The 144179-nt window shown below is 43.4% G+C and overlaps 3 protein-coding genes across 7 annotated transcripts; 2 read left to right on the top strand and 1 right to left on the bottom strand.

The window, feature by feature from the left end:
• Nucleotides 1-45646: 45646 nt before the first annotated feature.
• PHB1 (prohibitin 1) lies at nt 45647-53497 on the top strand. Of its 2 annotated transcripts, none has more exons than XM_075845814.1 (7): nt 45647-45752; nt 47229-47333; nt 48764-48925; nt 49012-49154; nt 49933-50049; nt 52244-52339; nt 52872-53497. In XM_075845814.1, exons 2-7 carry the CDS (start codon nt 47246-47248, stop codon nt 53082-53084), a joined length of 819 nt encoding a protein of 272 aa, XP_075701929.1. In that variant the 5' UTR covers nt 45647-45752; nt 47229-47245; the 3' UTR covers nt 53085-53497. The 2 variants fall into 2 exon arrangements, with proteins under 2 accessions (XP_075701929.1, XP_075701930.1); XM_075845815.1 differs by lacking the exon at nt 45647-45752 and adding an exon at nt 45790-45813.
• Nucleotides 53498-60788: 7291 nt separating this feature from the next.
• Nucleotides 60789-97071, top strand: GRN (granulin precursor). Of its 2 annotated transcripts, XM_075846933.1 has the most exons (14): nt 60789-60896; nt 71613-71754; nt 74771-74896; nt 76442-76517; nt 76587-76696; nt 80693-80831; nt 82949-83052; nt 83138-83267; nt 84683-84777; nt 84848-84971; nt 95792-95889; nt 95996-96151; nt 96554-96769; nt 96852-97071. In XM_075846933.1, exons 2-14 carry the CDS (start codon nt 71614-71616, stop codon nt 96981-96983), a joined length of 1647 nt encoding a protein of 548 aa, XP_075703048.1. In that variant the 5' UTR covers nt 60789-60896; nt 71613; the 3' UTR covers nt 96984-97071. The 2 variants fall into 2 exon arrangements, with proteins under 2 accessions (XP_075703048.1, XP_075703049.1); XM_075846934.1 differs by lacking the exon at nt 95996-96151 and having other exon boundaries at nt 60790-60896.
• A 7846-nt stretch (nt 97072-104917) lies between these two features.
• FAM171A2 (family with sequence similarity 171 member A2) lies at nt 104918-134083 on the bottom strand. Of its 3 annotated transcripts, XM_075846307.1 has the most exons (9): nt 133847-134083; nt 118556-118792; nt 116008-116100; nt 114373-114537; nt 111383-111559; nt 108224-108340; nt 107709-107832; nt 106125-107503; nt 104918-106014 (listed from the first exon to the last, which is right to left on the bottom strand). In XM_075846307.1, the coding sequence occupies exons 1-9, from the start codon at nt 133968-133970 to the stop codon at nt 105965-105967; spliced, it is 2466 nt and encodes an 821-aa protein (XP_075702422.1). In that variant the 5' UTR covers nt 133971-134083; the 3' UTR covers nt 104918-105964. The 3 variants fall into 3 exon arrangements, with proteins under 3 accessions (XP_075702422.1, XP_075702420.1, XP_075702421.1); XM_075846305.1 differs by having other exon boundaries at nt 104918-107503; XM_075846306.1 differs by having other exon boundaries at nt 104918-107503; nt 118565-118792; nt 133847-134082.
• Nucleotides 134084-144179: the final 10096 nt, after the last annotated feature.

Genomic DNA, 144179 nt, shown 5'->3' with positions numbered 1-144179 from the left:
CCTCTCCCTATATCTCCTCCTATTACTCCATATAACCTCTCCCTATATCTCCTCCTATTACTCCATATAACCTCTCCTATATCTCCTCCTATTACTCCATATAACCTCTCCTATATCTCCTCCTATTACTCCATATAACCTCTCTTATATCTCCTCCTATTACTCCATATAACCGTCCCTATATCTCCTCCTATTACTCCATATAACCTCCCTATATCTCCTCCTATTACTCCATATAACTTCTCCCTATATCTCCTTCTATTACTCCATATAACCTGTCCTATATCTCCTCCTATTACTCCATATAACCTCTCCTATATCTCCTCCTATTACTCCATATAACCTCTCCTATATCTCCTCCTATTACTCCATATAACCTCTCCTATATCTCCTCCTATTACTCCATATAACCTCTCCTATATCTCCTCCTATTACTCCATATAACCCCTCCTATATCTCCTCCTATTACTACATATAACCTCTCCCTATATCTCCTCCTATTACTCCATATAACCTCTCCCTATATCTCCTCCTATTACTCCATATAACCTCTCCTATATCTCCTCCTATTACTCCATATAACCTCTCCTATATCTCCTCCTATTACTCCATATAACCTCTCTTATATCTCCTCCTATTACTCCATATAACCGTCCCTATATCTCCTCCTATTACTCCATATAACCTCCCTATATCTCCTCCTATTACTCCATATAACTTCTCCCTATATCTCCTTCTATTACTCCATATAACCTGTCCTATATCTCCTCCTATTACTCCATATAACCTCTCCTATATCTCCTCCTATTACTCCATATAACCTCTCCTATATCTCCTCCTATTACTCCATATAACCTCTCCTATATCTCCTCCTATTACTCCATATAACCTCTCCTATATCTCCTCCTATTACTCCATATAACCCCTCCTATATCTCCTCCTATTACTACATATAACCTCTCCCTATATCTCCTCCTATTACTCCATATAACCTCTCCCTATATCTCCTCCTATTACTCCATATAACCTCTCCTATATCTCCTCCTATTACTCCATATAACCTCTCCTATATCTCCTCCTATTACTCCATATAACCTCTCTTATATCTCCTCCTATTACTCCATATAACCATCCCTATATCTCCTCCTATTACTCCATATAACATCTCCCTATATCTCCTCCTATTACTCCATATAACCCCCCTATATCTCCTCCTATTACTCCATATAACCTCTCCCTATATCTCCTCCTATTACTCCATATAACCTCTCCCTATATCTCCTCCTATTACTCCATATAACCTCTCCCTATAGCTCCTCCTATTACTCCATATAACCTCCCCTATATCTCCTCCTATTACTCCATATAACCTCTCCCTATATCTCCTCCTATTACTCCATATAACCTCTCCTATATCTCCTCCTATTACTCCATATAACCTCTCCCTATATCTCCTCCTATTACTCCATATAACCTCTCCTATATCTCCTCCTATTACTCCATATAACCTCTCCCTATAGCTCCTCCTATTACTCCATATAACCTCCCCTATATCTCCTCCTATTACTCCATATAACCTCTCCCTATATCTCCTCCTATTACTCCATATAACCTCTCCTATATCTCCTCCTATTACTCCATATAACCTCTCCCTATATCTCCTCCTATTACTCCATATAACCTCTCCTATATCTCCTCCTATTACTCCATATAACCCCCTATATCTCCTCCTATTACTCCATATATCCTCTCCTATATCTCCTCCTATTACTCCATATAACCTCCCCTATATCTCCTCCTATTACTCCATATAACCTCTTCCTATATCTCCTCCTATTACTCCATATAACCCCCCTATATCTCCTCCTATTACTCCATATATCCTCTCCTATATCTCCTCCTATTACTCCATATAACTTCCCCTATATCTCCTCCTATTACTCCATATAACCTCCCCTATATCTCCTCCTATTACTCTATATAACCTCTCCTATATCTCCTCCTATTACTCCATATAACCTCTCCCTATATCTCCTCCTATTACTCCATATAACTTCCCCTATATCTCCTCCTATTACTCCATATAACCTCTCCTATATCTCCTCCTATTACTCCATATAACCTCTCCTATATCTCCTCCTATTACTCCATATAACCTCTTCCTATATCTCCTCCTATTACTCCATATAACCTCTCCCTATATCTCCTCCTATTACTCCATATAACCTCTTCCTATATCTCCTCCTATTACTCCATATAACTTCCCCTATATCTCCTCCTATTACTCCATATAACCTCTCCTATATCTCCTCCTATTACTCCATATAACCTCTCCTATATCTCCTCCTATTACTCCATATAACCTCTCCTATATCTCCTCCTATTACTCCATATAACCTCTCCCTATATCTCCTCATATTACTCCATATAACCTCCCCTATATCTCCTCCTATTACTCCATATAACTTCCCCTATATCTCATCCTATTACTCCATATAATCTCTCCCTATATCTCCTCCTATTACTCCATATAACCTCTCCCTATATCTCCTCCTATTACTCCATATAACCTCTCCCTATATCTCCTCCTATTACTCCATATAACCTCTCCCTATATCTCCTCCTATTACTCCATATAACCTCCCTCTATATCTCCTCCTATTACTCCATATAACCCCCTATATCTCCTCCTATTACTCCATATAACCTCCCTCTATATCTCCTCCTATTACTCCATATAACCCCCTATATCTCCTCCTATTACTCCATATATCCTCTCCCTATATCTCCTCCTATTACTCCATATAACCTCTCCCTATATCTCCTCCTATTACTCCATATAACCTCCCCTATATCTCCTCCTATTACTCCATATAACCTCCCTCTATATCTCCTCCTATTACTCCACAAAACCTCGCTCCTGGACTTTAGCCCCAAACTATAAAATGTATCTATGGATAAAGTACGCATTTATGGACATATATTGTTATGGACGGTTGCAAAATAACCAGAGTTTGAGAGGAAATGAATGCTGAGTGTGCAGGGCAAAGGTCGCAGTTGCACTGGTTATTTCTTCGGGGGCAGCGCAAGGTATACAGACAGGCTGGGCTTATTATAGGGGCAATGGTTCTGTATAGGAAATGAGAGATCAATGACTCGCTCTATGTCTCTGCACAAAAGGTCACTTGGCAACAGACCTACAAATTTGCAAATTCCAGGCCGTAAATATTTCTATGGGTTGGGATCGTTGTACAGAGTCTTGCAGTACATTAAAGGGGTCCTATTGTGTTCCAGATTCAGGGTACAATCTATGCCATACATTGAACTGTAATCCTTATACAAAGGGTCCCTTCTTAATAAAGGATGCCACAGAGGAAGATTGTGGGGTTGTCATCCGATCTAAAATAAAACAGATTAAAAAGACTGAATTGGTTTGTTTAATGGCTGAATTTCACACATATTTCTGCTTCACACTCGTAAAACCTCGAATTATACAATTTTAATACCATATTATAAATTATAATCCTCACTGTCATCATTTACAATCAGTCCAGAATCCCTGACTGTTTTTTTTTTAGACCTTTACAATTGCTAAATTTTCTTTTAAATCAATATTTCAAGTTTGAGAAAACTACAGCTTTTCCAAGCACTTCAACCCCTTATTATGGGCATGGTTGGGGGTCTCAGGGGGTTTTTTTTTATTTTTATGTCAGACTGTGCTTTCCAGTGATGTGTATGGAAACACTAAAATGAGAGAGGATGAATTAGTAAATAAGGGTTTTTTGTTTTTTTTATAAACAGCGCCCCTCCTGTCCATGGGCTGTGTCTGGAATTGCAATTCAGCCCCATTCATTTGTATGGGAATTAGCTACAGTACCAGACATACAACAAGTTCCAGAGTGACGCTATTTCTGGAAATACACTCGTCTTTTCTAATCATACCTCTTTAACAGGGTATTCCCGTCTTAAACATTTATATAAATGCCTTATAGGTACAGGTCCCATCAGTGGCGTAACTACCACTATAGCAGCCGTAGCGGCTGCTACGGGGCCCGCAGCATGAGGGGGCCCGTGCCACCCGCCGGCACGGGCCCCCCCATGGCCAGAGGCTCCGCTAGCAGCCGCCATGGCTGCTACAGCGCGACGCCACTAAAGGGGTTGTTCCTACAAAAGACATGCATTCCCTATCCACAGGATAGGGGATGCATGTATGATCGCTGGGACGCCCAGCGATAAGGAGAACGGGGGACCGAAAGTCCCCCGAAGTTCTCCATGACAAACTTCGGACTTCCGGGGTCTGTCTGCAACTCCATAGAAATGAATTGTGCACTGGTCGCGCTTTTGCGATAGGGGATACATCTCTTTTGTAGGACAAACTATAGGCTGTTTTTTTTGGGGGGGGCTATGTGGCGTTATCTACGGGGGGCGTTCTGTATGGCATTATCTACGGGGGGTTCTGTATGGTGCTATCTACAGGGGGGGTCTGTATGGCGTTATCTAGAGGGGGTTCTGTATGGCATTATCTACAGGGGGTCTGTATGGCATTATCTACAGGGGGGACTCTGTATGGCGTTATCTACAGGGGGGACTCTGTATGGCGTTATCTACAGGGGGGTCTGTATGAAGTTATCTACAGGGGGGCTGTATGGCGTTATCTACAGGGGGGCTGTATGGCGTTATCTACAGGGGGCTGTATGGCGTTATCTACAGGTGGGATTGGGGCTGTAAGACGTTATCTACAAGGGGCTGTGTATGGTGCTATCTATAGGAGGGCGCTGTGTGGCAGAATCTACAGGGAGGCACTATCTACAAGGGGGGGGTTGTGTGATACCCAGCAGAGGGGGGGGCCCAGTCAAAATTTTACTATGGGGCCCTGTCTTTCCTGGTTACGCCCCTGGGTCCCATGTAGGTTTTCCACTTTGGACAATCCATACATTTTAGCAGGGTCCTACAGTATGACAATAATTTGATCACAAAATGTTCTTCTGCTAGGACCCCAGCGATCAGCTATAATCTATAGGGAAACCTGTCAGTACGTGTTCAATTTCCCTGCTGCGCCACCAGAGGGGATATTAAACATTACATAGTGTACATTCAAATCAATGGGCTAGCTGTGTAATACAAAACAGTACAGGACTTTGTAACCGCTCTCCACTCTAGCCAAGAGTAGAGGATCCCAAACAGAAGATCCCCCTCTTCAAGCTCAGAATTTCCTAATAGGTTGTATAAAAATGTGTTTTCTAAACTAAAGAACCTCTTTAAGAGCTAGAATTTACTTTAAAGGGTTTTTCCCATAATCAATAATTATTGGCTAAATATTTGATCGATGGGGGTCCAATAGCTTGGATCACCACTAATCATGAGAAAGAGCTTACCTTGCCGTTCCTGGGAGCTCCATAGGAATGGAGCGGTAGTGCACATGCTCGGCCACTGCTCCATTAATTTATATGGGGCTGCCAAATATAGCCCCAAAGAATTTAATGGAGCAGTGGTTGACCATGCGCACTACCGCTCCATTCCTATGGGATCAAGGGGGTTCCAGCGGTTGGACTCCCACGATCAGATATATATCACCTATCCTGTGGATAGGTGATATATAATGATTATGGGAAAAACCCCTTTAAGGATTAGCATATGAAAGGACCATGGGGTTTGAGAGGAAAAACAAGAACATCTGGAATCGGGGTGGGAAAAAAGGCTATTGGATATTGGTATATCCACAGGTGTGGGTCCCTCCTCTGGGACAGTGGCCCCGCTTGTGCACCTATGAGGCACTTGAACATTTTTGGCATATCTGCAGGATATGTTATAAGATAGGAATAGCCATTTAAGCCTGAATCCTACTCCGATACCCTAATATGTCTCTTGTCTTTTTCTCAAAACCCATCGCCCGGTCATACGCTAATTCCTTAAAGTGAACTTTAACTCTTAAGATACTTTGAGAGTCTACCACGGCAGCTCCCATCCTGCTTGGCTCTTCTAAGAAATATGATCAGCAATATAGAATATAATACTTATTTTCCTGTGTTTCTGTTTATTTCCGAGGACTCGTTTATTGCACATTCCTAAGCATAGGGTCCCCATTTGTGTCCGATCATTACCAAATTATACTGGGATGTATTGGGCATGCTATATAGCACAATATAAACAAGGCACACAATTATATACCTGTCAGTAAACCACATCGAAATTTGTTATGTAATAGAGACAGGCAGCTAGTCTAATATGGCCTCCTTCCTATTCCCTCAAGGATTTCTCCAATTTATGTTTGAGGAGGACAAGGTTTCAGCCTGTTCTGCTACTTGACTTCTTTCCAAACATGTTCCGTCTCTCTGTTCCGCTCTGATTAGTATTCCTACCAGTATTTTCTACCTCCCTTAAGGCAGCCGAATTCCCATAGTTTTCTAAACATACACTAATCACACACATCTTAATACAAACTTCGTCTGACCCTACATCACCCCAGACCACCGTTCCACCATGTCTTGTCCCTCTAAATTAAAATGACTTGAATAGTCCATATTAGCCAGGACTGTTGTTGAAATTAGAGCCAATGGTTCTGAAACAGTCGTCTCCAACCTGTGGTCTTTCCAGTTTTTGCAAAATGATAACTCCCAGAATGTCCTGACCGCCGCAAGCTGTGAGGGCAACAGCGAAGCCACAGGTCGGAGAATCAAGTAAAGACTGTTGGATATCTAACTATTCCTGTAAGTACAGAGAAGCCTCTTTGAGACGAACACCAAAAATTGCTTTGAAAAATTATCTTTTGGATGGGTGGTCCTTTCAAAGAAGATGGCCAGTATGCAGTACATAGTATGAGATGGAACTGAAATCTAAGGGGGTCTTCATAAAGAGGTGGTCTACTGGTGAGGTTTCACTGTATCATATTATTTTGGATGTTCAAAACCCAAAGATGTACATGTTCTCACCATGGCCCAGGACTATAAGAGCCAACAGATCACAGATGGCCATAGGTTGTAAGATTGCCTTTTGACTTGTCTTTTTGTCTTGGGCCTTTGGTTGAAGAACATGGACACATTATTGGACAACCCTTTCCCTTTTGTCACCTTCATTTCTTCCATTCCATCCCTTCTTATAATTTCTAGTCCTAACTTTCTCTGCCATTCATTTCCCAATTTCTTTGCTACCTATTACCCACCGGGTCAAGCTCTTTGGTAGACTCGCGAAACGCAATCAATTAGCGCTCCCATCAGCCACAGGGAAGCATTTATTAGTATGAGAACACTAACTTTCACTGGACCTACCCAGCTAATTCAAAGAGCGGAGAGGGCTCGTGTGTTAGGGGCCTATCTCTACGGCAAGAGAAGTGCCCCTATTTGAGCTATCTTGGTGGGTGCTTCTCATTCAGAGGAAATATAATCCTTGGTACCTTTTGCCAATCACTTCCTGATCAGCCCATGGGGTTATGCAGATATCGTAGATTCATCCACTCATTTCACAGAGGTCATAAATTAAAGGGGGCTGTCCTAGTGATAGATGCCCTTTTACATAAGTCACAATTTTATTATAACTAGCTTTAATGGGAATTGTGGCACCATATCACTTACCATTGTACCACAGGCAGAAGTGACATTGCTAGCACTTGGCATGTTTTTCATAAGTTCATACTAATTTTTTTTCTATTTCCCCTATGTCACTCCCCTCTTCCCTTTAGATTGTAAATGCTTACGGACGAGGTCTCCTTATGTCTCATTAATCACCGATGGTCATTTTTTTTAAAATTCTGATTGTAAAGCGATGCGGAATATGTTAACGTTACTCAGTGCTTAATCCGTCGTAACGACCGATAACACCAGCACGGGTCAGACCCTATTAGTTTCTATTGAGATCTGTCTGGTCCTGTTGTGGACTGTTATTTTGATCGGACGACGAGTGCTGTATGCTTCAGAGTCTCGAACGCAGATGTGAACAGAGCCTTATGCTTATCAGGGGGCACTGCATGTATATACAATCATTCACAACTAGCAACAGGTACGGCCTTGGACTAGAACTACGATGTTTATGGGTTTCATGGGTTCCCCACATTTGCTTTGTTTGTAAACACTGTATATAATTAATGTATCTAGAAACAAGTTGATAATGCAAATTTGGGTTTAATGGATCCCTGGGCAGAATAGAACAAGGTCTGCTCCAAATGGATTGCAAAAATAGGCCTGGGCCTGGAGACCTTGCGGCTCTCACTTCATATGGCTCGTCTTGCTTTGAGAAATAATGTTCTTTTATATTTCCTTATTAATCGCTGACAACACCCAACGCCTCTTGTACTTTGTGCGCTCGGCTGCTTCATCTCCTGCGCTGCCTCGTCCTGCACATCCTCACTCTTGTCAGAAAGACGTCTATGATTACATTTTACTTCTGTCACAAATTCCTCATAGGCTTCTGTACACGCTGAAAAGTCCCCTGACGCCTCGACGCTCCAGCTGACTGCCTCCTTCACATTTTGATTTTCATTCATCACAACTAGAAAAATATTTTCCGAATTAATGTTTTTCTCTTATGTTTTAATTGATGCCCTCATCATGTCATGACTCGACTACTGTAATACCGTCCTAATTGTCCTAGGATGCTGCCAGCAGCTCTTCTGTAAAACATAGAGTGCCACTCCCAGACTATTTTCCCTTCTGTGTTTGATTTCCAGCTATGTTGTCAAGATTAGAGATAACCAAGATTTTCTGATCTTTAGATGTTTCACTAGTTCAATATTTAGAGGGCTTGTAGCACTTTAGGGGGTTTTACACTGGACGATTATTGGGCAGACGAGGGTTCATAGAACGCTCATTGCCGATAATCGTCCTGTGTAAACAGAGGAACGATCAGCAGATGAACGAGCAAACACACGATCATCTGCTGGTCGTATCGTTCTAAAAAAATATTATCATTGTCGGCAGCACATCTGTGTAAACAGGGAGACGCGCAGCCGACATGATGATAATGTATGGGGACGAGCGATCGGAGTAACAACCACTCGTCCCTGTCCATAGCTCCGTGTGACAGGAGCAAACGAGCGCCGATCAACGATGTCTCGTTGATCGGCGCTCGCTGTATTGGCCGCTTAATCGCCAGTGTAAAAAGGCATTTATTCTAAGAAGAAAATCTGATATAAAAGTGTTTTGTTACTGATTAAAATAAGACATTTGCCATTTCTGGGGTTGATTTCTTATAAAGTTATTGCATTTTCAAAGATCAGCGGTTTGAGTGGTATAGATTAGAACTGAGCGCGCCATTGCGTCCATGTCTATAGAAAGTATTTGCCTCTGCCTGTGGCGAAAAGTGGTACTGCAAGTGAGAAAAGTAAATGTCATATAGGATCTGGCACTTATAGATGAGACCCTCACCTGTTTAATTCAGTAATGGATGACCATTATAAAGTATAGTTATTACAATTATAAAAAAGTTTGTCATAAGAAATTATACAGTCCCTTTAAAAGGGATCTTCACATAAATATTTTGACTCTTGCCGTATTTGCATTGCCTAACTTGTACGTTCAAGTGTAAAGCAAAGAGAGGGATATACAGCAACTCCATGTGACAAAACAATGTCCTTCTTTACGCGAAAAACGTACAGGCAGAAAACATGCATGCAGACAGACGGGCAAAAGCTATAGCTAAAGCAAACCTGTTGTTATACATTTTTGTTTTTTGTGGTGTTTTTTTATGAATGCGGGAAAATGTGTAATATATCTTATTAGGGAAAGTGGCATCTTTACCACCTTGTGGGTCCCCTTCCCCTGCTTCTTCAATCTGTAAAAGACTCATCTTTAGAAACACAGTAACTGAAGACACAGAGGAGAGGAGAGGGAGGGGGAGGTGGAGGGATGATGCTTCAGCCTAACTGTCTAATGCCCGTTACACACGACCGAGTGCCACTCGGGCCATTTTTCACGGCATCCGAGTGGCACCCGATAGTTTCCACGGAACCAATCACTTTAGCGGTGAAAACAGAACCGACTTTCCGATCCTTGAAAGATACGACATGTCCTATCTTTCCACGGATCACGGATGGGACCCGACAGGCACAAACGGTCGTGTGCATGAGGCATTAGCTTAAAAGAGAGACTTATGCTGCTGGCCCACCCACTCAGCACAGCTACAGAGAAGATGAACATTTACAGAAATGATGCAGAAGGAAGGAAAGAACCCAAAAAGTTTAGGTTATACACAACATTCCTGGTATTGTGATTTTAATGACCAATTCTCCTTAATCATCTACTAGAAGCGCAGATGACCAGACTGAAGCTTATTTTGGGCAAAACAAATTAATTACAAAAAGACAATTATACAAGGAAGAGGATAAGCAACAAATAGGAAGAGCAAAATCACGGAAACCATGAAGGAGCCAAAAAGAAAGCTGAAGACCCAAGCCAGTATTGAAATTTCTACAAGAATCCGCTAAGGAACAATCAACTAACACAACAGAGTAAGGTGATAGGACCTCATTTAATCATAAAGCCATTCAAACTTGAAGAAGTAGACAGCTGTTACCTACTTTGATCAAGTAAGGCTTTGTTCACATCTGTCTCAGGGCTCCGTTCATGGGTTCTGTTGGAGCTTTCCATCAGGGGAACCCATGAACAAAACCCTCACTGAAACAAACGGAAACCATAGGTTTCCGTTTGCATCACCATTGATTTCAATGGTGATGGATCCAGTGCAAATGGTTTTCCGTTTGTCCCCTTTGTTTTAGGGTTCCGTCGTTTTGATACCAATAAATGGCTACAAAAAAAGTAATGAATTCAATGAGCTATCTTTACAAAGAGATTCAGCCACTTATTTTCTGTGGATCTTCAGGGCTTTGAAAGTTGAATAATTTAGAAAAGGCGACAGGAGTCATTGATGTCCTTGAACTTTGGTCTTAATGAAGTATTTTACAAAGAGCATGACTAGCAAGAAAACCAAACCAATAGATCCTTGACCAAATCAAGCCTAATCTTCTACCTGAAGAACAAGTAACCAGACTGAAATTTTATGTATCATAGAAGACCCAGGTCATTATTAAGACCATTGTACTTGGAATAGTAGAAGAAAAAAAGAATGAAGAAGGTCATCAGCATGGTAGGAATCAATCATAGAGATCCTGAAGATGCCATTGAGAAGCTTGAAGACCCAAACAGAAGAGACAACATTCTCAAGAAACACTATTCACGTGCTCAATATATCGTTATTGAATAGTTATGGAGTAATATAAGAGATCCAGGATAAACCTCTATTACATAAAATGTATTAAAGTGAAACTTCTTTGAGACCACCACCCAAATTTGCATTGATAAGTGGTCTTCTAGGGTGGGGGAAGTCTTCTCAAAGAAGGTGGGCATTATGCATAGTATATGGGGGAACCAAAAAACAAACTGTCACAGGAAATCTGGGTAAGGGGATAGACTTCTCAATAAGGCCTCGTTCACATCTATGTCAGGGCTCCGTTCATGGGTAACGTCAGAGATTTCCGTCAGGGGAACCCATGAATAAAACCCTGACTGAAACAAACGGAAACCATAGGGGCAAACCATAGGTTTCCGTTTGCATCACCATTGATTTCAGTGGTGACAGATCGGGTGCAAATGGTTTCTGTTTGTCCCCGTTGTTTAAGGGTTCCATAGTTTTGACTGAATTAATACCATAGTCCACTGCGCTATTCATTCCGTCAAAACGACGGAACCCATGAACGGAGCCCTTTCGCAGATGTGAACAAAGCCTTAGGTTGTCTTCTGGAGAGGTTTCATTGTACTTTTGGTCCTGTGGTTGGTCTTTGAAGGTTTACCGTATTCTCTCCGAGCACCTTATCTCTTCCTCCATTCAGTAGGATTGATCATACTTTGTAAAAGTTTGTTCATTTATGCCTGACCTCTAGTAAGGCATAGTGGAGATAATGCTGTCTAGTATTACCTAATAGTCCTTCATGATGATTACCTGATGGCATTTTCTATATAGTTTATGAGAAATTATATGACGTGGAAGAAGTCGAGATACGAAGAATGTCACTTAATGCTTAGTAATGGTGAGGATATGAGCAGAAAGTATTGTACTTCAGTCGCTTTTAGTTATTTATTGTGTTATAGTCGGCAGTGCAGTGCGTTAAATACTTCAGAATAGACACAATACTAGAGAATCGGATATAACGTAAAATAGTTTTACGTTCCTTTATCTTGGGATACATTGAGTTACATTGTTGAGGTTTTTGTGCAGTTTGGAACCTTATTTAATGGGTTACCTGATATTAACCCATGCAAAGTGGTAAAGTATTATTAACCCGTTAGTGACCGCCCATTAGTGTTTTTACGTCGGCCACTGACGTGCTTTATTTCGATGCAATAGCCTTTTTACAGCGTTACATTGGAATAAATAAATAGAGCCGTTAAATCTCCCTGCTCTCAGCTACCTCCGGTAGCTGAGAGCTGGAGCAGCCCTGTTTTAACGGGCGAGATCGATATCAGTATCGATCTCTCTCATTTAACCCCTAAGATGCGGCGCTCAATAGCGAGCTCCACATCTGAGTGGTTTTGGAGAGAGCACCCTCTCTCACTCCACCGGTACCCTGAGTAAGATCGGCGGGTGTGGGTGGTTTCTATGGCAGCCGAGGGGCCTAATAAAAGGCCCCCAGGTCTAACGCTAGTTTTGCCTGCTAGGCCATGCCAGAGGTATGGCCTAGCAGATGCCTGTCTGTTTTACACGGACAGGCAAGTAATACATTGCAATACAGAAGTATTGCAGTGCATTATAAAAGCGATCGGACGATCCCATAGTGAAGTCCTCTAGTGGGACTAGTAAAAAAGTGAAAAAAGTGAAAAAAAAATGAAAAACCCACTTTTTCCCCCTACAAAATGCTTTATTATTGAAAAAACAAAAAGCAGTAAAAAAATTACACACATTTGGTATCGCCATGTCCGTAACGACCCCAATTATAAAGTTATTACATTATTTAACCCGCACGTTGAACGCCGTAAATAAGAAAACAATGCAAAAATGGCTGTTTTCGGTGAATTCTGCCATAAAAAAAGTGATAAAAAGTAATCAAAAAGTCACATATACTCCAAAATGGTACCGATAAAAACTACAAGTCGTCCCAGAAAACAAAAGCCCTCATACAGCTGCATCGGCGGAAACATAAAAAAGTTAGGGCTCTTGAAATATGGAGACACAAAAACTAATTTTGGAAAAAAAGTGTTTTTATGGTGTAAAAGTAGTAAAACCTACAAAATCTATATAAATTTGGTATCGTTGCAATCGTTACAATCCGCTGAATAAAGTTATTGTGTTATTTATACCACACGGTAAACGGTGTAAATTTAGGACGCAAAAAATTTGACAAATTTCTGGTTCTTTTCTATTTCCCCCCCAAAAAAAAGTTCAATAAATTCTATGTACCCCAAAATGGTGCTATTAAAAAATACAACCTGTCCTGCAAAAAACTAGACCTTATACAGCCATGTCTACGCAAAAATAAAAAAGTTATAGCTCTTTGAATGAGACGATGGAAAAACATAAAAAATAGCTTGGTCATTAAGGCCTAAAATAGGCTGGTCACTAAGGGGTTAAAAAGAATTATTCAGAATCAGAAAAACATGGCTACTGTCTTCCAAAAATAGCACCGAACCTTCCCACAATTTTTTTGTGATTTACTTCAATGGAGCGGAGCTGCAAAACCACACACAACGCACAGACAGGTGTGGTGCTATTTTTTAAAGAAAGCATCCATGTTTTTCTGATCCTAGACAACCCCTTTAATGAGGCGGCCCACTTTGGACAATCCCTTTTAGTTTGAAGGGATCACAAACCATAAACTGATCACAATGATTCCTGATACTGGAACCCTCAGAAGTCAGCTGCAATCTATGGAGGAACCCGACAGCAAGTGATCGAATTCCCTGCAGTGCCCCTAAAGGTTCTCTCCCTTTATACTTATCTATGACGTCCTATAATCCAGAATATGGGATAACCTGACAACATATTCTGTGCAGTGGCATTACTTATATAGGCGGTGTAGCGGATACACCCGTACTTCAGGACTTGTGCCTGAGGAGGTCCAAAGACCTTTCTGCCACTATAGCAGTACAATAAATGCTAAGTCACTTTAGGAGGTCCCCAGATTTTGCATCTGGGCCCAGAAGCCTAAAGGAACACTTCAGGCTAAACTGATATACTGTGTAATGATAGTGCAGGGCCTGAGGGGGCAGTGCAGAGCAAAGTGCCCTGTGTCATGCTCCACCTCCTCAAGCCCTGCACTAGGCATAACACAGTGTTTGTTTAGCCTGCAGTGTTCCTTTAAAGTTAAACGTCTTGAAGTCTTGGCTGCTCCTTCCATACTTTTCCAATTCCCATTAAAAACTCTGCTCTTTCCAATAACACTTGACTTAGATTTGCAACAATCATGTTTGACCACAGCCAAAGGGACAAGAAAAAAGAGGCAAATTACATTTCCTTTGAAAATCGATATCCTTAAAATTTTGTCTATTGGGGGCTGTTAGAACCTGACTCGTATATCCAATAAGGGGGAAACACTAGACAGAAAACATGTGTAGCACGACAAACACTTAGCATCGAACCAAACAATGCAACAGATGTTCACATGAAACCTCCACCACATTTTTTGGGCGGTAAGGGCTGCAGCTGACGTGTAAAAGAGAAGAAATCTGATAAAAGTCCTGAGACTAAGTCCTATCCTCTTCTGATCAGCAGACACGTCTAATCTCTTCCCTGGCTGACAGAAGGTTACTGGGCATCTTTCAACTTATCCAATTTCTAAGATAGATTTCCTGCTTTATGTGAGTGCTTTCAATAAAAACTTCAGTGAGATGGGATGAGCCGGGGCGAGCGGCCTTCACATTAAAGAGATTGGTAACGGGAGACGTTTAGTGAGACGGGTTTATAGGTGTATCGGGGGCCTCCAGTAGTACATGAGTTCAGCTGATACGTGGCAAGGGATTCATTAGAATAGATCTAACTGGTTGCCAGTGGGTCTGATGCCTACCTTTTGGGTTTTATGCCAACGATGACACAATTGAAAACAAGGGGGCAGATACATCATGCTCAGCCTGTCTAGTTGTGCACCTGGTTGCGGCACATTACTTACATGTGATTTATTACTTACGTGCTCCAAAAAGTACTGGGTTTGGCGCCATACTCGCGCAGTATTTGTTGTAGAAAATGGGCTCAGACAGCATTAGTATATCTGCCCCTTTGTGTCTAAGGATATAGAGAGAGAAGCATTTCTTAAAGGAACATTCTGGGCAAAACTGATTTACTGAGTCATGCCTAGTACAGGGCCTAAGGGGCAAAGCATGACACAGGGATTTTCTCTTTGCTGTTCCCCATGCCCAGTGGCCTAGTTAGGCTTTTCTTCAACTGTGGCAAAGGATCACTTGCTGCCCTAGCCCTGTATCTAAATACTTGCGCCAAGGCAAAATGGCAGGTTGGCACCTTCCTGACACCCAGCATAGGTGCCGACAGGCCCTCTTAGATATGACCCTGTCAGGTTCTGTACTAGACATAACACAGTGTAGCCATTTTGCCAAGAGCGTTTGCCATGACCAGCAAACGTAGTACATGGTCCCCTCTTGACCACATCCTCCAAAGCACAGTGGGAAGGCAGTAAAAAAACATTACTCCAAACAAGCCAGAACCATGTACCATTGAAAAAGGACCATCAATCCAAGCCTCAGTCAGGAATATATTGATAGAAGTGTAGTGAAGTTCTTCCCACTTGTTAAACCCCATCTCTTCTCTTTGTCTGAATAGTATTTTGATCACCTTTTTGAACTGAGTTGCTCTCTGAAAAATTTAAGCCATAGGCAGCCATCTTGACGGCTATGGAGAACTGTCTTTCGTCACACAGTCACAGAAACTAACTATATGTATACAAATACATCCTGCTCCATTCTCTTCTCATAATTTCACTGTGGCACAAGAAATTTTAAACAACAAGATACAGATCTTGAGATGTGAGTAGTGTCTAGATTTAGTAAAGATGGACCAGTATGAAGCATTCTACCAATTATTTGTCTTGAGGGACAATCTGTTTTTTTGGCCATGCAAACTAAATTACATTCTACTATTTAGCTGCTTTGGTTTGTGGCATACAAATAGTGAGATAAATACTTCTTGAGGCTGTATGTGGTATTGCAGGTCAGTCCTGGACTGCAATACCACACGCAGCCTATGGAGAAATGTGGCGCTGTTTTTGAAAGGAAAGAGTCATATTTTTCTAATCTCTTAGAATTGATTTGAAACAATTTCAAAAAATTTTGGGAAATATCCAGAGGAGTAACTTGATCCTTTTGGGCCCCAATGCAAAATCTGTAACACCACCTCCCACCTATGATATGCTATTTATCAGACTGGTGTCTTCTTATAAGGCAGAGGTGCCTTTGATCCCCCTTAGGCAACAGAGCCTGGGTGCGACTGCTACTTCTGCAACCCCTATAGCCATGCCCCTGAAAATATCAGTTAATGGTCGAGGAAGACCCAGTGAATGGGTGGTTAAGGGATAATACAGTGGACCAATATTCTGTTATTCATGAATAACACAATAAATCCCATGGACTTCATTTTAATTATAACTTTACCCAAGTTCTAACCATCTGCGCACCAAGTAGAATAAAAACGAAGTAAATCTGTCTGCAAATGTGTTCTGAATCTTCGAAAAGGCTGAAATGATCCAACTTAATACACTGCACGACACCGGGGAGACAAATTCCCCTCAGTTAATTTAGTGATAAAGTTCCTTTCTGTAAAATATGTTCCACATCGGGCCTGGGCTTATTTCTCACAATCCCTGTATCTTAATTGAAAACATGGAGTCTGAATTAATTATTCTCCCATCTCCCCTCTTATCAGATTATTATTTCATATACAGGATGGCTTCTGACAGGTGCACATTTGGGGAATGCTGGAATATTATTTAAGGAGCAGCAAAATAAGGGTTATATGCAGGTGAAACACAATAGGAATATGTCGTTTCTGCCAAAACCCTGTAAATTAGTTCAAGCTGAACTATAACCAATGTTATCATCTATGGTCTGGGACTGATTTCCACCCACGGAGGTGAATATTTAGTGCTGACGGAGAGAACGAAAGCTGCTAGACTTTATGTTAACCATAATTGACTGTGGTGTGGTGGTAACCCTTGAATACCTGAATACTTTTAGGAAAAGGCCAAAGATGTATATTTGCCACCTCATGAAGCCACCAGAGATATCTTCATTCAAGGGTAAGACCAGTAATTGCTAAAGGGTTTTCATATAAGGTGATGCTGGAACAAATTATGGAGAATTCCTTCTTTTTATGATATAATTCACCCCTCTACCATGTAAAGATTGGGAAGTTTTATGGGAGAGAACAAGGTTTTACACCGCTGAGAGTCCATGGTGTGGTGATGGATCTTCTCAAGAGCAGTTATGAATATACATAAGACTGGACCTCTTTTTGTAAGAGTATTTGTTGACCATAAAATGTGGCCCGTATTACATCTAGTAACGTAGCCTTCTTATTCAGTCCTCTTCTCGAAGAAGATATGAAACACCTTAATTGGATGAAACCTTTGGTAGTAACATGGGTTTTGCCGTTGGAAGGGGTCTACTTATAATCTTTTTAATAGAAGACCCTGGATCACACCGACATTTAATGAGCTATCATTTCCATTCTCTTTTGTTCTTTGATTTTTTTAAAGGATACTTTTTTGCAGGACCAAGTTCTTAAAGGGTATTATTATCCTATAAGGGTATATCGAGGCCATTGAGTGGCCACCCTCTATAAGCCAAAGCAGAGAGCCACTATGATTCAGAGATCCTATTCTGGCGAACCCAGCCTGTCCATGTATTACATGGTCGGTCAATCATTTGAGCTGCCAGCATGCTATTCTTTGCAGCTATCAGACATCCTCTAAGGCTTCATGAAGATGACCGTATAACAGATTTGTGTTGAATAGATCCGTAATACAGCACCTATAATGTTTTAATACTGTACCCTGTGCCTCCAATTTCATATTAAGAAAAAGAATTATGGAATGTACCATAACATGGCATATTACGAAGGTATTCTCTTCCGGAAACATTGCTTTAAGGGGAGAATACAGTGCCACTTTGAGGCACCATATGGACGAGTGGAGTGCTTACGGGTCCACAATACAGAACCATAGGGACTCCATGTGCCACCATACAGGCTCTTAACACAGGGCCGTAGCTGGCTGGGCAGATGGGGTATGTTCCCCGGGCGCAACTAAGAGGGAAGGTGGGGGGTCACTGAAACCAGTCCCCGCCACCCCCTCCTGCACTGTAGGCGATAAATGGCCGGGTACGGAACGTACCCGGCCATTCAGCGCCTTTCAACGACTCAAGCGGCGAGATTACCTCTTTGCGCCACTTGCATCGTTGAAAGGCGCTGATTGACAGGGCAAGTCATAGTGCCCTGCCAATCAGCGCCTTTCATAGACGCAAACGGAGCGATGACGGCCACTTACGTCTATGAAAGGTGCTGATTGGCAGGGCAGAATGACTTGCCCTAATAGTCAGTGCCTTTCAACAACACAAGCGGCGCGAGGAAGTCAGAAGAGAGCAGGTCTGCATTGACACCGGATGGCGCGGGAACGGGATTAAGGTGAGTATGTAAAGTTTTTTTTTTATCCTAATAAAAATGTAAGTGCCGACATCTACAGTGGGGGCTCTATCTACAGAGGGCAGGCTCTATCTTCAGGGGGGGCTATATACAGAGGTCGGCTCTATCTACAGGGGGGCTATATACAGAGGTCGGCTCTATCTACAGGGGGGCTATAGACAGGGGTGGGCTATATGTGGAGCACTATAGGGGAGCTATATGTGAGGCACTATATACAGGGGTGGGCTATACGTGCAGCACACTTTATAGGGTGAGATATGTAGGGCACTATCTACAGGGGTGGGCTATATGTTGGACACTATATACAGGGGTGGGCTATATCTGCAAGGGGGCTATATACAGGGGTAGGCTATATATGGAGCACTATAGGGGGAGCTATATGTGAGGCACTATATACAGGGATGGGCTACATGTGGAGCACTATTTATAGGGGAGATATATGTAGGGCACTATCTACAGAGGTGGGCTATATATGGAGCACTATCTATAGAGGGGCTATATGTGGGGCACTATCTACTTGGGGGCTACATGTGGGGCACTATCTACAGGGGTGGCTATATGTGGGCACTAGCTACAGGGGTGGCTATATGTGGGACACTATCTAGAGGGGGCTGTATATGGGACACTATCTACAGGGGCTCTATGGGGATCACTATCTACATGGGGCTCTATGGGGGGCACTATCTACAGGGGGTGCTGTGTGTGTGTGTGTGTGTGTGTGTGTGTGTGTGTGTGTGTGTGTGTGTGTGTGTGTGTGTGTGTGTGTGTGTGTGTGTGTGTGTGTGTGTGTGACAGTGCATGGTGCTATTATAATTAGAGATGGAGGGTATAGTGCTATTATAATCATGGACAGTGTATGGTGCTATTATATTTAAGTATATTTAAGTGTCTGGCACCATGATAACTTTATATTTGTTTATAGGTGCAGAAATGTTTGCAACTCAGATGTCTAAAGCTTCTCACTGTTCAAACTGCAGAAATGTGCTGTGGCCGGGAGAAGTCATCATAGAGGTCTTGACCGGATGGAGAGAAAAAGAACAACTAGAATCTGAGATCGTCACCGGTGAGTCACTTAAAGGGGTTTTCCAATCCTTTTTTTTTTTTTTTAAATCAATGCAATGTTCCTCTATTAATATATTAGTGCACTCTGACTAGCTTTTTCTTGATAATAAATGGTTTTAGTAACATTACTCCCTATTGTTTACCTTGAGAGGTTTGTTTTGCTCAGTAAGTTCATTCCTCTTCTCTTCCTGTGTTTCTCCTCCCTGCATGCACTGCTCTAGTCCCAGCATGCAATGTGCATGCAGCAGTGCACTTGCTCCGCCTACTACACCCAGCTCTACTAACTTCTGCAATCTCAGTCTTCATTTTGGTGCTCTCATTCTATTACTGATAGCACAAGCTGAAATCACTGGATATCTGCGTTTTTAACCTCTTAACGCCGAAGGGCGGATATATCAGTCCTCTGCAGCTGCTAGTTCGCGCAGGAGGAGGGATATATCCGTCCTGTGATGGCGCGGGTACTGCCAGTGTACCCACACGATCAGCGGCAGGAGCACGGCTGTTATACACAGCCTGGCTCCTGCTGCAACTGCCGGAATCGAAGCGCGCTCCGATTCCGGCAGTTTAACCCATTAAATGCCGCTGTCAATAGTGACAGCGGCATCTAATGTGTTTGACAGAGGGAGGGAGCTCCCTCTGTTTTATACTGACAGGCAATAATGCTTTGGTATACGAAGTATACCAAAGCATTATATATGCGATCGGCACATCGCATAGTGAAGTCCCATGGTGGGACTAAAAAAAAAATGTCAATCCGTTAAATAAAGTTGGTGAAAAAACAAAAAAAAAATTACAGTGAAAATCAAATAAAACTACTTTTTTTGCCCAAAAAGTGGTTTTTTTAAAGTAAAAGTGTCAAAACAAATCACACATACACATATATGGTATCCCCGCGATCGTAACCACTTGAACAATAAAATTAACACATTAATTAAACCGCTGGATGAACGGCGTCCAAAAAAACAACGGCAAAATTCGTTCTTTTCTCCCATTCCCACCATAAAAAATTAAATAAAAATTAATCTAAGTCCTATGTACCCCAAAATAGTACTAATGAAAACTACACATTGTCCCGCAAAAATCAAGCCCACGTACGGCCACATAGACGGAAAAATAAAACCGTTACGGCTCTTGGAACGCGGCGATGCAAAAACAAGTAATTTTTTTCTAAAAGGGTTTTTATTGTGCAAATGTAGGAAAACATATAAAACCTTTACATATTTGGTATCCCCGTAACCGTGCCGACCCATAGAATAAAGTTAACATGTTATTTACGCTGCATAGTAAACGGCGTAAATTTATAACGTGAAAATCAATGCTGGAATAGCTGCTTATTTTCAATTCTCTCCTAAAATAAAGTTAATAAAAGTTAATCGATATATTATAAGCATCTAAAAATGGTGGAATTACAAAATAAAACTCGTCCCGCAAAAAACAAGCCCTTATACGGCTATGTCGACGGAATAAAAAAAAAGTTACGACTCTTGGAATGTGACCGTGAAAAAAACAAAAATTATCCTTGGTCATTAACGTGCAAAATGGCCCGGTCATTAAGGGGTTAAACGGTTTGAAGAGGTCTTCTGGTACCAAAACAGTGGAAACCCCCAAAAGGTGCCCCCATTTTGGAAACTAGACCCCTTGAGGAATCCATTGTAGTTTTCTTGGGGTGCATGCGGCTTTTTGATCAGTTTTTATTCTATTTTTAAGTGGCGTGGTGACTAAAAAAACAGCAATTCTACTATTGTTTTTTTATTCTATTTTTTTTGCAGCGTTCACCGTGCGCTATAAATGACATATTCACTTTATTCTGCGGGGCGATACGATTAAGGCTCATTTACACGAGCGTGTTATACATCCGTGCAACGCGCGTCGCAGGGACCTATGTTAGTCTATGGGGCCGTGCAGCCAGGTGGGCGTGATTTTCACGCAGCGTATGTCCGCTGCGTGAAACGCACGACGTCCTATATTTGTGCGCTGTTCGCACATCACGCACCCATTGAAGTCAATGGGTGGGTGAAAACCACGCATGTCGCATGGAAGCAATTCCGTGGGACGCGCGTGATTCGCACAACAGCACTGTAAAGGATGAATGAAAACAGAAAAGCACCACGTTCTTTTCTGTTTACAAACATCCAAACGGAGTGTCATAATGATGGCGGCTGCGCGAAAACCAGGCAGCCGCGCATCATAAAGGGCTGACACACGGAGCTGTTAATTGCCTTTTGCGCACGCAAAACGCCGCGCTTTTTGCTTGCACAAAACGCACACGCTCGTGTAAACTCGGCCTTACGGCGATACCAGATGTTTATAGTTCTTTTGTCTTATGGCGTTTGCACAATAAAATACGTTTTGTAAAAAATCATTCACTTTTTCTGTTACCTTATTCTAAGAGCCAGAACTTTCTAATTTTTCCATCAATAAAGCCGTGCGAGGACTTATTTTTTGCGTAACGAACTGTAGTTTCGATCAGGACCATTTTTAGGTACATGCGACTTTTTGATCTATTTTTAATACATTTTTTGGGAGGTGAAGTGACCAAACAATTGTGATTTTGGTACGGTTTATTATTATTTTCTTTTACGGCGTTCACCGTGCGGGATAAATAACAAAATAATTTTGTAGTTCAGGCCGTTACGGACGCGGCGATACCAATTATGTATATTTTATTTATTTATATATTTTTATTAATAAAAAAGGACTGATAAGGGAAAAAAAGGGGATTTTTTTAAACTTTTATTTTCTTATTTTTACACATCTTTTTTTTTTACTTTATTACTTTGTCCCACAAGGGGACTTGAGGGCAGGAGGCCCTGATCGCAATTCTAATACTCTGCACTACATGCGTAGTGCAGTGTATTAGAACTGTCAGCTATTCACTGACAGCAAGCATAGTGGGTCCTGACTTTGTCAGGACCCATTAGGCTTCCGTCGATGGCATAGCCGGACGCCATTGTTTGGTGTCCGGTTGCCATAGTAACCATCGCCGGCCGCTATCGTGTAGCAGGCCGGCGATGGTAACTTAACCCCTAAAAAGCCGCGATCTCTATTGAACGCGGCTTTTAAGGGGTTAGACAGCGGGGACACAGCGATCGGTCCCCGCTGTAGGAGCTGCGGCAGCTGCTGTACGAGACAGCAGCTGTCACAGCTCCTGCACCTGTCGGGAAGACGGCCGAAACGGCCGTTATTCCCGCAACTTCGTATTCCGTCGGTAATTTATAAGGGGTTATAATTTCACAGAGCATGCGCGGTGGAGTGTGTTAACCACGCATGCTCTGAGATAAAGAAGCACGTGGTACGGTTACGTCATTTGTGACGTAACCGTACAGTGTGAAAGCCGGAAACCGGAAGCAAGGCAGAAGACTAAATGGACGGGTCTGCACAGGAAGTGCAGATTTTGCTTCACTAAGGGGGCGGTGACGGAGGAGGATATACGACGCTACAGCCATCTGATGAAACGTAAGTACATTGTAAAGTTATATCATTTTCATTGTTTTATTTAAATAAATGTAATTTTTTAGTTCCGGAATACCCCTTTAATGTAAATGTTTATTCTGCCTCTAATCAGTAGCATTAATCAGCTTTGTTCTGGTGCTGTATGTAGAACTATACTGCTTGTAAAATGTACAAATGGCTTTATGTTCGAGTTACTTAAAAAAAATGTGGAAAAAATGACACCTCATTAATTGTTAGGGAAAACAAATATGGCGAGGGGGAAGGAGATGTCGGGAAAGAGGTTGGGGCGGCGCCAAACTGAATCTTTGCCCCGAGTGCTGGAGAACCTAGCTATGCTTCTGCTTAACACGTGCCTTTGCCATATGCATGAGGCTTTAGATTCGGTTATTAAAGGGGTTGTCCAGTTTAGAAAACCCATTATCATACACCCTATTAGGGAATTCTGAGTTAATAGAGGGGGGGGGGGTCCTCTGTTCAGGATCCTCATCTATTTGTCAGAGCGGAGAGCTGTTATGTATTACACAGACAACCTTTTGATCTGCATGAAAACTGTGTAATGCTTTTATTCCCCTGTGGTGGCGCTGCAGGTCAATTTAACACTTACTGCCGGGTTTCCCCACAGATTACAGGCTGATCACTGGTGGTCCCAGGCAGGGGGTCACTTTGTGATCTGCTTGGTGTCACCATGAAAGTTTTTTTTGCAGTCAAATGAACCACAACAGATCCATGGTTTTGTGGACCGCAAAATCACCACGGTCGCGTGCATTAGGCCTTATAGTTTTAATCCCAAACAAATCCTAAATAGTCAGAATTTACCCAAATAGATAAGTTGTAACATTGAAAGACCATCTAGCCAGATGTACACCACCTATTTATATCCATATGTCTTCTCACAATGGGTATCAGTATTTCTAAGACCTTGAATGGGCTGGGTGTCCATGCGGGCAAACCAGTGGATCTAACCACATGAGCTGCAACCCTGCTCAGTGCAAAACAAAATACTTAAATGTGACTTTAGGGTGTATTTTAATATATTGGGACAATTGGATTATGGCACAGAAGCCAGGTAGATCGGGACCACTGATTTTGGGTTACCTACATGGCTTGGACCAATATTCTCATACTTCATACAGGAGCCCAGGGGATTGGGGGACATTAATGGAGGTTCCCTATATCTTTATAACATCTTAATTTCACCAGATTTCTGTAATTGAATGTTTGCATTCTAATTTATTCCAAATGTTGCATCACATTTTATGTCAGGGCGCCTGGTGTGTTATTTACAGCTATCACAATATGAATCTCAGCTCTTTGCCACAAGCAAATTGGTTTTAGTCCAAACATCTTAATAAGATTCAATGTTAAGGAATTTGTGTTTCACCTAAAATGGAAATATAACACTGCATCAGAAACCCAAATTATTGGTAACTTTAACTTTTTTTTTACGCATTCTGTCTTTAGGAGAAGAGTCAGGAAAACATTAACACCCAAAAATGTTGGGTTCATGGGTCACCTTATGTTGCATTAAAGGGTTCTGTCACGTTGGGTTCGTGGACCAACTGGAACGTACCGCCTTGACGGTATTGCAGCTGGCCAACAGGTCACACTCTATAGTTCATATAGTGTACCTGTGGCAGCTCGGACAGTAGCAAGACAGGCCCGGCTGGGACTAGGCAGCAGGTAGACGTCAGGCGTGGAGTAGCAGGACAGCACGACTACAGCTCAGTACGGCACTTGACCAGGATAGCACGGGATACAGGTTACAGGATACAGGTACTGGAACGGGGAACACTGGGAACTGGAAAACACTAGGAGACCATTTGCATAGACAAACTTTGGGTATGACAACAACGCTAAGGCATGGGAGGAAGGGGCACAGCCCTTCTTATAGCCCAGGGTGCTCTGGGAGCAATCAGCTCAATCTCCCACCTCCGTGCGCTTTGGTGCCTTGAGTCTGGACTGAGCTCACGAGCGCACCCTGGTGGTCACTGTGGAACAGGACGGCTGTATGTGCAGACATCTCTGGAGAGAAGGGCGTCGACTGGATGGAAGGAGTTCGTGGTCAGCGACCACGGACGTTACAGGTTCCTCTTATAACTACAACCTTTTTTTAGATTGAAGCCCGGTACTTTCATGTATTACAAGGCCGGGTACACCTGAAGAAGATCTCTTCTGTATTAGTGGCTCTCCACTAATGGAAGGGGCAGCACTCTATGACATCCATATGCCCTAATAGGATGACCCCTTTAATTTCAGGAGACCATTTTTTTCTGTTCATTGTAAGGATAATAAGCCTTTCAGAAGACCTAAAAATAACTGGGTCACCCATTGATGGGTGTTGACCTCATGAGAGGAGCAAGCGTTTACTCCTGTAGATGATGCCATATGAACATTGACTATCAACTTTACCGAGGATTATCATGTAGGCCTAGGCCTTAGGTATTGGTTCCTTGCCTACAGGAGATTCCATTTCATTGATAGTCCTCACAGCCGAGTGGGGCACATCAAATACATATATGTAGGTGCCCTGAATGAGGGTTACTGCTTATATTAGTTTGCCCAAACTCTTTTGACGTTTGAGATTTTGGGCACAGTGCTACTTTTTGAAAGCAATATCAATGGTGCTGCATTGCAGATGGCCCACAAGGCGCCATTTAAATGTTTTTGTCCTTGGCATCAGAACCTAACCAATTTTATCTTCTTGAAGACCTGTCAAAAGAAGTCTTCAAAGTGGGAAGCCTTCATAAAGAGGGATCATGTTATAAGAAATTACACATAAAATTATAAAGATTAAGCACATCGTAGGGGTCAAGCAGCGCATGACCAGGAGTGATTGTACTCACCCTTTGAGATCACAATTAATATCCCGGCATTTCTATGTGTCACCGTCATATGCTGAAATGTCACAAAAATGACAGAGGGTTGTATCACACGCCACCGCCCTGACTGTGAACTCAAGCCTAAAGCATGCCCGGCGGAGGAAACAATGGCTCTATTTTATCCCACAACAGACAGATAAGGGGAGATGTTGACCCATATATATAATCACTATGGAGTGACCCGATGACTATCAGGGTATAACGACACTGCCAGAACTATGGGGGAGCAAGAGACTAAAATGCAATCAAGTCTGCCCAGCAATGAATGAGAAAGTCAGAAAATCCATTTTTGTACAGGTTTCCATTTCACCCCTCCCCCACAGTCTTACATATATCCGTGATAATTGCACTTGGCTTGTTTTATTTATTTTATTTTTTTATATTAAAGTTAATTCCTGTAATTTGTATCTGGATCTTATGGCATTTGTTAGACATGTCTAAATTCTCCTTATTTAACCTCATCCAGAGAATAGATTTTACTTAGTAGATATACCTCTACAGAAATGGTCTCCAACTTGTGGCTCTCCAGCTGTTGCAAAACTACAACTCCCAGTATTCCCTCTGGCTTGAGGCTGTCAAAATATGCTGGCAGTTGTAGTCTGTAGAACCAGAGGTTGGAGACCACTGCTTTACAGCATCCGCAATGTATCTTCTATATAGGCCTGCCATGTCATTGCTAAGTGGCCTGTTGAGGAAAATGGAGCTCTAGGCCAAATTGAATCTGTATAATGTGACCCCCTAAGCACCACCCATAAGACAGAGGCGTTGCTTGTAGATGCTGGACCTTAGATCAAAATCCGTACCAGAGCCACCCCTTAACTGCTATGTGCCATTGTATGCCATCACTTCACTCCATGTAGGATCGATCTATATATATATGCAGCAACCACAGAAATTTTTTTGGGGGTGGCAAACTGGGCAATTGTCTAGGCCCGCCATTTACTTGGGGGTCCCTGAGAACTGGAATCCCAGGAGCAAACTAAGATCAGTCAGTATTATTTAGTAGTGTGTGGTGGTATTATTTGGAAATTAAATTGCATTATTATGTGGGAACTATTTGGCTGTATTATGCAGGCTGTTTAAGGGAGTATTATTTATGCACGATATGGTGTTATTATATGTGCTATATATGGCAGTATTGTTTTGCCTCTATATGGCAGTATTTTCGGGGCTGAAATTACAAAAACATTTGTCTCAAAATGGCAAGTGGGCCCAACTTGTTGCCCAGAGCCCCATTTTTTTTATAGTACTGTCCCTTTATGATGCTGATTTTACCCCTATGGGGTCCCTCTCCGCCTCATATAGCTATACGACGGGTTACAGATCATTTTTGTACATAACAAGGCTAATTTTCATAATATAACTGAGAAAAGACAGAAGCTCCGGAGGACTTTTACCTCACTACTGCAACTTGACCCAGCCATGTATATGCAATGTATAAAAAGCTTAATCTAATGAGTATATAATGCGCCATTTCAATGGGTTAAGGGGTCATTCCCATGTAAAATTCGAATGACCTAAGGAGAACCCTGACAAGGAAAAGAGAGAGTTTGACAACAGATGAGAACCAAATGGCCTGTCTCATCTGCCAATTTCCCGTCCTGAGTCAGACTTCATCGTACTCAAGAGCAACTTTCATGTTTCAACATAACAAGTTCATTCATGAAAATGACGGCTTTATCCGCACATCACAACTGTTATATCCATTTAAGGCTGGTTGTAAAATAATTGTTGAGCCAAATAAACGGTGGACATGGACCATTCTACTCATCTGGTTGTAATACCCAAACCTCTAAAACTTTCCTACAAAGACATTTTTCCGATTAATTGAATAGAACTGGACTGTTGAGAAGGACTGATAACTTACATATGAGTTGAATTTCTATGGTCCAACCCTTCTTGGTATACGCTATTATTTCACTAGAATACGATAGGCCTTGGAGACATGTACCACAAAGCCTGTAGACCGAATGTCCTCAGAGACCATCACCTTTGACCCGAAAAAGTTATATCAAACAGACTATGAACTCCTGAACTTATTAATGGGAGTTAATTCACCCAAAGCTTCAGCACTTATGTTCTGTGAATCCCTCTAAACATTTCTACTGATTTGGAAAATATTCTCTCCCTCTTGAGTCCTCGGCAAAATAATAGTCTATCCCTTCTGTGGCCTTCACATACACGGGGGTGGATTGTTGAACGGGCTTGAAACAAATTTATGAAAATGTCTCAGGTTTCATGAAGATTTAATTTCTGTAGCTCAGCACTTTGTGACATTTTCACAAATCAGTTCCCTATGACAGCTCGGAGGTGACGGTACTTAACAAGGTTTTATTGGAGGAACTTTTTAAAAAATATTTAAAAAAATTATATATATATATATACATAAAGACCATGGGATTCTGGAATGGACTCTTAAAATATGTTCATAATTTTGCTACCAATTTGGGGCACATTATTCGGCAACTTTTTGGACTCATCCTGCTCCATACAGGATTTTTTTACGGAGGAGATGTATACATTAATTTATTGTTTATCTGATAATACGTCAAGTCTAATTTCATAAGAAGTCAACCGACCCATCAGGACATTTTTGGATTGTGGAGAAAACTGGAATATACAGAAGAAGCCATCACAAGCACGCATAAATTCTTATCTCATGTATCCTATGCACAAAGTAGTCTGGATGGAGAAGACTTCTGTACATAACAAACAATGGCCCTGCCCCCAGGGACCCAATGGTTAGCACTTGATGGGGCTGAAGTTTAGCAGCAAGTAGTATATAATAGGAAGCAGAACCATGTCAAGTTCTCTATTTCGAGAACCCACTTGAAGTATCAGAACCTGGTAAAATTGGGGGTCTGGATATAAAAAAAAAAATAGGACTTTTTGTCCCCGGCGGACAGTTTGTAAAAACTTTATATCACACTCTTCTTCAAGCGAAGGTCTTCGAGACTGCTGGGTATGGATGGCTATTTATTTGCACATGCTGCATGAATTACAATGGGTTTCCCAATCCTAAAAAAGTAGTTCCTGTTCTCCGCCACTTTCTGTGTCAATCGCTGGTCTCCGTAGTGGCACTGTTGAAACATTACTATGGACAATACATCCCCGTAGCCGCCATCATTGACTGCCGTGGTCATGTGATATGGCCCAGGATGATATATTACTGCTGGAAAGTGGTGGAAATTGGGTAGGAATGAGCCCTTAATGATTATTATTGAATTGCTGCAGAATATAATCAGGTTTTGTTCTGTTTTATGGTGTTTTATGCATATAACGTATTATCCGTCTTACAGTTGTCCTTCATCTTACCTTTGGCTTATTGTCTCTGATCATTACATCTGTCCCTGCCCTTTCTCTGCTCTCACTTTACCATCTCCCAGTCTTCTGTCTCTGCCACCTTTAGTATTTTATCCCTATTTAAAACTTCCCTATTTATCCTATTGTTTCATTTCACACCGTATCGACTTTCTCTTGGAATGGATCCAGACTCCCCCACCATCCACCTTGTACAGGGTCTCTTCAAAATTTATAGCCTCCTCTGCTCAATAGGATCCATTACCCTCATAGATAAATCATGCATATATTAACCAGAACGCCAAATGCCTGCAATAAAATCTTTCTCCTTCGTCTCGCAAAGTCATTTATAGGTGACATTTCTGCAGGAATAGAGTTGGAAGCATGGACACTACCGTGAGGACGGATCTAGGGGCTGTAGAGACGCGGCTACCGTGGTGACTGTGGTAGAAATGTATACTACTATAGTTCCAAATGGGATTGTGACAGATTAGAAAAACACAGCTACTGTCTTCCACAAACAGCGCCACATCTGTCTACAGGTATTGTGTGGTATTGCAGCTTAGCTCTATACACTTCAATGGAGCGGAGCTGCCATACCAGATACAACCAAATCGGACAGATGTGGCGCTGTTTTTGGAAGGGAGCAGCCATGTTTTTCCCCCCTGGGATGACTTTCATCCCATGTGACCGCTGCAGCCTGTGGTTGGCCGGCCTGGACGAAAAAGCACAGAATTCTGGGTAAGTATAAGATTTTTCGTTTTTTTTTCTGAGTTGCGAGTTTTGTAGTGGAATCACTGCTTTTCATTTATTACTATTTGTTGCGGGTTTTACTTCTCCCTTGAAATCAATGGGGAAAACCCGCAACAAATAATCAGCGATTACACAAATACAATTGACATGCTGCTGATTAAAACAAAAATGCACCGCAGGTCAATTTCAGAGCGTTTTTTCCAAATTATCATTTACACAGCGTGTGGATGACATTTGTTCAAATCTCATCCACTCTGCTGCTACTGTATTACGCTGCAGATTTTCTGCAATGAAATCCGTTGCGTAAAATCTGCAGTATTTACGCTATGTGAGAACTTTTCGTAATACTGCATGCGATAGAACATGCCACCATTTTATTCCTAGCGATTCCATGAGACAGAAAACCTCTGAATTTCTCAGTGTAAAAAACAGAAGCACAAGGAAGTGCCAAAAGTAGGCACAAGGAAGTGCCAGAAGTAAAGGCCAAAAATTATAGGAATTTGTGGATTAACAAATGCCGGATTAAAGAAATGTCCCTGTCTCTTTATACTTAGCTGTTTACAGTGGACGACATTGACCTTGGGACGCCAGGTCATGCAGGACAGTCAGCTGCGTAGAGGTTAAGTGCGTCCAGAGTGCAGAACACATTCCAGCCTCCTTCAGATCTACACGATGGGTCTTTAAGATGCTGGAAACATATAGTTTGTCCTGGAGGCAGAAAGAGTGACAATAGCATGCAGTTCAGCGAGAAGCGGGCGGCCTGCAGAAGGACTGGTTTTGTTTTACTAGAGCTTCTGGTTTTACAAGAAGAGAACCAATTAAAAGGGGCTTAATAGTAAAGACAGGAAAAAAAAAAGATGCTGCAGTAAAATTAAGATAAACTGGCATGCACCAGACCATTAAACTGCTGGAAGGATAGAGATAGATAGATAGATAGATAGATAGATAGATAGATAGATAGATAGATAGATAGATAGATAGATAGATAGATAGATAGATAGATAGATGATCTATATATAGGAGTGTAGCGTCCATGGCCGCAGACCGTGGGGTTTACTCACCTCCCGACGGCCACAGCCATGGATCTGATTTCCACTCAGGTCCACTGTGTGCTGTGGAAATCATCATCAACTGCCCATGATTTCCTGGACTATAAGAAGTGCCCTGCCCTTCTGATTCTTGCCTGAGCGTTGTTAGTGTATCCCATGTCAGTCTTGCAAATGGTCCCTTAGTGTTTTTCCGTTCCTGTTGTTACCTGTATCCCCTGCTGTGTTCTTGTTCCTGAGCCTATTAGTGTTGGAGTTGTGTCCTACTGCACCTGCTGTCGTTTGCCATCTCCAGTGTCTTCTACAACGTCCATTGTCTTCTGCCACGTCCAGTGTCTTCTGCCACGTCCAGTGTCGTCTGCCACGACTAGTGTCTTCTGCCACGTCCAGTGTCGTTTGCCATGACTAGTGTCTTTTGCCACGTCCAGTGTCGTCTGCGACCACCAGTGTCCTCTGCCTCGTCTAGTATTATCCCCCACGTCTGGCGCAACCTGCTGCACCCACCTCCATCCGTGCTGATGCCTCGGCCACTGTCTGGACTATTCAGGTACCCTTGTGTTACGAACTGCTGGAGACTCTTGTATAGACTGTGACTAGGCCAGCTGCCTCTCCGCTACGGCGGAGTGGCCTAGTCGGTCCACATACCCTGTGATCGTGACAATGAGATAGATAGATATGAGATAGATAAATATGAAATAGATGATAGATAGATAGATAGATAGATAGATAGATAGATAGATAGATAGATAGATAGATAGATAGATAGATAGATAGATGAACAAATAGATCCAGCAGCACCGGTGTAGTGTGGGTGCAAGCCAACGGGAACAGACCAAGATCCCAATTCTATACGATACAAAAATCTGGCAGCACTCCGTTCAAATCAAGGTGAAACAAGAGGGTACTTTATTGTCCCATAGACAATATGGGACAATAAAGTACCCTCTTGTTTCACCTTGATTTGAACGGAGTGCTGCCTGATTTTTGTATCGGATAGATAGATAGATAGATAGATAGATAGATAGATAGATAGATAGATAGATAGATAGATAGATAGATAGATAGATAGATAGATAGATAGATAGATAGATAGATAGATAGATAGATATTAGGTAGAGAGATAGATAGATAGATATTAGGTAGAGAGATAGATAGATATTAGGTAGAGAGATTCTACCCATGGCCAGTGCCGGACTATCGTACATTCATATGGCATCAGGGCTTTTTATGTCCCATACCATATTAGAAGCGTTGTTGGACCACCTGGTGGCACAATAATGGACTTTTACGGTAAAACAGCCAAGGACTACATGATATTGAAGCTTTTGCACAACACTTGACAGAAGGCCTATGTCTATGTGACTCCTTGCATCGGTCTTAATAAACAATAAAGACCTGTTTTCTGGGTCTAGGAGCAAAGTCCTGGAGGGGAAGAGTCATAGTGACACCACCACTTTAATTACTCCGAGTAAATCAGTAAATGTAGAGAGACCCCATAGTAAAGTTTACCAGTAGATGGCCCCTAATAATTCACCGCTCTTCAGACAGAATGATGACCCATTAAATGTCACTCGCACAAGGTCATCCTACCCTGACGATTGATCATGCTGCCAATTAAACATGACAATGTCACAGGATAACATTACTACACCATGTGATGGATCTCTTAACCCCTTGTGTGTCCAGGCTATTGACCAATATAACAGCAGGACGCACTGCCATGAGAAAATATATAAAGGCTTATTCTACTTTTAGAAAGACGTCACAGTTTCAAGGAGTATTCCAGCTGTAAACTTTTACCTATCGCTAGAGTAGGGGATCCCAGTCCCCAGTGCAGAGGTTGTATGGAGCGGTATCAGCGCATGCCCACTGCTTCTCCATGCTATGGGAGGTTCAAAAACGTTAACAGCTGGAATACCCCTTTAAGCATAAAAAGCTGACTGACTTTGAAAATAAATTTATGAACTTTGCAGTACATGAGAAGTTATACAGTACAAAGCTAGTTTAAAATTCTGTTGGTTGCCCCCGGAGACAGACAGCGGATCATCTCCAGTCTGTTGTCAGACATGTGACTTTAAAGTGGCAACTGTCTTCTGAGCTCCCACAATGCTGCATTCCTATATTAACCTTGGACTAGAATTTTTCCCAACTGCCTGCACACTAGTAAGTCTGTCCTCGTACATGCATGCACCCGCTACGCTGGCAAAAGCAGGGCAAACGCCGGCCCCTGCGGAAGTCACTGAATCCCCAAATAACCCAGAGTAATCCAGAAGAAGAGCCTGAGGTTTCCCCTTTTTTAGGTAGACAGTAGGCATCTATGCCCAAATGCCTACACAAAACATGGAAAACAAGTCAATACCACAACACAACCGCATTGCATTTTGGGAAAATCCTTTTAGAAAGCTGAATTTGCACGTCTTTATCGTTTCTATCTGTTTATGAAGGAGCGTATAGTTAAATGCGATTATATAAGATCACAAGAGGATACATGCCGTACTTTGCAGCCATTCCTAGATGATATCTCTGTCTTCAGGACCCTGCCGCACTATTAGGTTTAGCCGATGTTGTATATATATATTATGGTGAGACCCACACTGAGCAATGAAAGCTCAGAAGTTATGTTACTCAGTTAATCCTGGGCTGGATTCTCCAACATATACTCCGCAGAATGGAATGAACGAAATATTATCTTTAAAAATAGCTTCTCACAGGTCATCATGTCCAACGTGTGCATCTTACGTGTTCTCATCTTCTTCCCTACCCCTTTTTCATTTCACTATGACGGGTTTCCCTCATAAGGTTTGTTCTCTCAAGCTGCGACCCAAGATGATCGCTGGCCTTATCGGTGATGATGCCATGAACGGCATGTGACTGCTGAGGTCAGCGATTGGCTGCAGCGGCACGTGACTGATTAACCGCATGTAACCGCTGCATGAGCTTCTGGGACCAGAGTGGCAGAGAAGGGGGCCTCAACGGGGGAGTCTGTGGATAGTAGTTTATTATCTTATACCATCCCCTGCTCTGCTGTCAATTTGTAAAACTCTTTTAACTGCAGAAAATACCGGCTGTAGGCAGTAACTCTGATAACTACATGTTACATACGGAGTTGTGGCCAGATCACATCTATCAGAGACTATAGTTATATAGATCATTCCAAATTCTGAGCAGAATGCCGGAGAGAATCAGATTCAGGTCTGACGCCCAGGAAAGGCTGCAGGCTGTGCCCTGTGCAGCAGCATGCATGTTACATGTTTCAAACTGCAATAGCCTTATATCATTTACAGGAATTAGGTAGTAGCCTGGATGAGATTCAGTGACAACAGAAGAATACACAGGGCTAAGGAGATTTGTGGTAGTCCCTATGGACGGCCATGTTTATGGTCAAGTCAGAAGAAGGCTAACAGCCGACTGATTGTTCGGTCAACATTTATTTTAGGTCTGTAGCCAGATTAAGCACAATCAGACTATAAGGCCCTGTTCACATGGAGTTTTTTTGCCTGGAAAAATCTGTTCCGTTTTCTTCAGTGGTTTTGCACCACACGCGTTTTTTGATGCGTTTTTTTGGCGCGTTTTTTTAGGCTTTTTTTTAGCTATGTCTTGAACAGAAAGATGGAATAAAACCGCAAGCGTTTTTTTGCCCAAAAACGCATCGAAAAAATGCGTTTATTTCCGTCTCCCATTGATTTCAATGGGGTTTTTGAGGCGGAAAACGCCTCAAGATAGGGCATGTTGCTTATTTTTACCGCGAGAGTTTTATTTTCTTACGGTAAAAGAACAAAACGCCTCCACCTCCCATTGAAATCAATGGGAGTCAATTTCATCCGTTTTGAGCCGCGGCTTCTGCGGCAATAAATCTCAGTGTGAACAGGGCCTAACTGTAGAAAATCTACATTAGGTTCATGATGTAAACCCTTGCACGCTAGGTCAACTTTCATTTTGTCTCATTTTTTTATATTTTCATTATTTCTTATTGGGTGTGTGACTCCCCTGTGGAATATGTAAAAGGATATTATGACCTTCACAAAAACGAGACATCCAACCTAACAGACACTGGGCTGATGGGCTCATAACCTTAAAGAGGATGTCTGGTTTAGTAAACCCAATTTCCAATTGTAAGATAATGGAGAGGTGTCCTGTTCAAGATTTTCATCTATTAGCCAGAGCGGAGAGCGCCTTCAAAGAACATCTCTCCCTCTGGAGCACCTGGCATGTCTGTGTATTACATGTACAGCTCATTATTTTCATGCCCACTGTGTAATACATCATATCTCCTGTAGAGGCACTGAAGGGTAACTGAATACTTGCTGTAGGGTTCCTCCTGCAGATTAAAGGTGATCACTGGGGTTCCTAGCAATGTGATCTGTTTATGGTTGGGAGACTATAAGAGTATAAAAGGATTGTCCAAAGTGGACATTCCCTTTAAGATTGCATCTTGCCCAATTTGATCAATGAATCCGTGTACATTTATATTACTCGGCATTGGATCTGAACTCATTCAAATATGGGGTATCCTAAGACCTTTGGCCTATCTCTCATTGTGAAAGATCTTAGGTCAAAAGCTGCGGCCATGATAGGAAAAGCGGTAAATATAATAAAATAAACTCTGTGTCTTCAAGGATAAACTTTAAGCCATGTTGATTATTATTACATTGCAATTTCATTGTGTGATGATAAGTTCCCTCAAATTGTAGCATAAGGTTGTTTCTAAATAGAATTCATTTAAGGCAAGTACTAAAAACGTAACTTGGATTCCATTAGTGCCCCCTAGTGTTAGAATATGAATGATTCAACCTAAGGGTCAAATGATATTTATAACCTTTGTCTAATGTGTACATGGAGATTGCTCAGAATAAGGAGTCCGGAGCCGTCCCACTGACGCTTACAATCTAAAGTTGATAAGGATAATGACGTAATAGATAGAAATCAAGGATCTGGGAATACAAAGGGGGTTATAAATAGATATTGCAGGATGAATCAGAAACCTAGACATCCTGTGGGCAAGTCTAAAGTGGACTGAGGAGCAAGAAATATGGAAGAAATAGGGGCTGCAGAATGTAGAATTACTAATCTATGGCTTTATAATGGGTTTAAAAGACCAGGGGCTGATGTCATATTGTTCTTTAAAAGTTATGGGTATAGGTGCAGCACAAGAGGAGTGTTGGAGATGGCATACTAGATAAATAGATAGATAACCCCCCTAAATACGCTCCTATCTGAGTATGTGCCAGGAGGGGTGCCTACAAGCCACTTTGCCTTGGCCAGGGTATTTAGATACAAGGTAAAGTAAACTGAACATTTGCCCCCGGGTACGAAGGTCAAGCTAAGATAGATAGAGAGATAGATAGATAGATAGATAGATAGATAGATAGATAGATAGATAGATAGATAGATAGATAGATAGATAGATAGATAGATAGATAGATAGATAGATAGATAGATAGATAGATAGATAGATTTGAGATAGATAGATAGATTTGAGATAGATAGATAGATTTGAGATAGATAGATAGATTTGAGATAGATAGATAGATAGATAGATAGATAGATAGATAGATAGATAGATAGATAGATAGATAGATAGATAGATAGATTTGAGATAGATAGATAGATTTGAGATAGATAGATAGATTTGAGATAGATAGATAGATTTGAGATAGATAGATAGATTTGAGATAGATAGATAGATTTGAGATAGATAGATAGATTTGAGATAGATAGATAGATAGATAGATAGATAGATAGATAGATAGATAGATAGATAGATAGATAGATAGATAGATAGATAGATAGATTTGAGATAGATAGATTTGAGATAGATAGATTTGAGATAGATAGATAGATTTGAGATAGATAGATAGATTTGAGATAGATAGATAGATTTGAGATAGATAGATAGATTTGAGATAGATAGATAGATTTGAGATAGATAGATAGATTTGAGATAGATAGATAGATAGATAGATAGATAGATAGATAGATAGATAGATAGATAGATAGATAGATAGATAGATAGATAGATAGATAGATAGATAGATAGATATGAGATAGATAGATATGAGATAGATAGATATGAGATAGATAGATATGAGATAGATAGATATGAGATAGATAGATATGAGATAGATAGATATGAGATAGATAGATAGATAGATAGATAGATAGATAGATAGATAGATAGATAGATAGATAGATAGATAGATAGATAGATAGATAGATAGATAGATTAGATAGATATGAGATAGATAGATAGATAGATAGATAGATAGATAGATAGATAGATAGATAGATAGATAGATAGATAGATAGATAGATAGATAGATAGATAGATAGATAGATAGATAGATATGAGATAGATAGATAGATATGAGATAGATAGATATGAGATAGATAGATATGAGATAGATAGATATGAGATAGATAGATATGAGATAGATAGATAGATAGATAGATAGATAGATAGATAGATAGATAGATAGATAGATAGATAGATAGATAGATAGATAGATAGATAGATAGATAGATAGATAGATATGAGATAGATAGATAGATAGATATGAGATAGATAGATATTAGATAGATAGATAGATATTAGATAGATAGATATTAGATAGATAGATATTAGATAGATAGATAGATATTAGATAGATAGATATTAGATAGATAGATAGATAGATAATTAGATAGATATTAGATAGATATTAGATAGATATTAGATAGATATTAGATAGATATTAGATAGATAGATAGATAGATAGATATTAGATAGATAGATAGAACACGGCTGACATTCATCTATTGAACTTGCTTTTATAATAAAGATGTAAAGTAACCGCGTGCCACGTTGCTAGGTAACACTGTCCGTCAATGTCACTGCAACAATAAGTCTATATCCAACATAACAACAATAATATGTTTAGATTATAATAATAATAGAGCTGAGCCTGAGATGTTCCTTGAGAGTTGCGTCATGTTACGTTAAGAACTACGCATGTTTATGGGTTAATATCCGCCTCGTGCCCCACCTTACTGACACTAAATACAGATCATGTCTCTTGGATCTCATGCAAATTACAAACCAGGGAACAATATTTGCAAAATATAATAATGAATGTAATGTGGCTGCATTTGCTTTACTAACAGGTGCAGTCACAGCCCCCTCTGTCTGCCCAGAGATCCTTCATTTATCTCTAGTACCAGTGCCCTTGCAGATAGTGACACAGTGCCCACATAGATAGTGTCCATGTACATAGCGCCACAGTGTCCTCTGTAGATAGTGCCCCTATATAGTGCCACAGTCTCCATGTAGATAGTGCCACACCCCCCTTGAAGATAGCGCCCTCTGTAGATAGTGCCACACAGCCCCCCTCCCAGGTAGTGTCACACAGCCCCCCTCCCAGGTAGTGCCACACAGCCCCCTCCCATGTAGTGCTACATAGCCCCCATCCCTGGTAGTGCCACAGAGCCCCTCCCCCATGTAGATAGCGCCATTGGGACTCCCTCTAGGAGCGGAATCCCCAGCCAAAGCATAGGCCGGGGATTCTGCTCCTAGAGGTAAGCCCTCGTGTCACTTTGCATATATGGACAGTGACGCCAGTGGCTACTCCTTGAGCGGAAACCCCGTTGCCGACTCTGGTTGGGAATTCCCCTCCAGGAGGAGCCTTTGACTTCAATGTCCATATATGGACAGTGACCTCAGGGGTTTCCGCTAGGAGCGGAATCCCTGACCAGATCATCGGCAACAGGGATTCCGCTCAAGGAGTAGCTACTAATTCTGAAACAGGGAACCATCAGCTCCCTGCTTCAGAATTAGTTCAGAGTGGAGGAGCAGAGGGAGCTCTTCCGCTCGCCGGGGACTCCCCGGGCACATCGCTTAAAGTAGCGCTGTGCCTGGGGAGTCCTCGGCGAGTGGAGGAGCTCTCTCTGTTCTGAACTAATTCTGAAGCAGGGAGTTCCCTGCTCCAGAATTGGCTTGAACTGTGTCTGTGGGACATACCACGGGAAGCCGCCCGGAATCCAGGACTGTCCCGCTGAATCCGGGTTGGTTGGGAGGTATGTATTAGGGACTTTTGAGCTTAGAGAGAGGGGTTCAGCATTCAGGACCCTCATCTATTAGCCAGAGGGGACAGCGGCTTAAAAGAATCCCTCTCGCTCCAGAGAACCCAATACATCCATGCATTGCATGTACAGCCCATAGATTTCAATAGGCATCATGTAATGCTTAATTTCACCTGTGGTGGCACTGCAGGACAACTGAGCACTTGCTGTAATCTTCGTTCCCCCGGATCGCTAGGTGGTCTCAGCAGCGGGATATGACGTGGCATCCGGCCTAACACTAGAGGATCCGAACAAAAAAGGTAATTAACACTCCATTAACTTTTGAGAAGTGCCATACGCAGGCACCATACAACGGCACAGATCGGAGCCTCAGGGAAGACAAGTCCTGCCATATACATGGAGCCTAAGTGCTTTAGCCAGTTTCACACGAGCGTAATACGGGTGCATTTTTTGTGCCCATATTAACGCAAATCCCTGCCCAACCATAGGTCCCTTTGATGGTAGTTTGAGTCATTAGACCTGTGCCCATATAATGCTCACGTGAAATTGGGTCTTTGGAAGTAGCCATAGGACCCGCAGATTCCAGAGCACCCTGCTGAAGCTGTCACTGTTCGCCACACCCTGGCGCAGAATCAATGGGAAGGTGGCCAGGAATTACGGAAACAGCCGAGCTCGCTCCCATAGACATAAATGTCTTTGATGGTAATGCCCCTTTAAAATGAGCGTTTGTGCAGTAACCGCCAAGTGATGTCACTCAAAATAGAGCTCCGAGCTGCTTTTCAGTCGTATTCCGTATTCGCAAGGGACCCTCCCCGTGTATGACAAGCTGGAAGGCACGTCAGCATATTTTATACTTTACTGCCATAAAACAAGCAATATAAAATCTGACAACTTTACAGGCTCCAAACTAAAGACGAGAAAGAAATACACAACGCACTAAAATACAAGCGCCCATTAAGCCGTGTAATTCACGCACATAAAACAAACAAGACATTTATCCCTTCTGCATAATGTAAAAAAACAAAAGTAACATAAATCTGTGATGGACACGTGCCGTAGGCGGCCTGTGCCTGTCACTTCTCAGGGGCTGTGCTGCCGATTCACACATACTGGGTTAATGCCCGCAGCCATGTGACTACAGTATACAGCCGTGGTCTGCTCGGCCTGGCACACATGCCCTTGTAATTGGCAGGAAGATGCAGCGGGTTCTGGTTTGTATTGTGTACTGAATGCAGTATAGAAGAAAAATAACACAATGCCTCCCCCGCTGCTGAGGCCGGTGCGCGTGCTCAATAGGGTCATTTACAAATGGGTTTAATGACTCACACTGTGGGCAAGGGGCACCGCATGATCTTATTCAGGGCGTCGTACCAGGATGTTTAGATTTCAATCAGACAAACTGAGCAGAATCCATGCAAACCTTCACAGTGAGGAGAAGAAATCAGAAATGACAGGTGTCCTCATTACCTTTGTCCAACACCTTTACTCAGTGCTGCCATCTTGTGGCCGGGCTCAGTCCTGTTTATTTTAGGACACTTTTTTTTTTCATGAATGACAGGCGGGTTGTGTGAATGCTCCTGTACAATAAAGTAAGGGGGCATCATGACAAACATAGGTGGACGCCGTTCCTGCCTACCCCTTGTCTGGTCACTGCCGATCTTTTATTCAAGGAAGATTCCAGGCATCACTGCGAAACGAGGTTTATCTAGTGCGTGGTGTGAGGGGGGCGGAGCATGACACAGGGATTCAAAGAACAGCCAAGAGAAAGTCCCTGTGTCATGCTCCGCCCCTTCAGACCATGCACTAAGCAAAACGCAGTGGAGCAGATTTACTATTGTTGTCAGGGCATAATTCCGGCCTAAGTCGCGCCTTTTTTGCCGCAAATTAATTTAGACAAATTTATTATTGATTTGTGTTTAAAAAAAACAACAGATGCTTGTGCCTTACTAGGCGCTCTCAAAAGTGTCTAGAAAAGGGGTGTGGCTTAGCAGAAAGGGGTGTGACTTAAAAGGTACTAAATTAATTTTGGCGCAAATAACTGGCGTCAACAAAGCCAAGTTAGAGGTGGTATAAGGATGAGAAAAGACTAACATGTATGACAAGTTGTGCCAAATTTATCATACAGCGTGCGCCACTTACAACGTGGCATATCTTCTGACTGCCTGGTCTAAGTTTATGCTGTTTTAATATTGGACCGTGTTAATAAATCTGGACCAAAGTGTCATTTATAGGGAATCTGTAACCATTACACGTTCCCCCATACAAAACCTGAACTAAGGCCACATAAGAAGACACCAGTATTATAAATGGCGCAGGGCAGGCGGTGGGCACGGTTACAGGTTGTGCCAGTTGCTCCAGTTAGCATCCTCTACGCTTTATTACCACTTATCCTTCAAAAATATAAGTAAACCCTTCTCTAAGTGTACCTGCCAGGAATGGAATATTGATTTTTTTTATGACCCAAGCAAAGTCCAGGTCACATGCATGTCCTACTTTTATAAAAGCCTGTTTCTAGTTTGCTGCAAATAAATGGTGCAGAAGAACGTCAAATATTGACTACATATAAAATCCAAAAATTAGAAGTTGTACACTACTGCCCCCTGCTGGCTATTACTCAACATTACATGTCATTTTATACAAAACATAACTTAAAGGGATATTCCAATGAAAGACATAGGATATGCCATAAATTCTGAACGGACAATCGAGGTCCCGTGAGCACACCAGGCTGTTTCTACGGTTCCCATAGACTAAAATCCCTTTTATTTATTTTTGCTGCAGCGGTCTGACTACTTCTACATCTAACTGAGTGACACAGGACCCCGTTCTCCTACCCATCCGACATCTATGCCATTAATGTGTCTTGTCAGTTATTCCATGCACTTTTCCTTGGCATGTTTACACCCATTGATGTCAAATTCGGCTCTGCTACATCTTCATGAGAAAGGCAAAAATTATAAAGATCCTTAAAGGGGTATCTCATATAAATTCATCTTCTGGCAAGTCATATAGACAGGTCAGTTGATGACATTGGCGAAGATCCATGAGTGATGACTTGTTCCAGTTGGCCACTGCACTCTTCAATAAGCCTGAACCCCATTGGTGCCGCTCTGTCACTGGGTGGGTTCTCTGAATGGGCCGCTGTTTTGAGTAATGGGTCTGAGATATCCATTAACCATTGATATAACTAAGATGTAAAAAGGACTGCACAGATCGACTTTGTGAGGAGTTAAAGGCCCTTTTACACCGGGCGAGACATCGTTGATCGGCGCTCGTTTGCTCCTGTCACACGGAGCTATGGATGGGGACGAGCGGTTGTTACTCTGATCGCTCGTCCCATAAATTATTATCATGTCGGCAGCGCGTCTCTTTGTTTACACGGATGTGCTGCCGACAACGATAATATTTCACTTTTTTCAAACGATACGATCAGCAGATGATCCAGCGTTTTCTAGTTCATCTGCTGATCGCTGCCCTGTTTACACATTCTATGAACGCCCGTCTGTCCGATAATCGCCCAGTGTAAAACCCCCTTTACCCTGTAAGGCATGAAGCCCCCAAGACAGCACTGCACCGAATCACCAATGACCCCCAATGGACGAGACCAATCCAGGAAAGTGTTTTTCCAAAAAGAGCTGACGTGTCGTTTCAAACCAAAGTGGGAAAACTCCGTCTGCTTCCTAGTAAAAGTTCCAACTCAATGCGCCAGCCCTGCATATGACAACAATGATTTCCGCCACTTGTGATTTGTGTTTGCCCCACACGCCAACATTTTATGCAATCCCAGCTTCATAAATAAACACAACTGGCAAAAGTGCATTGTTAGACATTTTCTGCTGCCAACTTTCCCTTAATTCTCTCATCATTACCATAAACCTCTAGTGGCTGCAAGTCACAGCACACAAGTCTATGAGGAGACCAGGGCTCACAAATCTGCACCACAGTGACATCTAGTGGTTGTGCCAGCATACTACAAGTGAGATAAGAACACGTCAACAAGCCATTCTAATTATTATAATATTCGTGTGTCAATGGAAATTTTCTATTGACTTGTCTGTGAAAAATATTTGTATAAACCTCAGATTCCCATGTGAGAACCTGGTGATTTTACAGAGATAAGCAGCGCCACATAGGTGCTACTTATCTCTATAGAAGTGGTCTTTCAGATTGTTTTGTAGGAAGTTCCTTCTCCTGCGTCAATTGATTGACTAACATGTAGTGCTTAGCTAAGCTGCAATTCCACACACAGCCCATGTACAAGAGTGGCGCTGTTTCTGGCAGCCATGTTTTTATAACGGTATACAACCTCACATGCTGAATGTAAATATTAAATGAACATCTTTCTGGCGCAGCAGCTTGCCGACCAGTCACATGATGAACAGGGTTGTTTATTTGCTCTGTGATTGGCTTACAAGTTGCATATGACAAGCTTAGATCTCTAAAAGAGAGACACTTCGTTTTGCCGTTCCTCTGTTATTCCTCCAAGAAATGTATGAATAAATTAACAGCTAGGTGTTACCCGTTGGTGGGGTGTCACTACACAATCCTGAAGGAATTTTGAGGCAGATTTTTCTGCCTGCAAAAAACGGTGTGAACAAGGCCTAAAATGGGAAAACCCCTTTAAGTGTATGTACATCTAATCGTTCAGGATTTCCAATTAGCAGGGACGTAGCAATGGACTGATGTGGACTGTGCCAGGGGAGAACCAACAAGTCTTTCCGCCGTGGGTATTTAGCTACGGGGCTAGGGCAGAAAACATAATACTTGCCGCAGGTGCAGAAAAGCTTGGCTGCGACTCTTCATTGGAAATCCTGAGGATGCCAGATTATTGGAATATTGTTGTATAAACTAATAATGGAGAGGGGACTGTGTGTTTTTTGGAGTCATCAGATTGAGCATGAAATTGATACCATGTACTGGACCGTCAATCTAAATCTGCATTGATTATTAATTAATTCATGAGAAAACTGCAATACAAGAGCAAAAAAAAAGTGCTAGACTTTAAATACAACATCGTGACCCTCCCCCCTAAACTTCGTCTCCCACAACCGAGTCCGCGGACGTCTACATGGAGTCTGGAGATGACATCTCGTGTTACTGTCAGAAAGCAATGGCCTTCATGTAGTCTTATGAGGATCCGGGACCCTGATGATTGTGCTGCCTGTACTTGTGGTTACAGTATGGTTTCCACATTGTAACAACTATCGGCTGGTATCTCCATCACACGTAGATAATACATAGACATCCGTTTACATCAAATCGATACAGCCAGGAGAGGAAAGATTTAGGAAATGGTGGAAGTGGTGCATTATGGGACATTCTTAATCTGAACAAGTGGAACTGCAGTGTAAAGTATGTGGGGGACAGAGAAGCAGCAGGAGCCTCTAAAGATACAGTAGGAAGTTTTCATACTCCCTGAGATATTCCTCAAACAATGCTGTTATGCTGCAGTCCGTGTTTACAGCTTTGCCGAGCGACACTAACAAAGCCTGCAACCCCCGCTCCATGCAACTCCTCATCACCGTGGACGGACCCCCATCACGTCTGTGGATAGGCGATAAATGTTAATGGCTGGAATACCCCTTTAAACAAACTCAGTTACCAGACAGACTGCTTTTGATTCTTTATAAAGAACAATAATGGGTTCATTTGCACTTGCTGAATGGCGCCCCAATCTCCTGCGTGCAATGCATGAAAATTAAAGGGGTTCTCTACGTGTTAGAAAGCTCCCTTGACAATAAATAGATTATAAAGTGTCCCTGTACTGGAAGCCCCAGCTGTAATCTGAGAGGAAGTCTGGCAGTGTGTTCAATTTTCCTGCAGCGCCGCCACAGGGGAAACTAAGTATTACACAATGTCCATTCATATCAATGGGTTGTCTGTGTAATGCAGGACAGGACAGGTCCTCCAGAGCGAGAGACGCTCTTTATAACCAAGAGATGAGGATCCCCCCCTCCCTTCTATTAAGACAGCATTCACTAAAAGGGAAGGGGTTTTCTGGACACCCCCTTTAAGTAACCTGGACACCCTCTTTAAGTAACACCTTCACCTGATTCGCTAACCGGCACCATGTGGTCAAGGAGTCATAGATGCACGCAGGTTGGGTGACAACCACTGAGGGAGCTGCAAACACCATGTAACTGGTTGTCACCCAACATTCCCTACTTTAATCTGGACAAAGGCTTCATTTAATAGTAATTTGTTTTTTTTTAATACAAATGATAAAATAATAATAAATCCTCTTCCTACAACGATAACCACGGACACATCATTCCACGCTGCCCGCTCTGTAGCCGTAACATTGCAGTAAAATGTCACTTATTACACCCGTCACCACGCTCCTCCCCCTATTACCATGTGCTAAGGGCAGCACGGAAACGTCTCCTTTAGCGCGGGGGATGGCGGGTGTTGTAGTCTTCCCGTTATAAAATCTAAAGGCGGAAAGGTCATGTCAGACTACAAATCCCGTGGTGCAGCGCGCAGGGGACTGGCGAATAACTCTCTAGTTTAGTGAAGGACACAGAGGTTACGCGTGCGCAGTAGGTGGCGTAGCTCATGAGGAGGTCAGAACTGTGAGGAGGTGAGTGCGGGAACCGGGGAGGCCGAGAAACCCGGGCACCGGTGACACGGAGGGAGGAAGAGTACGTGGAGGAGGGGGTGGGTGTGTTGAGAGGAGAGTAGAAATTAGTGGAGGAAAACCTTGGTCATGTGGGGTGTCGTGCTGGAGGGAGGTCAATGAGGAGGGGACGTTGGGGGGTAATTTTTTATATGAGGCCCGACTATTTGTTATGGGTCTGAAGATTTGCGTGATGAATAATGGAAAATGTGGAGTTCTCCTTTAAGTGTATCTTCTCCATCACAGATCTGGTGCGGTGGGGGAACTACAACTTCCAGCATGCCCATAGGATGCTATATAAAAGAAGCATACGCCGCGCTGTGTACTCTTCTTAGCGGGATCCCTCTGCACTGAATAGCACAGTTGGCTACAATTTTCTGTAATCGTAACCCCCGCCAATCCCACCCCTAAATATTTTAGTATACGTGGGTAAAACGTTGCCCTGTGGATGCGTCCGCCACGTACCAGGAACATAAACCACCGGATTCGCCAAACGTAGAATTCCGCGTTCTATAACCTCTGTCTCCTGCATGGAAACATCTTCACTTTCAATTCTGGGAGAATGAAAGGTGGAATCTTATTGGTTGCTGTTTTCAAGATCTCTGCTTGCTGTTCATAAATTGAAACCTTATGTACACCCAGAGACTGAAAACCCCCATACAGACCTAATACGTTTCACAGCTGAGAATTTGCCACGATTGTTTCCAGTTCAGACAATCCTCTGATTGTTTGTTACAATGTATCAGTGCAGGTCAAACGCATTAATCTGGAGTCCGGGCTGTTTATCTCATAGAGGACTGACTAGACTGAAAACAATTGTACCAAACCCTCAGCTGTGAGCAGGCCTATAACTGTATGGGTTTTGGCTGTAAACAAGAATGTTCCCATGGACTGACAGCAAGCAGAGATCTTGAAAATGGGGAAGAATTGAGTAAAAAAAAAAACCTCAATAGAAAGTTACAAGCCTTTTAGTTACATTGGGTTTATAAACCCCTTTTAAATTGCTGAAAAACTCTCATCGTATGTCTAAAGTCGCCATGTACTCCTGACCATAAAACGAGATGCCGCAATAACCGGCACATGTAAATCTCTCATCGGAGCCGCCAGCAGGTTTATTATGGATTTATATTTTAAGCGTACCTGTAATGACCCTACAGGGGGATGTAACCCCCATCGTTGCCCTTTATGGCATCCTGTGTTCTGTGCAGGGACCAATCATGAGGAGCGCATTGTAACCTATACCACAAGTCCTCCATTCGTAATACACAGGCTGCTGGAAATGGCGCCACCTGCAGGGAGTTCAAATAATTGCATTATATTAGGCAGATGCTCCTCTTGCAACTGGAGGTTCCGGTTTGTCCCCCTCCCCCGCAGAGCCATGTTTTCTGTCCAGTGTATTGACGTATCAGTAATACCTGTGCTTGTCTTGTGTTCCCGCAGGCCCCATATTAAAGAAAATGGCAGCAAAGTTGTTTGAATCGATTGGAAAGCTTGGTCTGGGATTGGCTATTGCCGGAGGTGTCGTAAACTCTGCCTTATATAATGGTAAGTTGTGTTTGCGGCTGTGAGGGCATGCTGGTAGTTGTAGCTCTTCAGCTGTTGTAGAACTAGATCAGGAACTGCTATCTCTTACCAGATGACATAACCGTGTTGGGTTACGTACTGGTTTAAAGGGTTAATATCCCTGAAGCCAATGTAAAGATGATCAGTACAACCAATATGGCCGCTATTACCCAGCTTTCCCAGACTCCTGTATGACAAAGCCGCCTGGTTATGTAGAGATAACTAACACCCCTTTTTTTCTTTTTTACACTTTTCTTTAGTCCCACTAGAGGACTTCAAGCTCCAACTGTTTGTTCTAATACATTGCACAACCTATGTAGTGCAATGTATTAGAACTGTCAGTTGTTCACTGACAGCAAGCCGATCAGGCTCCGCCTCCGGTCGGGGCCTAATCGGCTTCTGTAATGGCAGACAGGAGGCCATTGTTAGGCCTCCTGTTGCCATAGTAGCAGTTGGCAGCCTTGCTATCGGATGGCATGGCTGGCGATTTAGCTACAAACCACTTTGATCGATTTAGATCGCTGCATCGAAGGGGTTCATGGCAGCAATTGGAGCTAGCTACGGTTCCTGTCGTTACAGTGGGGTGTCCGCTGTAACCTACAGCGGGGTGTCCGCTGTAACCTACAGCGGGGTGTCCGCTGTAACCTACAGCGGGGTGTCCGCTGTAACCTACAGCGGGGTGTCCGCTGTAACCTACAGCGGGGTGTCCGCTGTAACCTACAGCGGGGTGTCCGCTGTAACCTACAGCGGGGTGTCCGCTGTAACCTACAGCGGGGGGTCCGCTGTAACCTACAGCGGGGGGTCCGCTGTAACCTACAGCGGGGGGTCCGCTGTAACCTACAGCGGGGGGTCCGCTGTAACCTACAGCGGGGGGTCCGCTGTAACCTACAGCAGGGGGTCCGCTGTAACATACAGCGGACACCCACTGCTCATGACGCCGGCTCTGCTTCTGAGCCGGCGCCATCTTGCCGATGGTACCAGAAGCCTTTTGGGCCACGCCTACGAGCGGTCATAGGAGGCTTCCGTTGCTGGCAGACCAGGAGGCCAGTATTAGGCCTCCGGTTGCAATTTCAGTCATCGGTAACCCAGCGATCACGTTGCTGGGGGTGCCGGTGACTAAAAACCCCTCACATGCTGCAATATCTATTGAACGCAGCATCCTGAGGGGTTAATCGGGTGGATCGGAGGCTAGCTCCGGTCCTGGGCGTTACATCAGGGTGCCAGCTGGCACCTGTCGGTGATGGCGCTGGCTCAGCTCCTGAGCTAGCTCCATCACGTACAGTTACGTGGGAATGCGCTAACATACTAGTGGCCATCACGTAACTGTACATGATTTTGTGGGAAGGGGTTAATGGTGGCTATGGATGATATTCGATATCTGGTTTATAACCCCGTGTCTTGTCTCCCCCTAGTGGACGCCGGTCACCGTGCTGTCATTTTTGACAGATTCCGAGGAGTTCAGGACCTGGTCGTGGATGAAGGTACACACTTCCTTATTCCCTGGGTCCAGAAACCAATAATATTCGACTGCCGCTCCCGTCCACGCAATCTCCCTGTAATAACCGGAAGCAAAGGTGAGAATAAATCATCCACACTGAGCGACACCGCCAAGATGGTGACGTGGAGGAGGAGCTTACTGATCGGGTCTATCCTTCCACAGATCTGCAGAATGTCAACATCACCCTGCGAATCCTTTTCCGTCCTATCACCAATGAGTTGCCCCGTATCTTCACCAGCATCGGAGAAGACTATGACGAGAGGGTTTTACCATCCATTACTACTGAGGTCCTGAAGTCTGTGGTGGTGAGCGTGCGCAGCCATGGCAATTCTGAATGTTGTAGTGTCAAAGGGCTTCTCAAGGGAAATGTGGTCTGTGGTGGCGGCCATTCAAATAAATGATTATCCATATTAATACATGCATGGCTGGATCTGCTGGGGTGCGAGCCCCTGATACTCAGTAATTCTCCACTCTGGCTAGTATGTGGGGGTCCCGAGTGGATGTCATCCCGCCACCATCCACCATAACTATATGGACAAGGGTTATCCTGGTGAGACCAACCCCTTTAGGCTGCAGCATATCCGACCTGGAACCCGCAATATATTCTGTCCGGAAAAATGTGGTGCAGTTTTTTTTTCTGCGCTTGAGGTTTTCAAAATCGTATCCACTTTGCTGCTACTGTAAATGCTGCAGAATTTCTTCACAAAATGACGTTGCAGAAATTCTGCTGCGTTTACGCTACGTGGGAACCCGGCATTGAAGTGCCCCTGGTGCATTATATAAAGGCATCTATGAGAGCCCCCCCCCCCCCACAGCTGCACGTTCCCCTTGAGTTTGGGGGCGCTCTACGCTTTATTAAATCCTTCTGGGCGTTCTCAACCGCTGATCCATTTAAACTCCTACACACTGAGGAGGAACCGGGAGCTCGGAACCCCCGTTCTAGTGATCAATGGGGGTCTCGGCATTGGGATAGATGACAATCGTCCGTTGTGGGACGACCCCTTCTAATCCTGCAGGTTGTGTCCGTCTTGGAAATATCTCTGTATTTGTCATTGTTCACACTTGTCACTATTGGTCTGGCAGGCGCGGTTTGATGCAGGAGAACTCATTACCCAGAGAGAGTTGGTTTCACGGCAAGTCAGCGAGGATCTGACGGAGAGAGCGGCCACATTTGGGCTCATCTTGGATGACGTGTCCCTGGTAAGTTCGTGCAGAGACTTTTAACCGTGCAGTGTATTCTGTCCCTGAGGAGCTCAGGCCCTGTTCACATCTGCATTCGGCATTCCTTAGAGGAGCAAATTAAGGAAAATGCCAGCAGCGCGGGCGCGGTTAAACAATGGACACCGCCATGCCTGATGGAACCCATTGACTTTAATGGGTACCGTCAGGTTTTCATCGGGGTGTCCATGGATTTACTGGAAACAGCCGGCACGCTGCACTATTGTTTTTGGTTGGATCTTGGACTGAGGCCCCTAATGGAGATGAGAACAGGTCCTTATGTATGAGGCTCCCAAACAGAAAATCCATGTCCACCTCTGCACATAGATGTAAAAAAAAATAAAAATCTTCTTTCTTGTGTATTCCGCTCTTATACAGACCTGTGTCTCCATGGTTACGCACTGCAAATAAATACCGCAGTCATGCCCCCTTCCATCCATACGACTTGTTAACAATTAGTAAGAAGTAGAGGATAGATGGTGTGGAGTATGGCTGACTGCAGGATCAGACTACACCGGCTTTTAGGGGATGTTCACACGCACTGTTTTCAGACGTAGTTCGGGTGTTTTACGCCTGAAAAAACGCCCCTAATACGCCTACAAACATCTGCCCATTGCTTGCAATGGGTTTTACGATGTTCTGTTCCCACGAGGTGTAATTTTACGCGTCGCTGCCAAAATACGGCGTGTTAAAAGACGCCCGCGAAAAATAAGTGCATGTCACTTCTTGGGACGTTTTTGGAGTCGTTTTTCATTGACTCCATTGAAAAACAGCTCCAATAACGTCCGTAAAATACGCCGCAAAAAACGCGAGTTGCTACAAAAACGTATGAAAATCAGCAGCTATTTTCGCCTGAAAACCGCTCTGTATTTTCAGACGTATTTTGCTAAGCCGTGTGAACATACCCTGATAGTCAACACCTTAGAATCCCCCCAACTGAGAACTACAACTATGGTACTCCTTTTTGATTTCAGTTACAGAGTCTCTGTCACCACATTATAAGCGGCCTATCTTGTACATGGTGTGATCGGCGCTGTAATGTAGATTACTGCAGTTTTATTTAGAAAAACTATCATTTTTGACGAAGTTATGACCTATATTAGCTTTATGATGATGAGTTTCTCAATGGACAACTGGGCGTGTTTTACTATATTAAGTGGGCGTTGTACAGAGGAGTGTATGACACTGATCAGTGACCAATCAGTGACCAGTCAGCGTCATACACTTCTCTCCATTCATTTACACTGCAGATAGCGGTGACCCTGAACCACATAGTGCCGCTGACCTAATGGATTTAGGTCTTGGTGCCAGATTAAGCTGCTCTGTATCTCAAAGAAAAGATTATTTTGAATAAAATGTAACTAGAAAGTTGCACCAGTCACTCTGATACTCTTTTATTAAAAGGGGGGGGGGGGGGACGGACGGACTTTTTAAAGGTGTACATAGCCTTTAGTGTGCACTCCATAATCTCGAAGTAGTGCACTCCCTCTAGTGGAGGCTGTAGGAAATTGATGTTACTGTTGTCAGGGAGGCAGGATAAGCCATTTGTGCGTGGCCCCCTTCAGCACAGGCCCCATAGTTGACGCGTAATGTCCCTTTATTGAAGTTGCGCTTCTGTCCATTGCCTGAATGCCCCCCCTCTACAATTGTCTTGTAGTTCTCAGAATCCAGGCGTCTTTCACAAGCAGCGAGGATGTCCCAATACCATGACCACATCACGACAGCTCAGGGAATTCTGAGAATTGTATCTGCTGTAGAAGGAACAAGGATTTTGCTGATGGTTCCTGCAGGGAGTTTTACTTCACTTTCCCTGCTCCGCTCTGTTGTCTGAGGCGCTTCCCCTTTTAATAGGAGAGGTTTAATTACAGCTCTGCTCAAACCACCTTCATGGCTTCTGTCATAACGAAAACCATGACGGCAATGCTGAATCAGTCACATGAAGGACACCGACGGTCCCGATTTACTGTAATCTGCTCTGTTTTGATGGAAAGAATAGCCCTGCTTGCTGCACTAGCCTTGCCGTCAGGTATGAGCGCTACCGGCGGAGGCTCCGGATCGGTATAAGTTAGGAAATTGCCGACGATTCCGTACCTTATGTGGAGTGTAATGCTTTACGTGGATCGCTGCAGTCTGTATCTAATGTATATTATGTAATGGATGTTTCTTCTCCTTCTAGACACACTTGACATTTGGCAAGGAATTTACAGAAGCCGTGGAAGCCAAACAAGTATCCCAGCAGGAAGCCGAAAGAGCCCGGTTTATTGTAGAGAAGGTAAATGCTTTGTTCATACCTAATTACGGGGTCAGACTCACTTGCGCTGATCAGCTGTTTTGAAGGGGCCGCAGCACTCGTACAAGCGCAGCTTCCCCTGCATTACTGCCACTGCTCGTACTGTGAATTGCCGGCGCACTTGTGGCGGCGGTTCACAGAATTACAGCCGTCTCCCATTACAGTGAATACTGAACTGCGGCTACAAGCGTGTCAGCGATTCACAGAATGAGCAGTAAAGACCATGAAGGGGAAGCAGCGCTCGGACGTGCGCTGCGGTCACTTCAAAACAGCTGATCGGCGGGGGTGCTGGGTTGGCAATCAATATCTGGTCGGTCGGGGTCCGACTCCCAGCCTGCTGATCAGTTGATTTGATGTGGCCGCAGCAACCATGTTGCAGCCGGCTGTAGTTCTCCACCCACTTTGTTTTCTACTGTTGGGATCCTTAGTCAGCCGATCGGATCTCTTGATTGTTTCGTAGCTTTGTTATCCTGCTGTAACCTACGTCTTACACATCTTTATTCCTGAACTATAGGCAGAGCAGCAGAAAAAGGCTGCCGTCATATCTGCCGAGGGAGACTCCAAGGCAGCCGAGCTGATCGCAACCTCCTTAGCGGATGTCGGGGACGGATTGATTGAGCTGCGCAAACTGGAAGCTGCTGAAGACATCGCGTACCAATTATCCCGATCCCGCAATGTAACGTACTTACCCCCAGGACAGTCCACACTACTGCAGCTGCCACAATAGTGTGAGGGCGCCTCTCCTCCATCCCAGTTCTTCTCCTCTGTGTTTCGGTGTCCCTAGTAAGGACTGCAGTTCAGGAAGCAGCGGACTGTGATGGTCAACACTATAGATGAGGCAAGTGACCTAATGACCCGCTAGTCCCAGGTAACAATTATATGCGGGGAATATACAGTTAATGTGTCGTCCTCCGGTACGTAGTTTAGGGCGTCGGGTCACGTGACTCTCATATGGAGTTGACAATATGTCGCCGATCTGCGCCTCTTCTTCCAGTATAGAACCGCATTTCTAAGATCTGAACTGGTCACTAATTCCATGCAGTTCCTCTTGTATAAATCTGTCTCGCAGGGAGGAGGACTCACCCGTGGCTCAGATTCCCAATAAATCCGGCTTTTCATTAATAAACAATCTGTCCTTGATATCATGGATTTTGTTGTTTATATTCGCAGCACAGCTCATCAGGTAAGAGGACGGCTTGGATATGATGTGGCTTATAGAGGAGCTGTCACCTCCTGTTTTAGTAAACACTTGTATTCCACATGAAATAACAATTCTGGAGCTTCTTTTCGTAAAAAAAATCTTCATTGTGCTGTTCCTCGGTTATCCCTCCTGGAAATGTATGAATAAATTAAATGGGCGTTACTATTCCAATAGGGTGTGTCCCTACACTCTCACTGTTAATCAGTGCTGACATTGACTGTGTGGAACACACGCTATTGACCAGAGGACTTACTGGGAGACCTTTCAGGACCGGTATATCAAAGTAAAAATAGTTCCTGTGGTTCCTACAACATTATTTCACAGGTTTTCTGATGCTTAAAGGGACAAGGTGCCTTTTTTTTTTTTTTTTCTTGCTTCTGGAAAGCCAAGCAACGGGCTGCGTTCTCTGGGGCATCCTGGCAGCAAGGGTTGGATTTTCCTGCAGTGCCACGGCAAGGAAACTGAAGTATTACATATTGAAATCAATGAATTGTCTGTGTCATGCATGGATCGGATGGGTCCTCCACTCTGCGTAGCCAATCCCCACTTAGGTCTAGTTCCCATCACGTTTTTGCTCTACGTTTAGCGTGCACATCCGGAAACCTTCCAATGTATGTAGGCACGTTAAATGTGTCCATTGAGCTCCGTTAGCCCGAGAGTGTCCTTTTGACCTCTATCTTGTATATGTCGGTAAACTTTTTTATTTTTTTTTAATATCAATGATTGAATAATGTAATGTACTGCACTAATAAAACGTATACCGTACGGTATATGCTTTTGATATGGTATCCGTCACAGGTATGTGTTGCGGAGCCTCCCCAGGGCTGAGGTCCCTGAGAAAAGCATCAGGCAGTGCTCGGCCTGGGGATTATGGCTCTGGGGCTGCTACTGACCTCACTATCCCAATATCAACAGTGACTATAGGAGCTTCTCCAGCGCCGGAGTCCTCGTCCAGAGCGCTTCCGATGCTCTGGTTGGGGACACTAGTGTAGAAAGCTCCTGAAATCACTGTCCATATATGAGCAGTGCTGTCAGGAGCTTCCCCGGGCGCAGTGCTTCAGGTAGCGCTCTGCTTTGGGTGACATCCCCCACTGGATAGTCATTGCAGTATTTGTCGGGAGTCCCAACCTTACTTCTGAGTAAAGAAAAACGTACTGTGAACTGGGCCTAGAGCTAGTTCACACTGCAGATTGTGAGTGGTGGGTTCCTCTGCAAAATCCAGTGCGGAACTATTCCTGCCGACAGGAAGATTCCTCCCTCCCATTGACATCAATAGGAGGTTCGGGCGAGATCTGCCCGAACATTGAGCAGGATGGTTTTTTTTCCCCGCTAGTGGGAAAAAGAAGCATCTGATTCCTATTTAAGTGAACGGGAGGCAGAATTTTGCAAAATTCCTCTGAGTGAACATACCCTTATAGTGTTCCTGACTACACGCTTGTGTAGGGAGAAGAGTCTGATACACCTGGTGTCATTGGAAATTACCAAACAATTGGTACATTAAAAATATACCTCCGTGTTGATCATATAAAAATTGGAAAACCAAAAATCCCTTTTGTGACCTCTAGTGGCCAGGTTGAACCACTGCACCTATTTTTCTCAGAATTTGACTCTTCCTGATTATTGGCTTTGTCTATGAACTTTGACTCTCTTGCAGAAAACCGGTTTGGAAAATGTAGGTATAATTTTTTTTACTGTAGTTTTCTTAAAGGGGGTTTCCGGCCACTAACAATGACATTCCTCTTAGCGCAAGTCTTTTTATAATTCACCTCTAGTAGCAAATCCCGGTCTTCTCCGAGGTCAATTCAGTCCGGCAGGGCCAGAAGTTTCTTTTTGTTCTGCTTGCATGGGTCGATACATCAGATCATGTGACAAAATGGCTTTGGCTTGCTAGACCCCTCCTGGCTCTGGGTGGATGGCAGACTCCAGGGGTTTTGGTACGAGATGTGAATTATCAAAGGATTACGTTTTTGATAAGTTAAAGCGACCCTGCTGTTTATTCAAAAACGTAACATTTGCTGGGGAATGCAGAGTTAATTTCCCTGGTGCCTCCCATTTCGCTTGTTTTTACCCCCGATTCTTGGGTCGCCTCTTCTGTAATCTACGATGGCAGTGACGCTTATTAGACAACCCGATTCACATTGTGCTTTTGTAGTCGGAGACTCCCTCCCCTGCTATCTGATTTAGCTCTCGCTCCTCATGGATCTCGTACTACCGTAACACGGCGTGCCGCGGGTAGCCTGAGAAGAGATGCGGCCATCTTGGATGACAGGAGAGGGGGCCAAGGAATTGGCGCCACAAGCGAACTCTGCGTTCCCCAGCAAACGTAACATTTTTAACGAAATGTAAAGGCTAAAGTAGGTGCTGGAATTGAGGAAGGCCGGAATCCAGGTATGGCCGCAATTTTACAGTTTTGGGGGAAATGAAACGTCCTCTTTAAGACGAATGTGATTCTTCGTGGCCTTTTAATATGGAAGTTGTCCTTGCAACACTTGTCATTTCTACATTTGTATGCGAATTCTGAAAATTTGCAGTTTCTGTTCCACCAGAGGTGCCAAATTCTAAAACACCACTCGTGTACGTGCGGATGAACATGGAATAAATGGCAAATACTTCTTCATGTGTGACTAGTAAGAGATGATCGGTTAAATGATGGGGGTTGTAACTGTCCCTTAGTTGTTCCCTGGGGTCCGGTGTCCACAATGTCAATGAAGATGGACCGGGCAGGCACAATGGGGTCCTGAACCCCTTTTCTCCTTGGCATAGTCTTACTCGTTAAGCCGCCATCGATCATACTTAGGGAATTCCAGGGCCGGATTTACCTATTGGTGTTGTGGTCTTCAACCTATAATTTGACTACAACTACTAGCAATGCCTACGGCAGTCGGGCCATGCTGGGAGTTGTTTGATGATGTGGGTTGGAGACCACTTCTCTAAATATATGAACATTACCCCCTGACCCCTTTAAGTAAGAACGACCGTTGGGCTCCTCCTTGTGCGGGATCTTTCTTTTCACCAGAGAATTTGGAATACCTGGCATTTGGTGTGTGCTTCCTTTTATCTTTGTAGCTCTTTGTTCTGCATTCCTTGTTTACATTGTATTGAGCATCACTCAGCGCTCTTCATGTTATCAGAGGGAGATTTCCCGAAAAAAAAAATACAGAAGTGTTGTGAAGGTCGTCTGAGGAGAAACGGAACCAGATAAAGCCTGCTGCAGGGAACGTCAAATAACGAGAAAACCTACATGCCAGTGAACCGCACCCAAAGATGAACCGCCACTTTAAAGTGAATGTCCACCTTTCAATATGATTCTGTTTTTTTACTCTAAATAGATCCAATATTTTATTTTTTTTTAAATATATCTTTGTAGCGTTTGGAGCTCCATTTTCCTGATACAGAGCTCCAAATCCCCTATAAATAGTTAAATAATTACTTTCCGGCTTTCACCACTAGAGGGCGCTAACTGCATACCGTTTATTAGTATTCAAATAAATGCTTGATCCCCAAATTACCCCATAAACATACGCACTCAGGTTAAAGAGGCTCTGTCACCAGATTTTGCAGCCCCTATCTGCTATTGCAGCAGATCGGCGCTGCAATGTAGATTACAGTAACGTTTTTATTTTTAAAAAACGAGCATTTTTGGCCAAGTTATGACCATTTTTGTATTTATGCAAATGAGGCTTGCAAAAGTACAAGTGGGCGTGTTTAAAAGTACAAGTGGGCGTGTATTATGTGCGTACATCGGAGCGTGTTTACTACTTTTACTAGCTGGGCGTTCTGATGACAAGTATCATCCACTTCTCTTCAGAACGCCCAGCTTCTGGCAGTGCAGATCTGTGACGTCACTCACTTCCTGCCCCAGGTCCTGCATCGTATCGGCACCAGAGGCTACAGTTAATTCTGCAGCAGCATCGGTGTTTGCAGGTAAGTCGATGTAGCTACTTACCTGCAAACGCTGATGCTGCTGCAGAATCATCTGTAGCCTCTGGTGCCGATGTGTCCTCGCTCGTCTGACACGATGCAGGACCTGTGAGTGACGTCACAGCGTGATCTCTCGAGAACACGGCTGTGTCTGCACTGCCAGAAGCTGGGCGTTGTGAAGAGAAGTGGATGATACTTCTCATCAGAACGCCCAGCTAGTAAAAGTAGTAAAAACGCCCCGATGTACACACATAATACACGCCCAGTTGTACTTTTACTGTAAACACGCCCACTTGGACTTTTGCAAGCCTCATTTGCATAAATATAAAAATGGTCATAATGGCCAAAAATGCTTGTTTTTTAAAAATAAAAACGTTACTGTAATCTACATTGCAGCGCCGATCTGCTGCAATAGCAGATAGGGGTTGCAAAATCTGGTGACAGAGCCTCTTTAAAAGTATGATTGTTTCAGTAGGGTAATAAGCAGCGCCTGAGTACATCTGGCACCACTTATCTCCAAAGGAGCAACATATCGGGAATGTTGTAAAATCCAACATGCCCAATGCTTTTTCCCCGACAGCAGAGGTAGGAGCTTGATGTTTATCAAACACTAGAAGAAGAAAGAGGAGCAGACAATGAATTCTGCCTGGGACACATATAGGGGACTTGGGTGGATTGTAAGGAGGGACAGACGGGCAATGACCACGGTATCATGGTAGGGGGTTTCTTTCTGATTTTTGTGGGGGAGACTTTCTGCAAGACACTGAAACCATTGCTTTTTTTTCTCGCGTTCTCTAGCACACAAAGCAGAATGTAGGGATTGTGTATATTTTATGTCCTATATTTATAATTCTTATTCCTGTAGCCACCAAAGTATGAAAGTTCTAATAATGTAATGTCGTAATAAAGGTGAGTGACGATCCAAGGATGAAAGCCATCTTCTAGAACTCCATGCGAGACGTCTTATCCACCTCCCTGCGCGCACATTGTATTAAAAAATAAAGTCATTAATGGCAATGTAAACCTTTGGTAACGTGTGTGTTTGTCTTTTTATAAAACAGTCTATCAGCGCGATGGGGGCGACTTTCACATTTTTATTAAAAATTATTTTTACTTTTTGAGATACAGCTGCTTTGTATTCAGTATATAGAGGAGCTGTATCTAGCGCTGACGCCTGTATCCGTCAGGTCAGCAGGTCCTGTGTGTCTCTGACACGCAGGACCGAGCTGTAAGGGTATGTTCACACGGCCTATTTTTGGGCCATAAACGGCCGAAAAATCGGAAGCAGAACACGTCCAAACATCTGGCCATTGATTGCAATGGGGAAAAACGGCGTTCTGTTCCGATGGGCCGTTTTTTACGCAGCCGCGTAAAAAAAAACGGCCACTAGAAAGAAGTGCAGGTTACTTCTTGGGAGGTTTTTGGAGCCGATTTTCATTGACTATAGAAAATCAGCTCCAAAAACGGCCGTAAAAAAAACGCGAGTTGCACCAAAAACGTCTGAAAATCAGGAGCTGTTTTCCCATGAAAACAGCGCTGTATTTTCAGATGTTGTTGAGTTTCTGTGTGAACATACCCTTACCGATCACATCAGATTAGATAGATATTACATATATAAGGGACAGATAGATAGATAGATGTGAGATAGATAAATAGATATGAGATAGATAGATAGATAGATAGATAGATAGATAGATAGATATGAGATAGATAGATAGATAGATAGATAGATAGATAGATAGATAGATAGATAGATAGATAGATAGATAGAATGATAGAGAGATATGAGATAGATATTAGATAGATAGATATTAGATAGATAGATATTAGATAGATAGATATTAGATAGATATTAGATAGATAGATATGAGATAGATAGATAGATATGAGATAGATAGATAGATAGATAGATAGATAGATAGATAGATAGATATTAGATATGAGATAGATATTAGATAGATAGATAGATATGAGATAGATAGAAAGATATGAGCTAGATAGATATGAGCTAGATAGATATGAGCTAGATAGATATGAGCTAGATAGATAGATATTAGATAGATAGATAGATAGATAGATATGAGATAGATAGATATTAGATAGATAGATAGATAGATAGATATGAGATAGATAGATAGATAGATATGAGATAGATATGAGATAGATAGATAGATGATAGATATGAGAGATAGATGATAGATATGAGAGATAGATAGATAGATAGATAGATAGATAGATAGATAGATAATGAGAGAGATAGATAGATAGATATAAAATATCTTGAAAAAGATTGACTTCAGATATGGGCCACATATTAATTTATCAGTTGCACTTCCTCTTTAAATATTTAGCGGTTTCCTCTTGTGAACTTTGCAGAGGAAATATATTTGTTATGCAACCGTCCCAGAAAATTTTCAAACCCGACAGATATCCACAATGTCATGAAGTAAATATGTAATATATAAAAAATGTGCAAAACACAGCTGAAATATAAGGCCGGGTTCACACCTGCATCGGTGTGTTCCGTCTCAGGAACAGAAGAGAAATACCAGCAGCGCCGGTTCTGTTGCATAACGGACACAACCGGTTGGCGACGGAACCCATTGAATGGGTTTCTTTCGTGATATCTGTGATTTTTGTGGTGTTACCAGAAACAATACAGTAGCATGCTGTGCTATTGTTTCCGATATTCGTCCGGATCTGCAAAGGAGGCCCCTAACCGAGCCTCCAAAACAGATATGAACGAGGCCTAAAAACACAAGATAGCCACACACTGTCAGCAAATGGCGCCATCTAAAGGCCATAAACCTACACGGTTGCAATTTAGGTGCTTGTCCTCAATCAAATTTTTTTTTTTAAATATTCTCTTAAAGGGACATTCCATGCCAAACTGATATTAAACCTAGTGCAGAGCCTGAGGGGGCGGAGCATGACACAGGTATTCAAAGAACATAAAAAAACAATTATTTTGTCATGCTCCACCCCCTGCACTAGTTATAGCATCCGTTTTTCCTGGCGTGTTCCTTTAAATCGCAAGCCAACCTAGCTAATGGCCAGTGACAAAAATGTCGTCATCCTTAATAAAAACTGAATACATTTAATTTATAACCAGTAAATTCTACAATCTATCTCCATGTTACAGCTGTGGTCAGCGGCTTCCCAGCGTCCATGCCCCCACAGCTCCCAGCATGCCCTGGGAGTCACAGCCCGCAGACTATTTAGCTTCCCTGTAATCATGTGCACTGTCATGTGACTCTAAGCGGTGTGATCATGTGACGCCTACAGCGTGTGACTAATAAAGCACCTCTGAGAGCGACTGACCAGACAGCCAATAGAAACGAAGAGAGGGCGGGGCTCCGCTTATAAGAAGTAACCTGCTTGCGGCGGCGAAGAAAGAGTCCCAGACGCTGCAGACAGGTGAGGAGCTGCGGCCATTGTGTGATGTCTCCGCCGTGGTGTTGTGGTGTTACAATCCACTTCCTTCTTCTCCCCAGCGCTGTGTTTAGCTGTTTTTTTTCCCATCTAGATGGTTTTCTTCACAGGTGCAGCAGAGCTGAGTTTGTCATTTGGCACAACTCAGTGTAGTAAGTCTAGTTTGTCTGTTTTACATGGGCGTTCTCCGTTATCACAATGCTGGTCAATGACCTACGGTAATGATGTCTTAATTTATCAATGTGGCACCATCTTCCTCCTATTGGAATACAATAAAAGTTGTGTTTGTACTGCTGAGGTGTCGGTGCTCAAATGCTGTATCCCCTCTGCTCAGAGCTGTGGGGGGTCTCTGGGCAGAAGGTGGGATAGCTGTCAGCTGAATGCCTGTCTTCTTGATCACTGCCCCCTGCCCTGGTGGAGCGCACATGTTCTCATGGAGGAGAGGACAATAAGTTGCTGCCACAGATCTGATCTCCTGCGGGAACTAAGTATTGGATATTCTTTAAATGCCCGATCCTTCTTTCCTGCAGGAGTTGGTGGGGTTCATGTAATGTTTATGGGGACTTGCCCCTTATCAATGTGAACTTGTTATGGGTCTTTCTATGTTAGGAAATGATGCACTTTCTTTAAATGACTGTTACAGCTCTGCTACATTTGATATTTTAGGCGTTGTCTTGTCTGCTTTGTTGTTATCCAGCTTTCCTGGACTCTTTCCATATTGCTGCATAAGGCTGTGTTCACACCTGTGTTGGGTCTTTCTGTTCTGCTCGGTCAGAGGAGCAGAAAAGGGCAAACCCAGAAGTGACCTGTTTCTCCAAGGACGCTGGTGCTGGCTGACGGGAACCAGCGACTCCTGTGGGTTCTGTTGGGGTCTCTGTAGTTTTACCGTGGACATAAGTGCAGCATGCTGTTATTTCTAGTGGTCTTGGCCAGATCTGTAATGTGGAGGCTCCTAAAGGAGCATCCAGTGTGAACAAGGCTTAACAGGTGAGATTTGCTTTCCAGGTGTCTGGGAAAGTAGAACTGTTCTGTTATCATTCAGCTTTTCCAATTAGGTAATGTTGGTCTAGGATTGTGACAGGACTCAGGGGTTCACCCTGGAGTTTAGGGGTTGGCAGACTGGCACACCTGAGTATTGTAATTCTTGAAGTGTCGCAGTGTGTGATCTGGTTTTCAGGGGTTGTGAAGTTTGTCTACTCGCTGTTGTCAGCCACTGTCCCGCATATTGACAGCTTAATGCACTATCCAAAACAAGCTCACGCTCTGCACAAATTGTATCTAGACGTAACGAGGAATTTATTAGTTCTCTATATAATAGTTAAAAGGACATCGCATACAAGGAAAGTGCGATCACCCATGGTATAAACACGACCAGTCCCGAGTATACGGGATAAATGTCTTTGAGTATACAGATTATCAATACGGGTGATGCAGAAACCTGGATGACGTGCCAGTGATAACGTGACTACGGGTTATACTATGGATGGCACCTTATAACCTGTAGTGATACTTAGAGGACTTGTCATCTACCCAAAAACTGCAGTTGCCATTTCAGTTAATCGCAGGCGCTTCACCGATTCTGGTGCTCTGTGTTTTTTTTTTTCCTCCTAGCCCATTCATGAGACAATGGGGCCATAAGTTCTGGTGTCCAATATGCAAATGAGGCCTCTGAGTGTCAAGTGGGCGGTTACCCCTTATAAGGTGACAGGTGTTTCCCGCCCTCTTGACAGTCCAAGGCCTTATTTGCATATCAGACAGCAAAACTAACTGCCTGATATGTCTAATGGTGTCTAAAAGACGAACAAATATATAAAGTGCCAGATTGAGGCACCTGCAGTCTAAATGATGTAATCCGCAGGTGGCCGATCCTGTGTAAGGTCCATTTTCAACAGCCAATTTGGTCCTTATAAATGAGCACAGATCAATGAGACAGTTCGTTGATCGGCGCTCGTTTGCTCCTTTCGCAAGGAGCAGTGATCAGTAACGTCTGGGGATGAGCGCTCGTTACTCCGATCCTGTCTCCGTACATTTCCATCATGTCGGCAGCGCGTCTCCCTGTTTACAACAATATTGTTTGCCCACTGCCATATTGTCATTACGGGCACAGACTGCTGCGGAAGGCCGCCTGTATTTGTGGGCTGTGCTCCCATTATAAAGTATAGGAGTACGGTCTGCAAACTCAACAAACAGGACATGTCCTTTTTTGGGGGGTCATTTCTATGGCCTGTACACCATAAATATACGGGAAGGTGTCCGTGCGCTGTAGAAATGAATGGATCTGTTTTGATGGAAGTTACGCATCTGTAATTGTGGATCAAAATTTGGGTAGTCTGCATGGGGCCAAAATGATCCGATCCGCTGATCAACGAGTATTTGCTTCATCGGCAGATTGTTTACACAGGGCAATGATTGGGAACGAGCAGTCACGTGGCCGCTGGTTTGCACTCATTGGCTCGTGTTAAAGGGCCTTTACTCTATGGTTCTGTTCACACAGCCTATTTTCGGCCGTTTTTCGGGCTGAAAGACAGCTGAAAAATTGGAAAGCAGAATGCCTCCAAACATCTGCCCATTGATTTCACTGGGGAAAAACTGCTTTCTGCTCCGATGGGCCGTTTTTTAGTCTTGAAAAACGAGCGCGTAAAAAGAGGTGCGAAAAAGTGCAAGTCACTACTTGGAATGCTCTTAAAGACTTTTTGTTCATATTGAGAACAGCTCCAAAAACGGCTGTTAAAAAACAAAAAATGCCGCAAAGATTGCAAGTGGCTTAAACGTCTGACAAGCAGGAGCTGTTTCCATTGATAACAGCTCTGTATTTTCAGACGTTTTTGACTGCGTGTGAATATACCCCTATCACTCGCACATTATCCAGGTTGTCCTGTATATGCGGGAACACGTCCCTCCTGTGCACCTTATTATGTAGTGAACTAATAGTATTCGTTACTTTTTTTTTCTACAATTTGTGTGGAGTCAGTATAGATATTTTGGCCACGTCTGGTTTGTGGACTAGAGTAACAACCACGCCTTCCTATGCCCCGGTTCAGTGCACGCTGCTCCATGGCACCTTGAGGGTGAGGCTCCACAGGGCAGCACTGACAGTGATTCTAGATACCAATATTTATCAGGACAATGTCCACCTCCTTACATTGTAATACCCCCTGGGGATAAATGTGGCCTCAAAAGCGGAACCGGACACATGGAAATAAAGATGGCTGCCATCACTACACGCCCTACAGGGCAGGGCACCCAGCTTTCCAAGAGTCCTTATTTGCGAGGTTCTGCAGTGATGTGTTCCATGGCCTCACATCTCCAAGTAGATTTGCCGTTCAGAAGTCTGGGCAATCTGGATGATGACCCCTGGAATTGTCAATCCGTTCTGCTGCAAGCTCTTGGTACATGCTGGGAGTCGTAGTTCCACAAATTGGCGACCACTGGATTGTTATAGAAGTTTTCTGAAATGTGTTCATGTACGCTATTTTATGGTGTTGATTTGCTTTATCAGCGTTGGGTGGGGGATTTCCTGCTGGAGAGGAGGGGGCAGCGTGACTCAGTTCCCGATTTTTCTTTCACTTCCTTGTTGACACTCTTGTGACTCCTGGCACCTAAGGCATAATTTACAGAAGATTTGTCATGTGACCAGAATAAACCAAGGTGTGTAATAGGAATATAATGCACGGGACCTATAGGGCTGAGCTAAGAGTTAATGGAGTAAAGGGGGACTCTTCTGATCAAGTTGGGGGCCCCTGTATTGTAGACTGTTAATGTGGGTGAGAGGAGTCACTGTTCATATCAAAAAAAAATGTGGGACCCAATCGTAAGATTTTTATTTTTTAATCTGCTATTGAACCAGTTCCTCTATTGTGTGAAATCTTTCATCAGAATACAGGCTGCTGTTTAGGGTAAATATGCAGCACTACAGGCTGCTGTAAAATAGTAAACTAGTCTGCTGATGGACTTGTGGGGCATCTGTGTAGGATCAGGGATACCGGTTTATTTGGCTTCGGTAGAGCTCAACTTGCCTTGGAGGTCCTTCAGGAGCTGATCCATTTTTATTGGACCTTGCTGTTATGCCCCCAGTGTTTACACTGCTGAGCAGCTCTTAGGTGGTCAGTGAGGTTTCTAGTGTTGCATACTGCTATAAAACTGACTGTCCTATAATGTTGATCCGTGTGGGCAGTGATCTGCCAACCTGCGGCATATAATGCTCACGTTACAACAGTCAGTCTTGTGGACAGTCAGGGCAGCCACCATATACATGGACGCCTGGCATGACATGACTACTGGGCATGAGCACTGATCAGTACCCGACCCATTAGGTGGATGTTCTGAGAGAATGATAGAAACTCCAAATTACATCCGTAATTGACGCCTCGCAAAACGCGAGTACATGTAATTACGTCTGAAATTACGGCGTTGTTTTCTCCTGAAAACAGCTCTGTAATTTCAGATGTAATTGCAGTTATCGTGTGCACATACCCTTAGAGGGACGTTCCCAGAAATCTCCTCTATGGCAACCTACAATTGCTACTTGTCTGAGGGCTTAGCCGGGAGCGTGGCGGCAGGGTTACAGTTGGGCGCCGTGTTCAGCACGTCCACGGCCGCCCTTGTTCTAGTTGTTTAGGGGACTTCCAGATGAAGTCACATTTGGAGAGCGGCCAATCTTGAGCCCAGGTTTAGTTTCTGAACTGGTGTGTAGAAATGATAGCTGTGCTGTGATTGGTTGCTACAGGTGCCAAGGTGTGGTCTTCTGTTAGAAGGATTTAATAAATGAGGCCAAATGGGGAATATACGGAAAGGCTTAAAGTAATTTACACTGGCAGAAAATGCAGCAGATGTATTACGCGGCGCACAGCTCTTAATGTATTTGGTGCATTTATAGCAAGCTTTGCTCTGCGAGATGTGAATGTGGCCTACATATGGCCGGCTGACGTGACTCATCAGGTGTAGTCGTACGACGATGCGGGAGTCTTATCATTCTGGTTTTAAGGGTATGTTCACACTGCTTATTTGTAGGCTGAAAAATCAGAAGCAGAACGCCTCCAAACATCTGCCAACTGACCAATGGGAAAGACGGCATTCTGTTCATACGGGGCGTTTTTGTTTAGCGCGGCAGCTTTGAAAAAACGGCACATAAAAAAGTGCATGTCACTTCCTGAGACTTTTTTTTTTGGTGCCGTTTTTCATTGACTATGAAAAAAAGCTACCAAAAAAACACTAGTTAGCTTAAACGGCTGAAAATCAGAAGCAGTTATACCTTAAACAGCGCCGTATCTGCAGACTTTTTTTTTTTTTTTTTTTTCGTCATTGGGGAATGTTCTCTCAAAACTGGTGCAAAGGAATAGTGGCGATGTTGCCCATAGCAACCAGATTACTGCTTTCATCCTTAAAGAGGCTCTGTCACCAGATTTTGCAACCCCTATCTGCTATTGCAGCAGATCGGCGCTGCAATGTAGATTACAGTAACGTTTTTATTTTTAAAAAACGAGCATTTTTGGCCAAGTTATGACCATTTTCGTATTTATGCAAATGAGGCTTGCAAAAGTCCAAGTGGGTGTGTTGAAAAGTAAAAGTACAACTGGGCGTGTATTATGTGTGTACATCGGGGCGTGTTTACTACTTTTACTAGCTGGGCGTTGTGTATAGAAGTGTCATCCACTTCTCTTCACAACGCCCAGCTTCTGGCAGTGCAGCACTGTGACGTCACTCACAGGTCCTGCATCGTGTCGGCACCAGAGGCTACAGATGATTCTGCAGCAGCATCGGCGTTTGCAGGTAAGTCGATGTAGCTACTTACCTGCAAATGCTGATGCTGCTGCAGAATCAACTGTAGCCTCTGGTGCCGACACGATGCAGGACCTGTGAGTGACGTCACAGTGCTGCACTGCCAGAAGCTGGGCGTTGTGAAGAGAAGTGGATGACACTTCTATACACAACGCCCAGCTAGTAATAGTAGTAAACACGCCCCGATGTACACACATAATACACGCCCAGTTGTACTTTTACTTTTCAACACGCCCAGTTGTACTTTTGCAAGCCTCATTTGCATAAATACGAAAATGGTCATAACTTGGCCAAAAATGCTCGTTTTTTAAAAATAAAAACGTTACTGTAATCTACATTGCAGCGCCGATCTGCTGCAATAGCAGATAGGGGCTGCAAAATCTGGTGACAGAGCCTCTTTAAAGGGCCTGTGGGAACAAATTGCTCCACCTTTTCTTGGCACCAGTTTTGCTAACACTCCCTATTTGTCTATACTGACCGCCCCGACATGAACCCGGTCTATAATATTGGGAAGGAAACACTTGTGGTGGTTCAGCAGAGCTGATGGTGCGCAGGTAGTGACTGGTCTTGTCAGTGGCGGATTAAGTAGACCATGGGCCCTGGGCTGTTACCCAAACTTGGGCCCCCCTTCCTCACCGTAACTATTTTTAACACTACCTTTTTGGGCAAGCATTAACAGTGTTACGATTCCCCTTGTCACAGCGCGGTGTCCCTACATACTGACAGTATCACACTGTGCAGGGACACAACCTCCTGACAAGGGGAATTGTCTATCAGTCCTGGACTGCAGAAAGACTTTTTGTGAAATACAAGGATTTCCTATAATAAACATGTCAGGAGAGGTGACAGATTCTCTATAAATCTAGTGACTCACAGGTGACGACGTCTCAGATTCTAGTAGTTTTTTTCCTCTTTTCTTCTCCATCCGGTCCAGCGCTCATGACGACTTCTCCCGGCCATGACTCATTTCTGCAGAATTTGCCACTTAGACGTCTCCTCACTTTTCCAACATTTCCACACCTATAAACGAAAATAAAGTTATCATGGTGCCACATAGTGTACCCCTAAATATAATAGCACCAAACACTGCGCGCCTGAATATAATACCACACACTGTAAAACACCATACACACAGCCCCCTGTACATAGTGCCACACACAGCCCCTGTAGATATTACACACCCCCATAGATATCGCCATACACAGCCCCCTCTATATATCACACATCCCCCTCGTAGAGAGCGTTACACACAGCCCCCTATAGATAGTGCCATACAGCCCCCCTGTAGAGAGCGCCACACAGCCCTCCCCCTCTTGTAAATAGCACCAAAAAGCCCCCCCTATAAAGAGCGCCACACACATACCACGGTGGATAGCACTACACAGCCCCCCCTTGCCTCACAGCGCTCCCCCTTGTATATAGTGCCTCACAGCGCTCCCCCTTGTATATAGTGCCTCACAGCGCTCCCCCTTGTATATAGTGCCTCACAGCGCTCCCCCTTGTATATAGTGCCTCACAGCGCTCCCCCTTGTATATAGTGCCTCACAGCGCTCCCCCTTGTATATAGTGCCTCACAGCGCTCACCCTTGTATATAGTGCCTCACAGCGCTCCCCCTTGTATATAGTGCCTCACAGCGCTCCCCCTTGTATATAGTGTCACACAGCGCTCCCCCTTGTATATAGTGCCACACAGAGCTCCCCCTTGTATATAGTGCCACACAGCGCTCCCCCTTGTATATAGTGCCTCACAGCGCTCCCCCTTGTATATAGTGCCTCACAGCGCTCCCCCTTGTATATAGTGCCTCACAGCGCTCCCCCTTGTATAGTGTCACACAGCGCTCCCCCTTGTATATAGTGCCTCACAGCGCTCCCCCTTGTATATAGTGTCACACAGCGCTCCCCCTTGTATATAGTGTCACACAGAGCTCCCCCTTGTATATAGTGCCTCACAGCGCTCCCCCTTGTATATAGTGCCTCACAGCGCTCACCCTTGTATATAGTGCCTCACAGCGCTCCCCCTTGTATATAGTGCCTCACAGCGCTCCCCCTTGTATATAGTGTCACACAGCGCTCCCCCTTGTATATAGTGCCACACAGAGCTCCCCCTTGTATATAGTGCCACACAGCGCTCCCCCTTGTATATAGTGCCACAAGGTTATGTACACATTTAAAAACTTTATATTATAATTATATATATATATAGTATGTCTGTGTATCAGTGTGATTGATTGATTTTATTAAAAAATATTTTTACTTTTTGAGATACAGCTGCTTTGTATCCTGTATCCGTCAGGTCAGCAGGACTGACGGGATCAGTGACACGCAGGATCCACCTCAAATCTATCACATCTAAGATTATAATTTAGCGCAGGGCCCGTTTCACTGATCCCGTCAGTCCTGCTGACCTGACGGATACAGGATACAAAGCAGCTGTATCTCAAAAAGTGAAAATATTTTTTAATAAAACGTAATTACAAAGTTGCACCAAACACACATTTTTATTAAAAAAAAATAAAACCGACGTTATTTTTGCGACATTTTTTCCGTAGACAATGCAGGTTTCGTTTTTTATCGTTTTTATGCACACATTTTTTGCCATTTTAGAATTTTTATTCATAAAGTTTGAAAATAATAGTAAAAAAATAAGCTTTTTTACGTTTCAGCTATTTTTTTTTGGTAATAACATTGTTTTACCCTAAAATAGACCTTTTATCTGTGATCGTCATTGTCTACCGTAAATTTTAATATATTACATGTCTATATTAGGGTAATTGGGTCAGCGCTAGCGTTACAACAATGATTGGCGGGGGGGGAACGTTTTTTTTGGGGTGGGTATTTTATGTGTATTTATTATTATTATTTTTTTTTGCACTTTACTATTTTTTTATTACTATGTTCTGATCCTCAAAGGTCAAAAAAGACCTTTGGGGAACTTTATATCTACTTTCTCTTTGTTTTACACCATGTTTTTCCACTGTAACTGGAGCTGCACAGCAGCCCCAGTTACAGGGGAAATCAGCCCTCTCACAGTGACGATTGTCACTAATAGGGCTGTGCTGGGTCTAGTAAGACCCAGCAACAGTCTGCCACTAACGGCACCCGGCGATCATGTGACCTGTCACATGATCACCGGGAGGAATAGAGACAGCGCCGCTGCTGCTGTCTCTATTCCTGTACACAGCGTTCATTGAACGCTGTGTAAGAAGACATCGGAGAAGACAGAAGCAGCGAAAGCTGCTTCTGTCTTCTCCTCAGGGTCCCCGGCAGTCACTGACAGCCGGAGACCCGACATTCAGCTGCCCGATCGCGCGGGCAGCAAGTTAAAACCCGAGCCGTAGAAAGTCTATGGCTCGGGTTTTAAGCACCCGTCCCTGACCGCTGGCCGTAAAAATACAGCCAGCGGTCGGGAACCAGTTGGGCAGGAGGATAATCCTGTACTGACCTCAGCGCCGGTGACCGCCCGCCGGCTCTTCTCTTGCTGCTTTGGAGTAACAGAACAGCCGTCCGTCGCTGTTCTGTTACTCAATGGCGGCGGCCCGCACTGTCAGGGAGGCGTGTCCTACCCCTGGATCCCGGCGAATTCCCTGCTCCTCCCCATCTTCGGCCGTTAGCAGCGCTAGCGCGCTGAATAGATTTAGGGGATAATGTGCGTTTCGGGCTGCCATGGGCCCCCTGGGAGCCTCGGGCCCCGGGCGGCCGCCCGAAACGCCCATATGATAATCCGCCACTGGGTCTTGTGCATTCTGTATTGTAACTCCTCCATTGTACGAGATCGTCATGTGAGATTTTTGCGCAGTCAATTATCTTCTAGATAAGATTTACTGGTGATTTCTGTAGCGCCGTGTATTACTCCTCCTGCCCTAAACTCATCTACTAAGGATGGGGGAAGTGATACAAGAGTTGTATTTCATCATTCAACCAGCTGCATTTTATTTACTAAGACTCCTGCAGGAGTCTTGTCTGTTTCTGGGAAAGCTGAGTGACCATTAATACGGCTGCCGTTACAGCTCCCAATAGGGATGTCATCCGGCTTTCCTAGACTACGAAGGATCACGAGATGTATTTCTGATCGGTCTAGTTATGCTTTATGATTAAGTAGTTAGAGCAGTTCTAGTGGTGGCCACTCGGCTTTCCCAGAAACTGAGAAGTTCATTGTATTCAGCCTTGATTTGACAGACTTGTAGTCACGGTGTATGTGGCGACTGGTACTACGGTGGCACGGGCGCATCTCTTGCTGCCGTGATTGGGGGAATTTGTCTCAATCACTGTGGCGGAGATTGTGATATAATGGAGGATCACATCTACTGATAGCGGTGACTGTGGTTTATCACAAGTGAAAGTAGCAGAGGAAGCAGATAAACGGATGTGTTCAGATATGGAGGTGAAGGACACATCGGCTTGTCCTCGTCTGCTATTCTTGGTGCAGCACTTAGGCCCCGTGCGTACTAATGTTTTTGCGGCCACAACTCACCCGCAAATCTGCGGGTGAGTTGCGGTTTCCACGGTCCGTGCATTGCCCAGGAGACTGGATTGCAAAAAGATGGGACATGTGTTATTATGGCCACATCTTGCGGTCCAGACTCATTGAAATGAATGCACGCGGCAACGTGCATGGCCTGTGGTTTGCGGGCCGTGCGCATGAGGCCTTAGAGAATCCCAGGTAGGAAGATGTAACCCCCCCCCCCCCCCCCCCCCCTCCAGAACAATTCTAAAGACAATTAGTAATAATGGGGAACATATCCTAAACCTTGTTCTGGTGCACGGGGTCGTTCTCCCTCTTTGGCACAGGAGTGGCATTGTTGGTGCCATGTAGAAGTATACGCTCGCAGCGCTTTGTCTGAAGGGCGAATATGTGAGATCTGTTCCAGCCGATCCTGATAACAGAAGATGGCTGAGTTAATGCGTCCCTTTATTTTTCCGCAGAATGGTCCCTCCTTGGTGTCTCCTGCTGTTGGTGGCCTCAGCCGCCGCTGTACAATGTCCTGATGGGACGACGTGTGGTGAAGAGAAGGTGTGCTGTGAGCTGCCGGACGGGGAAACCTATGCGTGCTGTCCGGAGAACGCGGTAAGACCTTCTCTAATCTGATATTCTGTCCCGTCTTCCATCACCATATTGTATTGACTGCTGTAAAGTAACAGGGCTGGGATGTTACAAGGACTCTAGCTCCAGCTGTGGGGGGCTCCCGAAAACTCATGGGGTTCCCTACTGTGTGACCGCCTTGGACTGATCAGTGACAGTGAGTAGGACATAAGGCAACATCAGGGGGTGAAAATAGTCCTTTTGGCCTGTAGGCAAATATCTAAAAGCAAACTTGATGTATGATAATAATCTTCTAAATTATACAGTCATGAACTGATCACATAATACAAGGAACAAACACCACTATACTGGTACTGAATAATACCGCCACCCCACAACCATATAGTGACTGAATAATACCCACATACTGTTACTGAATAATAACGCCACACCACAACCATATAGTGACTGAATAATACCCACATACTGTTACTGAATAATAACGCCACACCACAACCATATAGTGACTGAATAATACCCACATACTGTTACTGAATAATACCGCCACACCACAACCATATAGTGACTGAATAATACCCACATACTGTTACTGAATAATACCGCCACACCATAACCATAGTGACTGAATAATACCACCATACTGTTACTGAATAATACCTCCACACCATAACCCCATAGTGACTGAATAATACCCCCATACTGTTACTGAATAATACCTCCACACCATAACCCCATAGTGACTGAATAATACCCACATACTGTTACTGAATAATACCTCCACACCATAACCACATAGTGACTGAATAATATCCACATACTGTACCTGAATAATACCGCCACACCACAACCACATAGTGACTGAATAATACCCCCATACTGTTACTGAATAATACCGCCACACCACAACCATATAGTGACTGAATAATACCCCCATACTGTTACTGAATAATACCTCCACACCATAACCCCATAGTGACTGAATAATACCCCCATACTGTTACTGAATAATACCGCCACACCACAACCATATAGTGACTGAATAATACCCACATACTGTTACTGAATAATACCGCCACACCATAACCACAGTGACTGAATAATACCCCCATACTGTTACTGAATAATACCGCCACACCATAACCCCATAGTGACTGAATAATACCCACATACTGTTACTGAATAATACCGCCACACCACAACCACATAGTGACTGAATAATACCTCCACACCATAACCCCATAGTGACTGAATAATACCCCCATACTGTTACTGAATAATACCGCCTCACCACAACCATATAGTGACTGAATAATACCCCCATACTGTTACTGAATAATACCTCCACACCATAACCCCATAGTGACTGAATAATACCCCCATACTGTTACTGAATAATACCGCCACACCACAACCATATAGTGACTGAATAATACCTCCATCATAACCATAGTGACTGAATAATACCCCCATACTGTTACTGAATAATACCGCCACACCATAACCACATAGTGACTGAATAATACCCCCATACTGTTACTGAATAATACCGCCACACCATAACCATATAGTGACTGAATAATACCTCCATCATAACCATAGTGACTGAATAATACCCCCATACTGTTACTGAATAATATCGCCACACCACAACCATATAGTGACTGAATAATACCTCCATCATAACCATAGTGACTGAATAATACCCCCATACTGTTACTGAATAATACCACCACACCATAACCCCATAGTGACTGAATAATACCCCCATACTGTTACTGAATAATACCTCCACACCATAACCACAGTGACTGAATAATACCACCACACTGTTACTAAATAATACCGCCACACCATAACCACATAGTGACTGAATAATACCCCCATACTGTTACTGAATAATTCCACCACACCATAACCACATAGTGACTGAATAATACCCCCATACTGTTACTGAATAATACCGCCACACCATAACCACATAGTGACTGAATAATACCCCTATACTGTTACTGAATAATACCCCCACACCATAACCACATAGTGACTGAATAATACCCCCATACTGGTACTGAATAATACCACCACACCATAACCACATAGTGACTGAATAATACCTCCACATAGTGACTGAATAATATCGCCACACCATAACCAGTGACTGAATAATACCCCCATACTGTTACTGAATAATACCCCCACACCATAACCACATAGTGACTGAATAATACCCGCATACTGTTACTGAATAATACCGCCACACCACAACCATATAGTGACTGAATAATACCTCCACATAGTGACTGAATAATACAGCCACACTATAACCACATAGTGACTCCATACTGTTACTAAATACCACCACACTATAACCACATAGTGACTGAATAATACCACTATACTGTTATTGAAGAAAAGCCAATAATACCACTAAGGGACAAATGATACCACCACATAGTGACTGAATAATACCACCACACCATAACCACATGGTGACTGAATAATACCCCCATACTGTTACTGAATAATACCAGCACACCATAACCACATGGTGACTGAATAATACCCCCATACTGTTACTGAATAATACCACCACACCATAACCACATAGTGACTGAATAATACCCCATACTGTTACTGAATAATACCAGCACACCATAACCACATAGTACCCTTATACTGTTACTGAACAAAAGCCAGTATACCAAGGCCAATAATACCACTATACCACCACATAGTGACTGAATAATGCTGCCACACCATGCCACATATTTCCACTACACAGTGATTGACTAATCCATTATACTGTTACTGAAAAACCTCCACATTACCCCATATTATCACCCCATATTATCACCACATGAGTGACTGAATAATACTTCAATACCAATTCCCCTGTGACTCTCAGGAACTATGTCGATTTTTGTGCTAGACCAGGGAGCCCGACCTCTCGCCCGAGTGCGGGCCCCTTAGCGGTGGTTATGGGTATATGTTTAACAGAAACTGGTCCTCTATAATCCAGATATGTTCTCATTATATCCAGGTTGTGTCTTCTTCTCTCCCAATGATCACGTCTGGGATTTCCTGCTCTGATGACAAGGGTTGCCCTGAGGAATATTCCTGTGTTGGTACTCCACAGGGAGGACCTGCTTGCTGCCCTTTTGCCCAGGTAATCTCAAATTCTCTGTATACATGAGATGGTATTAGAGGAGCTGCAGAGAATTTTCTTATTGGACCACCAATGTTCTCTGGTGTGGCTACTGTGACATTGTATCTGCCAGTAATGGGCAAGTGGTAGCCATGATATACTATGCTTTAATCCGTTCAGGACTGGCCTATTTTGCTCTCACGACCAGACACCGTTTATCCTTTTTTAGCACTCGTTAGTTAATCGGCTATAACCTGAATTATTTGTTGGGCTAGTGACGTGAGTTTTGCGGTGTTTTTTTTTCCATAGACCATGCAGGTTTCTTTTTTTTTTTTTTTATACACATCCTTTTTGCTATTGAGTTTTTTTAGGCTTAAAGGGAAGGTGTTATGAATTATTTAATTTTTATATATATATAATATTGCTTTTAATATATTACCATCAATTTTATTTGTGTTCTCATGTTCTACTTATTACTTCTCTATGGGGGTTGCCTTTTTTTTTTCCCCCGTCTTTGTATGTGTCGATTAGTGACACATACAGAGATGGAATACGGCACATACATCCCCATAGAGAATGCCAACGGGAGCCGTTCCATTCACTATAGCGTACGCCGTCTGTGTGGGAACGGCGCATGCGCCACTCCCTCAGTCCAAAAGGAAGGTCTTCGTCCGAGCGACGTCCGGCGCCATTTTCATGTGGACCGGAAGCCGCGGCTGGACAGTAAGACGACTACTTCCGGCCATATGTTCAGACGCAAGGACTAGGAGCATCGGCGGCAGGAGCATGTAAGTTATATTTGTGTATGGTCGTGTTATACTGTGATTACCACTGTACAACCCCATAACGGGAGCCGTTCCATTCACTGCAGCGTACGCATTTTGTCTTTTTTTTATTTTATTTTTTTGTCTGTTCCTCAAAGGTCAACAGATCTTTGGGGACCTTTTTTCTTTTACCCCATGTCAGTAACTGGGGCTGCACAGCAGTGACGGGGGAAATCAGCCTTCTCATAGTGACTATTGTCACTAATAGGGCTGTTCTAGTAAGACCCAGCAGCAGTCTGCCACGAACAGCACCCAGGGATCATGTGACAAGTAGAGGCAGCGGCGCTGCTCATTGAGCGCGGTGTAGAAGAGGGAGAAGATACAAAGCGAAAGCTGCTTCGATCTTCTCCTCCTCAGGGTCCCCGGCAGTCACTGACTGCCGGAGACCTGACTTTCAGCTGCCCGATCGCTCAGGCAGCAAGCTAAGACCCACATTGTAAACAATTTATGGCACGGGTTTTAAGGACCCTAACTGCTGGCCATAAATACCTAGCCATCGGTCGGGAACCGATTTTAAAGGAACAATCATGGCAAAAAATGATACGGTTATGCCAAGTGCGTGGCATGAATACACCGACCACCAAACGAAGTCAATCCTCACCCCTTCAGGCCTTGCACTATGTCTAGCAGATTTATTTTTTTAATGGTGTTACGGACTTGAACTTGCGGTGCGTAGTGAGCCGCCCACCATACCCGTCATGTACAACTGACTGACGAGATGTTCATTTCTTTCCATGACCAGGGAACAGTTTGCCAGGATGGACATCACTGCTGTCCCTCTGGCAGCCATTGCTCTGAAGATGGTCATTGTGTCCCAGGTAAGAACTCGATCAGTTACTTATTCGTGTCTGACCTCTCTGCACGCGCTCACTCTGCTTCTCTTTCAGCTTCAAACCTGTCGGCCATAGTCTGCCCTGATGGAAGTTCAGAATGTCCAAATGATGCAACGTGCTGTCAGATGGCTGACCAAAGCTGGGGGTGCTGCCCTTTCCTCCAGGTGAGGTGCGGGTGACTTGGGGGATTGAAGTTGTGTAATATAGAGAAGTCCACTGCACTGTGAACCCCATATCGTACAAGCCGACTGTATACACGAGTGCAGAGGTTTATAGGAGGACCCTGACTGTTTTGGACCCAGAGTCGTTTTATGCACAGTTTTTCTTATTGAAATCAATGGGCAGATGTTTGAAGGCGTTCTGCTTCTGTTTTTTTTGGCATGAAAAACGTTCGAAAATAATCTGTGTGAAGATGCCCTGTCTTAGAAAGAGGACCTATTACTAGGATCTTCACAAATGTAGCACAGCCCATTCGAGTGATGAAGAGGCCACCATGCTAAACCAGTGCTGCAGCCCCTTCATTCTCAGGATCGGTGGGGATCCCAGCAGTCGGACCCCCACCAAGTAGTTATGTACCATCCTAGCGCTTCTGTGATGTAATACTGCTTTAACTCCTTAAGGACAAAGTCTTGTGTGTCTTTGTTTTTTTTTCTATTTACTCGTTGCATTCCAAGAGCCATAACTTTTTTTTAGATTGTCAAAAGTGGTGAGGGCATATTTTTTTTTTTTGCAGGAGGAGTTGTAGTTTCTAATGGTACCATATAATGTACTGGGCCAAACATTATTGGTTGGCTTAATTTTTGGAAAAACTATTCTTACTTTTATTTTTATTTTATTATTTTTCCCCAGATTTCACCATGCAGTAAAAATGACAACTTAATGTTATTCTGCCACTCCATATGATTATGGTGATACCAAATGATACATTTTTTTTTTAAATTTTGTTTTTTTTTATAGATGTTCCTACTTTAACCCCTAAATGACGAGCGGCAGATTTCAATCACAAGCAGGTGTTAGTTCCCACATAGTGATGGATGTATCAGTCGCTCTGATCGGGTGGGGTACTGCCAGTGTACCCATGCGACCAGCGGCAGGAGCATGGCTGTTATACACTGCTTGGCTCTTGCCGTAAGTTCCGCAATCTAAGCGCGCTGTAATTCTGTAGTTTAACCCATTAGATGCCACTGTCAATAGCGACATCTAATGTGTTTGACAGAGGGAGATCCTTCTGTTACCCCACTGGCGTCCCTAGCAAAGAAATCGCCTGGTGCTGTCTGTTTCCATGGTAGTCGGGGGCCTAATAGAGGTATGGCCTAATAGCGGTATGGCCTAATAGCGGTATGGCCTAATAGCGGTATGGCCTAATAGCGGTATGGCCTAATAGCGGTATGGCCTAATAGCGGTATGGCCTAATAGCGGTATGGCCTAATAGCGGTATGGCCTAATAGCGGTATGGCCTAATAGCGGTATGGCCTAATAGCGGTATGGCCTAATAGCGGTATGGCCTAATAGCGGTATGGCCTAATAGCGGTATGGCCTAATAGCGGTATGGCCTAATAGCGGTATGGCCTAATAGCGGTATGGCCTAATAGCGGTATGGCCTAATAGCGGTATGGCCTAATAGCGGTATGGCCTAATAGCGGTATGGCCTAATAGCGGTATGGCCTAATAGCGGTATGGCCTAATAGCGGTATGGCCTAATAGCGGTATGGCCTAATAGCGGTATGGCCTAATAGCGGTATGGCCTAATAGCGGTATGGCCTAATAGCGGTATGGCCTAATAGCGGTATGGCCTAATAGCGGTATGGCCTAATAGCGGTATGGCCTAATAGCGGTATGGCCTAATAGCGGTATGGCCTAATAGCGGTATGGCCTAATAGCGGTATGGCCTAATAGCGGTATGGCCTAATAGCGGTATGGCCTAATAGCGGTATGGCCTAATAGCGGTATGGCCTAATAGCGGTATGGCCTAATAGCGGTATGGCCTAATAGCGGTATGGCCTAATAGCGGTATGGCCTAATAGCGGTATGGCCTAATAGCGGTATGGCCTAATAGCGGTATGGCCTAATAGCGGTATGGCCTAATAGCGGTATGGCCTAATAGCGGTATGGCCTAATAGCGGTATGGCCTAATAGCGGTATGGCCTAATAGCGGTATGGCCTAATAGCGGTATGGCCTAATAGCGGTATGGCCTAATAGCGGTATGGCCTAATAGCGGTATGGCCTAATAGCGGTATGGCCTAATAGCGGTATGGCCTAATAGCGGTATGGCCTAATAGCGGTATGGCCTAATAGCGGTATGGCCTAATAGCGGTATGGCCTAATAGCGGTATGGCCTAATAGCGGTATGGCCTAATAGCGGTATGGCCTAATAGCGGTATGGCCTAATAGCGGTATGGCCTAATAGCGGTATGGCCTAATAGCGGTATGGCCTAATAGCGGTATGGCCTAATAGCGGTATGGCCTAATAGCGGTATGGCCTAATAGCGGTATGGCCTAATAGCGGTATGGCCTAATAGCGGTATGGCCTAATAGCGGTATGGCCTAATAGCGGTATGGCCTAATAGCGGTATGGCCTAATAGCGGTATGGCCTAATAGCGGTATGGCCTAATAGCGGTATGGCCTAATAGCGGTATGGCCTAATAGCGGTATGGCCTAATAGCGGTATGGCCTAATAGCGGTATGGCCTAATAGCGGTATGGCCTAATAGCGGTATGGCCTAATAGCGGTATGGCCTAATAGCGGTATGGCCTAATAGCGGTATGGCCTAATAGCGGTATGGCCTAATAGCGGTATGGCCTAATAGCGGTATGGCCTAATAGCGGTATGGCCTAATAGCGGTATGGCCTAATAGCGGTATGGCCTAATAGCGGTATGGCCTAATAGCGGTATGGCCTAATAGCGGTATGGCCTAATAGCGGTATGGCCTAATAGCGGTATGGCCTAATAGCGGTATGGCCTAATAGCGGTATGGCCTAATAGCGGTATGGCCTAATAGCGGTATGGCCTAATAGTTACATAAGGCATCAGCAGATTGCATGGTAAAGTCCCCTAGTGGGCGAAAAAGATTACAGTAAAGTACTTTGTCTCACAACAACTCAAACCATAAAGTTGATATATTAATTAAACTGCCGGATGAACCGCGTACGACAAATGCAAAAAACAATGGCCATTTTTCTTGTATAAACAAGCCCTCATATGGCTACATTGACGAAAAATTATGTTCTGGCTCTTGGAATGCGGCGATGCACAGACCAGTAAGGTTTTTGTTATTTTTAAAGTTCTTGTTTTACGAACGTAGGGAAACCTTTACGTATTCAGTAATCGTGCTGACCCATAGAATAAAGGTAACATGTTTATGCTGCATAGTGAACGGTGTAAATTTAAAACGTGAAAAACCATGCTGGAATAGCTGCTTACTTTAAATTCTTACAATAAAGTTAATATCCTATGCACCCAAATTTGGAGCAATTTAAAATTACTACTCGTCCTGTAAAAAAACATCCTTATACAGCGATGTCGACTGATTCCCAAAATCAAAGTTACGAGTCTTTTAGAAAACTTGAAACAAAAAAAAAATAATCCTGTGTCTCCACGTGTAAAATGGCCTGGTCATTAAGGGGTTAAAAAAATAGTTTCACCAAATTCAGAGCTGTAATTTTTTTTTTTTTTTTTTAAACAATTTTTTTACAGCGTTCCCTGTGAGTTAAATAATGGGTATATAGTTCTGACTTTTACAGATGCAGCGATACCAATGTTATATTTACTTTTCCCATTTTTCCTATAAAAAAGGGTGCACACCGCAAATGCACCCCTGGTCATGTTGGGGCACCAATGAGCTGTTGGATGGGGCCGTCAATCTCTCAGCCTCTCAGATGCTGTGGTCGCGATTGCCCGCAGCATTTGAGGGGTCAAACAGCCAGGAACCGTGTTATCGCGGTCCCAGTTGTCAGCTGTAAAACGCAGCGCGCTCCATACTTCCCTATAACGCTTATGTACATGTAAGTGATAATGTGTTAACCCCTTAACAGTCACATACAAGTACATCCTAAGGTTGAAACTTCACTGTAGTAGAATCCCAAGGGAATTAAATTTTTAAGTTTAATACTCAAGTAGACCTGATAATGGATTTGCTTTCCGCTTTCTTTATATCTGTAGGCGACCTGCTGTAATGATCACCTTCATTGCTGCCCACATGCCTCTGTCTGCGACTTGGATCACGGCCAATGCGTCTCTGAGAATGGGAAAGTTCCTTTGGCCAAGACACTTCCATCCAGGATGAAGCTGGTCGGTGCCGGTGAGTGCCGCGATTCAATCTAAAGTGACCAGACCTAATAGGGGGCCACAATTTGCCTGTTTGCAACCCCGTTTATGGTTATTTTGTACGAAGTTTGCCCCTAATTAATTTAGTGGTGTGACTGTTTTTGTGCCATTTACCCTCCACCCAAAAAAGAAACCCCTGCACTTCATCTCATGTAATCTGAATTGAATACTTTTTAACCCTTTCATGATCCAGGGTCTCTGATGCCCCTGTGTCAACGTCAAATTGACCATTTTTGATATGCAATTCTTTAAACGATATCTCTGGAACCGCTTTGAATATCACAACTAATTTTACTTTTTTTATTTTTTTTACAAGACTTATGAGGCTTTCATTTATAGACTAGGTTAATTCTGTGTTCATTTTTATTATGAGCAGACCAATCCCTAAACTTTAAATCCACTTTTTTTTTTATGTGCAAGCCCCCTGAAACTACCACAGTGCCCATGTTGACATTGGCAGTTCTCCCTGTAGGGAATGCCTACAGTGCCACAGTGTCAATGTAAACATCACATCAGTGTCCCCTGTAGATATAATGCTGCAGTATCCCGTGCCGCCCCCCCCCCTTGTAGATAGCAACACCCCCAGTAAATGGCATCCCCTTCCTGTAAATCGCACTGTAGCTCCCTGTAGGAGCGGAGTCCCTGTGGCCAAAGAGTCTGCTCCTACAGGAAGCCCCTGATGTCTGTCCATATATGGATAGTGGCACCAGGGGCTTCTCCAGCAGCAGAATCTCAGACACAGTGCGATCTGACACCGGGGAATCTGCTCCTAGACTAAGTTCAGGTGGTTCTTTCTACAGTGGGGCGTGTGATGCTGTCTGCAGGAGGTGTGGCACGATCTACAGCAGAGATGGAGAGATGGCGGGGGGGCTCCCTCTAGGAGGGGAGTTCTCAGCCAGAGCACCAGCTGGGGATTCCAATGCTGGAGGGAGTTTAGGTGGTGCTATCTACAGGGGGTTGTGGGTGTCACTATCTGCAGTGGGGGGGGGGGTTGTATGCCAGGGCTCATCACCCTGGCCAACATGAGAGCAGCACTTCACTCAATAAAACCGTTCCAGGCTTTCAACGTTTAAACATGTGCTAACCGCAAGGGGCATAGGCAGTTAGAACGTATCCAGCCGAGTGGCAGTTGTGAAGGGGTTAAGATCTGACTAGACATCAAAATTGTTTTTTGTTTTTGTTTTATTTCTAGACTAAGTATAATACCCACAATGTTTCGTAGTTATGTCTCCAAAATCAAATTTTATTTTTTGGTTTTTTTTGTCTTTGTTTTATACTCTGATTAATGTAATGGTCAATAGTTCTCAGTCCAAACCCGGTATGTGATCGTTTGGGAAACCGCCTTGAAGTCTTACTTGGAATCAGGCAGCTCCAGCTATTGTATAAACCATTTACTGCGGACACCATCACAGTTGGTGTTTCCGCAATGATTCCGTCTCTTTAGAGAATAACTAAAGCATTTTCACACTATTCAGATCTCTGTTGGAGAGATTGCCTAGAGAAAGTAAGTCTAGTACTCCATATAAAGTGGCCTTGTCCCACAATCTCCCAGTGGTGCTGAAGTATTTGATGTAATTACCAAAATCTGCAAGATTAATAAATGTGAGTTGGCGTTTTCACCTCTTTGAAGCCATTCCAGTTGGATATAGAGGGGTAATGGTAGCGTTAGTAGAGCTGAACTGACGTGTAGGTGGAAATGTAAGGAATCTCCAACTTGTTGGTTAAGAGTGAATCAATACCTGGTATATGGTGTATGCAGGAACATGGGGTTATACACATGAACACACTTAAAAAAAAATAATAATAATTAAACAAGTGCTTGCTGGGATAGTGATTGATTGATCCGGTCTCGGTTTGTTTTTTTTTTTTTTGTGCCAAATTTGTAAAATTCCTGCCAACAATTGATGGATCGGAGGCTTTTTCTTATCTTTTTTTTATTTATTTTGAGGTCTTGTCTCAGGGGCTTGGACAAGGTTAAGAAGAGCACATTGTGTGCGTTCTCTCAATATGTGGAATTTTTATAAGATTTCCAGATTTGAGTTTATTATGTTCACTTTAAAAATTGTAAATCATTTCTTTTCAACTTGACAGAAATCGTCCAGGATGTGAATTGTCTCGACGGATCCACTTGTCCTGACGGTACGACCTGCTGCCAAAATGTGGACAAACGTTATGGCTGCTGCCCCTTCTTGTCTGTAAGTGTTTTTTGGGGGTGACGCCTGAGATGGGTATGGGCAAAAACCCTTTTTTTACTCCACCTTGTGTCTGACTGCTTTGCAGGCGGTGTGCTGCGATGACTTTGTCCACTGCTGTCCTTCTGGGACCACCTGTGATGTCCCTCATAAGAAGTGTGTCAGTGCAAACTTGGAGATTCCAATGTACAGCAAGATCCCAGCTGTACGTGAAGAAGGTAACAGCCTCCGTTGTGTGACTGAAGATTGTCTGACTTAGTGCTTGTAATGTTTAAAGGGAATATGTCGCTAGTGTTTTGGGGTTTAATTTTTCTAACAAGTCAGGAAATATTATAAATTAGATTCTAATTTATAACATTTCCATGTGCTGGGCACTAGAGGGAGCAATTCCCAAAATTGCAGCATTGGCATTGTGGTAAAGCAACCTCATTGCTTTATGCTTATGCTGCAAAATTGGGGTACACACTCGCTCCAGTGTCCTCACACAATCCCCCCCCCCCCTTATTCTGGCTAGTGCCAGGAGAAAGGAGGGGGTTGAATCTTCAAACTTCCTACACTGTGTACCGCCATTTTCTGAGCAAATGCACAGTGTAGGAGGATTAGATACAGTGGTAATCAGACAGTATAACACTAACATAACTTACCTGTTCATACCGCCTCTGCTCCTATTCCTTGCGTCTTTGCTGCCTTGAACATATGGCGGTAAGCCGCGATCGGAAGTCATCTTACTGTCCGGCCGCGGCTTCCGGTCCACATGAAAATGGCACTGGATTTCGCTCTGGCAAAGACCGACCATTTGGCCTGTGTGGGAGCAACGCATGCGCCGTTCCCACACAGACGGCGTACACTATAGTGAATGGAACGGCTCCTGTTTGCATTCTCTATGGGGATATATGTGCCGTATTCCATCTCTGTACGTGTCGTTAATCGACACATACAGAGACTAAAGAAATGGCAGCCCCCGTAGAGAAGTAAAAGCAAGAATAAAGTACAACACGAACACTTTTTTTTTTTTTTTTTTTTTTAATCCTACTAAAAGCAATATTATATATATATATATATATATATATATATATATATATATATATATATATATAAAAAAAATATATATATACATTTCGTGACACCTTCCCTTTAAGATGTATCTGCTGCTGATCTTCCAGACAAACAAAAACACGTTGCCTTAATACAGTGGTTGGCAAAGTTGCTCTTCAGCTACTACAACTCCAAGCATGCCCCGACAATGTCTAGTTAAGTTTATTCACCTTTGACATGACCTTGTAGGTGACGACCTAAGGAAAGGTTCACAATGGGTGGTCTATGACCTGGGACCCCCCACAAAGTGCTGAAACTGAGGGGCAATTCACCTGTTTTTTTACTTTGCGCCCTTTAACTCTGTCATTGGAAAAGTCTTTCACTTCTGTGGCCCCTTCATTGTAGAACTTTGTGTGGGGAACGGATGCCATTAATTTCAATTCTTTGACCGGTTATGGGATGTTTAACTAATACTGTTGTTGTGGCGTAAGTAACGGGCTACCCCGATATCATGGCCGTCTGGAGACTGTCGTAACGGTAAGCCGTTTGTTGCTGTCACAATGTAACTCGGATCTTATGATTTTTCTTTCCTCTGCAGCCACTGTTAAATGTGATGATACAGCCAGCTGCCCTGGCACTGCCACGTGCTGCCGCTTGCCCTCCGGAGAGTGGGGTTGTTGCCCTTATGAGAAGGTTGGTAGCAGCAGCCTGTGGGTAGCGGGGTTTGGAGGGATTGCCGTGACGTGTGATCTTGTCTTGTTAGGCGGTGTGTTGTGACGATCATGAGCACTGCTGTCCCAGCGGCTTCACGTGTGTCCAGGGCTCATGTCAGATGCAGTCGCTGTCCGTCCCTTGGTCTGAGAAGATTCCGGCTTTCAAGCAGAACAGTAAGTTTGTTTTTCTTTCCCGAAATTTCCAATGAAAGTCATCACTATCCCTGATTTTAGGCCCTAATGACCACTGTCCTAGTGTTTCTTTTTTTTTGTTTTTTTTTTTTTTTTTCTATAGTCTCAAACTATCAAAGAGCTGTAACATATATATTTTTTTTTTTTTAAATCCATTTTCCTTGCTGTATGAGGACTTGCTTATTTGCATGATTAGTTGTAATTTTGAATGGCACTATTAGTGTACATTGTAACTATCATTGTACATTGTACCATTGTTCCCTATCTTATTTTTTATTTTTTTGTGGGGGGGGGGGGGGAATTGAGAAAACGAATTGCACCCTTTAATGCATTTTAAATTCACACCGTTCACTGTGGCGTACTCAACCTGTTACGTTTATTCTATGGGTAGATACAATTATCGTGATAGCACACGTGTGTTTTTTGTTTTCAGACTTTGCCACAACTCTTTTGAACCATACTTTCTGTATGTATCGTCTCTGTCACTGTAGTGATGATGAGGGTTACTTTGTTGCAAGACTTATTTGTTTGTTCTGTTTTGGGGTACATTGGACTTACTGTACCTTTTTTTTGGGGGGGCAATGGAAAATAAATAAAAATTTCAGTTGTGTTTTTTTTATTTTTTGTTTTTTGGGTCACTTGGCAGTTTAACCCTTTTCTGCTCCTGGACATACTATTAAATCATGGTAGCGCTAGCTTTGGCGCTCCATGACCTAATAGTACGTCATGGGAGTAATGGCTGTTTTGGACGTCTTTGCGACACATACAGGAGCTGTGACATCTTCTATAGCGGGGACCGAGCGCTGTGTCCCCGCTGATTAACCTCTTATTAGCCACGTTCAAGAGCGATCGGCTTTTTAGGGGTTAAACCACCGACAGCCCTGCTACATGATGGCGGGCAGCGGTGGTTGCGGTGCCATCTATGGAAGCCTAGTGGGTCCTGATAGTCAGGACCCACTATGCTTGCTGTCAGTGAGTAGCTGACTGCACTACATGCATAGTGCAGTGTATTAGAGCTGGGTATTAGAATAGCGATCAGGGCCTCCTGTCCTTAAGTCCCCTAGTGGGACAAAGTAAAGTATAAAAACTAAAGATCACCCTTTTTTCCCTTATCAGTCCTTTTTGTTTTATCTATTTTTTTTATTAATAATCTATACATAATTGATCTTTCCACATCCTGAACGACAAAATTATTTTATTTATCCTGTGCAGCAAACGGTCCTAAAGGAAAATGGTAAAAAAAACCATACCAGAATCAATTGGTCACTTCACGTCCCCAAAAAATGGAATAAAAAGATCACAAAGTCTCATGTACCTAAAAATGGTTCTGATTGAAACTACAGTCGTTAGGGAAAAATCAAGTCCTCGCACGGCTTTCTTGATGGAAAAATCAAGTTATGGCTCTTAGAATAAGGTAACACAAAGTTAAGCAAACATTTGAAAAAGTGTTGTATTGTGTAAATGCGCTAAGCCCTAGAAAAAACTAAACATATGGTATCTGCGTAATCGTATCGTCATGCCGAATAAAGTGAATGTCATTTATAGCGCACGGTGAACACTGTAAAAAAAAAAAATAATTACTCACTGAAAATCAGCAATTCTATTAGTCACCACGCCTCTTAGAAATAGAATAAAAACTGATCAAAAAGTCTCATGCACCCAATGAGAACTACAAGGAATTCCTCAAGGGGTCTAGTTTCTAAAATGGGGTCACTTTTGGGGGGTTTCCACTGTTTTGGTGCCACTAGACCAATTCAAACTGGACATGATACCTAATAAAAAGGAGGACTCCAAATCCACTAGGTGCTCCTTTGCTTCGGAGGCCGGTGCTTCAGCCCATTACCGCACTAGGGCCACATGTGGGATATTTCTCAAAACTGCAGAATCTGGGCAATAACTATTGAGTTGCGTTTCTCTGATTAAAACCTTTATTTATTTTTTTGTAATTCTGTGTAAAAACTGAAACCGAAGTCTAAATGGTCAAATCCAGCTCTAAAATGAATTACTTGAGGGGTCACTTTTGGGGGATTCCTAGTGTTTTGGAACCTCAATGCCTCTCGGAACCTGGCCTGCTACCTAAAATATGTTCTAATAAAAATGAGGCCTGAAAGGGCATTAGGTGCTTCTGGGGCTTGTGTTTTAGTCCAGTAGGACGCTAGAGCCACATGTTGGATTTTTTTTTTAAATGACTAAGGGCTTATTTACACGAACGTGTAATCCGTCCGTGCACCGCATGTGATTTTCACACGTGTCGCACCGACCTATGTTTGTCTGCACGGCCCCATAGACTGTAAGTGATTTTCACGCAGCGTATGTCCGCTCCGTGAAACGCACGACATGTCGTCTCTTTGTGCATTGTTCGCATCACGCACCCATTGAAGTCAATGGGTGCATGACAATCACGCGCACCACACGGAAGCACTTCCGTGGGACGCGCGTGATTCTGGCAAGAGCAGTAAAAAGTATGATTGAAAACAAAAGCACCGTGCGTTTCTGTTTATAAACATACAAACCGTGGCCTAATGATGGCAGCTGCGCAAAAATCACGCAGCTGACACGGAGCTGTTACGTGCCTTTTGCGTGCGCAAAATGCACATGCTCGTGTAAATCCGCCCTTAGTCTTGTCCAGATTCTGCAGTGTTTCTCTAGTAAAACCTTCTGTTACCGAAAAATATTGATTTAAACTTGAAATTCAGCTTGAAAAGAATTTCAAATTTCACCTCCACTTTTATTTTTCTTGGTCGTTAGAAGGTTTAGAACATAAACTGCTTTAATTCCTGTCAAAACATGGCAAATGTGAACTCGTAGCTATTTTGGGTGGTATAACCATCTGTTTTACAAGCGGATGCATTTAAATTGTGTGAATTTTTTTTATTTATTTTTTCGGGACAACTTAGTTTTTATCGGTACCATTTTGGAGTAGATGTGACTTTTTGATCACAAGGCTGGATTAAACCAACAGCAATTTTTGCATGTTGAATTTTTTTTTTTTTTTTACAACGTTCACCGTGCGGGTTAAATGATGTAATAAGTTTATAGTCGGGGTCGTTACGGACGTGGCGATACCAAATATGTGTAACTTTTTTTTTACTTTATTTTGTTTGTTAATAATAAAGCAATTTGTAAGGGGGAAAAAGTGGTTTTTAATTTTTTTTTACTAGTCCCACTAGGGGACTTCACTATGCGATCCTCCGATCGCATTTATAATACACTGCAATGCTTCTGTATTGCAGTGTATTATGCCTGTCTGTGTAAAACGGGCAGGCATTCGCTACAGGCAGACGTGGGGGCCTTTATTAGGCCCCCGGCTGCCATTAGAGACACAGACACTCGGCGATCGTATCGCTGGGTGTCGGTGGGAGAGAGGGAGCTCCCTCCCTCTCTCCAAAACCACTCAGATGCGGTGCACGCTATTGAGCACCGCATCTGAAGGGTTAATCGGGTGAGATCGATACTTATATCGATCTCACTCGGCAGAACAGGGACGCCCCCAGCTACCTCTGGCAGTTGAGAGCAGGGAGATTTGACAGCTCCCTGCTCTGTATACTTATTCCGATACCGCGACGTAAAAAGTTTGGCATCGGAATAAGGCCTGTTAGTAACCGACGTAGAAACACTATGGGCTGGTCACTAACTGGTTAAGGCTGGGTTCACACGAGCATGTTGCGTCCGTAATGGACGGAATGTATTTCGGCTGCAAGTCCCGGACCGAACACGCTGCAGGGAGCCGGGCTCCTAGCATCATAGTTATGTACGACGATAGGAGTCCCTGCCTCTCCGTGGAACTACTGTCCCGTACTGAAAACATGATTACAGTACGGGACAGTTGTCCCGCAGCGAGGCAGGGACTCCTAGCGTCGTACATAACTATGATAGGAGCCCGGCTCCCTGCACTGTGTTCGGTCCGGGACTTGCGGCCGAAATACGTTCCGTCCTTTACGGACGCAACATGCTCGTGTGAATCCAGCCTAAGCATTCCTAAGTTGTTACCACAAAGTGAAATATGTCAGATTTTTTAAAATGGGCTCTGAGCTTGAGGGCTAAACAAGGCTTCGTCCTTACGGGGTTAAAGTGCATGTGAACTTTGATGATTTGGTTATTAGTTGTGGTCATACAATGTGTATTCGGCTCTTTGACATTTTGACTAACTTCCATAAAAACTGGTTTTATGGTAAAAATTACATTTAAAAAAAATTATTTATTGAGTTGTTTTTTTTGTCCCACTAGGAGACTTCACTATGCGATCTCTTGATCGCTGTTCTAATGCTTTGGTATACCAAAGAATTATTGGTTGTCAGTGTCAAACTATAAAGGCATACGGGCAGGGCTGGGGGCTTTTCTTAGGCCCCGGCATCCATGACACCCCATCGGAGGGCTGCCAATTAGTTAAATGCCACGGTTGCTATTTACTCCAGCATTTAACACATTAATCGGCCATGCTCTAAGTGAACTTCACTTGCTACCTTTGGAGCAGGAGCCCGGCTGTCATCAGACAGGGTGCCAGTGCGCATGGGACACCTGTGCAGGATTGAGACTAGGCTGCTGTGAGGTGTATTGGTGGTCACTAAGGGGTTAAACACTTAGACACTGGCAATAAAAAAATTGACACTGGGGGCCCCCAAAAAAAAACGCCATTCTTCTAAACTTTGAAAATGTGTTAGTTAATGTTTCTGTATTTAGTGGTGTGATTTTTTTTGTGGGGGTGTGCTGTAGTTTCTGTATTGGTGCCCTTTTGGGCTAGTTTTTCTATGGTGTTTGGAGCGGGTTAAATTAATATTCTATTGTAATTGATCACTTTTTAATGAGTGACATGGTGATTGCCAGTTAATTTTATTTTTTCCTTTATTGAAATCCCCCCCCCCCCCCCCCCCACATCCTTTAAGGGACTTGCCAAATCTGTGGTGGTTAGATCACTTGTATTATATGCTGCAATACTAGTGTATTGCTAAATATCATGAGTCTTAATCCTTATTCACACGATAGGGTCCGAGTGTCGGCCGATAAAATTGTCCGTTTTGGGCTGGGCATATCTGGACAGTTACCTCACGGGCAACTCCTGAAGTGGAATCCCCATGTGGCCGGTGATGCCACTTCAGGAAAAGCCCTTGTCTGTGTCCATTTATGAAGCGAAATCCCCGACCACTCAATGTTTTACTGACTTATCCTGGTGTGGCATCGTCTGTCAGTGGTTGGGTATTTCGTTTCAAGAGTTGCCTCTGATGTCACTGTCCATATATGGACAGACATCAAGCGCTCTGTCCAGGAGCGGAATCCCCAAACACAAGTGGATTCTGCTCCTTTAGGGAGCTAGAGTGGGGCTAGCACATAGCAGGGAGATACCTCCCTGCCCTGTTATAGTGGCATCGCTACAGCAGTAGCGGCGCTATCGGCAATGGGAGGTGTCGCTGCTAGCAGCCGCTCTAGCGATGCCTGAAGAAGCAGGGGAGCCCTGCCCATTACTATTAGGTATGTCACGATACCAGAATTTGGACTTGGATACCGATATTTCGTCTAGTATTGTGATTTAGATACTTTGGCAACCGTAATAAAAATTATAAAAAAGTACTTCTGTTTTCTGATGTGAGGCGTGTGGTGTGATTTTTGAATGTGCCTCACACTAATGGTAATTAACCCCATCATGTTTCTCAGTCATAATGGTTTAATGTATGAGGTACATGATGGGGTTAATTAACCTCCATGTGCCTCACATTAATAGTAAATTCATCACACCTCGTACCTCACATTAATAAGTGAAAGAAAGCAGTTAGTATTTTATTTTATAGTGTACACCTCGTAAATGATGCCAAAAAATTGTTGTGCAAGTTATTACGCCTGTGCCAATACCGAATGTGTATCTTTAATGTTTATTGTAAAAAAAAGTGTTTTTTTTGTTTTTTTTAAAAATGTAACATTACTTTGTTTTTACTTTATTTTTTAACTTTAATGTACTGGCATATAACTATATACTGATTGTACACAGGCATATATCTACAGGGTGGGCCATTTATATGGATACACCTAAATAAAATGGGAATGGTTGGTGATATTAACTTCCTGTTTGTGGCACATTAGTATATGGGAGGGGGGAAACTTTTCAAGCTGGGTGTTGACCATGGCGGCCATTTTGAAGTCGGCCATTTTGTATCCAACTTTAGTTTTTCCAATGGGAAGAGGGTCATGTGACACCTCAAACTTATCGAGAATTTCACAAGAAAAACAATGGTGTGCTTGGTTTTAACGTTACTTTATTCTTTCATGAGTTATTTACAAGTTTCTGACCACTTATAAAATGTGTTCAAAGTGCTGCCCATTGTGTTGGATTGTCAATGCAACCCTCTTCTCCCACTCTTCACACACTGATAGCAACACCGCAGAAGAAATGCTAGCACCGGCTTCCAGTATCCGTAGTTTCAGTTGCTGCACATCTCGTATCTTCACAGCATAGACAATTGCCTTCAGATGACCCCAAAGATAAAAGTCTAAGGGGGTCAGATCGGGAGGCATTTCTTCAGCGCTGTTATCAGTGTGTGAAGAGTGGGAGAAGAGGGTTGCACAATCCAACACAATGGGCAGCACTTTGAACACATTTTATAAGTGGTCAGAAACTTGTAAATAACTCATGAAAGAATAAAGTAACGTTAAAACCAAGCACACCATTGTTTTTCTTGTGAAATTCTCGATAAGTTTGAGGTGTCACATGACCCTCTTCCCATTGGAAAAACTAAAGTTGGATACAAAATGGCCGACTTCAAAATGGCCACCATGGTCAACAACCAGCTTGAAAAGTTTCCCATCTCCCATATACTAATGTGCCACAAACAGGAAGTTAATATCACCAACCATTCCCATTTTATTTAGGTGTATCCATATAAATGGCCCACCCTCTATATGCCAGTACATTAGCCTAACAACTGCCTGTGTACTAAGTATGCCCTAACAAGAAATATGGTAGGACAGCCCTGGGGTCCTTCAATGGACCCTGGGCTGTCTGCCATATATGGTATGTCCCTCAATCGTGTCACAGGGTTCCCCCCCCCCCTTCTCACTACCTCTTGAATGCTGCAGTCCGCTGTGATCGCAGCAGAGATTCCAGCTTTCTGTGATCTCCACCGTTATAGAGCGGGGCTGCGGCTGTGTAATGCAGCCATTGCCCCGCTCCTGACATGAAGTGTATGCACGGTCAGCTTGAGGTGATGTGGCCGGCGCTGCACTGACAACAGAATGTGGCGGGTGCACTGCAAAACACCCCCATGTTCTGTCGTCGGTGCCTGTGCTGCCGCTCATTAGTGCAGTGCTGGCCGCATCCTCATCCTGACTCTGCGCACTTGTCAGGACTCGGGGGGGCAATGGCTGTATTACAAAGCCGCAGGCCCGCTCTCCTACATTCATGTGTTACAATACTGAGCTGTGCGGATGCACAGCGAAGTATAGAAATACATGAAATAACTGTAGCGAACCATTTGGGGATGCACAGTATCGAAACGGTATCGCAGTTTCAATGCATCGTGCATCCCTATCCCTGTATAAGGGCACCCCCACATTGTAGAAACTTATCTGCAGCATACAGTGCTTTGTCCGAATGGCATAAACTCCTCCTGGTCGCGTGCACTCTGCGCTGTGAGGAGGACAGCGAGCGACTGTAGACACGGCTGTCACTCGGGACACATTCCAGTGCTGGCCGTGTATTACCCGGCCCCATCGGCTTCTATGGGAACCAGTTGAATTGCAGAAAATAGGGCATGTCCCACTTTTTGATGGGCGGGTTTACTGGCCCCTCCAAAAATTGGTTGTGTGAATCGCCCCATTAGGGGTCTATTGTTCCTACTGCGGCCATGTGACGGCTGTTTTATGAACGGCCGTCACCCTGCCGGGAAACTGTGAATAATGGCTTGGGGCTTAACAGGAGACTTTGTACTCCTATGAAGCCCTGCTTTTGACAAAGATAGCAGATCAGGGGGCATTCATTCGGTCCCCAGGTTGCCATAGAACCATCAGTGACAGGGGGCCAGTGGCACATTAGAGGGGGCTGCTACATCACCTAAGGGGTTAAATGGGCAGCATTGGTGACCTTTGATTCTGCCTGTTGCCGTGGTGTTAGTAGTGTTAGCGGTGTAATACAGCCGTGTATAAGGCTGCTTTATACCCCCTTTATTGACATGACACGTGTACATCACAATATTAGTCCCTTAACCCCTTTAGGACTGAGTGTGTTTTGGCCTTCAAATTTGAAAAAATCACCTTCATGCTGACTTGTCATTTTATGTGGTAATAACTTTGGAATGCCTTTACCGATGTAAGTGATTGACACTGTTTTCTCGTGACATATTGTACTTTGTTATTTTCAAAAATGTGGTTGATAGATGGCTATTTTTATTTTTTTTTTCCATTAACCTACGATTTTAGTGTAAATAGTTCAACTAGCATTTTTCCAAATTTAAATGTATTTGCTTATAAGCCAGATAGACATATGGGGAATGAACTAGTAACTAGTTTGTGTGGTATTACTACTTGAGATTTGCCTAGGTTTTTTGTTTTCTTGGATGTTACAATGCTTTGAACTTCAGCAGCAATTTCTCGACTTTCCCCAAATTTTAAAAGGCTATAGCTCAACTGGTCCCTGGAAAAAGGTGGCTTTGTGGGACTTATACCTTAGAAAGTCCCCATAAATCACCCCACTTTGAATGTGTTTGGCAAAATGCACCCCTCAAAGTATTCCAGAGTGTGTTTTAACCTTTTACTTTGCTGTAATTCCTGTGAAAAAATGGGACTTTTCAGCTCTAGATTCTAGTTAATATTTATTGCCCAGATTCTGCAAAAATAAAAATGAGTTGCATTTCTCGGGTAGCTTTTTGAAATATCGAACATGTGGCCCTAATGCACTCAAACTCAGGCATCAGAAGTAAAAGAGTACTTAGTGGTTTTTTTTTTGTTTTTTTTTCTGAATATATTTTGGGCACCATGTCAGGTTTTGCGAGGTCTTGTGGTGGCAAGAGAGTAAAGCCCCCCCCCCCCACCCCCTACACCAAAGTGACCCAATTTTAGAAACTATAGCGATTGCTAAATTTCTTGAGGGGGTGTAGTTAGTGTTTGCCCCCCCCCCCCGCATTTTAGCTGAATTCATTTGATTTTTCTTTTATCCAATTCCAAAGTAGATTTTTACGTATATACAGAGACCTTTTTAGTTTTTACAAGGAATCTCCCAAAAAATGCTTCCTAACATTTGTCCATAAATTTCTCTTGATTACCACCACGTATGGCGTATTTGTGTAAACTGCTGTTTGGGCCCACGGTGGGGCTTCGACGGGAAGGAGTGCTGTGAATTTGTTATAATGGGGATATTCATTCTCACTAGTTACCTAATTATTTCTCTAAAATTGCAAACACCAAACAGTTTTGCTTTGGCCAGACTTTTCCTCCTCTTTATCCAATGTGTGTAAATCAATTTCTCTCGAGTACTGTAATACCTCATATGTGGTCATAATTTTTTTTGAGTAATTAACCCTTTTGGGACTGTTCCCTTTTTTTGTTTCAATAGTGGTGAGGGATTTTGTGTGGGACGAGCTGTAGTTTTTATTGGTACCTACGACTTTTATTTATTTTTTTTTCTTTTGGTAGAGGCAAGGTGACCAAAAAACAGAGTTTGCTGGTTTGTTTCATGGTGTTCACCATAGTAATGTTTTTGGGTATGGGGTTTTGGACACATTTTATCCATTAAATATTTCAGAGTTCTTAGTCCTCCCTAGGGGACTTGAACCAGCAAGCAGTAGATAGTTAGTACAATACAAGATACTGCAATACATTAGGATTGCAGTGCAATTATTATTTTTTACATGCTCCTGTAACCACGCTATTGTGGCTCCTGTCCTTTAGTCTCTAAGTGTCAGCTTTGCATTACAGCTGACACGTGTATGGCACGGGCTTAGTGCGTGAGCCTGCTCCATACGACTCGCACACTTCTGGTTTCCACTGTACCATTTTAGTGCACTATATGTTGTGGCAGTGAAGCCCAAAACTTCAAATAACTTTGTACTCCTGGGTATGGCTATGACATCTGTGGATGTAAATTGCTGTTTAAGCATGCTGTAGGGCTTGGAAGGGAGGGAGCGCCATTTTGTTTAGGAGTGCCTGTTTTAGTTTGAAACTCCAGCAAAAACACCAGTAGTACTAGTTTACATATGCCCCCACATGATAACCTGTGTGGAGTACATTAATGGGGTAAATACAATTTCATAGATATGTGGCCAGTGTTGCCATGATAAATGGTAATTGAGATGATCTACTTTTGGAATACTGCCCATTTAGCAATGACAAATCTGATAACCTGCAGAATATCTATATAACGTTTTGCAGTGTTTGGGTACAACAGTCCCACCCAAAATAATAAACAAATCCCAAACAAAAATAGGATGACATGTGACTTTTTGTCCCACTAGGAGATTTAGACTTGCAGCTCTGATTGCTGCTGGAATGGATTATACTATTTACATAGTGTAATGTATTCTAACTCTTTGGTGCGACAGGCAGTCTTGCCTGCCAGCCTCCGTTTGCTTTGGCAAGGATTGACAGCTGCATTTAAGGGGTACATTAACTGAAGGTTATCTATCCAAATGTCAAAAGTGGCTAACTGCATGCTCAGATGTGTGAAGGGGTTAGTGGCTACTGTGGTGCCTACCTACAAGTGGTATTTTACAGCTAATAAAGTCTGGACAAGTTTAAGACATCAATGTATGTAGCATGCAGGTGCTGTTATATAGTTTGTTTTGTAATTGATGGACTTTTTATTATGCATTCTGTTCTCGTAGGTGTTGACATCCAATGCGATGATGAAACGTCTTGTCCCGACAAGACCACCTGCTGTCGTCTTCAAACCGGTGAATGGGGTTGCTGCCCCTATGAGCAGGTATCATGTCATGTTGTGTGGTAACCTGCCTCGATGCTAACTAACTTCTCTGCTTGTTCTTGCTCTTCTGCCAGCTCTATAGTTCACCATTCTTTCCCCTTCTTAGGCCACCTGTGTGTTAATTCAGTTGTTAACCCCAAGGTTTGGCCAGACCAGTGCACAGGCCCCTGAGGTCCAATGTGACAAGTCTCACAGCTGTGCCCAGGGTACCACGTGTTGTCATAGAGAGGGTGGAGGCTGGGCCTGCTGCCCTTTGGAGGAGGTGAGATTCAATGCGAGGCTGTGATTTGTGTTAGTTTTTTGGGTTCTAAGTCACCTAAACATTAAATTGACCATTTGCTTCAGAGAAGGGTCTTTAAGGGTTTTTTTTTTTTGTTTTAAAGATATCTATTAGTACTTTCCCAGGTATTTGGACTTTCTGTCCAATGGTATCTTTCAGGCTCTTGCCTTATATGCTTGTGGGGGCAGTTTTTCACTAATGCTTAGTTGCCTGATCTTTCCAGCTGCACAATATTCTGTTTTCTATCAGCAGTGATGAAATAAGGCTGTATGTACATGTAGTTATTTGGAACCCAGAGCCATTAATGGCTAAATTGATGGCCTGAATATTGTGATCACTGCCTTGTCATGTTTTCTTTAAACTTTTATTTGTAATTCTTGCAAGGCTGTGTGCTGTTCGGACCACCTTCACTGTTGTCCTTCTGGCTATACCTGTGATGTGTCTTTGGGCACTTGCAATAAACCAACCAGCTCTCTGCAAAAAGCTATTCCGATCCAACCGTTAGCCTACGTGTGGTGCGATTCTGCTCACGCCTGCTACGACGGTCAGACGTGTTGCGTAGGAGTTGGTGGAGTTTGGACGTGCTGCCCATATCCTGGAGTGAGTATCTGTTTTTCATGAGTCTGCTGAAAATGAAGTGTGTAAGCACTCTGAATATGAACTCTTCATGTTTCCATGGCAGGGTGTGTGCTGTCCAGATAGAGTGCACTGTTGTCCTTACGGTCACGTGTGTCTAAACTATGGAGCACAGTGCAGTCGTAGTGGAGGTCTGCAATGGGATCTGGGATGGAAGGAGCCGAAGACTAGTATATGAATGATTCAGTATTGACACTAAAGAAACACTGTTTAAATGTGTATGGAACTGCAGAGGGAACAGACATTAAATTTTGTATTGAAATGTGTTTGGTGTATTTTCTTTGGACTCAACTACAAAACAACCTCTTTTAATACAGTTTACATTTTTATAAACATGTGTATGATGTTGATTAATTCTGATGCATTAGCAATGTTACTGAAATATGTATTTCCAGCATTATACCCTTGTGTTGTAAACACCTGCTTTAATTAAAGGGTTTTAACCTGTTAATGAGCAGGCCGTTATATTTTCCATTGTTGCATTGCAAAAGTTATAACTTTTTTTATTTTGGTGTTTACATAGCTGTATAAGGTCTTGTGGGACAAGTTGTACTTTTTACTAGCACCATTTTTGGGGACATTTATTGATTATCTTTATTGGGGGGGGTGAAATAGAAAAAAAACCTGAGATTTTGCCAGTCTGTCTTAAATCTATGCTGTTTACTGTGTGATCTAAATAACACAACTTTATTCAGTGGGTTGTTATGATTGCAATGATAGCAAATTTGACTACTTTTACCCAGTAAAAATGCTATATTTTCCAAATTATTTGAAGAGTCATAACATATAATTTTTTTTTGTGTGAAGACTTGTAGTTTGCTATTTTGGAGTAGATGTGACTTTTTGATCACTTTTTTTTTTATGGGGTTCACTGTGTGGGTTAAATAATGTAATGGATGTGGTGATACCAAATATGTGTAACTTTATTCACTAGTCCCACTAGGGGGGAGGAGGAGGAGGAGGAGGAGGAGGAGGAGGAGGAGGAGGAGGAGGAGGAGGAGGAGGAGGAGGAGGAGGAGGAGGAGGAGGAGGAGGAGGAGGAGGAGGAGGAGGAGGAGGAGGAGGAGGAGGAGGAGGAGGAGGAGGAGGAGGAGGAGGAGGAGGAGGAGGAGGAGGAGGAGGAGGAGGAGGAGGAGGAGGAGGAGGAGGAGGAGGAGGAGGAGGAGGAGGAGGAGGAGGAGGAGGAGGAGGAGGAGGAGGAGGAGGAGGAGGAGGAGGAGGAGGAGGAGGAGGAGGAGGAGGAGGAGGAGGAGGAGGAGGAGGAGGAGGAGGAGGAGGAGGAGGAGGAGGAGGAGGAGGAGGAGGAGGAGGAGGAGGAGGAGGAGGAGGAGGAGGAGGAGGAGGAGGAGGAGGAGGAGGAGGAGGAGGAGGAGGAGGAGGAGGAGGAGGAGGAGGAGGAGGAGGAGGAGGAGGAGGAGGAGGAGGAGGAGGAGGAGGAGGAGGAGGAGGAGGAGGAGGAGGAGGAGGAGGAGGAGGAGGAGGAGGAGGAGGAGGAGGAGGAGGAGGAGGAGGAGGAGGAGGAGGAGGAGGAGGAGGAGGAGGAGGAGGAGGAGGAGGAGGAGGAGGAGGAGGAGGAGGAGGAGGAGGAGGAGGAGGAGGAGGAGGAGGAGGAGGAGGAGGAGGAGGAGGAGGAGGAGGAGGAGGAGGAGGAGGAGGAGGAGGAGGAGGAGGAGGAGGAGGAGGAGGAGGAGGAGGAGGAGGCTCGTGATACAAATACATTGCAAAGAAGAAACAACATGGTACTCCTATCATATAATTAATACTATGTTGACTAGGGGGCGTAGCGTAGCCGTTCAGCGTGATGGCAGCTTGAGACTAGAGTTCCTCACTGATATCAGACAAAACCCTAGCTACAATTGCCCACAAGCCTAGACCATGGTCAAACCAGCAAAGGATAAACTTAAAGAGCAGTCTGGCACCCCTAAAACGGGGAGAGCACAGGCTGATCTGGAGAAAGTTAGTCATAAGCGACATGAGGGTTCGCCAGGCTGAAGATCCAAGATGGCGCCCAACCGTGTGGCCGCAAAGCGGCAGCAAGAACACCCATAAGCAGACAGTGGAGGTGAGCGATCTGAAACGGGGGACACTTCTGACCCAGCACCGCTGTCACGGGGGTTCACGAAATGGATTTTGTAGAAGGCCCTTACTCCTATCACCAAGGAACTCACTGATGTAAGAACTGACTTACGACACACGACAGCTTATCACAAAAAGGTGAGAAGCACTCTGCACTAGAATCATATGCTCATGAAACTCTGGCAAAACTTGCTCATGACATTTTCTCCTCCGTTCTGGGTGTGAGCTACCACGACACGATTAAGGTAGAACATGTCCACAGAGCATTACGCCCAATTGAAAAAAGATAACGCTTCTATAGCTCTTCTTCAGGAGAGGCACTACAAGCATAATAAAATGCCGCAATTGTCACGTGCTGTCTTCTCTAATGAGTATATTACTTCGCAAAAGGAAATGGAAACATTGGAAATGATCTGTTTTCTATAGCCAACTTATATGCTCATAATACTGACCAGGTGTCGTGGATTGTTCAGACCTTAGAAAGTTTCAAGTTGTTTACAGAGGGTATCGGAGTAATAGGTGGAGACTTCAACATTCCACTCAACCCCATTATGGTCTCTACTAGCAGGGTACACGTGTCCCATAGAGCTGTTGCGAGACTTCACAGGGTGCTTAATGATTTGCATGTTACAGATGCGTGGAGACTACTCCATCCAAAAGCTAGGTATTTTTCGTATTATTCTGTTGCTCAAAGTATAGACTAGACTGGACTATATCTCAATATCTGATAGTTTTCTCCCAATGGTACTAACAGCGAGACTTAATGATCTCTTCTCGAGAATATCTTCCCTTGAGTCTATACACAAACGAACGACGGCTGCTGCTGCTGCTGCAGTTCAGGCAGAGCTTGTGGATCTCAGGGAGGAAGTTAAAAATATTCGGAATATTAAAGGGAAGGTGTCATGAAAAAAAATTTCTTTAGGTAATATTGCTTTTAGTATCTTATTAAAATACATTTAATTTATTTGTGTTCTTGTGCTGTACTTTTTACATTTTTCTTCCTTTTACGTCTCTATGGGGGCTGCCATTTTTTTTGCCATCTCTGTATGTGTCGATTAACGACACATACAGAGATGGAATATGGCACATACATCCTCATAGAAAATGCAAATGGGAGCCATTCCATTCACTATAGCGTACACCGTCTGTGTGGGAACGGCGCATGCGCCACTCCGACACAGACCAAAAGGAAGGTCTTCGGCAGAGCAAAATCCGGCACCATTTTCATGTGGACCGGAAGCCGCGGCCAGACAGTAAGATGACGACTTCCGGTCGCGGCTTCCGGCCATATGTTCAAGGCAGCGAAGACGCAAGGTATATGAGCGGCGGCAGGAGCAGGTGAGTTATGTTTGTGTATGTGGTGTGTGTATTATGTTCGTGTATGTTAGTGTTAGGGTATGTTCACACGGCCTATTTACGGACGTAAATCGGGCGTTTTTGCCCCGAATTACGCCCGAAAATAGCGCCTCAATAGCGCTGACAAACATCTGCCCATTGAAAGCAATGGGCAGACGTTTGTCTGTTCACACGAGGCGTAAATTTACGCGCCGCTGTCAAATGACGGCGCGTAAATAGACGCCCGCGTCAAAGAAGTGACCTGTCACTTCTTTAGCCTTAATTAGAGCCGTTATTCATTGACTCCAATGAATAGCAGCGCTAATTACGGCCGTAATCGACGCGGCGTTCAAGCGCCTGCACATGCCGGTACGGCTGAAATTACGGGGATGTTTTCAGGCTGAAACATCCCCGTAATTTCAGCCGTTACGGACCCCCGCCGTGTGAACATACCCTTATACTGTCTGCTTAGTATTGTATCTAATCCTCCTACACTGTGCAGTCGCTCAGAAAATGGTGGCACACAGTGTAAGAGGTTTGAAGATTCAACCCCCTCCTTCTCTTGGCACTAGCCAGGATAAAGGAGGGGGGATTGTTTGAGGACACTAGAGCGAGTGTGTCTATCCCAAATTTGCAGCATAAAGCAATGAGGTTGCTTTACCACATTGCCAACGCTCCCTCTAGTGACCAGCACATGGAAATGTTATCAATTAGAATCTAATTTATAATATTTCCTGACTTGTGAAAAAATTAAACAAATGAAAACAATGTGTAATCGTTTATATACTAACTGTTTAACTGACAAAAAAATTAAAACATTCTAGCAACACATTCCCTTTAAAACTGCTAAAACATTTAATTTTACTAAATGTAAGCACTATGCACATGGGGAAAGGGGTAACAAAATGATGGCTGCATTACTCTAAAAACAATATGAAAAGTCCTTTATATCTGAAATTCTGACTTCCTCGGGTGTTAGAATTACCGAGTCAAAGGATATAGCGCAGGCATTCACTCATTTTTAACATGATCATTCCAACCTTAGCACAGATGCTAACTTACCAGCTACTTTAGCAGAGGGCACGAAGGCATTTCGGGATTGACTTTGTTTGCCTCGACTTACTCCGGAAGATCAACTCTCACTTACTACACCCTTTACCACAGAGGAGCTTCATAAAATTCTCCAGACCATTCCATCAGGGGAAAGTCCTGGCCCAGATAGATGGGTACACGATCCAATACCAAAAAACATTTTGCACGGTTTTGTTGCCCCATTTCACATCCTTAGGGAATTCTCTGTTGGGCGGTGCTGATCTAACTCCCCAGTCTTTGGAGGCACATATTACAGTCTTACTGAAAGCAGGTAAGGACCCCGTGCTATGTATTAGGCCTATCTCATTGTTAAATACAGATCTTAAGTGGTGGGCGAAGGCTTTAGCGTCTAGATTAGGCAGCCTATTGGCCAAGCTTGTACGTCTGGAACAAACGGGATTTGTTTGGGGGCGACAGGGTAGGGATAACATGACAAGAGTAATCGGGTCGGTTCAACACGCACGCACGCACGCACGACAAGTACCCCGCTGGTACTTCTTAGCACAGATGCAAAAAGGGCTTTGATAGGGTGAGTGGGCACTACATGGTCGCTACTTTGTCAAAATTTGGCATTCCTCCTATAGTTTATACAAGCTATATTGACACTTTATCACCAACCAGACGCTAAGGTGAATGGCATACTGTCAGAAACTTTTCAAATTTAAAACGGTACTAGGCAAGGATGCCCCTTATCGACTTGGCTTTTTGTGATGGTCATGGAGACTCTGATTCAGAGAATCCGTCAGGATGACAGTATTACTGGGCTAAATATAGGCCAATTTACACATAAAACTGCAGCATTTGCCGACGATCTGTTGCTACTGGTGACTGAACCGTCTGTCTCCCTTCCGAACGTAACACAAGCTTTTATGGAATTTGGTACCTTATCCAATTTTAAAATTAATTCTAGCAAATCCAAAATTCGTAATGTCTCCGTGCCTCAACATTTAATTTCCACAGTAGCCGGTAACTCTCCAATTAGATGTCTTTCCGCATCGATCTCGTATTTAGGTATTACTATCCCAAACTGTCCCTCTCTGCTGTATAAACTTAATTATGTCCCGACGGTAGCATCTATTAAACACCGATTGGACTCCTTAACGCTAAAGACCTTTATAATACCCAAAATATTATACCTGCTTCAGACACTACCCATATAGTTACCTAAATCGTTCTTCCTGTCAGTGAGGAGAATATTTTCCAGCTTTCTATGGAACAAGAAGAGACCCAGACATAGGTATATACAATTGATTAATTCTGGCAAGATGGGGGGAATGGGATTGTCAGACATTCATACGTATTATACTGCTAATCGTTTAAACAGGTGGCTCTTACCGCAACATTCCTTTCAGTCTACTTTATATAACGTGCACTGTGGAGTCTCGCAAAAAGATCACACCTTGATCACTTTTCGAGTGCTCTAATGAAGGTTACTATACTGGTGTGGCAGGACCTTCATACCAATTTGAATTTGCTCAATATGCCTTCCTTACATATGCCTTTGAGTTTGGTTCCTTGCTATTTACACCAGAACTCTACACTAATACCTGATCCCTGAGATATTCCTCGGCGGGTTGTCAGTTAGTAAAGATGAGGCTTTGATGTGATGTGGGATGTCTCCTTAGCATTCAATAAATTAGGGGTGAAATCTTGGGATTTCCTCTTTAAAGAGGCTCTGTCACCACATTATAAGCGGCCTATATTCTACATGAGGTGATCGGCGCTGTAATGTAGATTACTGCAGTGTTTTTTTTATTTAGAAAAAGCATCATTTTTGACAGAGTTATGACCTATATTAGCTTTATGCTAATGAGTTTATCTCAATGGACAACTGGACGTGTTTTATTATATGGCCAAGTGGGTGTTGTGTAGAGAAGTGTATGATGCTGACCAATCGGTGACCGATCAGCGTCTTACACTTCTCTCCATTCATTTATACAGCAAATAGCGATATAGCTATATCACTATGTGCAGCCACATACACCAACATTACTGCAGTGTCCTGACTATGAATATACTTTAGCTCCAGCCAGGACGTGATGTGTATCCAGAATCCTGACACTTCTGTAGCGTCTCTGTGATTTACAGCATAGCAGGCGTAGTCTCGCGAGATTACGCTGTAAGCTGTCATTCACAGCGAGATCTCGCTCTGCTGTGCTGTAAATCACAGAGACGCTACAGAAGTGGTCAGGATTCTCAATACACATGACATCCTGGCTGGAGGTAATGTATATTCATTGTCAGGACACTACAGTAATGTTAGTGTTTGTGTATGTGGCTGCACATAGCGATATATCTATATCGCTACGTGCTGTATAAATGAATGGAGAGACGTGTATGACGCCGATCGGTCACTGATTGGTCAGCGTCATACGCTCCTCTGTACAACGCCCAGTTGGTCTAAAAGTAAAACACGCCCAGTTGTCCATTGAGAAACTCATTAGCATAAAGCGAATATAGGTCATAACTATTTTTCTAAATAAAAAAACACTGCTGTACACATCATGTACAATATAGGCCACTTATAATGTGGTGACAGAGCCTCTTTAAGCCATTTTTAGAAAGAGCTGTGATGCTTTTCTCCACTCCTTGCCTACTAACACTTTCTAATCCTGTTCTTCCACGCAAGATCCTATCCACTACATATAGCAACTTAATTTCCCTGATCTGCCCCCTGACACCAGTTTACATGGAAAAATGGTTGACATACCTTCGTATTTCATTGACAGAACCCGAAACTAGATTTAGATTGTCTAATGCCTTAGGTTTTTCTAGGTGTACTAGAATACAGGAAAGCTCATACAAACTCTTAACTAAGTGGTATAAGACGCCTGTGATATTGCACACTATAGATAGCGCTGTTTTGGATTTATGTTGTAGATGCAATGCTTCACGAGGTACTGATCTACACATTTGGTGAGAATGTCCCCTTATTGTGCCCTTTTGGCAACAGATTGAGATTAAGATCAACCGCATGTGCTCTATGAATCTGCATCTAACGCCAGAGTTAATTTTGTTGTGGAAAGCCACTCCAGATTTTACCCCTAAGAAGCATTATCTACCCACTTTGCCGATTACAGTAGCTAAATTGCTTATTCCAGCGTTGTAGAGATCCACGGTACCTCCACAAATGCTTCAGTGGGAAGCTAAAGTATCAGAACTGGGCCGGTTAGAGGAATTAGCGCATTGGGAATTGTTGACTAAGCAAAAATATCTTCGAATATGGCTTCCATGGCTGGAACGTGATCTTCCACACTCTAATTCTGTCATTTCACTCTAGATGATATATCCATTGTCTATATCTTGCTTTTTAATACGGGCCTGAAGTTCGGGGTGCTCATTAGGCCTATCGATCGGATGCATCACTCGGTGATGTTCAGAGCTGCACATCTCAGCGGATACCACTTGACTGAGATTCTTGCACTTTTGCCACTACCAATATGGATATGTAATTTGTTGCGTGTACCTTGTGCTTTTTGGGCACTATTGCTTTGTACTTCTTATTATCACCAGCTGCATTGGTATTTAGCTGATCAGACTCTAGAACCTACTCCCTTCCCTCCTTAACCCTGTACCTTGTTCCCCCTTTGACCAAGAAAGTTAGGTAAATTTGTGCTTGTTCCAAATCATTTACTCGTCATAATGAGAATTGATTTAGGTCATTCTTCTTTACGCTTTCTCGACTTGACTCCAGGTTTGGAGAATGTATCGGTGTAACATCTATTCATTTATGCACTGTATGACCTTTATGTAACAATGTAACATATGTTTGCCATGTTTTTATATGCTTTTGGAAAATAAAAATAAAAACAACTTTGAAATAATACTTTGTTGTTACTATGTATCATTATGTTACTAGCTAACATGGAGATGGGGTGGGGGGCAGGGTTACAATAGGAGTACAATGCATTCCAAGGTTAGACGGCTGAAAAATTACAAATACCTTCATTATATCATGGTAGGTAGTTGTGGTCGCTATAGTAAGGAGCAGATGGAACTACAATGCAGTGAAAACTGGAGCCATTGAAGTAGAAAAAAAAAAAACTACCCTGTAGGATTTAGAAAATTGCTCCCTACGTGAGAACTTGAGGGACCAGAATACACTGCAAGCTAGGATGTTCCACAAATACACACACCTTACACAAACTAGCACCACAATTTTCAAGCCACTCGGAGATGACATGTTTCTACTGGGCTCTGCCTACCCTGCGGCACAGGGGCTGAGACAATCTCCACAGACAAGAAGATGATGACAACAGCCAACATCAATTTTGAGCTGACCGAACCTGCACCGGCAATCCTTGTGTCGCTACGTTAACAGGAATGCAGAGAAGAGTCAGAGGTACATATCCAGAAACCACGAGTCTCACCGTACAGTGTCATAGACTCCCAGTTCACAGAGGGACTGCTAAGCTTGTGTGTTTTGGTGTGGACTCGACATTTACACGGCTAAAGTAAGTCCCAATGCGTACCATGTACGTGTGATGAGGTGTTTGTTTATGACTGCGTGTATACGTGATGTCTGAAAGTACTTTTTATCATGGTGCTTCGAGCCTTACACACAGGAACCTCGCCAATGTTGGGACTGTGCCTCGAAGATAAGGGAGAGTTGAGGGTAGGGTGGTGTTGTCACTCTCCGAGCCCCAGGCTTCCGATTCAAGGGGTATCCCTTCGTTTTCTTCCCGAAGTCCTTTGATGGGTATATCCTATACACAGAATGAAAATTGAGAAATCCCTCATTATTTTACATTAAACACCATCAGTGGTCTCTCCTCTCTCTTTTGCCAGGGGTTCTTCTTATCTTGGTCATCCCCACCTTCAGATTGGTCATTAAGATCCTCATCCGGGCTGGTCATAGAATCCCTTCTTAATTCGCTGGTGCTGCTGCGGGAACTGTCGCCCCTGCTGCGCCCTCTCCTGTTCGTGACTAGGCAAGTCTCGGAGACATCGTCGAGAAGTGGCGTGAGCGAGCTGTCTTCTGGGGAGCAGCCGCCACCGGTCCGACTCTCGCTTAGGCTCTGTTCACCTTCTTCGGCAAAGACCAGTTTGGAGTAAGTCAAGCTTGAAGGCTGATGCTGTGACCTCCCACCTCTCCCTTCTTCTGGCCCAGGTTTGACTTTCATCTCATTGACATCCACACCTGAATCTAGACTAACATCGTTGCTACGTGTCTTGTCTCCAGTCTGCAGGTCGATATAAGAATGACGCACCAGTGCGTTAGAACGTCCATCTAGTGACACAAACCAGGCTCTTGGGTGAGGCTTGACTCCGAGTTCGAAAAATTTCTTCTCCGTCAGGGCTTGGAGTTCTCCATTCAGTTGTGCCATCGTGGACTCGTTGAAAACGACAGGAATGGTAACGGAACCGCTCATTTGTGAAGAGTGGTTGCCCCAGCCTTTTCCATCTTGGTCCTGCGAGGACCCGGTAGATGCCCCCTGTTGGTAGTTATGACATTGCTGTAGTAATTGCTGCCGTTGGGCATGATCTTGAGGAGCAAAATGATGAGCGTGTAAAACTTGAGCAGATCCCAATTCGCTTTCTGTCTGCTCTTCACCTTGTCCGCTGGAATTTTCTTCTGATGATAATCTTACGTAATGAGCCGGAATGACTAGTGTGGGCATAGCGTGCCTGTACCCTCCTTCCTTCATGTGATCGATGGATCCGCAAAATATTAGTTGTCCGGGTTGTGTCAAAGACGTAGGGCGTGATAATGGATCTGCTGACTGTGTCATTAAATAATCAGGTGGCTTAGAGTCCCCGATCACATGCTTGAATGGTGGTGGAAGCGGAGGAGGGGATGGAGGAGGATCTTTACCTCCTCCCCTACCTCGCCTCCTATGCTGCCCCTTCCCACCGCTGCCATAGCCTCTTTTCATGTCTTCGGAATCCAGCAGGTCACCAGAGCGAGCAGACTTTAATGGATAATCGTCTCGAGAACCTGGCCTTAACGGTAGAGTATCTGTAGAATATTGCATGGAAGAACGTCCACTGGGCTTACAAAAGTCCTCTCGAGAAGAAAAGGCAGAGCGCAGAACTGGAGTCCGAAGGTCACTGTCGGCTGTGGATGTGGAGTCCAAATGACTAGTACTGATAAGGTTAAGGTGAGAGGTCGAGGTTGCTTGGTCCCGTTTAGGTTCATTGAGGCCAGAGAGCTGCAGTTTGTGATGTTGTTGTCTTGGTTTCAGGCATCTTCTCCTGCCAAAAGAATACATTGTAAGAACACCGCACTAGGATTGAAATCTACATGAGAGAAATGTAATAAGACAACATTGTAAGAAAATAACAGGGAGCGGACAATTCTAAAAAGACTCAGAAGTTGTGCAAAGTCCATGAATAGAAGCGGTTCAATCGATATTCGATTGAGAAAAAATACATGCCGTCAAAACAAAAAGAGTTTTACCTGCAGTAATAGATTAATAGACAAAGTAAGATGAGGACCAGGAGTGCAAGAGCGCCCAGAATGGAGAGCAGGAAGATAGTATGGTACCCGGCAATGTCCACTCCGCTCATAAGTGACAGCATACCTGAGAAAAGACCGCAGTGTAAGAGACCACCTGACTGGCAGATGAAGACACAGAAATGGCAAATATCCAATCATATCCAGTGATACAAGTAAAAAGGGGTAACAACACAATGGCTGATTTGTGTGTCACCCGCTGCACCATGTGGCTGTGTGTATGAGGACATTGCCAATATTTGAGGGTGGGGACTTCATTTGCTTCAATAGATTGAAATGTTTGAATGTGATATCAGGTTAGGCGTAAACATGACAACCCAATAACGTTACCCTAGCGTACAGCTTCAAATGCCAAAAATAGGAAGATTTATAAAAGGTAGAAAAGTACCAATGATATCAAAGAGGAAATCGTACGTCGAAGAGTAACAAAAAGATGAGGCAAAAAGAGATAATCTTACCACGACTGGTAGATGGGATTGCTGCTGCCCAGTAACCCAGTTTTGGGTAGGAAAACGACCAGTACAACTGTTGCCCATCTCGTCGCACTATGCCCATACCAGCACGAAGCCAAAGACCTTAAAAGGGAAGAAGAGAAGGCAGAAAAATGAACAAGGGGAAAGTAGGAAATCACTAAAGAGGCTCTGTCACCACATTATAAGCGCCCTTTCTCCTACATAATGTGATCGGCGCTGTAATGTAGATAACGGCAGTGGTTTTTATGTTGAAAAACAATCAAAAAACTAAAGTTATGACCTATTTTAGATTTATGCTAATGACTTTCTTAATTGCCCACTGGGTGTTTTTGAGCTTTTGACCAAGTAGGCGTTGTAAAGAGAACAGTATGACCAGTGGCGTAACTACAACAGTAGCAGCCCTAGCGGCTGCTACAGGGCCCGCGGCATGAGGGGGCCCGTGTCGCCCTGCCAGGCACATTACATTATGTGCCAGGCGTGGCAGTACGGGCCCCCTCATGCCTAGTAGCATCACTAACACTAGGCATCCGGGGGGGGGGGGGGGGGCACATTTGAACACGACGGCGATGCTGGGACCTGGATCAGGTGGTAGGAGCGTTCGGGCCGGAAGAGGATGGAGGGCGGAGCTCAAGGGAGTGACGCAAGACAGTCCTACTTCGCCCGGAGGACACTTAGGAAAGTCCGAGAACTGTCTCATAAGACGGCTGGAGTACTGTCTCATAGGACAGGCGGAGGACAGTCACAGGACAGGCGGAGAACAGGTAGACTAAGTTAAAAAGTTCAAGAGAGGAGGGAGATGTTTCTAGGTAGAAAAACCTGCCTCAAAATTTCTTCAGGAACTTTGAGGCCGATTTTGACCTGCCGACAGAACACTTCTCGTGTTTTTCGCTGCGTTTTTCCGCCATTAGGCCGTGGGCAGAAAAACACAGCGAAGAACACCTTTTCGGCCTGACATTGATGTCAATGGGAGGTTAGAGACAGAAACAGCAGAAGAAAGGGCAATACGCTTCTTTTTCCCGCAAACGTTCAGTATGAACTCCCCCCGCTGCCTTGCCTTGCCCTCTGCCACGTTATAGAACTTTAAACTTCACACACATTACATTAAAAGGGGTCCTCTGGGCATTTTGTATTGATCGCCCATACTTAGGATAGACCATCAATATCAGATCAGTGGGGGTCCGTGATTGATGGAACCGTAGCGTTCGTCGAGGTGGACTTTTCTCAGTTAACAAGCACACACCATACATACACGGGGCGACTGTGCCTGGAATTGCATTCAAGTGAACGGGACTGAACTGAAATCCCAGGCACAGCTGCTACCAATGTGTACGGCGTTGTGCCTGGTAAACACTGAAGAGGTCAAGGCGAATAATAATTCACCCCTTCAAAAAAGATGATCGGCTGAGCGCCCCCCATACTAAACAGGTGTCGGCTGTATAATACAGCCCAGTATCGTAGCTATAGGGGCCTCAGTGGTCGCAATTGCTTACTCACACATTAACGTTACTGAAGTGTCTTGAGAGTGAATAGACATCGCTTACAGCCGAGACGCGATATCTATTCACATACCCGAGACTTCGGTAACATTTGTGTGGGACTTAATGACAGCTGTAAATGACAGCACAGCATGATCTCGATGTGCTGTGCTGTAAGTCCCACACAAACGTTACCCAAGTGTCGGGATTGTGACTAGACATCGCGTCCTGGCTGGAAGCGATGTCTATTCACTCTGAAAATGCTTCAGTAATGTTAATATGTGAGTAAGTGATAGCAAGTGTGACCTCGTGAGATCACAATGTCTGAGTACATGAATGGAGAGTAGTGTATGACACTGATTGATCAGCGTCATACTGTTGTCTTTACAACGCCCACTTGGTCAAAAATCTAAAAAAACGCAAAGTTGGCCATTAAGAAAGTCATTAGCATAAATCTAAAATAGGTCATAACTTTGTCAAAATTGATAGTTTTTCAAAATAAAAACCACTGTTATCTACATTACAGCGCCGATCACATTATGTACGAAAAATGGAACTTATAATGTGGTGACAGAGCCTCTTTAAAAGAGTTTTCCCCATGAGGGACTAGGACAGGATCGGTGCATCTATCTGACATTTATGACATATCCTGTGGATATCCGCAGAAAAAGCATGGTTTAACAGCAGCACACGTCTCCCAAATTTCAATCAATATGTTCCTTTATTGGTCAAACATCCAGTAAAAAATGGCAACGTTTCGACCCGTGACAAGTGGAGGGTCTTTCTCAAGTCTGAGGATTACATTACGTCAGATTGGGTTTGTCTGATTTTACAGCGTGACACCGCTCCTTATATGGGGATTTGTGCTGCTTCAAATATAAAATTTTTGGGATATCCTGTGGATATGTCATATGTCCCTCATGGGAAAACCCCTTTAAAGAGACTGTCACTAAGTATCATTTCCCTATCTCCTAACTAATCTAATAGGCGCTTTGCTGCTGATCACTACAGTGCAATTTGTTTTAAAGAACGTTTATTATTTGCAAAGTTACGAGCATTTTTCTAAATATGTAAATGAGCCTTTATTATACAATTGGGAGGTAACAGCAACGATTCTCCAGAGGTGGAGCCTCCTCACAGCCTCTGACGCTGTCCTATCAGCATGAAGCTGCTTCACACAGTGTGAGAGACTGAGGCTGGAGGGAAGGGGGATCACATCAAATAGCCATATCTCGGGCTGTGGACCACCTACAACAGCCATTCTCGTAGCATATGAAAGGGGAGATTCTAATCAGTTCTAGCTGTGAAACAACTGGAGATATCACCAATGGAAAACTCTGGATACTATATGATCACGCTGTGTTGCTGGGCAGGGAAAAGGGAGAAGCTGTAAGCCGATTGGACAGCGCCACACAAAATCCATTACACCGCCCTGAGTGAAACGAAAGAGTCACCTCATATCTGGCTATTAGAGGCACATTAGAAAAATGCTCATAACTTTAAAAAATAAAAAAAAGTTATTATTTTCAAACAAATCACACTGTAGTTAGCAGGATCATAGCACCTATTAGATGAGATAGGGAATTGATAAACTGGTGACAGATCCTCTTTAAGGACAACAAGACTTTGTTACACACGTGCGTGGTGTTTTTAGGAGGTATTCACGTACCGGTCTTTGGCTCAAACTTCCAGGCAGGTATACTGCTGGAAGATGTGAAACCACTGTCAGATGGGATGGGAAGAGAAAGCTGAGCAGGGCCAGTTAGATGCACTTCAGAGCCATTTCCCGTAAAGAGATGAACACTCAATGCGGCAACAGGAAGCAGCTCCACCCAGCTGGAGTTACCTGGTTATAAACAGAGAGAGAAGAAGACAATAGTCAAGTGAATAAAGAACGACAAAAAGACCGCAATGCACAGATGAATAAATAGTTCAGAGTACCTAAAAATTATTAGGGTATTTCCTGCTCTATGTAAAACAGTAGCTACGGCCCCCGAGAACCAGAGTTTGGAAAGACGTATAAAATTTCCCGTCATCCAGATGAAAAGGACATTTGGAAGGCGCCTCGTGGACACGTCAGTCACCTGTTCTCAGCCAATCAGCATTGCAGGGAGTGTCCTCAGACAACACTCCTCCCACAAGTCCTTCGAAGCTGAATACCAATCCCTCTAAACAGCCCTCCTAACTTTGGTTCTGGGAGCTGGATATTGGAAGCTCTTTGGACCAATTATTGTATTTCTCTCTATCTCTGTAGATATATTGAAGTGATTGGGGGAGGGAGATAAGGCTAAACAAAGCTTATTAAGAGACAACTTTTGGAAAAGAGGTTGTAAGGCCAAGTTCACACTACTGCTATCTCCCATTTAGGTCTCTTCTGTCAGAGGAAGAGATGACCCAAAATTCATACGGAAAGCATCGCTTCCGTTTCAATTACCATGGATTTCAATGGTCATTCTTTGGTTTCAGTTGGATTTCATTTTCCTCTGTTCTGCAAGGTTTCCGTTTTTTTCACACAAGCAAAAGTGAAGTCCTGCGGCACTTTAGCGTACGTGAAAAAAAAAAAGGAAACCTAGCGGAAGGGAAGCAAACGGAATCCAACTAAAACCAAATAATTACCATGAAAATCCATGGTAATTCAAACAGAAGCGATGTTTTCCGTTTGAATTTTCGTTCATCTCTTCCTCTGACGGAAGGGACCTAAACGGGAGACAACGCTAAGGTGAACTTAGCCCAAGTAATTTTTGTAGAAAAGCCCGGTCAATAAACAATCTTTCATGTCAACTTAATATCCATCTGACTTAATGTCTGTGCCCAATGACCACAGAATAACTTAGCAGTCTATTCCGCTGCTTAATGCCTTACAAGACTCCCTATAGACTGGAAGAATTCAGTATCTGGGCCCAGAATGCAGCACTTTGCATTTTAAAAGTAGTAATTGAAGTATAATCCCAAATATGAAGGCTATAAATAGTTAATAATGTTAATCATTAAACCATCTGCTCCGGCTCATCATGGGATTCATGAGTTGCATTATAAATGACATTCCCGGCATGACTATCCGTGACATGGACGCAATAATAGCAGGTCATTGGTTTTCTTGACAGAATGTAACCCCTGCTATGATGGCACCCCACTGGCACAGTGTGGGAGATCAAACATGGGAAGAATCTTACCCACCATAGGTGCCATGGCTAGATTTCATCATATATACACTGTGATTTAGCTATGTATACTATAATATTCTAGAATAAACTATATTCAACACTCTCCTGTGACCAGCAATGGTAAAGACAAGGGCTTTAACTATTTATGACAAATATTTAGCGTATGTCCACCATTCTCCAGTTAGGTAGAGTAAAGTTATATTTAAGCAATAGGATTAGTACAAGGTAAAAAAAAAATACAAAAAAAAAAATGACCTACATTGTCAAGACATTCTGAGTTACAGTCTGTATTATATTGCAAAGCTTGATTAAAAATGCTGCCTTCAGAGCGGAAATCTCCCCGTATTCACCCTGTTTTACCCTAAACAGATTTTGTTTGGGTTATTTCTACTCTGTCAAGCTTTGTATGTAGCCCCAGCCTCAATCTGGCTGCAAAAAGTCAATCAAGCTACAGTGTCATTCGATATTGTGTTGCACGCATCTCCTGTGAATTACAGCTGTCACTCAAACTTACCAAAAAACATATGTGTAATCTTAGAAGTCTGAGAAGTGTAGTCTTTGCTCCAGGGGTTGGATCGGATGTACACTGCAGTATATGAGCTCAGCTAAGCAGTAATAGATGTGCCTCATAAGCTTGTTGACTGTTTCCAATGACTACCTGCAGAATTGGGACTGCAGCTCTGGACTGTAAGAGTCCTTTTACACGTCCCAATTTTTCCGAAACAAACAACGCTGATCAACGAGACAGCTCCGTTCATTTGCTCCTTTCACAAGGAGCTACGTACGAGGACGAGCGCTCCTTACTACGATCGCTCGTCCCCATACATTTCTGTCACGTTGACAGAACATAAAGAGATGTGCCGCCGACAAGAATAATTTCTGCTGCAGAAACAAGACGATCAGACGATGAATGAGCGTTTTCTCGTTTATCAGCTGATCGTTCCCCTCTTTACACAGGGCAATGATCGGTGAATGAGCTTTCTGCAAAAGGTCGTTTGCCCAATAAATGGCCGGTGTAAAAGGGTCTAATACAGGCAAGTACTCCAAATCGGTACAAGATAATGAAATGTTACAAATTTAACACAGTTACAAAGGCCTCGTTCATTTCTGCGTTGGGGGCTCCTAAGAGAGTCGATCACAGATTGCATTAAAAATGGCAGAAAAAAAAATAGTGCAGCACGCACCGCTACATTTTCCTGTAAAATTACGGAAAAATAAACACAAAACCACAAACACACCACATATAAGTCAATGGGGCCTTTTGGTCACTGTTGGTGTCCACCATATGACAGATCGAGAACACAGCACGGAATTCCATCCTTCTGCTCCTATGACGGAGATATAGCATATAGCGCAGGTGTGAAAATAGCCGAACCTGACATGAAGTTACCCAAAGCAGACAACTCTCTGAAGGCTCTCTCTAGATCATAGTTTTTGGCAGAACTGGTGTCTTGTAGCCTAACCTAACATTTCAGTAATATAGCAGCATTCCTACCTCCATTGCTGGAATCAGGATCAGCTCCAATAAATGCTGGGAATCCTCTCATCTGATGGAGGTTGTTCGCGGTAGTGAGTGAAGAGGACAGCTGGTTATAGGTGGAGGAGCGGGGTAAGCGGGCCGACTTTCTCTGGAATTGAACGAAGGGCTGACTGCGGACGCCTGGAAAGAGACAGAGGAATAGCTGAATATCTCAAAACAAAAATATATATATTATGGCACACACTTTATACGGGTGAGGGGCTGGATACACTGCAAGACGCAGCCCTTTTTGCTCATCAATGTCTTCATGTTTTCTTATTGGTTTAGGCTGTGTTCACACTAGCAGTAAAAAGTGTACATATACTATACCTTACATCCTTCACAGAGGAGAATGTAATATTCCAGAAATTGCCGTATATGCTAGATATACCAGCAGTGTGAACGTGATCGTGTACACAGTGATCCGCCAGCCTGCTGCTCCGGTTATATAAACAAATGAAGTCATTAGGAACAGTGCAGCCGTCAATCTACTTAGCCTGAGCTGCCTTTAAAATCAAGCAGATCTATGCATAACAAAATACAGTCGCCAAATTAAAGGTATAGTATCCATTTATTATGGCATCAACTAATGACGAGGCTTTCTGTCTGACGTAGTTGAATCAACTGGAAAATATATTTTCAAGGTGGAAAAGTCTATGCAAGTTTAATTCTGTGAATAGCAGGCAAACAATCGCCAGCAATCGGTAAACCAATCAGAATATTAGGTTACACTTCTATGGATACGGAGCTGCATTCGAGCCACCAGCTGAACAGGTAAGACTTAGCCAAAAGATAAATTCAGCCATTGCAAGCAATACAGCCAAGTTTTAAAGACTTGGGTCAAATGCAACGCGTTTCAGCCTCTTAACTGTGCCTTCATCAGGGTCTGTCTAGGGCTGAAACGCTTTGCAAAACTGCCCTGTGTGAACAAGGCCCCATGGTGTCTATGGGCAAAAAAAAGTAATGTTCCAGCCTTGTTCTTTACCAGCTCAATAATGATAATGGCTTAGAGGGAAGAGTCTTTAAGCCACTTTGTTCAGTGTCTTCGACTCTCTCTATATACACCTGCAGTACAAAGGTTGGCAGGACTGTGTAAAGGCCCTGTTTACACAGGCCAATAATCGAGCAAACGAGCATTCATTTAAACGCTTGTTTCCTATGACTGTCCTGTGTAAATGAAATGAAAAATCGGCTGATCGGCTCGTAAATGCAGCCAATAAAATGGTCGCTAGTAGGCAGCTGATCTCCCTGTGTAAACAGAAAGATGTGCTGCCGACATGATAGAAATGTATGAGGGCGAGCGATCGTAGTAACTCCATATATTACCGATCAGAGATCCTTGCGAAAGGACCAAACGAGCGCCGATCAACGAGCTGTCTCGTCGATCGGCGCAGATTTTCACAGCCCATATCGAGCCGGGTAAAAGGACCTTTAGCCACAACTCATAGGAGACATTGATTAAAGTCATGCTGTTGGTTTTGGGTTTGTTAGGTTCCGTCTCACTGGACCAGACAGCTCATACTGCTATGTACGGATGGTAAGACAACTAGTTAACAACAAGATTCTAAGCTGCTTCTCATACAAGTATTACTAATATGCAAGAAGAAGTACCTGGAGATCCCAGCAGAATCTGCACAATGTCTTCATAGAGGATGAGGGTGGCTGGCCGCTCAGGAACCAGATACAGGCTGACCGAGGCGTAAACTGCAATAAAAACACATTAAATGAGCAAGAGATGGAGAAGGAAACACAGACATGGGTGGTTCCTCTTAAGGGTCTAACCTGAAACTCTGCTGTTAATGTTATAGCTTAGGGATGTTCATTTTCCATTACTGTTCATCTACATGGACTTTCATATTGTCACATACATGTCATGAGTTTCAGCCCTCTGAAGAGGAACCTGTCACTAGATTTTAGGGCACTAAACCACCAGCATGTCGTTATACTGTAGGGACTTAGCGTCCTAAACATTGTCCCGATCAAAACTGGGCATTTAAGAACTTTGTCTAAAAAGGAGTGTGTTGTACATGACCAGAGAAGAGTCCTGAGAGGAGTTTAACATCATCCTGCACATGCTCAGTGCTCAGATGAAGCTAAGGTCAGTACACCCGGACTCACCTCGGGACTCCTCTGGTCATGTACAACACACTCTTTTTTAGCCAAAATGTTTAAATGAACAGTTTTGATCGGAACGACATGCTGGTGGTTTAGTGCCCTAAAATCTATTGACAGGTTCCCTTTAATACTGACACATTAAGTGGGGTAACCAGAGGCATTAGTTGTTGCTTTCTTATGTATTATAAAGATTCAAGTGCAAATAATAAAGTTTGTAGAGTGAACTTTTTTTCTTCCCCCTTGGCCTTTGGGGGGCTTTTCACTAGATTTAAATACCAGCAGCTGTGGTTCAAAAGGGGTTGTCCGCTTTGGACAATCCCTATTATGAGGCAGCGTCATGGCATTAATTTATAACGGAAGCCACGATGCAGCGCGGTATCCGTACCACGGTAAATACCAGCCGTGTAAAACAAACATGACCGGAAACAAGATACATGATGCCAGATCGGGGGAGGAAGAGTAAGCAGCAAACAAATGGTAAAGTGACAATAATCAATGTAAAGGAGACACAAAAAAAAACTCCAAATAGAAATATATTGCAATGTGGATATAAAGGAGGAACTAGAAAAGGCCGACATCACGAAGGTGAATAAAATAGTACATTAAACCATTTACGCACAGTGAAAGTGGCAATCTAAATAGAACTAATTAACGCTATAAAAACTACCGACATTACTGAGGCATGAGGCACGATATACCTCAGCGAATTCAGAGGCTAGACATTATTTCAGTCCATATTGACCCTGCAGTACTTGGCAGGTCCTTGGCATAAAGGCCAAGTAGCAAAGAACACAGCAGAAAAAGAGAAACTTTATCCAGTGCTGGGTTTAAGAGGAAGTAATATTCCAACTTTGTTCCAAATATCTTAAAAAGCCCATATGCAAAGGAGTGGATACATCAGATAGCAGGCCTACGCGTTTCACACAGATCACTTGTCCTTACTCATGGCGTGTTGCAAACACCACAGCATTAAAGATTGAGACCGCTCCCAGGCACAGCTGTAACCAGGCCTGCCAGGAATTCCCCTACATCTGACCAGTGTGAACAGGTGGTAAAATAAGCCTAAGAACATGAAAACAGTAGTAGATGCCAACATTTAAGTCCCAGCTCCACCCAGGACACAGGAGAAAGTATCTGACTACTTAAAGGGTCAGGGGTCAGTTCAGAGAAAGGCTTTATGAGCCAATGGAGAAAGTAGGGACTAACAAAAAACTTCTTAGGTTTGGTATAGTGTCTAGGAAGTGACAACCAATATGGTGACGGATCCATGTACAATTGATTCTATCTAAAAAAGTGGGCAGGTTAGTTTTTTTCAGTTGCTCCGAAGCCAAAACGTGAAAGTGCCAAACAATATGGCCGTCACTTTTACAAAAATGTACAACACCTCCACTTATCAGACAAGACAGATGACTAATGCAGGGTTAATGGAGGGATCGAATCTGGCACTGTACTTTTTAACCTCCTTGCAGTGACACTGTCATATCGGCTATCCGCTGATGACACCAGGTGGGGGGGAGGCTCTCTGCATATTGGTTTATACAGCTCCTATTTAATTCATTGCTAGCTTTATAAATCTATATGTGATTAGCTCCCCCTATTGGTGGCTGCAGGCAGCCAGAATTATATAATTTAAATAAGTCAGGTAACAGAGCTCCCCTGTACAGATATATAATAAAGTAAATCAGCACAGAATAGTAGTACATTTCTTACTGGGGAGTGAGGCTTATTCTTCATTTTCCCAAGGGCCCTATCACTGATGGAATACAAATCATAATGAGAAGTAATTTCTCCAAATGGATCATCCCTGTCAGCTACTTTGTGAACGAAGCTAAATTAATTATATGATCTTGTGTACAAGTTTACAAAGCACGTTTACCATGTTTCACCTAGGAGGCTGTCAGGTCAGTATATCAGCTTAACGTAATTTAACATGGGTGTGCTTCATTGGCAATTTATGACCTAGCGTTCTATTACCCACAGAATTTTCGGCTTACATAACAGCGAACTCGACAGAACACACAGATATACATATGATATGTCTCACAATCCTTACGTGGAAGTCTATCCACACGCCAAGGCACAGAGTTGGTCACGTAGCCTCTTTTGGTAACAGTAACAAGAACCCAGGTCCCCAGTCGGTAGCCAATGCCCAGCACGACAGTGCCATCCTGATCGGTTACTCCAGAAGCCAGACCGCTCTGATTCCCAAATATCTCCACCACAGCCGCGGACAAGGGCGACAGGTCTCCATTTTCATATACCTGGACTTTGATGTTGACTTCTGCCAAGGACACAGATAAGGGTTCAGTTGGATACACCAAAAAAACCACAATGACACATATTACTAGATTTTCATTTAAATGTTAATAAAAAAAACTATGATAATGGGGGTGCATAATAGAAGGCAGAAGTTATGAACAGATGATAGTTGAATATTTCAAATCGCATATGTTCAGATTACATTGGTCAATGTACAGCTGCTTTAGGCAACTGGCAGCTCTTGGGTGCCTTCCCTGTGGCAACAACACTATACAGTACACATATTGATGGGATAGAGCACGCGCAGCGAGCTGGAGAAGATCTGCCTACTATAATATATCAGACAGCAGATTACAAAATGTTAATCATCAATACCTGTATCTTCCATACAGGTTACTCCACCCTTCATTGTCAATCCCTCTACCAACTGCCTGTGGCACAGAGAATACAGTAGAGTATTTGAAACCCTTAAAAACAAAGCTTTATCCAGCTTGCCACCTCTGCCAATGACCTTACTCGTCACCATTGCTGATCTAGAATTTGTCCCTTCCCTATACCATCAAACCCTTTAAACCTTACCCCCCAATCGTATAACCTGTTCTCCCCCTTAGATTAGAGGATTGATAGTAAGCTCCTCTGTTCAAAATGAACTTCACAATGTATTGGAATTTCTCCTGCTCCCCTTTCAATTCTCCACTGCATTATCATCTAGCGGTTTATTATAAAAGTATTATGTACAGCAGGGCCGGACTGGCCATGTGGCAGTTCTGGCAAATGGCAGATGGGCCGGTGAACAGTGGGCTGCCTGCTGGTCGACCAAACAATTAGAGCCGGCGGCCGACTGCCTCTCTGAGAGGGCGGCGGCGCCACTGAAGCCAGCCGCCGCCGCCACCTCCTCCTGTACTAATTGCACCTGCCTTATAATGACGCTAAGTGGCAGGGCAGAGTGACTTGCCCCGCCGATCAGCGCCTTTCAACTACACTAGCGGCGCAATGAACTAATTGACCCGCATCCGTTGTTGAAAGGCGCTAATTGACAGGACAAGTCATTCTGGCATTATCTACAGTGGACACTATATGTGGGACACTATCTACAGGGGAGACTATATGTGAGGCACAGTCTACCGGGGAGGCTATATATGGGACACTTAGCGGGGGCTATATGTGGGACACCATATACCGAGGGGCTATATGTGGAACACCATATGCTGGGGAGGGCTATATGAGGGACACCATATACAAAGGGGCTATATGTGGAGCACAATCTACAGGGGAGGCTATATGTGGGGTACTATATACAGGGGAAGCTATATGTGGGACATTATCTACAGGGGGGGCTATATGTGGGACACCATCTACAAGGGGGGGCTATATGTGGGGCACTATCTACAGGGGGCTCCATGGGGTGCACTATCTACGGGGAGCACTGTGTGTGTGTGTGCGTGTGTGTGTGTGTGTGTGTGTGTGTGTGTGTGTGTGTGTGTGTGTGTATGGTTCTATTATAATCGGGGACACAGTGTATGGTGCTATTATAATTGGGGACACAGTGTATAGTGCTATTATAATTAGAGGTGAAGTGTATGGAACAATTGTATTTAGGGGTGTGTGTCACATTGACAGTGTGTGTCACCATGAGAATTTTATCTTTATCGTTTATAGGAGCAGAAATGTTTGAATAGTCAGAAGTTGAAGATATCTGAGCGGCAAACTTCAGAAATGGGCGTGGCTGGGAGAAGTCATCATAGAGGTCTAGACTGGATGGAGAAGAAAAGAGAAAAAAGAACAACTAGAATCTGAGATAGTCACCGGTGAGTCACTTAATGTAAATGTTTATTCTGCCTCTAATCAGCACTGTAGTCACTGTATGATCTACAGCAAGATGATGGGTGGTATAATTTTTTTGATTTTGTGAAACAGCAACTCCCAGCATATCCTTACCATTGTTCGGTCCATGCTGGGAGCTGTAGTTTTATGCCATACAAACCTATACGGCATGGGTTGCACTAAATTGAGCTGTACTTGTGCTGGTCCTGTATTTATGTACTGAGTTTAGTTCTGGGGATGTATATATGTACTGAGCTCGATTCTGGTGCTGTATTTATGAACTGAGCTCGGTTCTGGTGCTGAATTTATTTACGGAGCATGATTCTGGAACTGTATTTATGTAATGAGCTTGGTTCTGGAGCTGTATATATGAACTGAGCTTAGTTCTGGAGTTGTATATACGTACTGAGCTGGGTTCTGGTGCTGTATTTATGTGCTGAGCTTGGTTCTGGAGCCTAGTTCTGATGCTGAAATTATACAGAATACATTTCTAATAACAAAATTGCAGGGCAGATGGAATTGTTTTCAATTCATTGTATATTTAATGGGAAACAGTCTGGTAGCTTTAACTACTTGCACCACCACCATGCGATAATACATGACTTGATAATATTTCCAAACTTTCCCCTGTATGTTGTTTTCAGATACAGAAAAAACTTTGAAACCGGCGCACACTATATGCCAATTACTCATTAAAGGGTCATGGGGAGGTGCTGCTATCCTGAAGAGTCCTGCATCCAAATTCACCTTTCCATTCTTGATTGACATCCCCCTGGCTGTTATACATCACTATCAGTCTCCTCCAACTTCCGCGAATACGCCATTGCCTAGAACTACTTGGTCACACACCGTTCGGCGAGGTGCACCACGCATGCTAGTACAAGGCCACAGCGCATCCGCAAGAGTTGGAGGAGGCTGCTAGTGATGTAGAACAGCCAGGGGGATATCAATCAAAATCTTGGGGGCGCCATTTCAATTTTCGCCTCAGGAAGCAGAAAAGCTAGAATCGACCCTGCGGACAGTGGTGAACACAAGAACCAACATTACAATAACTGCTAATCAGCTCTAGACTTGTTTTCTGCACTGATGCCTCACTCATTAGCGCACATCTCTGGCGTGTCTGCATGTACAAATTAAACCCAACGCTGGTTGGTTGAGCATCAGCCAATCAGTGATGGCCTTGCTCTTTCTACTGCCCCCTGAGCACAAATAGGCATTTATGTGCGTGTTGTTTTCAGTGTGAGTGGTATAGGTCTAGTGTGTAAATGTTATGTGTTTAGCATTTGTGTGGTGTGTGCGGTATGTGTCCAGTGTAAGTAGTGCGTGCGGTATGTGTCTAATGTCTGGTACGTGTCTAGTGTGTGAGTGGTATGAGTCTATTATGTGAGTGGTGTGTGCAGCATCTGCGCCAGGTGTGAGTAGTGAGTGTTCAACATGTGTCCTTGGTGTGGGTAGACAACATGCGGTATATGTCTCAGGTTGGAATGGAGGATATAACCTAGGTGGGAGTGGGACATGTGCGGCATATGTCCTAGGTGTGGGTGGGGATTTTTACTAGGTGTAAGAGTTGTGTGTGCAGATTTGTCCTTAGGTGTGTGTGCGAATGTGTCCTAGGTGTGATTGGTGTGCGTGCGCATGTGTCCTGTGTGTGAGTGGCACGAATGCAGCATGTGTCCAGCGTGCGTGCAAATAAAATATAAATCATACTATTTAGTTACAGTCTAGTGATATGTTAGCATTGTATAATGGTATAATTTGCAATCTTTATACGTCCGTATTAGGCCATCATCACGCAGTCAGGATTTGATTAGGTCTAAGTCCCTGATTCCACACCTAAATCCCTTTCAAATCCACTAACGTTCTGCATCCATTACAAGTGAATGGGCTATATTATACCTCATTCACATGCAGCGGAAAGAAGTCTGCTTGAAATTTTTGCCGCTCTGCAAAAAAAAATCCAATAACATAATGAACATATTCATTATTCTCGTGGAAGAGCTGGAGTTGGAGCCATCAGGAACTATTCCTCTTTGATTTATACCTGTTTTAATAAATCTCCCCATGTCTTGTATAGCTGAAAGGTGGTCCCAACTGTCAGCTGCGTATGGCCTGTGGTGGGCCTGTGTGCTTAAAAATGCCAGGGCTGATTTGAAGTCCCAGTCCGGCCCTGCTGTACAGTATGGCACTGCAGAAATCAGCAATATTAGTATCGATCTCACACGTTTAACCCCTCAGATGCGGTGCTCAATAGCGAGCACCGCATCTGAGTGGTTTTGGAGAGAGGGAGGGAGCTCCCTCTCTCCCCCACCGACACCCGGCGATACGATCGCCGAGTGTCTGTGTCTCTAATGGCAGCAGGGGGTCTAATAAAGGCCGCAGGCATGACCTAGCAGATGCCTGTCCGTGTTAAACGGACAGGCAGTAATACACTGCAATACAGAAGTATTGCAGTGTATTATAAATGCGATCGCAGAATCGCATATTATAGTCCCCTAATGGGACTAGTAAAAAAGTGAAAAAAAAGTTTAATAAAGTTCATTTAAAAAAAAATGTGAAAAAAAATTAAAAACCCAGCTTTTCCCCTTACAAAATGCTTTACTATTAAAAAAACAAAATAAAAGTTAAAAAGTTACACATATTTGGTATCGCCGCGTCCGTAACGACCCCGACTATAAATCTATTACATTATTTAACCCGCACGATGAACGCCGTAAAAAAAAAAAAAAAAAACTATGGAAAAATTGCTGTTTTCTGTGAATACTGACTTTAAAATTTTTTTATAAAAAGTGATCAAAAAGTCGCATCTACTCCAAAATGGTACCAATAAAAACTACAAGTCGTCCCACAAAAAAAAAGCCCTCATACAACCGCATCGGCGAAAAAATAAAAACGTTACGGCTCTTCAAATATGGAGACACAAAAACAAATAATTTTGAAAAAAAAGCGTGTAAAAGTAGTAAAACATACAAAAACTATACAAATTTGGTATCGTTGCAATCGTAACAACCCGCTGAATAAAGTTATTGTGTTATTTATACCACACGGTCAACGGCGTAGATTTAGGACGCAAAAAAGAGTGGCGAAATATCAGATTTTTTTCTATTCCCCCCCAAAAAAAAGTTAATAAAAGTTAATCAAATAATATGTACCTAAAAATGGTGCTATTAAAAAATACAACTTGTCCCGCAAAAAAACAAGACCTTATACAGCTATGTCGACGCAAAAATAAGAAAGTTATAGCTCTTAGAATGCGACGATTGAAAAACGTAAAAAATAGCTTGGTCATTAAGGGGTTAACAGAATTACTATTTTTATTATTTATTAGCTCTAGATCACACAATATCCAAAACGGATCCAGCTGTACAGATATAAAGTATTTCAGGAGTTTGCCACATTGTTCTAGTTCATAAACCTGTCTTCTAACCCCCTTTACTGGCGATTGTATTATTACCCACTATCCTGGATTTTATATTTATGCTTTTATATTACACTGTCCACAATAGTAAAGATGACATCATTACCCATATAATCCAACACCAGTCAGTCAACGACTCAACTTTTCCGACATACACAATTCTACCCAAAATCCCTCATCTGACCTCAAATGAGAATACTTACAATGAAAATGCCTAAAGAATTACTCAAGGAAGTCACCATGAAAAGCAGCAGACCACTGAAAACTAAGCATCCGGTAAGAAAACAAATTCCCACAAAATGATGTGTTCTTAACTATTTCCACATCCTTTAGTGTAATGTATATATATCCTCTCCCTATATCTCCTCCTATTACTCCATATAACCTCTCCTATATCTCCTCCTATTACTCCATATAACCTCTCCTATATCTCCTCCTATTACTCCATATAACCTCTCCTATATCTCCTCCTATTACTCCATATAACCTCTCCTATATCTCCTCCTATTACTTCATATAACCTCCCTATATCTCCTCCTATTACTCCATATAACCTCTCCTATATCTCCTCCTATTACTCCATATAACCTCCCCTATATCTCCTCCTATTACTCCATATAACCTCTCCTATATCTCCTCCTATTACTCCATATAACCTCTCCTATATCTCCTCCTATTACTCCATATAACCTCTCCCTATATCTCCTCCTATTACTCCATATAACCTCTCCTATATCTCCTCCTATTACTCCATATAACCTCTCCCTATATCTCCTCCTATTACTCCATATAACCTCTCCCTATATCTCCACCTATTACTCCATATAAGCTCTCCCTATATCTCCTCCTATTACTACATATAACCTCTCCCTATATCTCCTCCTATTACTCCATATAACCTCTCCTATATCTCCTCCTATTACTCCATATAACCTCTCCCTATATCTCCTCCTATTACTCCATATAACCTCTCCCTATATCTCCTCATATTACTCCATATAACCTCTCCCTATATCTCCTCCTATTACTCCATATAACCTCTCCTATATCTCCTCCTATTACTCCATATAACCTCTCCCTATATCTCCTCCTATTACTCCATATAACATCTCCTATATCTCCTCCTATTACTACATATAACCTCTCCCTATATCTCCTCCTATTACTCCATATAACCTCTCCTATATCTCCTCCTATTACTCCATATAACCTCTCCCTATATCTCCTCCCGTTACTCCATATAACCTCTCCCTATATCTCCTCCTATTACTCCATATAACCTCCCCTATATCTCCTCCTATTACTCCATATAACCTCTCCTATATCTCCTATTACTCCATATAACCTCTCCTATATCTCCTCCTATTACTCCATATAACCTCTCCCTATATCTCCTCCTATTACTCCATATAACCTCTCCCTATATATCCTCCTATTACTCCATATAAACTCCCCTATATCTCCTCCTATTACTCCATATAACCCCTCCCTATATCTCCTCCTCATACTCCATATAACATCTCCTCTATATCTCCTCCTATTACTCCATATAACCTCTCCCTATATATCCTCCTATTACTCCATATAACCTCTCCTATATCTCCTCCTATTACTCCATATAACCTCCCCCTATTACTCCATATAACCTCCCCCTATATCTCCTCCTATTACTCCATATAATCTCTCCCTATATCTCCTCCTATTACTCCATATAATCTCTCCCTATATCTCCTCCTATTACTCCATATAACCTCCCCCTATATCTCCTCCTATTACTCCATATAATCTCTCCCTATATCTCCTCCTATTACTCCATATAACCTCTCCCTATATCTCCTATTACTCCATATAACCTCTCCCTATATCTCCTCCTATTACTCCATATAACCTCCCCTATATCTCCTCCTATTACTCCATATAACCTCTCCCTATATCTCCTCCTATTACTCCATATAACCTCTCCCTATATCTCCTCCTATTACTCCATATAACCTCTCCTATATCTCCTCCTATTACTCCATATAACCTCTCCCTATATCTCCTCCTATTACTCCATATAACCTCTCCCTATATCTCCTCCTATTACTCCATATAACCTCTCCCTATATCTCCACCTATTACTCCATATAACCTCTACTATATCTCCTCCTATTACTCTATATAACCTCCCCTATATCTCCTCCTATTACTCCATATAACATCTCCCTATATCTCCTCCTATTACTCCATATAACCTCCCCCTATATCTCCTCCTATTACTCCATATAATCTCTCCCTATATCTCCTCCTATTACTCCATATAACCTCCCCTATATCTCCTCCTATTACTCCATATAACCTCCCCTATATCTCCTCCTATTACTCCATATAACCTCTCCTATATCTCCTCCTATTACTCCATATAACCTCTCCCTATATCTCCTCCTATTACTCCATATAACCTCCCCTATATCTCCTCCGATTACTCCATATAACCTCTCCTATATCTCCTATTACTCCATATATCCTCTCCCTATATCTCCTCCTATTACTCCATATAATCTCTCCTATATCTCCTCCTATTACTCCATATAACCTCTCCCTATATCTCCTCCTATTACTCCATATAACCTCCCCTATATCTCCTCCTATTACTCCATATAACCTCTCCCTATATCTCCTCCTATTACTCCATATAACCTCTCCTATATCTCCTCCTATTACTCCATATAACCTCCCCTATATCTCCTCCTATTACTACATATAACCTCTCCCTATATCTCCTCCTATTACTCCATATAACCTCTCCTATATCTCCTCCTATTACTCCATATAACCTCTCCCTATATCTCCTCCTATTACTACATATAACCTCTCCCTATATCTCCTCCTATTACTCCATATAACCTCTCCCTATATCTCCTCCTATTACTCCATATAACATCTCCCTATATCTCCTCCTATTACTCCATATAACCTCTCCCTATATCTCCTCCTATTACTCCATATAACCCCTCCTATATCTCCTCCTATTACTCCATATAATCTCTCCCTATATCTCCTTCTATTACTCCATATAACCTCTCCCTATATCTCCTATTACTCCATATAACCTCTCCCTATATCTCCTATTACTCCATATAACCTCTCCTATATCTCCTCCTATTACTCCATATAACCTCTCCCTATATCTCCTCCCATTACTCCATATAACCTCTCCTATATCTCCTCCTATTACTCCATATAACCACCCCTATATCTCCTCCTATTACTCCATATAACCTCTCCCTATATCTCCACCTATTACTCCATATAACCTCTCCCTATATCTCCTTCTATTACGCCATATAACTTCTCCTATATCTCCTCCTATTACTCCATATAACCTCTCCTATATCTACTCCTATTACTCCATATAACCTCTTCTATATCTCCTCCTATTACTCCATATAACCTCTCCTATATCTCCTCCTATTACTCCATATAACCCCTCCTATATCTCCTCCTATTACTCCATATAATCTCTCCCTATATCTCCTCCTATTACTCCATATAACCTCTCCCTATATCTCCTCCCATTACTCCATATAACCTCTCCCTATATCTCCTATTACTCCATATAACCACCCCTATATCTCCTCCTATTACTCCATATAACCTCTCCCTATATCTCCACCTATTACTCCATATAACCTCTCCCTATATCTCCTTCTATTACGCCATATAACTTCTCCTATATCTCTTCCTATTACTCCATATAACCTCTCCTATATCTCCTCCTATTACTCCATATAACCTCTCCCTATATCTCCTCCCATTACTCCATATAACCTCTCCTATATCTCCTCCTATTACTCCATATAACCACCCCTATATCTCCTCCTATTACTCCATATAACCTCTCCCTATATCTCCACCTATTACTCCATATAACCTCTCCCTATATCTCCTTCTATTACGCCATATAACTTCTCCTATATCTCCTCCTATTACTCCATATAACCACCCCTATATCTCCTCCTATTACTCCATATAACCTCCCCCTACATCTCCTCCTATTACTCCATATAACCTCTCCTATATCTCCTCCTATTACTCCATATAACCTCTCCCTATATCTCCACCTATTACTCCATATAACCTCTCCCTATATCTCTTCCTATTACTCCATATAACCTCTTCCTATATCTCCTCCTATTACTCCATATAACCTCTCCCTATATCTCCTCCTTACTCCATATAACCTCTCCTATATCTCCTCCTATTACTCCATATAACCTCTTCTATATCTCCTCCTATTACTCCATATAAACTCTCCCTATATCTCCTCTTATTACCTCTCCCTATATCTCCTCCTATTACTCCATATAACCTCTCCCTATATCTCCTCCTATTACTCCATATAACCTCTCCCTATATCTCCTCCTATTACTCCATATAACCTCCCCTATATCTCCTCCTATTACTCCATATAACCTCTCCCTATATCTCCTCCTATTGCTCCATATCAGTAGGAATAAAGATGTATTGGAGTTGCCTGCTTTCTGCGTTTCTCTGTTTGTTGGGTAAGTTATGTGTGAAAAGTCTTGGGACACCCTCCCAGTATTCAGTGGTTGTGAATGGGATGGCAGACAGTTCCTGTTGTCCTGGTAATGACCTCATTTACATCCGCTGGGCTCACAAATGTCTAGAGAAACTAAGGAGGGAAAATTGGGTTGAAGACACAACATTACAGTCAGGAGCGCCAAACCAAAGAAAAGAAGCGCTGATACTGATGCAGGGACAAGGCAGGCCTGTCCTAGGACTGAGGAGCCGGCAGGGATCTATCACAAGTATTGCTCAGGACCACAGTAGTTTTTTTATTTTTACCACAGGGGATATTTGTACTTCATGATGGTTACATTAATACAGAAGGTTTACCTGCCGATAAGATAAGCCATCATGAGATCGAGTGAGTTGTGACAGATGACAAACGTGGCTCAGCTGCATCTATATGGCAGATATTAAAATGATACTAAAAGGAGGAGGATGAGGGAGACCAAAGCGTTTACATTATGATCATGTAATCTTTAATAAAGCCTCCAGGAGGGCTCGAGTACAATATATTGCTGGGGACAAATTATCTAGGTTTTTATTCCAAAAGCAAAGCACAGAACCTGACGTAGGTTTCAGAATCTTGGTGTAAAATCCTAAAATGATCCCTCCATACAAAACGGATACAAGATAGAAATGAAAAACTCTTTCCCAATCTAAAAGAAACACAATCGTAAAAACATCAGCAACGTAGCGAGGCCGAGAGAAAAGCTGATCTACCCTCCATCATGTCCACGAACAGGCACATGGTCTATCAATCGTCTCCATGTACAAGACTTAATAGTACGGCCTAGAAAGCCATAGGACCTTTCCCGGCAGTCCTGTGGATATAAATAATACTATAGGGAAACGCAACAAAGAGAGAAAAGACAAAAAGTATAGGGAAATGACATGGCGGCAGGAGATACATATGATGAGTAATGGGCTTGTGGGCCAGAAGAACTAGACACAATACATACTGTGTGTGTTCGAAGAGGAAATCTTACAGAAATAACACAGGAGAATTCATATGAGGCGTCTCATACACACAATACATCGCTGTTAGTAGATCCCCAGCTACCAACTAACAAAGCACAGGCCCCGGGAGACTTCCAGCAATGCACATACACATAGAAAGTAAGTGTCACCTCCTACCTGCAGCCCAAACATAGCCACATACAGTGGACACTAGTCCATAGCCCAGGAACCCATGTTTATAGGAGGCATCTGCGAACTTAAAAGGGGTTAATACACAAAAACTATTTATCTATCCACAGGATAGGTGGTAAGTGTTTGATAGCTGAAGAAACCACCGCTGGGACCCCCGTCGATCCAATTCGCACTGCTCCATTCATTCTATATGGGACTACCGGAGATAGCCGGGCTATGTGCCTCACAAAAAAAGGGAAGATCTGATGCACTTCCCCCGACGTTGATCTCTGCTGATCGAGATCAGTGCTTGGAGTCAAGGGCGTAGGTACAGAGGCAACTTCTATGGGGCTCTTTGAGAGAGGGAGAGAGCTCTAGAGGGTGCAATCGTCTTTGGTATTAGTATTAGAGGAACTGCACTGTTAGAAAACAAAAAAGGAAGGAGATTGGCCAAGGGTTCATGGAAAGGCTTGGAGATGTTAAAAAAAACAAAAACAAACACCAGGCCCTTCTGTTCTGGGTGGCAAAACCTGGCAGCATAAGGCTGGACTCACACAGGATGGAAATCCGCAGCAAAATAATCCACAACAGAATGAGTATGTGGTGGATTTGAAAAAACGAAGCCGGTTCTATTTTCCGTATGTTAAATGTTCAGAAGCATGTGGATGACCTTTCTTCAAATCGCACCCACATGGCTGGAAATGGAACACGCTGCGGTAAAACCGCAGCATTTCCATCACATATGAATCCAGCCTAATGGGCCCCCTCTTCTCTATGTATGCCACTACGAGGAGGGTAAAATAACCTGCCAGAGGCAACTTATCACTTCCTGGCAGTGAGAAGGCGAGGGTGGGATTTTTATGGTCATTCTTTGGCTAGGGCACTGTGCAGGGGGACACACTAGCAGACCCTTTGTATGCGGGGCTCTCTGGCTGGACCATCATCAATGGGGCCCCTCCCAGGGAGGCAAAATAATAAGATTGTCAGTTGTATATGATGCAAAATGGCAGAAACAGATGCTGTAGGGCCGGTAAGGATAATGGGGGAGCACCAAGGCTCCAGGCAAACCTAAGTGGGTTTTTACAGGATACATAATATTTGATCGCTGGAGGGCCACCCGATCACTAGAATGGGGTCACGAGTCACCCGTTTCTCCTCACCTGCACAACCGGTTGTTTCTATGGATTAGATTTCAGAAGAGATACAATGTCTTACACTGCTGGTTCCTTGACCTCTTCCCATGCTCCAGGAAAAAAATAAGATACTTACCCAATACTCCCCACTTCAACACAAAAGTTACATTTAGAAAAGGAGACCATGCTGGATCCATAGTGGACACCACTGTTCGCCAGACCTCAAGGGCGTGCGTACCATACAGGCAGTGATACAGCTACTATACTGCCCTTGGTGAGAGGAGTCCCTAGCCTGGTGGGTCCCGTCTTCTTTGCTATCGTGTGGTGACCACAGAATAACTGTTTTAAACAAGGGGGTAGGAAATAGTCCTAAGGGCTCATTCAGATGAGCGTAATACTCGTCCGTGTGTTGTAATAACACAGCACACGGACCCATTCATTTCAATTCATGAGGCCATTCAGACATGCGTGAGTTTTCACGCAGCGTGTGCCCGTTACGTGAAATACACTACATGTACTATATTGGTGCGTTTTCATGCGCTGTCCGTGTTTCACACAAATGTGCTTGCACAGATGTGAAAAACGCATGCCACACGCAAAGGACACTGATGCCAATACGCAACGCCCACGGATATGAAATGTAGGAAAAATGCGGCTTTTTTACGCGCGCAAATCGGACACGCTCGTCTGAATGTAGCCTAGCCGCCATATAGAAGGCCTTCTGTCCTTCATGCCGAAACCTGGCACTATATTTTATCTGCTTTAGGGCTCTCTCTTCTATGAACACCACTGCCCGTCCTGCTGCAGGGAAGAAATTAAAACAGATGTGGAACTACCTAGGGAAGTTCCCATTTAGATAAAAGTGCCATAAAATAAAATATCGATAACATTTATAAGTTGACAACACGTATAGAGATAGAATTAATGTCTTCATCAAGCCACATTTCTATACATCATGAAGATTTACAATGGGGAACGGTTTTATTGGAGTTCCCCTTTACCTTAAACGCACAATGGGAAGACGATTGGCCTTTGTGAACAGTAATAGGACACGTCACCGCATACAGCCTGTGTTATTAGTACGAGTCCACACAGGTGGAAGCTGCGGTCATATGAGACATCTAGGCACACGATTGGCGCTTGTTTACATACGACGCAGGTCATGAAACGTATGGATTCCCTTCAGATGAAGATACAACAAAAGTTCAATGTGTAAACAGTTCATTTTCACTGGACATTTAGCGCCGATTACCCAGCTGGATATAACTGAACATCAGTGGACAACAACCCAAAATGTAGCACATTTTAAAGTGAATCGGGTGCCTGGGATTTCTAGGTTCCCCCGATTACTAATGACCATAACATGTTATTGCTAAAGGGTATGTTCACACGGTCTATTTTCGGCCGTCTTTCGGGCCGTAAACGCACAAAAAACGGCTGAAAAATCGGAAGCCGAACACCTCCAAACATCTGCCCATTGATTTCAATGGGAAAACGGCGTTCTTTTCCGACGGAATGTTTTTTGCTGCTTTTTTTACGCGCAAGAAAATGGCAGTGAAAAAGTGCAGGACACTTCTTGGGACGTTTTTTTAGCCGTTTTCAATAGACTATTGAAAAAAGCTCCAAAAACGGCCGTAAAAAAGCCTGCGAAAATCGCGAGTGGCACAAAAAAAACGTCTGAAAATCAGCAGCGGTTTTCTCTTGAAAACAGCTCCGTATTTTGAGACGTTTTCGACTCTGCATTTGAACATACCCAAAGTCTTACCACATCACAATAAGGCCCAGACAGTGGGCTGATCTGGCAGAACTGCTGACCGGTGAGCCGGTACGCTGCCATTGTAACCGATCCATCTGCGTGCCCACTATTTAGGTACACACTTGAGGGTGAATACAGCTCATAGCAACCACTCAGCTGCCCCAGTTTATTAATGCTGAATGGCACCGGAGCTGCATCCTGATTGGTTGCTATGATGCCTAGCAGATTTGTACCATTGCACCAGATCACGTGCACGGTTTTTCGTTTGTTATTTTTGCATATACAATTATTTACATTACTGTATTAATAGTGACCACCCTAAATTCCAGCAGGCACAGATGCCCCTTGAAAGAGAGTTGCTAGCAGACAGTCTGCCAAGTAGACAGCTGGGGGCTGAGACAGCTGATATTGGGAACGACTACAAATAGAGATGCTGCTAATATACACTTTTCCCTGGAGAATCACATTGACCAACATTGTGCCAAAGGGGTCTCGCCGCCTCCACCTCCTTAATACAGGATAGGGCATCATGTGATATTAAGGCAATTAACCCCTTAGCTATATTCAGAATGAATTACCTCATCAACATGTCACCAAGCTGTGAGTGGCTATGCCAAAGAAGCCACCGATTGGCAAAATATTGCCCTTTATATGCCCAACTTCCCATCATACAGAGTCCTCGGTGTCACAATGTAACAATTTACTCTCCACAGGACACATACAATGTAACGTCAGTCATTAAAAACCAATCCTCCTTCATCCATGGAGAGATTAGCAATTTTCGACACCCCATAACCATCCCCACCCATTACATCACACATTACAATTACCTTAGAGACTGGAACCCCCTCCTCTAACTGTTACTACAGTATTCCACCTAACCTCCTCCACAAGACATATCCAACAGTAACGGCACCCCAAGAAAATGAATGAAATCTTCCTGAAATCAGGATCCACAGAATAGGGTCACCCTAATTTATCTGTCTGAGCCAATCAAAAATCAGGAGCCCTCCTTCCTATCAGAAACCTCCGCAATCAAAAATCAGGCTCCCTGAATTATTTAATGCCCTCACCCCAAAAATGTTAACAATAAAGCCTGCATTCAGGCGCCCCCAAATCCAGCAGACATCATACATGCAGGCATGCCAGTATTACAAAACACATTCAGTGTATTCATAGCGGAGTTCCATGCACATCCTCTTACCCGACTTCCACCCATTTCATTGTCTTCACATCCTGCAGACTTACCCTGAGGCATTGGGGGCTCCACCAGTGATTTTGCATGGCAGCCTATGAAGCAAATCAACATCAGGCCCAGCCAAGGATTCCGGAGTCCCCCAGAAGGCATCCCTAAATTCAGTTCTCGCCCCATAACTCCCACTCATCACCCCTCCATTCTTCCTTCTTCTCTACATACACAGACAGCTTATAATTCCCTGCTTCTCCCTCCCCTGTCTTTCTGTCTCTCCTGTGCCACACCTCCCCCCTTTTTTTTTCCACTGGAAAACCAGCGCCATCTGCTGAACAGACATGGAGTTACATGGATAAACTCACTGAGGTGAGAATAATGCTTCACTGGCAAAACCTCATAGATACAAGGGGTTTACTCACCACCAATGATGACTGTGCCCCCTCCCTTGCCATATTGGCTCTTGTCCTATTATCTGCCGACCCTCAAGCGCTTCCTGGACAGCTTGCATTTCATACCTGGATGATTTTCTATATCCGAGTCCTAAAATCGACAGTAAAGAAATGAGCTCATTAGCAGGTACAATGTATTCCTACTGGGATAAACGGAGAATTGATTACCAAAAATCTCCACTTCACTCACACTTCTATGTGGACAATTTTTAGCCTGTCGGCTCTCGTGACATGTCTGATTTAGGAAATACTTATATTCCCCATGAAATAATTCCGGAACATCTTTTCTTAGCACTCTGTATTGTGATGTTCCTCTCTTATTCCTCCTAGAAACATAAAAATAAATTGACAACTGGGTGTTACACGGGGGGGGGGGGTGGGGCTTACAGTGTTCAATCACTGCGGACAGTGAGATTGTGTAGGGACACGCCCCTTTGACAAGGGGAATGGTAACACCTGATTATTTTAGTCATACATTTCTAGGAGGAATAACAGAGGAATGACACAATGAGAAGTGCAAAGAAAGGATACTCCCAAATTGTTACTTCATGGGAATACAAGTATTTACTAAACTAGACATGTCAGGAAAGGGGACAGGTTCTCTTTAACCACTTGCGGACAAAAATAAACTTTTTGATTTTGCCACTTTCCAGTGATCATAACTTTTTGGGCCATTTTTGGGTACATTTAGATCAGCATTTAACTTATATTTAAGGACTTAGCAAAAAAATATATTCCACCAGTTTTTATTTTTATAAGCCATACACTGATCATAAATTATGTTATACATGAATTTAACAGGTTGTTACAGTTGTGGGGATACCAAATAGGCCTAGATTGTATGGGGAGATAGGACTTATATTTAATAAATGTTATTTCATTTAAAAACTATTTTATCTTTTACTTATTACGGTAATTTATTGAAAAAATAATTAGATCAAAGGGGACAATAAATATTAATTTTCTATTGCAATGTGGGAGCAAATATCTATATTCCAGTACGTACGCTTTGTGAAAAAACACCGATGTGTGAATAGCCCCATTGAATTGCAAGGGTCCATGTGCTGTCAGTTATTTAAGAGGACAGCACAAGGATGTAAAATATGCTTGTGTTAATAAGACCTAACTCTTTCGATAGACCCAAGTCTGTATGCCCATATACGGTATGGGCACCAATCTTGTCACAAGGATTCCCTATGATGCAATCGATGGGCTCCCCAAACTCTATGCCCTTATATGGCCGACAATGGGTAAACAGCAGCACTCTTGATCGAGTAAGCACAAAAGCTAGTACACAAGCTTACATAATCACATTGACTATGCTGATCATAATGCAGCTACTGCCTGATGCTCGTCATTAGTCATCTGCCAGTTAATGGGTACCTCCAGTTATGCTGCCGACGACATCATCTGATACTCTGTCCTTGGCAACAACTGGACCGACTTCTCTTGCCGTCACTTTTAAACTTTTGATGAAAGACGGGGTTGGCAACAACTGGAGGTAAACTTTAAGACTAAGAATACTCATAATAATGGCTAGACTAGATGGAGTGCTTGTGTCCATTGCAATACACATGGAGATATTAAATGAAGATTCAAAACTGAAGCGGATGAGAACTGCGATACTAAACCAGCCAGAATTCTCTCTTCTATGACAAATGGTCTCTCCTGTCCGTTAGCTCAGAAAATAAGACGTCACCGCTAGAGTAGGAATGATTTACACAACACCAGGGTGATACTATATAATAGTGTTATTGGAGATTAGATTACATGCACTTTACACTCCAACATGGTATCAAACATTATAGAGTTACTTGCCTTTCAGGGGTCACAGTAACCTTTCAAAAAGTGAAAAAAATGTCAAAGATCCCGCAATGCCATTAACCAGTGGTTTCCTACCTGTGGCTTTCCAGCTGTTGCAAAACTACAACTCCCAGCATACTCCAACAACCTTGAGTCAGTGAGGCAGGAATGGTGGCCTTATAACCATTATTCTGGCTACAAAGCATCTAAAATAAAAAAATGAAGCAACTCTCAAATGGTTTTCGTTTAAAAAAAAATCTATCGTTTTGTATCTACAGCTCCTAAGCAAACCTATGTGACTCCATGGCTACAAACTATGAACAGAGTTGTGAGTAGTCCGATTCTGCAGTCATGTGTTATCTTCCATCTGCAGCTTATTAAGAGGGAGAGATGGAAGAGAATACCGCAGGATCAGACTACACAGGGTCTGTATCCGTTGGTGCAATACAATTGGTAGAAAAAGTTGACTTTTTTTATTTACCAATTTGACACCTACTTTTTCTCCATCAGGCTCCATTCTCCAAAAACATTGAGAACAACTTGAAACGCAACAGCTGCGAAAAGTCTTGTATATTCTGAAATAGTTGCGCAACAGCTGCTCTAAAAGTCTATGAAGCTCTCAACCAAAGCCTCCCATTCCCTTCTAATAACAAGGGGGATGCTCAACTGAAACACAACTTTGGCCTATGCCTGGTGGATTTGTGCCCAGGTCCGCCATTTGCAGTAGCACAAAAATAAGACATTATCGATATTTACTCTGCCCCAGGTAACTTGTATGGTGAGAGTTTAAGTCGGGTGAGTTGTGATGCCACGAGACACAGGGACTTCAGAATCCCTCCTTACTGAAGATCATTTGCCTCTTGCATATAAGGGAAATTGCCTAAGAATCTATGAGCAATTCACTGGTGAACTTCTGCTTATAAAAAAAATACTGACCGTAACATATTAGCGTTTACAGTTTAAGATATTTCCTAATATTTTCTGTACATCAGGTTTATACACAGTCAAGTCCCATTATTATGACCACCAGCTAATATCCAGAGTAACCGCCGTGTGCAGCACAGACAGCAGCTAGACGGGCTGGGAGTGATCAATAAGGTGCTGGTCGGCTGTCTCAGGTATCTGGCGCCATGCTGGAGGGTGCGTGGGGGTGGATCCAAAGAGCGAACAAGACGATCGAGGTCCCACAGATGCTCAATTGGGTTCAGGTCTGGGCAATTATCAGGCCAGTGAAGTACTTGGAAGTCTTGGTCGTGCTCTTCCAACCACTGTCGAACATTTCTAGCCGTGTGACATGTCGCATTGTCTTGCTGGAAGATTCCATCTGCCCCAGGAAAGACAGACAGCGTGTATGGGTGGACGTGATGTACATATAGGTACAGAGCCTTTCACATAGATGAGTTGCCCAGAGAATGCCGTGAATTCCCCAGCCCATAAACGCTGCCGCCACCAGCGTGTTCTTCCAGCAACGGTTGCAAGGTCTTTGTTCTCTGATATTTTTCGCCTGACATGTCAACGTCCATCCGTTTGATGAAGCACAAAACGAGACTCATTGGAAAAGGCAACCCTTTGTCAATCATCGGTGGTCCAATGCCGATACTGCCGTGCAAATTGAAACCTTTTTTTCCGATGCACCTTTGTTAGCATAGGAGCAGTGTCCATCCGTCAGCTTCCGAGCCCCATACGCAGTAGAGTTCACTGAACTGTTTTAGAGACACGTCTGGTGGCCCCCTGGATGATTTTTACGGTGAGCTGCTCCACTGTAGCATGTCGTTCGGCCCTCGGGCACCTTCGTAGCCGGCGTTCACCTGTTTCCATGTCGGTTATTCCCAATGGCGTCATTTGTCCAGTCACGATACACTGTCACTACAGCAGCACGCGAACAGTTCACAAACTGCACTGTTTGAGAAATACCGCCATCCTTGGCCCGAAAGCCAATAATCATCTCTTTTACCCATGGCAACAACAAGTGATATGTGATCAGACAGCCTATCGCACACCTTATATACCCACCAAGCTCACGACACATCACTTCCTTCATGGGCTACTCGCTGCCGACAAGGAAAGTAGGAGGTGGTGATAATCATGTGACTCGACTGTGTAATAAATGCAGATGATGTTCACAGTATCCAGAGAGCAGGAGTTTTATTGTATAATTAATGATAACATGAAGTAGAAGACATCATTGTGACCGCTAACAGAGACCACGCCACCCATAGAAACCCTTCACCCTGGATTTAGGAATGACCCTGTAAAAGCCACATAAATTCTCAGTTATTCTACTCCACACATCATTATGTCCATTAACGTTAATGCATTTAAAATAATGTATATCTGAAAGCAATTTCCATTTCCTCACTTATCTACAGAACAAATATTAGAAGCTGTAGTAATTTGCAAGCCTGATGGCCATACATGTTACAGGAGATTGAATGCAGTAATGAATTCTTCTGCCTACTGATAATTTCATCTGTCACTTATACGCAGGTGGCGTCGTGGATTCTCACCTTTTGTCGGTTCACTCTTCTATTCTTCTGCAGATTACATATATGGGTAATGGATCATACACATCTCGTCCGTATTTTTCACCAGAGGTGGAGTCTAAAGGTCATGTTCAGACATGGCGGATCTGACGTGGAGTTGAAGTGCAAATTCTACACTGAAATAATCACAGCTGGACAATACAATATACCGAATATGAATTCCTTCAAAAAGTGATTGGTCACAGTTCCCATAGTAATCCTAAAAAAAATATCCTCACTATAACTTAAAGGTAACTCAATTTAAAAAAAAAAATTTTTTCACAGGTCATAAGTTTTAAACAGTGGAGGTCCAAGGACGAACAACCACAAATCGCTAAAACGCAGCGGCAGAAGTGATCGGATGAGCGCTGTGCTGCTTTGTTTATGATCGGCTTTTCTCGGAAAGCAGAGCAAGTGGTGTACGGGCTCAATACAAAGTCTATGAGTCTGCACACCGCTCCCAGGAAAGCCGATCAGAAACAAAGCAGCACAGCGCTCATCCGATCGCTTCTGAGGCTTCGTTTTAGCGATCACTGATCAAAACTTTTGACTTGACAAAAGTTTTTTGATAGTTTAGTTACCCTTTAGAGTGAATGCTCATCCTAGAACACAACATTTTATCAGGCTATACGGAGACCCTTTTGACTGTATGATAAACTTTCAATGAAACGTGGAGGGTGACATAGAACATTTGAAGAACTATGGCACCAAGTGCGGTCTGTTGCCCACAAGGATTGAAGGGTTTATCATTACAACTCTTTTTTAAGTTGAAACCACCCCAGCTGATCACCACAGAGGAAGATCCAGCGGGAAATGTAGTATTAGACGAGGGCATTCAAATAAATGGTTGTCCATGTAATAGATAAAATGGGCAGAGTCATAGAGGGGGGGGGGGGGTCTCCAATGGCACCCCCCTCTATGACATTCATTTGCCTTTTTGAAAGGGGATGTCCTCAGGAGACAACTCCTGTAACGAGTTTTTACCCCATAAATGCTACCAACAATAACCATTTTTTTTCTCATTTTAAAGATATGCAAATAAATAAAATTAATAATTGCATATCACAAGCTGAAAAGTGAACACTCCAGGACTTGGCAAGGTAGCAGAGGCAGTGATTTAGACGGGTCCCAGAAGAAAAGACTGAAAGAATTAAATATTTTCAAAATCCTAATGGAAAAGAAGACGATGACACGGACTCCTAGCAGCTGCAATTGTCAGGATGGAAACAAGTCAAATATCCCGCACAGAAGCATTAGAAACATGCATATTTCATAGAAGCGCTAAACATTACCGGAATTTTAAATACATTAAACCCCCCCTTTTTTTTTTTTTTGTTTTTTTTTTTTTAACCCAGAGTCCATCACAGGTTTAGAATGTCAGGTCTATGACAAATGTTACATTTATGCTGATTGAATCGGTGTATAAATCAAATTTGAGAGAAAATGGCTCAGGCTACATGGTAACTTACAGGGATCATCTGGTTTTTACAATACCCTACTGTGCCATTTTAGAGAAAACAGCTTTAACATGGGCTAACGTCCAGTGTAAAATGATTGGCAAGGGGAGAAGTGCCTGCTGGGCGGATACCCTCTAGCTTCCTCCACCCAGCTTAGCATGATTGACAGGTCTCACATTTAACACAAATAGAGAGAGACCTGTCAATCATACGGAGGAAGACCCCCTTATATTAACCCCTTGCCACCGGAGACAGTTTTTTTTATATTTTAATTCCCCACCTTTCAAAAGCCACAACTGTTTTTATTTTGCCGTCAACATAGCCATTTTTTGCAAGAAGAGATATCGTTTTTAATAGCATCATTTAACGTTCCATATAATGTCCTTTGAAACTGGAAAAAAAAAATTATTGTAACATGGTATGGGAAAAAGAAACATAGGATTCCTCCAATATGATTGCGGCGATACCAACTTTATATAGTTTTTGTTGTTAAAAAAAATTGTCTTATGTCGCTATGTTTTAAGTTCCATAACTTTATTTTTCCATTGGAGCTGTAGTTTTTATTGGTACCATTTTTGAGTATATATATGACTTTTTGATCCCTTTTCAGTTCCATTTTTTGGGGGGCGCTACAGTGACGAAAAAAACAAATTTTGGTTCCTTTGGCTTTTGTTACGGCATTCAGCCTGCGGGTTAAATAACGTTATGTTAGAAGAGTTGAGACTTTTACAGATGCGGCGGTACCAAATAGGATTATTTTTAAATTATTTTTAGTCCCCCCTTAGTAAACTTCAAAGCAGGGGCGGACATACCGCATGTGCAGCCGGTGCAGCTGCACAAGGGCCCCGCGTGGGAAGGGGGCCCGTTCCTCTGCTGGCCGACTCAGTTCTCAGCTGCGCGATGCTGAGGACTGAGACAGAGGCCCGTGGACCACTGGCGTAGCTATAGGGGTCGCAGCGGTCGCAATTGCGACCGGGCCCCGAAGCCAGGGGGGCCCACGGCCCCCCGCACCACATCAATAAAAAGTTACTATAGTAACTCGGGCCGCGGGCCCCTGTTACTATAGTAACATACTTTACTTACCTTCCTGGTTCCGGATCGCAGCGGAGGTCCTGACGTCAGGCGCTGTGCGCAGCGCATGACGTCACAGCGCTATGCCGCCGCGCACAGCATCGAGACTACAGAACTCCCGCCGCGGCCGAAGAGGAAGGTAAGATAGCCCTGACTGGCGGGGTCCGACTCCTGGGACCCGCCAATCAGCTGTTTTGAAGGGGCCGCAGCACTCGTACGAGAGCTGCTCCCCTTCATTCCTGTCACTTCATTCCGGTCACACTGTGAATCGGTTTCGGCGATTCACAGTGTGGGCGAGTAGTGAAATGAAGGGGAAGCAGCTCTCGTACGAGTGCTGCGGCCCCTTCAAAACAGCTGATTTGCGGGTCCCGGGCGACACATCAGCTATTGATGGCCTATCCTGAGGATAGGCCATCAATGTTTAGGGACTGCACAACCCCTAAGCCTACGATGTAGCAGGCTTAGGGGGCCCATGAGACAGGATCACAGATTGTGTGATGCTGTCTGCTGGGCCCTGTATCTAAGCCAATCACATGGTAGGCTTAGATACATGGCCCATGCGTGATCCTGTCTGCTGGGCCCTGTATCTAAGCCTACCACACTGTAGGTTTAGATACAGGGCCCCAGCACACAGTAATCTTATACTGTATAAGATTACTGTCTGCTGGACTCTGTATCTAAGCCTACCTTGTGGTAGGCTTAGATACAGGGTCCCACAGACAGTATCACACATGGGCCCTGTATCTAAGCCTTAGGGTATGTGCACAGACACTAATTACGTCCGTAAGTGACGGATGTATTTCGGCCGCAAGTACCGGACCGAACACACTGCAGGGAGCCGGGCTCCTAGCGTCGTACTTATGTACGACGCTAGGAGTCCCTGCCTCGCTGTGGGACAACTGTCCTGTACTGTAATCATGTTTTCAGTACCGGACAGTTGTCCGGCAGCGAGGCAGGGACTCCTAGCGTCGTACATAACTATGATGCTAGGAGCCCGGCTCCCTGCAGTGTGTTCGGTCCGGTACTTGCGGCCGAAATACGTCCGTCAATTCCGGACGTAATTAGTGTGTGTGCACATACCCTAACACATGTGTTACTAATCATTTTTTGTGTGTTTTCTTACAGGTTCGGTCGTTGGACTACGGCGGATTCCAGGACTACTTCGATGACAGCTTTTTTTTTTATTAATAAAATGGTTAATGAGGGTTGTGTTTTTTTTTTTTATTTCAATAAAATATTTTTTCTATGTCTTTGTGTTTTTTTTTTAAACTATATTACTACCGCCTTAGTAATGGCCGCCGGCTGATTGACAGCATCCATTGCTAAGGCAGGGCTTAGTGTTAGCCGGTGCAGAGGCTAACACTAACCCCCTTTATTACCCCGGTACCCACCGCCACCAGGGGTGCTGGGAAGAGCCGGGTACGATCCAGTACCTGACCATCTGTAGTGATGGTCGGCCACTGGGGTGGCCGCAGGCTGGTATTATCAGGAGGGGAAAGGCCAGATACAGTGGCCCTTCCTACCCTGGTGATGCTAGGCTGCTGCTGCTTTATTGTATCTGGCTGGTTATGAAAATGGGGGGGACGCCACGTCATTTAAAAAATAATTGGAAAGAACGATGTCGGGTCCCCCCCAATTTTCATAACCAGCCAGATACAACACAGCAGCAGCAGGCAGCATTACAAGGGTGGGAAGGGCCACTGTTTTTGGCCTTCCCCAGCCTAATACTACCAGCCTGCGGCCACCCCGGTGCCTGCCCGTCACTACAGCTGGTCGGGTACTGGTTTGTACCCGGCTCTTCCCAGTACCCCTGGTGGCGGTGGGTACCGGGGTAATAATGGGGGTTAGTGTAGACTCTGCACCGGCTAACATTAAGCCTCGCCTTAGTAATGGAGGTTGTCAATCAGCCAGCGGCCATTACTAAGGCGGTGATAATAAAGTTTAAAAAGATACAAGCACATAGAAATTTTTTTTATTGAAATAAAAACACAACCCTCATTAACCATTTTATTGAGAATAAAAAAAACGCCGTCATTGAAGTCCTCGTATCCGAAGTCCAACAACCGAACCTGTAAAAAAAACACAAACACACAAAAATAATCAGTAACACATAAAGAAGCAAAATTATTATTCTTACCTTTCCTGGGTCCAGCGCTGGAGCCGCAATGTCAGCGAGCTGGGCCCTGTATCTAATCCTATCATGTGTGATACAGTCTGCTGAGCTGTGTATCTAATCCAATCATGTATGATACTGTGCTGGGCCCTATATCTAATCCGATCATGTGTGATACTGTCTGCTGAGCCACTGTATCTAATCCTATCATGTGTGATACTGTCTGCTGAGCCACTGTATCTAATCCTATAATGTGTGGTACTGTCTGCTGAGCCACTGTATCTAATCCTATCATGTGTGATACTGTCTGCTGAGCCACTGTATCTAATCCTATCATGTGTGGTACTGTCTGCTGAGCCACTGTATCTAATCCTATCATGTGTGGTACTGTCTGCTGAGCCACTGTATCTAATCCTATCATGTGTGATACTGTCTGCTGGGCCACTGTATCTAATCCTATCATGTGTGATACTGTCTGCTGAGCTGTGTATCTAATCCTATCATGTGTGATACTGCCTTCTGAGCCACTGTATCTAATCCTATCATGTGTGATACTGTCTGCTCAGCCACTGTATCTAATCCTATCCATAGTTTATAGGGTCGTAGTGCTATAGATATGCTATGCTGTCTCCTATACACACACTTTTTTTTGGGGCGGACACATATGTATTGGGGCTATTTCCCGGACATTTTAAGCCCTGAGGGTATGTTCACACGGCAGCGTCTGTTACGGCTGAAATTACTGTGCTGTTTTCAGGAGAAAACAGCACCGTAATTTCAGCCGTAATGGCATGTGCAGGCGTCTTTTGCTGCGTCCACTACGGAAGTAATTGAAGCTGGTTTTCCATGGAGTCCATGGAAAACGGCTCCATTTACATCTGAAGAAGTGACAGGCAGTTTTTTACGCGCCGCCTTTCGACAGCGGCGCGTAAAAAAAAATGACCATCGGCACAGAACATCGTAAGACCCATTCA

Source organism: Rhinoderma darwinii, chromosome 13 (genome assembly GCF_050947455.1).
Source record: "Rhinoderma darwinii isolate aRhiDar2 chromosome 13, aRhiDar2.hap1, whole genome shotgun sequence".
In the NCBI taxonomy this organism is placed as follows: domain Eukaryota; kingdom Metazoa; phylum Chordata; class Amphibia; order Anura; family Rhinodermatidae; genus Rhinoderma; species Rhinoderma darwinii.
The sequence above is the reverse complement of the archived record's forward strand: the minus strand, read 5'-3'. Positions and strand labels throughout refer to the sequence as shown.

What these genes read in the sequence shown, in the direction of transcription:
- PHB1 (XM_075845814.1), top strand. Translation starts at nt 47,246, where the DNA reads ATGGCAGCAAAGTTGTTTGAATCGATTGGAAAGCTTGGTCTGGGATTG. An exon ending in TGTAATAACCGGAAGCAAAG is followed by an intron (nt 48,926 to 49,011) that starts GTGAGAATAAAT and finishes ATCCTTCCACAG; the next exon opens with ATCTGCAGAATGTCAACATC. An exon ending in AGGTCCTGAAGTCTGTGGTG is followed by an intron (nt 49,155 to 49,932) that starts GTGAGCGTGCGC and finishes TTGGTCTGGCAG; the next exon opens with GCGCGGTTTGATGCAGGAGA.
- GRN (XM_075846933.1), top strand. Translation starts at nt 71,614, where the DNA reads ATGGTCCCTCCTTGGTGTCTCCTGCTGTTGGTGGCCTCAGCCGCCGCT. An exon ending in CGTGCTGTCCGGAGAACGCG is followed by an intron (nt 71,755 to 74,770) that starts GTAAGACCTTCT and finishes CATTATATCCAG; the next exon opens with GTTGTGTCTTCTTCTCTCCC. An exon ending in CTTGCTGCCCTTTTGCCCAG is followed by an intron (nt 74,897 to 76,441) that starts GTAATCTCAAAT and finishes TTCCATGACCAG; the next exon opens with GGAACAGTTTGCCAGGATGG.
- FAM171A2 (XM_075846305.1), bottom strand. Translation starts at nt 133,970, where the DNA reads ATGGGGCGAGAACTGAATTTAGGGATGCCTTCTGGGGGACTCCGGAAT. An exon ending in TAGACTTCCACGTAAGGATT is followed by an intron (nt 116,101 to 118,555) that starts GTGAGACATATC and finishes TTTTTATTGCAG; the next exon opens with TTTACGCCTCGGTCAGCCTG. An exon ending in GAAGTTTGAGCCAAAGACCG is followed by an intron (nt 108,341 to 111,382) that starts GTACGTGAATAC and finishes TTCCCTTTTAAG; the next exon opens with GTCTTTGGCTTCGTGCTGGT.